This window comes from Danio rerio, chromosome 8 (assembly GCF_049306965.1).
Source record: "Danio rerio strain Tuebingen ecotype United States chromosome 8, GRCz12tu, whole genome shotgun sequence".
Lineage (NCBI taxonomy): Eukaryota > Metazoa > Chordata > Actinopteri > Cypriniformes > Danionidae > Danio > Danio rerio.
The window spans coordinates 32,958,841-33,072,419 of NC_133183.1; the positions used below are offsets into that span (position 1 = coordinate 32,958,841).

Here is a 113,579-nt window from a genome sequence, read left to right on the forward strand (position 1 = left end):
TCTGTGCACATGTTACCTTACTGAGGCGATGGAATTTAATTTTGGCTTAGTTGCCAGAAAGATACATAAAACTGTTAACATCTGTACATTATGGCAGTATGCAATATACAATAAATGTAAGAAGGGCTAACTAGCTAACAATGTAGCTTTCAAGTACACAGTTCAAGATAACAACAATATAACTTAAAACACAGCCTTATTTTAGAAACCCTCAAAAACATTTGAACACATTTTACTTACTCATTGTAGATTCTTATTTAAAGCCTAAAACATATCAGACTCTACATCTGAATTGATGGACAGAGAATGAAGCACACTCAGCAGTAAACAAATCAAACACCTGACTCCCTTAAAGGGCCAGCATTTTCTGAAAACTTTTTAAGACAGACAGCCTGTGGGAGTGTGTGGTGATGCCCAAATCATTGTTTTCAGCCTTCAAAATGCACGTCTCTATAATTAGCAACATAAAGCATCAGAGTGGATGGGACGGTAATGGTTGAACAGTAATTTGCTATTTATTGTCAAAGTTGTAATGAGTACATAAAATAAATTACTGTAATTTATTCTTTGCACTACACAATTTCATACAAAGTCTACTCCTTTTACAGTAAAATACTGTTTCCTTTTATTACAGCAAAACACTGGCTATTTTACAGTTATTTACTGCACAATCTACAGGGTAACACTGCAGTTATACTAATTAAACACACCTGATCAAACTAAATCTAAAGGTAGTGTGTTGAAGCAGGGCTGGAACTAAATTCTGCTGGGCTGCGGCCCTCCAGGAGTTTGACATCCCTGGTACATAGCATATTTTCAAAGGAACTGCCTACATTTATCACAATCATGCACATATCATTGAATAAAAACAATAAAAATATAAAAACTTCATCCAAAGCAAAAAAAATAAATTAATAATAATAATAATAAATAATCTGATCCTCATGTTGTTCCAAACCTGTAGTAATAAAAAAGAAATCAAATAAAATGACGAAAAGACTCACTAGTTAACCCTTCACTATCTGTTTTACTATAATACGAGGAGTTCTTTTGAAAATGTGAATTTTTATGATAATTAATACTAGAGGATGACATTTAAAATATTGTCTATAGCTAGCACATGCCCTTATGTCGTTACAAACTGTTGGGCTTTTCTGTAGCACAAAAGTTGGACTTAAGTTCGCTTCTGGTGTGCGACCGGATTTACAAAAATGTCCTGTGGTAATCCTGTGGTATTTCAGCAGTACAACATAAATTTACCACACAAAAAAATGAGCAAAGCTAAATATGACAGGATTACTACAGCACTTTCTGCAGTGAAATTTCACAGGAATTTACCATTGGATGAAGTATGTGGTTTCTCTGTTGTTTTTGTGTGGTAATACCAACACAGCTAAATATCACAGGATTGCTACAGCAATTTCTGCAGTACAATATCACAAGAATTAGCTTTTTTGTTCTGTTTTTTTCTAAAACATTTTTTTTTTCTCAGTGCAAGGTAAAATCAGTATGTTCTGCATTTAAGTCGTTTAATTAAGAAATACCTATTCTTACAAAGTAACATCACATGTATTCATATTTATTGTAAAAACTTTTCAGTGTGCAAATGTTTGTGTACTGGAATAAATTTGCAATTGAAACAACAAGATGACCGACACCCTCCATTACAAACATTACCTGCGGTATTCTATGTGGTAAACCATCAAATGTTATGTGGTAACTGTGTAGTACTTTGTTGTTTTTTGGGACGTTTTACCACATGATTCTGTGCTGTACAGTATGTGATACTCCTGTAGTATTCTTGTGGTAGTGTATCACTTTCATATTGTGGTAGTATTTACCACAGGATTCTGTTATACAATATGTAATATTCCTGGGATATTCTTGTGGTAGAGCGTGTGGTATTACTGTTATATTCCTGTAATATTTTTGTGGTAGCATGTGGTATTTCATGTGGTAAACCATCAAATGTACAAAACAAAAACCATGTGATGATTGTGTAGTACTTTGTTGTTTTTTTTGGGATGTTTTACCACAGGATTCTGTGTTGTACAGTATGTAATACTCCTGCGGTATTCTTGTGGTAGTGTGTGGTATCACTTAAACATTTCTGTGGCACCACAGGATTCTGTTGCTTAGTATGTAATACTCCTGTAGTTTTCTAGATATATTAGATGTATATAAGTTCCTATTTAAATAGGGTATATGCCGAGCTAGTGCTGTTTCCATGCTGATACACTTCCGGTGACCTGTTATTGTGAACTTTTTTTTTTCCATTTTATACGGTTCCTTATACAGCATCGATGTTGTAATGTCATTAACATACATTCAGTTAAATAAACTTTTGCATTTATTTAGTTGCTCAAGCGTAAAACGAGACAAAAAGCTGTTTACTCGCACGCGCCCGTCAGAATCGGCAGGCTAACGCAGAAGCTCCATTGAATATACTGGGGTAAAATATATTGCTCATATTATAAGGATATGGCGGGGGAAATGTAATTTAATGCAGTGCTTCTTGTACAATCTGAGACCCACTTTAAATCGGATATCACTCAGCTTGTGGAGATCGCTGATTTTGAAAGAAAACAGACCTTAAACGCACCGGATTTTGCATTGGCATTCAATTCGCCGGAAACGCTTAATTTACACCATGGATGCTGTAAAAGGAACCGTATAAAGTATCTCAGAATATTACACAGCACCAAAAACGTAAAAATATATATATTAAATATATTTAATATATTTTTGTCCACAGCAGACGGCAACTCGCCCTGACGCAGATTCCTGAGTCTCTGTGGTCCAATCAGGTGAGCCCTCCTCAGCGCTCGCCATGACAGCGAGACAACAGTGACGTGCCTTGTAAAAATTTGCATATGCATTCCTATAAAGCTCGTGTGCTCTGTCAGCGAGGCGGCCTTTGAGCCCTAGGCAGGGAGAACACAACCTCCGAGGACCCTCGGGGAAACACGGGCGGCCGGTAGTGGGACCTCGCTGCGAGGGTTATGGTGGGTGGGAGTAGCGAGGCCCACTCATCTTCTATTTTAAACTATAGTTTCAAACTTTAGTTTACTGTAGTTTGAAATAGAAACCATGGTAACTGTTATGATTAAACCTTTAGCAAAGAGCTTAGAATGACCAAGAGCAACAGACCCGGATTCCGCCAGTTTCAAGTGATAGCGATCGCTCGTCATTGCTGTCGCGATGGAAAGCAGCTGCTTTTTATTTATTTATATTATTCAAAAAGCGCGTTATTGTTTCCCAAATTGTAGAGTGTCGCCTCTTGGTAATTCTATGCTCTTTGCTCCATGTCTGACTGTTGTAATGTTTTGCTTTGTTTTTCAGCTCAGTTGTTGAGCAAATAAGGACTATTGAAGACAACAGTTGAAGACAACCGCGGGTTATATTCACGAGCGCGCGCATTATAATGTTTCCGGGCTGTTTTCTGAAAGTGTGTCTTGTTTAGATAAGTTTGCATGTCAAACTAAATAAACTATACTCTTTCTAAACACCTGTCTCGTGTTTTATTTGTCCTCTACAGCAATGCACTGTCATATAAGTCTGTTGAATGCATTTGTATGCAACATGGTTTGACAATACAGAAGTCTAACAAATAAATAGTTGTTATAAATGTACTTTCATTAGTCAACATTTGGTGTTATGGTTGTTTCATAACTATATTTATTATTATTCTGTATGTTTAAAACCAGCAAATTATACTATATATTTAACATGTCACATATACTTACTGTTATTTTAAAATTTGCCAAATAAAATGTCCTAAGACAAGAATGGGTGTTGTTTTGGTTTTATGTCAACCTACTGTAGGTTTTAGGTTGACTGCAGCAGGTATAGGTATTATACACACATACACACACACACACACACAAAGTGCTGCGGTGAAATGTGTTACTCTCTCCTCAATGCTGACCATGCAAAAAAAAAAAAAAAAAAAAAAAAAAAAACTAATTATTTTAAATGTCAAAGTTTAAAATAATTAAAAACTCAATTCTCAATAAAAAGTTACAAATAATTATATAAACAAAAAATAAAGTCGGCAACACCGAAAAACCAAAGAATCCAATATTTTATTGTTATAATTATTATTTACTTAAAAAATCTCATGACAACAAACTTTTCTATTGTTTCTAATATAAATTCATAGGTGGAAACACAGCTCTGAAAAATACTTAGCAACAAACTCACAACCTGGGAGCTGACAGTGGAGCTTTTGTGTGTGGATGGTTAAGTGTATCATATGTTTTTGTGATTCCCTGTAATGATTTCTGTGCACATGTTACCTTACTGAGGCGATGGAATTTAATTTTGGCTTAGTTGCCAGAAAGATACATAAAACTGTTAACATCTGTACATTATGGCAGTATGCAATATACAATAAATGTAAGAAGGGCTAACTAGCTAACAATGTAGCTTTCAAGTACACAGTTCAAGATAACAACAATATAACTTAAAACACAGCCTTATTTTAGAAACCCTCAAAAACATTTGAACACATTTTACTTACTCATTGTAGATTCTTATTTAAAGCCTAAAACATATCAGACTCTACATCTGAATTGATGGACAGAGAATGAAGCACACTCAGCAGTAAACAAATCAAACACCTGACTCCCTTAAAGGGCCAGCATTTTCTGAAAACTTTTTAAGACAGACAGCCTGTGGGAGTGTGTGGTGATGCCCAAATCATTGTTTTCAGCCTTCAAAATGCACGTCTCTATAATTAGCAACATAAAGCATCAGAGTGGATGGGACGGTAATGGTTGAACAGTAATTTGCTATTTATTGTCAAAGTTGTAATGAGTACATAAAATAAATTACTGTAATTTATTCTTTGCACTACACAATTTCATACAAAGTCTACTCCTTTTACAGTAAAATACTGTTTCCTTTTATTACAGCAAAACACTGGCTATTTTACAGTTATTTACTGCACAATCTACAGGGTAACACTGCAGTTATACTACACTGTAAAAAATTTCCAGGTTTTCACAACAAGTTACTGTAATTTTTCACAGTAAATTACATTAGTATCCCTTCACAGTATTTAACTGAAAAAATCACAGTAATATGTTGTATTTATAATTTTATTGTGAAATTACGGCAGGTAGCATGATTACAGCAAATTACTGTGAAAAGGGCTATATCTTTTGTACGTTAGTTATAGAAATTCAAACCTTTTTTTAATTAAACGTAGAAATTAATACAAATTAACTTTTAACAAATAATAACAGAATGTTATAGCCCCCAAAACGATTTGGTTACCAACATCTTTTTGGTTGTACTTCACCTTTATTTAATTTTATACAGTTAACATAGAATAGGAAAGAATATTTAATGAACAACTGTGTGCTTAGCCAAAACATAATAAACTGGAATAAAAAGTAATTAATTAATGAAACCAAAGACTGTTAAACAGCCAACAATTATTTCAATGTCAGGGTAAATGTCTGCTTTAGACTGTTTCATGAGTATTAGGCACATGCCATCGCCTGGAGGTCACTAATCTCAGAATTATATATATATATATATATATATATATATATATATATATATATATATATATATATATATATATATATATATATATATATATATATATATAATTATTATTATTTTTTTTATCTATATAAATAAATCACAGATTAGAGTTTTAAACAACTACATTCTAGCATGAAAAACAGTCAAAACTTCATTTTCGGACGCATATAGAGCCATTGAAGACGGGGCAATTGTCCCAATGTCTAGCCTGAAGACAGGCGCCTCTCGGCGGATACATGAGTAATGAGCGCCGTTACCGCCTGGAGGTCATAGATCTCCGCTACCGGCAAAACACACTTAAAATTACACACAATCTTTACTAACAATCCACAGATTTCAGTTTTAAAGAATTACATTCTCGCATGAAAACATGTTAAAAGTTTATTTCATTACATATTAAAAGCAATATTTATAATATTATGTGCCTTCTCATCCACCATTACAGCTTGATGCAGCTTGGTGCGAAATGAATCCTGGGACGAAAAAATAATAATTCTCAATACACTCCAAACGAACTTTATTCTTATTGTTAAAGTCAGAGATATGTAATATTTTGAATGGCAAAGAAAAGAATTAACTTTATATTTCAATCAATATATCACTTTTGCACTGCTTCGTTTCAGGACTCGTGTGACATTGAATCAGATTCAGATATTATATCAGACATGCTCATAAGCTCATAGTCATCAACATGCAATTCGTGTACAAGCAGTACACGAACCAAGCAATATAATGAAATATTAATGAATTATATGTCTGCGTCTTACAATATTATACAAAAAGGAATCGGTTTCAGGCGAATTCGACTCTTTACTGTTCACTTAAAGGAGCCGATTCATTGAACAGAACTGACTCGACTTGACCGCAAACAAGCGCCATCACCACAGACAACGCCTCCGTCGTCTCTTCACCCAACGGATTCATCCTCGGTAAGTGTTTAAATGTGACTTTTGTCCGTTAAATGATTGTTGTATGTGTATTTCTGTATAGTGCATGTCATTTAACAGGAATTTACCGAGTACTTTAGTTGTACTCGCACGTACAGGGTTTAAGCGCGCCTTTTTTTTAAACAAGAAATTAACGACGCCAGATGGTGCTTGTAGTGTTTTCTGAGGTAACGTTATTAGCATAACGTTAACGTTAGTTCCTTAAAAAAAGGGGAATTTTCTTTAATTAACTTCTTGTTAACTGCATTTTTTGTTTCAGTACAAGTCTGAAGTAAAGGTGAAATGACTATAACGTTAAGGTAAGCTCTGACCTTCACTTAAGTTAACGTTACTGTTAACAGTTAACGTTAGTCACCATCATGTACGTTAATTTTGTTCACTGTAACGTTAAGTTAGTTAAATAAACTAATCTCATTATGAAACAAGTCTTAACTGTTTTATTAAATGAGGCTTATAATACAATTCAGTTGTATTCTTTTAAACTAACACAGTACATATTGTATTTCTCACTGGTGTTAATGCATTGCTAACATTTACTAATGAGAAGTAATTGTATATTGTCACTAACTGTAGATTTTATTTTTTTGGTGTTCAGGTGTACCTGATAATAGCTGAAGTGTGAGGTGAGTGTAAATTCTGAGCACACAAATATAACCTAAATTCATTATCACAATCTAAACCTATATATATATATATATATATATATATATATATATATATATATATATATATATATATATATATAGAGAGAGAGAGAGAGAGAGAGAGAGAGAGTATGTGTGTGTGTGTGTGTGTGTGTGTGTGTGTGTGTGTGTGCGCGCGCGCGTGTGTTAGGTTGAGTCTTATTCTACTCTTATTAAATTCATATTTTTTTGCAGCCACAGCCACTGATGTTGAAACACTGATGCTACCAATCAACCCTCGCTTGATTATTAAAGGTAATGTTGATGCCTTCCTCATTTTTATTAGATTTTTTAATGTCAGGTTTTTCACAGATTTGTTGTGAGCAGTTTCTTGTACAAACTCTTTTTCTTCTTCCAGAAGTTCCACCAGTACCTCTAGTCGTAGTAAATATTAGCCAAAGATTTTTTTAAACTATAGTTTTTATTTTTATTAGCAATTTTACTGGGTATGTGTGTTTGTTTGCTTGGTTTTTAATAGGCAGAGCATGGAATGTCAACTTTGTTTCTACAAACAAATGTAACTATTCACAAACACCTCTAATTTAGTCTTTCTTTCCCCAGCAGTACAACATCAAACAAACAGTCTTATTCCTTGGAGGGTCGAGTGGTCATGGGACCTCACCTGGATTTCACAACTGACTTTGGATCTGGTCTGAAACTGAAGTATGCTGAAGATGCCTTTTGCACTCTGGAATTTAAGGTAATGTCTACAATAAATATTGTAACTGAGGGCTTGTTTTGGGGGGTTAAACAAGGAATGTATAGGAGCACAAGTCATGACTCCCCTTGTCCCCTTGTAATAAAGGGCCGTGTTGCAGACTCAATTTGTTTGTCTGTGCTGGAGACCAGAGGGGAAGCTGTCTTTAAAAGGATGGGGCTCTTATACCATATGTGAAGTTACCTATTCAGGTGAGTGGATTACATGCAAGTCATTGCAAATGCATAAATAGTGGGAAATTTTTACTGGACAGCACAAATTAAGTGAAACTCAAAAAACGTTGAAAAATATTTGGAATATTTGCAAAAAACTTGATTGAAATGAATACAACACAAGTGCTATATCACTTCAATCAAGTTTTTTTTGCAAAATTTTCCTAATATTTAAATCATGAAAAATTTGCTTGATGCAAGAAACATCCTGCTAGTATTCAAGAGCAAGTGCTGTGATGCATGTGTTAACTTTGCAATAAGTGTGAACCCAGCATTAGATTATAGTCTGTAAACAGAAGATGTAAATCAAATCAACTGTTTTAAAATGCTCTGCCTAGGTTATTAAAATCCCTATTTGTTGTTGGACTGTTCTTGATTGTGTGTTTGTGATGGAAATGTTTTTCAGATTGTTTTCAAATGTTTTTGTTTAAATGATTGCAGTTTGACTGAGCTACAGTATTGTCAGCATGTTCAAACTAAGCTAACAGTAATTTTGCTCTGTAGCGCAGCAGTAGTGTCCCAGTAGTGTTGTATGAAGCTAACTGTTTGTCTGCCCTTTTGCTTATAGGTGCTTTTTGGGCACCAGTTTGGAGATGGAAGACAGACGAAGTCAAAGAAGCAGAGAAGACACATCAACCAGCAAGTGTGTAAAATTATCAGAAAAATGATTGACCTTGAATAGACGACTGCCTAATTTAGCAATAAGTTTTGTCTCTCTCATGTATATGTGTGTGTGTGTATATATATATATATATATATAATGAGAGAGAGAGTGCACTCTGAAGCACTGTTTTTTATATGTATGCTACATATGATTTATTGATGATTATTAATATGTTCTTATAGTATTTTTTGAGCCTTCACCTTTTGAAAGTTTTCTGAAATGATTACACGGATGTCATTAAACTGTTAAATAAATCTGTAAAATGTAAGTGTGTTTGTTTTTATTTTGATTTTAGAGTCTTCTCAGATCACCCAAAAATGAAGATTCTGTCGTCATTTACGCATCCTCAGGTTGTTTGGACACAAAGGGGAATATTTGATAATTTTATTCCTGTGTTTAACAAAAACAAATCATTTTTAACAGAGCTGGAACAACCTGAGGGTGAGTAAATCAAGATAGAATTTTCATTTTTGTGTGACCTAAATTTGCTTTAAAAATTTACAGCACCAAACTGTTAAATTACAGTAATCCGGGATATAACTGTAACTTTAAAGTTAAATCAGGTATTTAAACTGCAACATACTGCTAAATCACAGTAATCGTTTTGCAAATTCACAGTAAAATATAGTTAATTCTACAATATAATACTGTGAAATCACAGTAACGGACTTTATTATCTACTGTAAAGTTACAATATATGGTTGTAATTTCACAATAATTTAATGTGACAAAACCACAGTAAATTATTGTGAACTACCTCACAATAATTTACTGTGAATTTACATACAGTAATTTACTGTGAAAGTAATGCAATTATTAGCCAGTAATTTACTGTGAATTTAAGGTCAAATTTTTTACAGTGTAATTAAACACACCTGATCAAACTAAATCTAAAGGTAGTGTGTTGAAGCAGGGCTGGAACTAAATTCTGCTGGGCTGCGGCCCTCCAGGAGTTTGACATCCCTGGTACATAGCATATTTTCAAAGGAACTGCCTACATTTATCACAATCATGCACATATCATTGAATAAAAACAATAAAAATATAAAAACTTCATCCAAAGCAAAAAAAATAAATTAATAATAATAATAATAAATAATCTGATCCTCATGTTGTTCCAAACCTGTAGTAATAAAAAAGAAATCAAATAAAATGACGAAAAGACTCACTAGTTAACCCTTCACTATCTGTTTTACTATAATACGAGGAGTTCTTTTGAAAATGTGAATTTTTATGATAATTAATACTAGAGGATGACATTTAAAATATTGTCTATAGCTAGCACATGCCCTTATGTCGTTACAAACTGTTGGGCTTTTCTGTAGCACAAAAGTTGGACTTAAGTTCGCTTCTGGTGTGCGACCGGATTTACAAAAATGTCCTGTGGTATTTCAGCAGTACAACATAAATTTACCACACAAAAAAATGAGCAAAGCTAAATATGACAGGATTACTACAGCACTTTCTGCAGTGAAATTTCACAGGAATTTACCATTGGATGAAGTATGTGGTTTCTCTGTTGTTTTTGTGTGGTAATACCAACACAGCTAAATATCACAGGATTGCTACAGCAATTTCTGCAGTACAATATCACAAGAATTAGCTTTTTTGTTCTGTTTTTTTCTAAAACATTTTTTTTTTCTCAGTGCAAGGTAAAATCAGTATGTTCTGCATTTAAGTCGTTTAATTAAGAAATACCTATTCTTACAAAGTAACATCACATGTATTCATATTTATTGTAAAAACTTTTCAGTGTGCAAATGTTTGTGTACTGGAATAAATTTGCAATTGAAACAACAAGATGACCGACACCCTCCATTACAAACATTACCTGCGGTATTCTATGTGGTAAACCATCAAATGTTATGTGGTAACTGTGTAGTACTTTGTTGTTTTTTGGGACGTTTTACCACATGATTCTGTGCTGTACAGTATGTGATACTCCTGTAGTATTCTTGTGGTAGTGTATCACTTTCATATTGTGGTAGTATTTACCACAGGATTCTGTTATACAATATGTAATATTCCTGGGATATTCTTGTGGTAGAGCGTGTGGTATTACTGTTATATTCCTGTAATATTTTTGTGGTAGCATGTGGTATTTCATGTGGTAAACCATCAAATGTACAAAACAAAAACCATGTGATGATTGTGTAGTACTTTGTTGTTTTTTTTGGGATGTTTTACCACAGGATTCTGTGTTGTACAGTATGTAATACTCCTGCGGTATTCTTGTGGTAGTGTGTGGTATCACTTAAACATTTCTGTGGCACCACAGGATTCTGTTGCTTAGTATGTAATACTCCTGTAGTTTTCTAGATATATTAGATGTATATAAGTTCCTATTTAAATAGGGTATATGCCGAGCTAGTGCTGTTTCCATGCTGATACACTTCCGGTGACCTGTTATTGTGAACTTTTTTTTTCCATTTTATACGGTTCCTTATACAGCATCGATGTTGTAATGTCATTAACATACATTCAGTTAAATAAACTTTTGCATTTATTTAGTTGCTCAAGCGTAAAACGAGACAAAAAGCTGTTTACTCGCACGCGCCCGTCAGAATCGGCAGGCTAACGCAGAAGCTCCATTGAATATACTGGGGTAAAATATATTGCTCATATTATAAGGATATGGCGGGGGAAATGTAATTTAATGCAGTGCTTCTTGTACAATCTGAGACCCACTTTAAATCGGATATCACTCAGCTTGTGGAGATCGCTGATTTTGAAAGAAAACAGACCTTAAACGCACCGGATTTTGCATTGGCATTCAATTCGCCGGAAACGCTTAATTTACACCATGGATGCTGTAAAAGGAACCGTATAAAGTATCTCAGAATATTACACAGCACCAAAAACGTAAAAATATATATATTAAATATATTTAATATATTTTTGTCCACAGCAGACGGCAACTCGCCCTGACGCAGATTCCTGAGTCTCTGTGGTCCAATCAGGTGAGCCCTCCTCAGCGCTCGCCATGACAGCGAGACAACAGTGACGTGCCTTGTAAAAATTTGCATATGCATTCCTATAAAGCTCGTGTGCTCTGTCAGCGAGGCGGCCTTTGAGCCCTAGGCAGGGAGAACACAACCTCCGAGGACCCTCGGGGAAACACGGGCGGCCGGTAGTGGGACCTCGCTGCGAGGGTTATGGTGGGTGGGAGTAGCGAGGCCCACTCATCTTCTATTTTAAACTATAGTTTCAAACTTTAGTTTACTGTAGTTTGAAATAGAAACCATGGTAACTGTTATGATTAAACCTTTAGCAAAGAGCTTAGAATGACCAAGAGCAACAGACCCGGATTCCGCCAGTTTCAAGTAATAGCGATCGCTCGTCATTGCTGTCGCGATGGAAAGCAGCTGCTTTTTATTTATTTATATTATTCAAAAAGCGCGTTATTGTTTCCCAAATTGTAGAGTGTCGCCTCTTGGTAATTCTATGCTCTTTGCTCCATGTCTGACTGTTGTAATGTTTTGCTTTGTTTTTCAGCTCAGTTGTTGAGCAAATAAGGACTATTGAAGACAACAGTTGAAGACAACCGCGGGTTATATTCACGAGCGCGCGCATTATAATGTTTCCGGGCTGTTTTCTGAAAGTGTGTCTTGTTTAGATAAGTTTGCATGTCAAACTAAATAAACTATACTCTTTCTAAACACCTGTCTCGTGTTTTATTTGTCCTCTACAGCAATGCACTGTCATATAAGTCTGTTGAATGCATTTGTATGCAACATGGTTTGACAATACAGAAGTCTAACAAATAAATAGTTGTTATAAATGTACTTTCATTAGTCAACATTTGGTGTTATGGTTGTTTCATAACTATATTTATTATTATTCTGTATGTTTAAAACCAGCAAATTATACTATATATTTAACATGTCACATATACTTACTGTTATTTTAAAATTTGCCAAATAAAATGTCCTAAGACAAGAATGGGTGTTGTTTTGGTTTTATGTCAACCTACTGTAGGTTTTAGGTTGACTGCAGCAGGTATAGGTATTATACACACATACACACACACACACACACAAAGTGCTGCGGTGAAATGTGTTACTCTCTCCTCAATGCTGACCATGCAAAAAAAAAAAAAAAAAAAAAAAAAAAACTAATTATTTTAAATGTCAAAGTTTAAAATAATTAAAAACTCAATTCTCAATAAAAAGTTACAAATAATTATATAAACAAAAAATAAAGTCGGCAACACCGAAAAACCAAAGAATCCAATATTTTATTGTTATAATTATTATTTACTTAAAAAATCTCATGACAACAAACTTTTCTATTGTTTCTAATATAAATTCATAGGTGGAAACACAGCTCTGAAAAATACTTAGCAACAAACTCACAACCTGGGAGCTGACAGTGGAGCTTTTGTGTGTGGATGGTTAAGTGTATCATATGTTTTTGTGATTCCCTGTAATGATTTCTGTGCACATGTTACCTTACTGAGGCGATGGAATTTAATTTTGGCTTAGTTGCCAGAAAGATACATAAAACTGTTAACATCTGTACATTATGGCAGTATGCAATATACAATAAATGTAAGAAGGGCTAACTAGCTAACAATGTAGCTTTCAAGTACACAGTTCAAGATAACAACAATATAACTTAAAACACAGCCTTATTTTAGAAACCCTCAAAAACATTTGAACACATTTTACTTACTCATTGTAGATTCTTATTTAAAGCCTAAAACATATCAGACTCTACATCTGAATTGATGGACAGAGAATGAAGCACACTCAGCAGTAAACAAATCAAACACCTGACTCCCTTAAAGGGCCAGCATTTTCTGAAAACTTTTTAAGACAGACAGCCTGTGGGAGTGTGTGGTGATGCCCAAATCATTGTTTTCAGCCTTCAAAATGCACGTCTCTATAATTAGCAACATAAAGCATCAGAGTGGATGGGACGGTAATGGTTGAACAGTAATTTGCTATTTATTGTCAAAGTTGTAATGAGTACATAAAATAAATTACTGTAATTTATTCTTTGCACTACACAATTTCATACAAAGTCTACTCCTTTTACAGTAAAATACTGTTTCCTTTTATTACAGCAAAACACTGGCTATTTTACAGTTATTTACTGCACAATCTACAGGGTAACACTGCAGTTATACTAATTAAACACACCTGATCAAACTAAATCTAAAGGTAGTGTGTTGAAGCAGGGCTGGAACTAAATTCTGCTGGGCTGCGGCCCTCCAGGAGTTTGACATCCCTGGTACATAGCATATTTTCAAAGGAACTGCCTACATTTATCACAATCATGCACATATCATTGAATAAAAACAATAAAAATATAAAAACTTCATCCAAAGCAAAAAAAATAAATTAATAATAATAATAATAAATAATCTGATCCTCATGTTGTTCCAAACCTGTAGTAATAAAAAAGAAATCAAATAAAATGACGAAAAGACTCACTAGTTAACCCTTCACTATCTGTTTTACTATAATACGAGGAGTTCTTTTGAAAATGTGAATTTTTATGATAATTAATACTAGAGGATGACATTTAAAATATTGTCTATAGCTAGCACATGCCCTTATGTCGTTACAAACTGTTGGGCTTTTCTGTAGCACAAAAGTTGGACTTAAGTTCGCTTCTGGTGTGCGACCGGATTTACAAAAATGTCCTGTGGTAATCCTGTGGTATTTCAGCAGTACAACATAAATTTACCACACAAAAAAATGAGCAAAGCTAAATATGACAGGATTACTACAGCACTTTCTGCAGTGAAATTTCACAGGAATTTACCATTGGATGAAGTATGTGGTTTCTCTGTTGTTTTTGTGTGGTAATACCAACACAGCTAAATATCACAGGATTGCTACAGCAATTTCTGCAGTACAATATCACAAGAATTAGCTTTTTTGTTCTGTTTTTTTCTAAAACATTTTTTTTTTTCTCAGTGCAAGGTAAAATCAGTATGTTCTGCATTTAAGTCGTTTAATTAAGAAATACCTATTCTTACAAAGTAACATCACATGTATTCATATTTATTGTAAAAACTTTTCAGTGTGCAAATGTTTGTGTACTGGAATAAATTTGCAATTGAAACAACAAGATGACCGACACCCTCCATTACAAACATTACCTGCGGTATTCTATGTGGTAAACCATCAAATGTTATGTGGTAACTGTGTAGTACTTTGTTGTTTTTTGGGACGTTTTACCACATGATTCTGTGCTGTACAGTATGTGATACTCCTGTAGTATTCTTGTGGTAGTGTATCACTTTCATATTGTGGTAGTATTTACCACAGGATTCTGTTATACAATATGTAATATTCCTGGGATATTCTTGTGGTAGAGCGTGTGGTATTACTGTTATATTCCTGTAATATTTTTGTGGTAGCATGTGGTATTTCATGTGGTAAACCATCAAATGTACAAAACAAAAACCATGTGATGATTGTGTAGTACTTTGTTGTTTTTTTTGGGATGTTTTACCACAGGATTCTGTGTTGTACAGTATGTAATACTCCTGCGGTATTCTTGTGGTAGTGTGTGGTATCACTTAAACATTTCTGTGGCACCACAGGATTCTGTTGCTTAGTATGTAATACTCCTGTAGTTTTCTAGATATATTAGATGTATATAAGTTCCTATTTAAATAGGGTATATGCCGAGCTAGTGCTGTTTCCATGCTGATACACTTCCGGTGACCTGTTATTGTGAACTTTTTTTTTCCATTTTATACGGTTCCTTATACAGCATCGATGTTGTAATGTCATTAACATACATTCAGTTAAATAAACTTTTGCATTTATTTAGTTGCTCAAGCGTAAAACGAGACAAAAAGCTGTTTACTCGCACGCGCCCGTCAGAATCGGCAGGCTAACGCAGAAGCTCCATTGAATATACTGGGGTAAAATATATTGCTCATATTATAAGGATATGGCGGGGGAAATGTAATTTAATGCAGTGCTTCTTGTACAATCTGAGACCCACTTTAAATCGGATATCACTCAGCTTGTGGAGATCGCTGATTTTGAAAGAAAACAGACCTTAAACGCATCGGATTTTGCATTGGCATTCAATTCGCCGGAAACGCTTAATTTACACCATGGATGCTGTAAAAGGAACCGTATAAAGTATCTCAGAATATTACACAGCACCAAAAATGTAAAAATATATATTAAATATATTTAATATATTTTTGTCCACAGCAGACGGCAACTCGCCCTGACGCAGATTCCTGAGTCTCTGTGGTCCAATCAGGTGAGCCCTCCTCAGCGCTCGCCATGACAGCGAGACAACAGTGACGTGCCTTGTAAAAATTTGCATATGCATTCCTATAAAGCTCGTGTGCTCTGTCAGCGAGGCGGCCTTTGAGCCCTAGGCAGGGAGAACACAACCTCCGAGGACCCTCGGGGAAACACGGGCGGCCGGTAGTGGGACCTCGCTGCGAGGGTTATGGTGGGTGGGAGTAGCGAGGCCCACTCATCTTCTATTTTAAACTATAGTTTCAAACTTTAGTTTACTATAGTTTGAAATAGAAACCATGGTAACTGTTATGATTAAACCTTTAGCAAAGAGCTTAGAATGACCAAGAGCAACAGACCCGGATTCCGCCAGTTTCAAGTGATAGCGATCGCTCTTCATTGCTGTCGCGATGGAAAGCAGCTGCTTTTTATTTATTTATATTATTCAAAAAGCGCGTTATTGTTTCCCAAATTGTAGAGTGTCGCCTCTTGGTAATTCTATGCTCTTTGCTCCATGTCTGACTGTTGTAATGTTTTGCTTTGTTTTTCAGCTCAGTTGTTGAGCAAAGAAGGACTATTGAAGACAACAGTTGAAGACAACCGCGGGTTATATTCACGAGCGCGCGCATTATAATGTTTCCGGGCTGTTTTCTGAAAGTGTGTCTTGTTTAGATAAGTTTGCATGTCAAACTAAATAAACTATACTCTTTCTAAACACCTGTCTCGTGTTTTATTTGTCCTCTACAGCAATGCACTGTCATATAAGTCTGTTGAATGCATTTGTATGCAACATGGTTTGACAATACAGAAGTCTAACAAATAAATAGTTGTTATAAATGTACTTTCATTAGTCAACATTTGATGTTATGGTTGTTTCATAACTATATTTATTATTATTCTGTATGTTTAAAACCAGCAAATTATACTATATATTTAACATGTCACATATACTTACTGTTATTTTAAAATTTGCCAAATAAAATGTCCTAAGACAAGTATGGGTGTTGTTTTGGTTTTATGTCAACCTACTGTAGGTTTTAGGTTGACTGCAGCAGGTATAGGTATTATACACACACACACACAAAGTGCTGCGGTGAAATGTGTTACTCTCTCCTCAATGCTGACCATGCAAAAAAAAAAAAAAAAAAAAAAAAACTAATTATTTTAAATGTCAAAGTTTAAAATAATTAAAAACTCAATTCTCAATAAAAAGTTACAAATAATTATATAAACAAAAAATAAAGTCGGCAACACCGAAAAACCAAAGAATCCAATATTTTATTGTTATAATTATTATTTACTTAAAAAATCTCATGACAACAAACTTTTCTATTGTTTCTAATATAAATTCATAGGTGGAAACACAGCTCTGAAAAATACTTAGCAACAAACTCACAACCTGGGAGCTGACAGTGGAGCTTTTGTGTGTGGATGGTTAAGTGTATCATATGTTTTTGTGATTCCCTGTAATGATTTCTGTGCACATGTTACCTTACTGAGGCGATGGAATTTAATTTTGGCTTAGTTGCCAGAAAGATACATAAAACTGTTAACATCTGTACATTATGGCAGTATGCAATATACAATAAATGTAAGAAGGGCTAACTAGCTAACAATGTAGCTTTCAAGTACACAGTTCAAGATAACAACAATATAACTTAAAACACAGCCTTATTTTAGAAACCCTCAAAAACATTTGAACACATTTTACTTACTCATTGTAGATTCTTATTTAAAGCCTAAAACATATCAGACTCTACATCTGAATTGATGGACAGAGAATGAAGCACACTCAGCAGTAAACAAATCAAACACCTGACTCCCTTAAAGGGCCAGCATTTTCTGAAAACTTTTTAAGACAGACAGCCTGTGGGAGTGTGTGGTGATGCCCAAATCATTGTTTTCAGCCTTCAAAATGCACGTCTCTATAATTAGCAACATAAAGCATCAGAGTGGATGGGACGGTAATGGTTGAACAGTAATTTGCTATTTATTGTCAAAGTTGTAATGAGTACATAAAATAAATTACTGTAATTTATTCTTTGCACTACACAATTTCATACAAAGTCTACTCCTTTTACAGTAAAATACTGTTTCCTTTTATTACAGCAAAACACTGGCTATTTTACAGTTATTTACTGCACAATCTACAGGGTAACACTGCAGTTATACTAATTAAACACACCTGATCAAACTAAATCTAAAGGTAGTGTGTTGAAGCAGGGCTGGAACTAAATTCTGCTGGGCTGCGGCCCTCCAGGAGTTTGACATCCCTGGTACATAGCATATTTTCAAAGGAACTGCCTACATTTATCACAATCATGCACATATCATTGAATAAAAACAATAAAAATATAAAAACTTCATCCAAAGCAAAAAAAATAAATTAATAATAATAATAATAAATAATCTGATCCTCATGTTGTTCCAAACCTGTAGTAATAAAAAAGAAATCAAATAAAATGACGAAAAGACTCACTAGTTAACCCTTCACTATCTGTTTTACTATAATACGAGGAGTTCTTTTGAAAATGTGAATTTTTATGATAATTAATACTAGAGGATGACATTTAAAATATTGTCTATAGCTAGCACATGCCCTTATGTCGTTACAAACTGTTGGGCTTTTCTGTAGCACAAAAGTTGGACTTAAGTTCGCTTCTGGTGTGCGACCGGATTTACAAAAATGTCCTGTGGTAATCCTGTGGTATTTCAGCAGTACAACATAAATTTACCACACAAAAAAATGAGCAAAGCTAAATATGACAGGATTACTACAGCACTTTCTGCAGTGAAATTTCACAGGAATTTACCATTGGATGAAGTATGTGGTTTCTCTGTTGTTTTTGTGTGGTAATACCAACACAGCTAAATATCACAGGATTGCTACAGCAATTTCTGCAGTACAATATCACAAGAATTAGCTTTTTTGTTCTGTTTTTTTCTAAAACATTTTTTTTTTTCTCAGTGCAAGGTAAAATCAGTATGTTCTGCATTTAAGTCGTTTAATTAAGAAATACCTATTCTTACAAAGTAACATCACATGTATTCATATTTATTGTAAAAACTTTTCAGTGTGCAAATGTTTGTGTACTGGAATAAATTTGCAATTGAAACAACAAGATGACCGACACCCTCCATTACAAACATTACCTGCGGTATTCTATGTGGTAAACCATCAAATGTTATGTGGTAACTGTGTAGTACTTTGTTGTTTTTTGGGACGTTTTACCACATGATTCTGTGCTGTACAGTATGTGATACTCCTGTAGTATTCTTGTGGTAGTGTATCACTTTCATATTGTGGTAGTATTTACCACAGGATTCTGTTATACAATATGTAATATTCCTGGGATATTCTTGTGGTAGAGCGTGTGGTATTACTGTTATATTCCTGTAATATTTTTGTGGTAGCATGTGGTATTTCATGTGGTAAACCATCAAATGTACAAAACAAAAACCATGTGATGATTGTGTAGTACTTTGTTGTTTTTTTTGGGATGTTTTACCACAGGATTCTGTGTTGTACAGTATGTAATACTCCTGCGGTATTCTTGTGGTAGTGTGTGGTATCACTTAAACATTTCTGTGGCACCACAGGATTCTGTTGCTTAGTATGTAATACTCCTGTAGTTTTCTAGATATATTAGATGTATATAAGTTCCTATTTAAATAGGGTATATGCCGAGCTAGTGCTGTTTCCATGCTGATACACTTCCGGTGACCTGTTATTGTGAACTTTTTTTTTCCATTTTATACGGTTCCTTATACAGCATCGATGTTGTAATGTCATTAACATACATTCAGTTAAATAAACTTTTGCATTTATTTAGTTGCTCAAGCGTAAAACGAGACAAAAAGCTGTTTACTCGCACGCGCCCGTCAGAATCGGCAGGCTAACGCAGAAGCTCCATTGAATATACTGGGGTAAAATATATTGCTCATATTATAAGGATATGGCGGGGGAAATGTAATTTAATGCAGTGCTTCTTGTACAATCTGAGACCCACTTTAAATCGGATATCACTCAGCTTGTGGAGATCGCTGATTTTGAAAGAAAACAGACCTTAAACGCACCGGATTTTGCATTGGCATTCAATTCGCCGGAAACGCTTAATTTACACCATGGATGCTGTAAAAGGAACCGTATAAAGTATCTCAGAATATTACACAGCACCAAAAATGTAAAAATATATATTAAATATATTTAATATATTTTTGTCCACTGCAGCAGACGGCAACTCGCCCTGACGCAGATTCCTGAGTCTCTGTGGTCCAATCAGGTGAGCCCTCCTCAGCGCTCGCCATGACAGCGAGACAACAGTGACGTGCCTTGTAAAAATTTGCATATGCATTCCTATAAAGCTCGTGTGCTCTGTCAGCGAGGCGGCCTTTGAGCCCTAGGCAGGGAGAACATAACCCCCGAGGATTCCGGGGAAACACGGGCGGCCGGTAGTGGGACCTCGCTGCGAGGGTTATGGTGGGTGGGAGTAGCGAGGCCCACTCATCTTCTATTTTAAACTATAGTTTCAAACTTTAGTTTACTATAGTTTGAAATAGAAACCATGGTAACTGTTATGATTAAACCTTTAGCAAAGAGCTTAGAATAACCAAGAGCAACAGACCCGGATTCCGCCAGTTTCAAGGAGAAGCCCCTGTCTGCAGCCCGCAGATCTGGGCGGGGATGAATGTGGGGCGGGGCTGCATGTTCAGCCACGCCCACCTGTAATTTCATTGGTTAGTGGAAACGCAATAGAGTGAATGCCCACTACGTGGTGTCAGTAAACAGGAAATGCATGTACAATTTCTTAAATATTGTTTTTATTGTTAATAAACACAAAAATGCACAAAAGTGGGCATTCTTGATGAGTGTTTTATATGTTAATTATGTTAACAGTTATGTGAATTTCATAATGGTATTTTTCCTGCTAAAAAATATTACAAAAGACTCAAAAGACTCTTCACAATGGTGTCACTTCAGAAACGCAGTGATTTTAGTTCTGATATTTTAATGGTTTATTATTTTGCTTCAAAATGCAAATGCATATTGCATATTTACAGCAAATAAAGGTGGAGTCTGAAAAAATAAATAAATAAAAATGCAGTGCTTTTAGTTCAGTTTAATTTTTCCCTTTGAATGGGAGAGTTCTCTGGAAAATTTACAATTAAATATAGTAAACTTATACTATTAAAAATATTGGGCATGTGTCCAATTGTTTCTCTTTCAATACTGCACTGCTTTGAGTTTTATTAAGAGCAGGGATAAGCTATTATTTATTAAGGGAAGTATATGTTTGTAACCTTTTTACTTATTAAATCAGATTATTTCATCATATAATGGATTTATTTTTACTTTGACGCTGCTATGAATATAAACGTATATTATCTGTTATATGTAAATGTTCCAGCATGAGTAAAATTTTTTATTAATTTTTTTCATATTACATGGTGTGTCATCTATGGATGCAATCAATTTCATTATTTATTATTTACTAATCCATTAAAGTTTTGTTTAGTTTCTCCATTTGAATGAAGACAGTGCTCTGCTGCCACCTACTGGGTGGTTTTAATATCTGTTCTACAATTTAATTAATAAGTTACTAATAATTTTATAATCTAATACTACTGAATTAAAATGCAGTCTTCTTGGTTTTATTTTTGTATTATTTGTAAATACAGGGTAAATACTTTAATACCACTTTCTAACAATCCTTCTGGATCCATTTCTGCACTGTAGATCTTTAAAAATATTTTTTATAATGATTTTGTTTGGTTATTAAGAGTCACGTACAACATTGTTATTCTATTTCATTAAATTAGAATATTAAATACACTTAATATTATATTAATAGTGTGGCACAAACGGCCAGTTTTATTTATTACTTATCTATCAGGACACAAATTAATGAAAATAAATTTGACATTAATAAGTGCAGCACTCGTGTAAACTTCTGATTTTTTTATTTGACAAATCCTGATAAATAAATACCAACTTCATCTTCAGTAAAAACACCAACACAAAGCAATACAGTCAGTTGAAAGTCCCTCTTTCTCGGTTCAAGTAAAAATCTGGCAGATCTGTGTTTTGTAGATGTCAGATGTCTCACCTACAGAACATCTGTGTATGCACATGCACACGTACAAAAGGAAGACTGACAATTTATAGAAAATATTAATAATAATTTAAGATACAGCAGTTTGTGATTATTATCTTTAATAAACATAAAAACAATTATATATTTTTTACAGGGAAATTCCACCACAGCATTAAAGTAACAATCTGCAGTAAAAAGTGCTTGGCATATTCTGTACTCTTTATCATGTGTACACACACACACACACACACACACACACACACACACACACACACCCTGCTTCTTGAATTTTGGATTACTGACAATGGCTCGGCGAGGCAGTGGCGCAGTAGGTAGTGCTGTCACCTCACAGCAAGAACGTTGCTGGGTCGCTGATTCGAACCTCGGCTCAGTTGGCGTTTCTGTGTGGAGTTTGCATGTTCTCCCTGCCTTCGCGTGGGTTTTCTCCAGGTGCTCCGGTTTCCCCCACAGTCCAAAGACATGCGGCACAGGTGAATTGGGTAGGCTAAATTGTCTGTAGTGTATGAGTGTGTGTGTGAATGTGTGTGTGGATATTTCCCAGAGATGGGTTGCGGCTGGAAGGGCATCCGCTGCGTAAAAACCTGCTGGATAAGTTGGCAGTCCATTCCGCTGTTGTGACTCTGGATTAATAAAGGGACAAAACCGACAAGAAAATTAATGAATGAATGACAATGGCTCAGAAGGTCCTGGATGTCAGTGAGAGTTGCAGAAATGTCCCATCACCATCCTGTGTGACAACTCTCAGTAGGATCCACTGCAAGATCTCAGGCGGCATCTGTACAAAATAACCAACAATCATCAACATGTCGCTTAACATACAGTATATTAAAGTTAAACTCAAAGAATTAAATATGTTTGTACTAGGCATGCCCCCTCCTCACATTCCCCTCTGCATAAGTTTCATGCATGGGTTATAAAGTAAACAAAAAAAAGAGAACATGAAGTGTAAATAAAAATAAAAATTATTAAATGCACAAATCTATTAAAACAAAAAGAGAGAAAGAACTGAGGTCAAATAAAATAAAACAGAGAATATGCTCCTAAGGAATCATAGTGATGACTATATATCAATGCCAATGATCTGCAAACAGAATGTAGTATAGATCAGTAAGTTAAGAATCAAGTTTTATATTGTACATATTAACATTACCAGAGTATATAAATTAGAGAACATGCCACAAAGAAAAATATATTTTGTTATCTTTGATATTAATAAACTTCATGTGATGGACTGTGTTGCTCGAAACTCTTTAAAGTTTACATTATTCTTCTAAGTCAGTGGTTCTCAAACTTTTTTCCACCAAGTACCACCTTAGAAAAAAATTGTCTCTCCAAGTACCACCTTACGATGCTATTTTTTAACCAGTATTAAAAAATAGCGTCGTAGGCCTAATTAAGCAGCTACAGGTGTGCACAGTTTAAAAATGATGCAAATTAATTCCTATTATTAAGAATATGTATTATTGTCAATCACTTTAAACATTTGAAATAGTCTGAACATTAACTGTGCTTGCAGATAAAAAAAAAAAAGTTTTAGTTAAAATATGCTTTTAAAAGTTCATTAAAAATGAAAAAAAGTAAAAAGATAAAAAGTAAAAGGAAAACTGCTGTACTTAAATCTAAAGTATTCATAGTAGCCTATTCATCAAAAGCTGGACATGTTGCTTGGACCTTATGAATATAGGCTATATGTCATATTCCTACACTTTCAGACAAATCTTGAAATATATGGTCAATGTACATATGACAGGGTTCATACAGGCACAGCCTTATGAAAATCAAGGAATTTTAAGCACTTTTTCCAGCACCTATTTTTTTTTTCAAGACTGACATGCTATGTACTGAAGACCTGAAATGTATTCTCAGCAACCCATAAAACATTGCATATGAATAGATACAAATAAAAACACTTAATAATAATATTTATGAATCATATATTAATAGTATAATAAACCTGCATTAAATGCTTGTGAAATCTTTCTCAAGTACTATTACACTGCTAAAATAACAAAAATGTTAGTAAATAATACTAATATTAGGTAAAAGTACAAAGTACTCTTTTAAAAAGTACTAGTTGGTTACTTTTGAAAAAAAAAAATCAGATTTTCATTATGAAATCACTTTTTTTAAGTTTAAACCTGATTGAATGGTTTAATTGCTTAAATCCAAAGCTACATGTATAGGAATTTGTACTAACAAAGGAAGTATGGTCGATTTTTCCTTTCATGACAATTAATCTTTTTCAATAGCACTGGTAAAACTACCACATAATCTTTAAGGCCATAGAGACACTTTTTGCCCATTTTTATAAACGATATTTTCAAGCTTTGAAAGGTTAAATTAAAGTATATGGTAAAAAGATTTAATTTGGCCTTTTATTTACATATTTTACACTATTTTTCTTTACAATATGACAAATTTGTTTCTTAAATAGCTGTACATCACATGTAGATTTTATTTTACACTTGATCTTAATCTAAAATAGAACTTTAAAAAAATACAAGTACACTGTCAGTAAAAAAATAAAACAAATGGCTTCATTTTACTTGAGGTATTTGAAATATGACAACAATACATTTATCAAAACAGTGCTTTAAGCCTCAGAGCCTTATTGTTAATTTTGATAAATAAACAATAAGAAACAAAGAATTGCTTTGACCTGTAATGCTTTAGGACAGATCAGAATACAGCTAAATGTGTAAATCACACAAATACCTCATCCAGAAACATTTCCAGCATAATTCTTTTGTCGTAAAGAAATAAAAAAAATTTCACCTTTGCTAAAAGTAAGTTTCACTTCACAACACAGCCAAATAAGAAGACCATTAGCATTGTCATCGATCATGCATCAATCTAATTATAAATATTTGATAACTTTTAATACTTTTGACTAAATTTAGTCAAGGAGCAAAGATAAATAATGTTTGCTTTAATAGTGGAGAGATCGCGATTGTATTCAATCTGAGCACACAGGCGATCATGAGAGGTCTTGCAGTTCATTTGAAAAAAGCATATTTAAGAGCTCGCATATCTGTTTTAGCGATTTGCGTACATGAATGCGCTCTCGTGTTAAAATAAAGCACTCGCCGCATTTGCAGAAATGAATAATTGCGCAATACCGCAATTCCCGCGCCGCCATTCAGAATGTGTTTGGAGGAGTGACAGGTCAGACTGGCTGTCGGAGAGCGAAACGTGTATGTAGATCATCAAAAAGGCAGGACATATGTCCGCGGTTTAATTACTCTGTTGAACATATATACAGTGAAAACATCCGAGAAGCATTATTCCAACAAAACATTTGTTTTTAAGTTGTTTTTTCTGTCTCTGCAACACAGAAAGCATTTGTCCCGCCCTTACGTTTCACGCAACTAGACAAGGTCGACTGTGATTGGCTACTTTTCATGTCAGTCAAATCACGCTTCAGAATCAATTCTTAAACTTTGGAAACTGATTTTTAGCAGCTTATGACACAATGCACTAAAATAAACATTCTAAGCACAGCGTTGTGATCGTACGCTTCACTAAACAGCCAATGCTGATCACATCAATGTTATATTACGCATTAAAGGATTAAGTGTTAATTGTTTCTTTCATTATTCAGCGGTTCCTCCGCGTACCACTAGGAGGAAGCCCGCGTACCACTAATGGTACGCGTACCACAGTTTGAGAACCACTGTCATATATCATTAGGAAAAACAGCAATCTGTTAAAGTTTTGAAGCAAAAAAAAGAAACTTTAGCCCACTATCATTTACTAGACAGAAAACAAACTGGCCAGCACATTCAACTGTCCTCAGTCACAATTTGGCCATTTCAATAAAAATATAATAATTAAAACATAATAATAATAAAAATAATAATTAATTCTTCAGAATTTTTCTAGTCTCTTTGGTAAAAAATGTACATTTGAAAATTCCTGGAAATCAACAATAGCCAAAATATATTCAAATTTATGGTCCGCTTCTGGTGCTTCACAACTTTTTATTGCTCATTTTTATTTCAAGAATAAGGTCCAAGATTAAGAATAAAGTTCCCTGTAAAATGTTTTCTCTGTTTAAAAACAATAAAGTAGTGAAAGAAGACTCTTACATCAGATTATAGTCCCACCGAAGCAACAGCCGACAGAGAATTCCAATAGGTCTTAAAGCCTTTTTCGATGGATTATTTTCATTATTTATGATGGCATAGCAGTTAAAATAGGACAAATGAGTTCATACATGGGACAAATTTTGGACCTTTGTCAGTGAGGGGTGGGTCTTCTGAACCCCCCTGGCTACAGGCTTGAAAAGTTGGAACATGTTTGCTTTATGTTTTAGTATTAAAGCTTTAAAAGGGCACCTACAGGTGTTTCAGGAGCAGGTCAGATTTTCTCCTGGTCATAATTAATTTTGTTTATATTAGTTTTGTCTAAAATTATTATACCTGTCCAGTTTCATCTGAAATGCATCCTAGATCACCTTCTGAAGTGGTTTGAGCGATCTGATAGGCCTATCTGATCAGAATAAAACAAGCAAAGTGAGCAAACTGCTTCATAAACACAGACATGACGGGAATATGAATATAAATACATTATATTAATTATATAATACATATGTAATATTAAATTAAATAAAATAATTAAAAGAACAAATGCTGGACCTTTTGGCTGTGGGGGTGGTTCGTTCGAATCACCCAAACCCCCCTGGCTACGGGCATGAATAGTGCCAAAAATAATGTATTCCAGCAAACAAAACATAAAAAGTGGCTTGTTTTATTGCATAACAAGAACAATAGCATACAAAATATCGAGGAATACAGTGCTTACAATTATTTTCACATCAAAGGAACAAATAGAGTATAAAAACAATAAATAAATTTAAATTACAGGGGTTATATAAATTACAAGAAATTAGCATAAGAAAATTATTTCAAAATTGTATACATTCATATAGCTTTTTTAATTTTAATGCATTTTAATGCCTTATTTAGGGTTTCGATATAAACCTTAAGATCAATTTTAAGCAAATAAATGTTAGGTTTATCATTGGACCATTTTTGTTTGTGTACATGGAACTTTGTATAGGCCTATATAATAATTAAATTGATAGAAAACTGAAGTTTAAATATGAGATATTCAACATTAAACCAAAACATTTGGGTATAGGCCTATGTGCATTCAAAAAGCAGGTGTCAACTTTATTGGTGAGACAGTATTCACTAGGTAGCCTAAGTTCCAAACTTTTTTCCCCATTCAATCTGCTCAAATAAGGAATTCTAAAAGGGTTTGATTTAGGCAACAATATAGTTCTGCATAACTTTTTACTGTAAATGTTATTAAATTCATTGTCTATAATTTTCACATCATTGATACTTAAATCATTAGTATGTAAAATATTAGATTCAGAAGACATATTACCAGATAAGAGCCGAACAAGTTTACGAAGAATTGCATCAAATTTGCAAAAAAAAAAAGTGGCTTGTTTACTTAAACACAAATTTGTCAACAAGACGTCACTGAACCCGCGCGATCTCATTGGTCCACGGAAGAACAAATATATATTTTTTATCCACGTGGAGGAGCTAAAACGACCGATGAAGCGTGTTTGTGTCACTCCGCCCACAGTCAAGCTCTCATATTCACAGGCAAACATCATCAACCGTTAAAAATGACCAGTTCGAAACAAACACTAAACGCGGACATGGATTTACCGAAGCATAAAGTCTCGTCCTACTGAACTGGTCGGTGTTTATTCGGCGTCAGAGCGGCTAATATGTGGTATTAGTGAGAGCTGAAGTGTAGATAAGAGAAAGATCATGGCAAACAGCGTCACTCAGGAGTACATGCAGATTCCCGCGGTCACTCGCGCGTACACCACTGCATGTGTCTTAACCACGGCCGCTGTGGTGAGTAGCTAAACTGCCTTTACAACATGTCTACTTCTGTATTCAAGTTCCAGGGTAAATATAGAGCCGCATATTAATTACAGTAAGTCCGTATGCCTCTCTTCAGAATTATGATATCTTCCCCACACTGAAGTATCAAGTGTCAGTGTAAATGCTTAACGAAGTAACACCATAATGATGCGTGATCGGTATTTTAGCGTCAATCTTTATTTTAGCATCAAACTTAGGCCAATGAAAGTAACATTTTCTACTTGGTTTATATCTTGTATAATTATTGTGTGTGTACAATACAGAACCAGGATATGGTACAAATTTGCACATATGGTACACAATATGCTACACATTTGTAAGTTTCTTCTAATAAACACAAAAGAAGATATTTTGAAGAATGTTGAAAACATTCATCCTTTTTTCCTACTGTGGACAATAGTAGTTATGGCGTCTAACAGTTTTCAAAATATCTTAACGAAGTAACACCATAAAATAAAATATTTAGCCAAAATAAAAAAAATAAGACTTTCTCCAGAAGAAAAAATATCATACTGTGAAAATATTTTAAACATTCAAAAGAGGGCTAATAATTCTGACTTCAACTGTATATATATATATATATATATATATATATATATATATATATATATATGTATGTATGTATGTATGTATGTATGTATGTATGTATGTATATATGTATGTATATATGTATATATATATATATATATATATATATATATATATATATATATATATATATATATATATAAATACATGTATATGTGTGTGTGTGTGTATATACATATATATTTATTTATTATCAAAAATATTTACCTTTACTATAAATGACTATAGTATTTATTTGACTATATATACACCTGTTTTTATTGAATTTTTTGTTTTAGCTGTTGTATACTATAATATGTTTCTGTTTAGTACAGCATATTATTTACAGTAAATAATTAAACTGAACTATTATGCCTTGTATGTTTCATTGACAGTTTTATTGATCACTAAGATATGATTGAAATACTAGTTCTAAAGTGACGTTTGTGAATGAGCAACAGTTTCTGCAGTTCTGACGTCAGCTGCAGATGTGAGTAAATAATGGAAGAAAGTAGTTCCTATTACAAAAGGGTTTTTAGACTCTCCGTGTTTGATTTTCTTTTTTATACACATGATTATGTTGTCGAACTGTTATATAAACGCAATATCACACTTGTAGCACTGCAATGTGGCTTTATATTAGCACTGCTGGGACACTAAGGCACAACGCACGCCTCCCACCAGTGCAGAGACATACAGGTACAATGCAGTGCTACTCTTGTGATATTGCTCATATATATATTATTATATATATATTGTGTGTGTCTGTTTGTGTGTGTGTGCATGCGTGCGTAATGCGTATATAGTGTCATTAAAAAAAAAAAAATGAAAGTCTCCCTTCCAACTAGCTTTTACGTTTTTTGATTTTAGTTAACATTAACATCAAAAGAAGAAAACAATAGTCAGTAGTTTAAAGGGTTTTAGTTTTATTTAACTACAATACTGCCCTCCCAGTGCTTGTAAAAATCAAAGACCAAAAAATTACACAAACGAAGAGCCATACATCTTATGCAAACAATCTGTAACAGTTTCATGTTTCAGCAACAACAGTCAACAATCTTTCTTCAACTAAATTGACTGTTTTGCATATTACAGCAACTGGAGCTCATCACACCATTTCAACTCTATTTCAACCCTGACTTGATATTAAAAAAATACCAGGTAAGTTTAAAACACCCCTGACACATGGCTACTTTACACATCTCTAGTTTTGATAATCATGTGTGCTTCTCTTTTCTTTTCTAGATATGGCGACTGATCACCAACTTCTTGTTTTTTGGACCTCTAGGCTTCAGCTTCTTGTTCAACATGATTTTCCTGTATCCCTTTTATGATCAGCATAATTGTGTTTGTCAGTGTGAAATGTTCAGGAAGTGTCAGACAGTTTCACAGAGTGTTTATTTTGCATAACGTGGGTTTTGTGTGTGTGGTGTGCAGCTGTGCCGAGGGTCTGTAGAGTATATGTCCTTGACTTGAGCAGATACCGATACTGCCGGATGCTGGAGGAAGGCTCCTTCCGTGGCCGAACAGCAGATTTCGTTTACATGTTCCTGTTTGGTGGTGTTCTCATGACCGTATCCTTCAGAATACACAACATTAAATATCAGTTTAACATCATAATTTATCTTCTTCCTCCTGGTATAAACCAGTTTAAGTTTCTGTCTTCTGATGAACACAAAAGAAGATATTTTGAAGAAAGTTGAAAACCTTTAACTTTTTTTTCCTACTCAGATTGTCAGTAGTTATGAATGTATAAAAACAAGTTATGTTTTTTTTGGCCTAGTCCCTGGGGTCGCCACAGCGGAATGACCCGCCAACTTATCCAGCATATGTTTTACACAGCGAATGCCCTTCCAGCTGCAACACATCACTGCGAAACATCCACACTCATTCACACACTCATATACTACAGACAATTTAGCCCACCCAATTCACCTTTACCACATGTTGTGGGGGAAACAGGAGCAATCGGAGGAAACCCACCCGAACACGGGAGAGTTATAGCTTCTAACATTTTTTCAAAATATCTTCTTTTGTGTTTAACTGAAGAAAAACTCAAAAAGGTTTGGAAAAACTTGAGGGACAATAAATAATGAGGTATTTTTATTTTTATTTGGTTGAACTGTCCCTTTAAGAGAAACAACTCAACGTCTGTCATGCATGAGGTCATTTATGCTGAATTGCTGCTATTACTAATGATTTATGATATGATGTGATGATGAATAAGCAATAACATTTCTGGGTGAACTACAGTACTGTAACACTGTACATTTAATTTAATTTCTAATTCATACCTTTATTTACTAACTGATTCTCATTATGAGATAAAGCTGAAATAATGACAAGTAATTAATTGATGAATTCTTCAAATTCTACATTTTTTAGACATTAAAAATGTTGTTTTATCATAATTTCAATAATTTGACAACATGTATTTTTTTATTTGATCATTTATTCATAATTAAAAATTTGTCATAACTCTTTTTTTTCCTGATAATTTTTTCCATAACAATTGAGGATTTAATTGTAAAAGATTTAATAAGATAAAAGCATTATCTTATGAATTCTTATCTAAATATTATGAACTTGTTGTCATTAATGTGAATTACAAAACCGTGATTTAATTTTTTTAAAGTGGCAGATTTATTTTCCGTAGTTAAAGATGCATTGTTAGATTTATTCAAAATGAAAACACTTTAAAATAAGGTCCTTTAAGGTAACATTCATTACTGCATTAAATAACAAACTAACAATGAGCAAAATATTTGTTACAGTACATGATATTCTTTGTTAATCTTAGTTAATGACAGTGTAATAGCTCAGGTCTGTTAAATAATGTCTACAAATACAACATTTGATTTTTATTAAATATTTCTTTTAAATAATATTAACTGTCCTTTAGATGCATTTTGGCATTGTTTAGTAAAGAAATAGTTCACCCAAAAAGAAATATTTTGTCAGCTTTTGAAACTTGTCTTTTAAGTTTTTTTTTTTTTTTAAGATATACTGAAAAATGTTGGAAGCACTTATAGTATACTTATAGTATTATACTACCACAACTATAGTAATAATTATTGTATTTTTTGTTTCTACTATGGCTATTTCCCCTGATATTCTTCAAAATATCTTGTTTTGTGTTCAATAGAAGAAATTAAATCATAAAAGTTTAATTGTAATCCCCTGACCTAATCATGCATTAGCTAAACAAACTGAATCTTTTATAATTATATGTGTTACCTGAACACTTCATTCTTTCTTGTTGTTAATTTGTAGTGATAAATGATTTTAATTTATTCCTCCAACTTACTGATTTCTTTAACTCCATAGTCCTCAGCTCTTTGGTCTGTTTTCTAACCTGTTCTTCTTGGGCCAGGCGTTCACCATTATGCTGGTTTATGTATGGAGCAGAAGGAACCCGTTTGTCCGCATGAACTTTTTCGGCCTGCTCAACTTCCAGGCTCCATTCCTGCCCTGGGTGCTCATGGGCTTCTCTTTGCTGCTGGGCAACTCTATTGTTATTGATCTCCTGGGTACGTTCACCTCTGTCCTCCTGAAACACTCATGAGCTAAGAGCTGACCTTTGATATGATTACTGTCATTTATGGGTCAAAGATTAAAAGAGGTTTTAAGCATCAGAATAACTAAAATGTTATACAAGTTGATTTATTTTGTTGTACATTATAATGTGTTCTTTTTAAAGGTTTTTTTTTTCTGAGCCAAAAGTAATGACTGATTTACATTTTAAACATTTTTGTAAAAATGCCAGTTTCATGTTTCTGTGATAATAGCTCATATGCCAAAAAAATCTTGCTTATTTGAAACAAGATAGATTTTAATTGATGAATTGTTCAAGTTAAGGTCAGAAGACTTTTTAAATGAGTATATTAGTAACACTGAGGGTGCTTTCACACCTGTGAATCGATTCAGTTGTTCCAAAACAGAGATTACAAATGTTACATTGTTGCTCTTTGCTCTTGGAGCGGTTCGCTTTCACATTGCAAAGTTTCTAATCGGAATAAAAGAGCTAAAACAAGTCACGTGTGAGTAAACTCTCCTCACATTGGTCAGAGTGTCAGGGTTTATTTTGCAGTGTCCCGCTCAGCTGTCAGGAGAGGTGGTGGTTTGATGGTGATTGACAGGGTGCGTGTGCGCGATGTGTCTGAGGAGAGATGCGATGGGGAGGGGTGAGAAGGGTGCACGCCGATGCCTATTTAAGGACCGGGAGGGAGACGCGAGATTACCGGGAGATCATCACTCGTTTGCGGGCATCCGGAGACTCGCAAAACTTCCCGCCATACTCATAATTCCCTCTTCATATGGCCGTATGCCTATTACATATCCATAAAACACTGTGATATAACCGCACTCGGATCGGATGGCTTTCTCACTGTAATCGAACCACTCCAGGGTTCGTTTCAATCGAGCCGAGACCACCTCATTCAAGCGATCTCGGAGCGATTACTTTGGCGCGGAACAAAGCGCGATTACCCTGTTCACATATGCCAAACAAACCGCGCTAACTGGGCAATCGAGACACGTTCCGAAACAAAAGTGTAGGTGTGAAAGCACCCTGGGTGAACATTGTTTCACCAAAATTCTGACATTTTGACAAAACATAAAATTATTTGATATTAAGTAGACATTTTTTTTCTGCATTTAATATGCTTTTTAGAAATAAATATATAAACCTCTTTATTAAATTTACATTTCTGTCATGTTTAGTAAATTTCATTTTATGAAAACTCCAAAATGGGCCCAGATACATAAAGATTATTTTTATTATCATTATTTTGAACCAGTTTTTGCTTCTTAAAGGTGCTGCATGTAAGTTTTTCTTCTAAAGCATAAAAATACCATAATATGTTTGCAGATGTTTAAGAAACATGCTAACTGAACAGTCCTGTTTATCTGACAAACAGTGCTATAGTCTTTGAAAATGTGTTTTCCGTGCTGGAATGCTGTCTTTGTTTTGGTTCTTTTAACCCGCCCACTGCAAGCTCACCCAGTTATATATCAGCACCCTGGGTTGCCTTGTTGGAAAACCATGCATTTCAATCATTCAGTCAGAAAGGCTCTCAAAGCATGTGACTGAAATGAGAACTCCAGTGGACAGTAGCAGACTCTGAAATGAGACGCAGATTTAGAGTTCCACATGAGATTATTAATTAGCAAATAATATAAACATTACGAACGTAAACATTAGGTGAGGAGGTTACATTGTAAACAATGTGTCAAAACAATGCGCTACCTGATGAGATTTTCAGTGGTTGTTTGCACCAGACAAAACCCAACAGAAATTTAAATGCAGCCATTTAGAAGCACAGAATATGCACTCATGAAATGGTAAGGTTCACATTAAACCTCTTTAACATTATTTAATGTACATGCTGAATCACTGATTTGTGTTGTTTACACTGAGTCAAAGTTCTTAAGTTTAATTTCACATAGTTATTTTCAAAATCTGAGATAAACTATCTGCTGCTGCTTTCAGTAGTATGCCAATAAATGTCATGTAAAATGGCATTCAAACTCACATTGTTAGCATTTAACACTAAATGAAGCACATGAGGTGTACCTGAGGTGATCTTTGTCAGTTTTCTGTTGTTCAGCTGCAAGAAATAGAAGCTGTTTCTAAATTCGAGGTGTTGGTTTCAACAAAAACAAAATATAAAATATTCTTTTATGGCGTGGCATTGCTTTTAATAAGAACACGATTTAAATGAGCCTTTAGGGTCGATAGTCAGGTACACTCCTTTTGGTCCTCAATCTGGCAACTTGTGTCTGCCAGTGTTTTGATCCAGCAATGCAATACCTAGTTCAACCACTGTGTGTCAAATTTACATACTGCACCTTTAACGTAGAAACTTTCATGACTATTTCACGAATATAAAGTTAAAAACAACAGCGTTTCTTTGATGCAGAACTTATTTGAAGCATTAAAAGGATAGTTTGTCCAAAAATGAAAAGCAGCCATTGTCATCCATTGTAGCAAAAAAAAAATAATAAATAAATAAAAAAACAGGGAAGTCAATGGCTGTCCCTTCCCCTCGCCCCCCAACATTTTTCAAAATATTTCTTTGTACTTAACAGAAGAAACACAGGTTGTTTGAATGATGACAGAAATATTAGTTTTTAAGTGAACTATTGCTTTACTGTCTTCACTTTTCATTTTGATCGGCTCCACAAACCCTAGCTGATCGAAAGTATTTTACTTATCTTTTAAAATGTAATGAATCAACTAGGGATTGGTGTTGGACACATCTACTACTTCCTGGAGGATGTATTTCCCAACCAGCCAGGAGGCAGAAAGCTGCTTGCCACTCCTGGAATTTTGTAAGTAACATATATCATATATTATTACTCTTCGTTTTGTCTTCAGGGAGAAAAACTAAAGACATTTCTTGATCATTTGCAGTCGATTTTTGTTTGATCCGCCTCAAGAAGATCCCAACTACGCCCCTCTTCCAGAAGATCAGAGTGGGATGTCCTGGAATGGACAAGGTGTAGAAGATCAAAATGAGGATGATCTTCAGAGAGACGAAAACTGAAGGTTTTACACCCAGAACTTTTCACGTGCTGTTTGTTGTATTTGAAGTTTTAGCCTACATGTGAAGTTGTAACTCAAACTATGCAATAGTTGTTGAAGATGAAGAAAGTGGTCACACTTTCAGAAGTATCCCACAAAAAGATTGAAACTTTATCCACCTTTGTGCCTTTTGTGCTAATTAAGCGCACAAAATCCAAATTTAGCATTCAGTGCCATGAACATCGCGAACAACTTTTACTTTGTTCTGGAAAAAACAATGCCCGTCTGTTCAAACAATTGCTGTTTTTTTAAACAACTAGTGTTGAATGAATCTCACAGAGCAGCGGTGGCTGGCAGTAATGGACTTGAAAAGAGAAGCCATTCAAATCTCCCAAACCACAATCTTTCATTCCGGAGGGGTTGTGATCTCCACAAGAGGATACTTTCTTGGGTACAATACTGTGCCGTATATCTTTTCCCACAATACATTGAGTGGTGGCGCAGGTGGACACGTTCACAAATGTGCCGACTATCTGAAATGGCAAATTAAACTGCAGACTATGCATTTCCAAGCCTGTGGCCTTTGTTAGCCCAGCACCGCCGCAAAATACAAAAGGCTTTGTATGGTGAAACTGAAAGATGAGTCTGTGCTTTACAAAATCTTTTTAAAACCATGTGTTAAAGGAAGCTCATGTTTATCTGAATATATATATATATATATATATATATATATATATATATATATATATATATATATATATATATATATACTAAATGGGCAATTAATAAAGTTTCTTGTTGGATTTTAACTGCCATCTGAATTAATGTGCAAATATATTGCAAACTACTGAACAAAAAGCAATGCAACCGTTTTTTTCTTAATCATTTTATTTAAAAGCACATTATGTTTACAAAATGGCATTTATACACGAACACAAAACAAGACAAATAAAGATACCATAAAATATTCTCGACATTTCAAGACTGTCTGTTTCCAAGCAAACAGATTAGGGGTATGAAGGATGCAAGCTTTGATGCTTTAGGTTGACGGCAATCTCTCTGATCTGGACTGGCCGATGGAATGTCTTTATATCTTCTTGTCAATAATGCCGAGTCAGAGCTTTTTTGGATTTTCTTCTGATTTAAATAGTTGTGGGAGAGAGATTCACCATGCTGGGGCTGTGTTTGCAAGTCGCCTCATTCGCCTGAAATGAGAGAAAATAAAAGTTAAATACAAGGCCTGGAATGATCAAAATCCCTCCACGATCTGAGGCCGAGTTTGCACAGCATGAGCTTCATAAACGTTGGATCGCCATTGTTTTCACACTACATGACTGTCCAGGGTAGTGTTCAGTTGCTGTGCAATCATACTGCAAGATGGAGGATAGACACAGCAGGACAACTCTGATCAATTGCTGAAAGCACACGAATACACTCGAGAAGCGATGAGATCAAGTGCGAGACTGAAAATGGTAGTCTGCATTAATCGGTAAAACACTAATGTTTCCAAACTAAATCAAGGTTTTTAGCATTTGTTGTGCCTAAAATGCCGGAGCAGTGTGGACACCTGGCATAACAGTGACAAAACCTGTGCGTTTGAAAGTGAAAACACACGACTGAGAACACTGCCTGTTTCTACAGCAACAAGAGTTTCCAGTGGCAACTGCAGCGACGTGATGAGTTTACTATACAAAGGTTGGCCCTGTTATATAGAAGGCTTATTCCCCATACCAGGTGTTACATTTTCTCCCATTCCGAAGTAAAAGGAGTGCACAACTACTATACAAAAGGTGAGGCAGTTGAAGTCTTGCCTTGTGTTTCTGTCCTGGTCCCTGATCTTCTTCTCCATCTCGGCGTCTGTCAGTGTCTCCAGCAGTGGACACCACTGGTCTGCATCTCCTGTGTTTCGGATGGCAATCTCCACCGTGGGCAGAGGATTCTCACTAAAATGAGACAAAACAAGAGTATTTAAAATCATTCTTTTTATGTAGATGGATACCACTATTATCAGCAGCAAGTGTTTGTCTACATCCCTTGTCCTTTGTGTCATAAATAGAATGAGGCATCAGTTTACTGACACAAAGTTGTTGCACGTATGTCATCATGCGAATATGGTGTAGACAAACAATTAGATGTTTTTATAAACACATTAATAAGCTATGGAAGAAATCAAGAGAACACTTCAAATGTCTGGATGGCTGTGGGTTTAAGTAAAATGTTAACCTTGTCATTTTTAGCATTTTTTTGTCTTAAGAATGACAATATTTCTCTGAAGATAAAACTATGGAATTGTATTGTCAAAAACTAAATCTAAATATTTGTATAAATGTGTGAAAACATGAGCTTTTGGGTTACTTTATGCAGAACAAAAGAACTACTTTAAATGACAACATTTTATTTTAAATTAGGAAGAAATGACGTCAGTAGTGTACAAAATAAAAAAAGTCACCAAAAATTGGTAAGTATGGCAAATATAAAAATATTTATACAGTGCTCAGCATAATGGAGTACACCCTGTCTTAAAATGAATATTTGTATACATTTCTCAGTAAATATAGGCAATGTATTTTGGTGCATTTAAACAAAACAGATTTATTAAACATACATTTATCAAAATAATATTTTAGGATAGTATAATTAAATTCAAGCAAAAAAATTAATTACAAACTACAAAATTTCAACTAAATTTTAAAATTGTTTTGCTTCTCTTGATTTTTGCTATTTTTATAAATTATATATTAAATATTTTTCTATCGTATAAATTTGGCTGCACTAGTTTTTGGACCGTTTCTTAAGATTATTTTGTTAAATAAGCTCCAGATTTGGCTTCAGTACTGACTAATCTAATGTACATGTACAAATATAATTTTGTACAGCTTCCTATTAAAATATGAATTTAAAAGAGAGATTTGTGAGGGGTGTTCTTATATATGCTGAGCACTGTACATATATGCAGTGTATATACAGTTGAAGACAAAATTCAGAAAGAATTATTATTCCTAATTATTAGTGAAATTCTAACAAATATATGAAGCAGAGAGATATTTTAAAAAGGGTTTAAATGAACCGATTCATAGAGATGAAACATGCTTTCCTCAGTAGATTAAAATGATCAGTACAAGCCATGTCTTCATTCCAGACAAAACACACAACCCTTAAAATGAGTTTTGCAATTTCCCCAGACAGCAGACAGTCTGAAATAACATCCAACTTGAAGAAAGTTGACTGCTTTAAAAGTTCAAGCTCTGAACACTTTCCTCAGGCTCTTTATCAGACAAATGGAGCAATACTTGAATGGGTCTAACTCTCTATAGCCACACCGAGGTCTCATGTATCAATGCTGCGTACGCCAGGTTTCACGCTCACGTTTGGATGTACTAACGATGAAATGAACGTGAGAATGTGCGTTGGTCCACCCCAACTTAATGCCTGACGTACGTTCATTTCTTGTGTGTGTTTGTTTTATTTCCATTGGCAACTCCTAGAGGCAATCATGTTAAATTGAACACTACAAAGTATCTTTGAGCCGTGCAATGGCAGCTGTATGAGACGGGATTATGATCATCCGCATGTCTAGCAGGTATATACGGTTTCCATACCATACAGTTGACCAGCCAAACATTAAAGCGCAACTTGCAGCAATCGCCAGTTTCCCCAATCTAATCGGAGCGATCTACTGCACGCACATTGCTATAAAGGCGCCATCTGAAGACGAATTTGCATAGGCTACATGAATCGGAAACATTTCCATTTAATAAATGTGCAAATGATATGTGATGTTCAAATGCGCTTAACATAATACACACACTTATTAATGATTCCTACTTGTCTTCCTCGTGAAGAAGACTAGGCAAATGGGGAAAAAAGAAAAATCAGTTCATCAGACGCTGGATTCTCACCGGGTTCAGGAATGATAGTGTCAAAACATGTTGCCATGCACTTTAAGAGCTAAGCCACTCGCGCTGCTGATGTCCGCTGGATTATTACTTAATTTACCTCATTCCAGTAGACAAACTTGCAAATAACAGTTTTTCTCCGGTCTACCTCCGATAGGCACACCTCCAGTTCACATTCGGTTCAAAGTTTCTCTTTTTGCTTGCTTTTGCCATTGCTTCTTCTTTTGGTTTTGGCAAAGTAGAGTCATTAGCATATTCATACAGGGGAGGAGGCAGGGAGGGGTTTTGCGCTCGTTCACGTGCGCTCAGTTTCACGTTAATTCGAACGTACAAAGAGAATATGCGTGTGATTCTGCGTACGCAGTGTTTCATACATCTGAATTTTTTACTGCGTACACACATTTACAGCTTTGTGAGTACACAATGTCTTAGTATGATTTCAACGCAAGTCCTCGTACATGAGGCCCCTGGACTTTCCTTTGTGTTTTATCAATCAGCAGCAACTCAAAGGCACACAAACACTTCACTTTTGTTTTAGCACAAAAGGACTGCTGCTCTACAACAGGGGTTCCCAAATTTTTTAGCCCGCGACCCCCAAAATGAGAATGCCAGTGACTCGTGACTCCCAATATTCTCTGAGGTGGTGGTTATAAATACAGAAACCTTGTATGCAATGACGCACACAAACACCAATAGACCCAAGTCTATTCTGTGTTTTTTTTTATGTATGTCAGTGCTGTAAATGGGCTAGAAAGCTTAACCTGGTGTTACAAAATCTGCTGCATCTGACAGTATTGCTGTGTCTTTAGTATAATGTAATTACCCGAGAAGTCGCAATCCAATAGAACTAGTAACTATAAGCTACTATAGTAACTATATAGTTTATAGTAACTATAAACGACTATTTTTTCCTCATCAGTAGGTTATTGATAAAATACAGTAAGTATTAAGGTTTATTAAAAATTAATGGATTTTTGAAAATCACCAGGTGACCCCCCTTTATTGTCCCGCGACCCCTCAGGGGGTCCCGACCCCCACTTTGAGAACCTCTGCTCTACAAGACTGTGATGGAATGTAGTTTAAAGGAACTCTTTACTTTTTTGTAAATAGACTAATTTTACAATTCCCCTAGAGTTTTACATATTTCAATCCATTGAGCTAATCTCTGGGTCAGGCAGCATCGCTTTTAGCTTAGCTGAGAATAGAATTTTCCTATATAAATATATAAAGCTTGACTATTCTGTTCTTATGCAGCTATGCTATCCAGTTAGCTAGCAGCGGACTAATTTTAAGTGCTGATTAATATATCATTGCGCCTGCTGCAGCCTTGGTATGGCAGCAAAGTTCCTTGATACGTGCAGAATGAGTGTATAGTTCCTAATCATATCAATCTAGAAAATAGTAACTTTCCATATTCTGTTAGTCTTAGAACACAGTTTACCAAAGGGGGCAAGCTTCAAGTAGGAATATTAGCAAAAAAAAGTGAGATGCTAATGGTCTAATTTGATTTAATGATTTATATTATGTTAAGCTGAAAATCCTCCCTCCAGATCTGCAAATTAGCTGAATGGATTCAAAACTGCTACTGTTTAACTCTAAGGGACTAGTAAAATGAGACTATTTACAAAAACAGCATGTGTGATTTGAGTATGTGAGTGTGTACCTGAAGGCGTAGGTCCTCTGGTGCCAGCTGAGCTGCCCGCGTATGCTGTATGCAATGGTGGTGACGAACTCTCCACCCAGACCCAGCTCAGAGCACAGCTTCAGGGCAAACTTCTCTGGTGAGTTCTCCTTCTCAGACATGTCCCATTCAAACTGGTCCACCAGTGAGATGTTCCCCACGTGGATGTTCAACTACACAGATTTAAACACAGACATGAGTGTTTTCATGCAGTTAAATAAATAAACTGCACACACCACAGTTTGATGTTTGCAGAAGGATACATTTATAAAAAGTTAGAGTTAAAAATGTATAAAAATGTTACAGGTGACCACTGGGCTTTTCAGCAATGTTTCAAACACCTCACAAATGAATAAAAATATTCTAAATAAAATTTTGCTAGTAGTTTACCAGAACAATCCTGTAGTGATTATTTTCACATACAGAGGGCGCTCCAAAACTACACCGATTACTTTGTCACTGGTTTAGCCTAGATTAGAACAGAGCTGTTACTATGATCAATCATAACCAGTTTTAATGTCATCTGAAAATAAATCATTCATAATAAAAAAAAGTGAAACTGTTTGAATGTACAAATGTAACGGGTCAAAATGTGGGATTGTTTTGAACACTATTTTAAACATGCTAATAAATACACAGCTTCACTACATTAAAGAAATTAATATCAATAAGCTGAAATATTACACATGCAACAATTACATTAGTAAAATAATCCAACAACAATATAAAAGCATTAAGGTGTAATTATTAATTTTTTTTTTAAAAATGCATTACAATGAAAATCTGGGCAGAAACCAAATTCACTTAATAAGAATAAATATTTATCACTAATAACTATTTATAAATTTTTTAATAATATTAAGTAATTTTGTAAGAATAATTTAAGATAATATCCTATATTCTACATATTTCAAAATTAAGCTAAAAAGCTTTAAAAACACAAGCAAATAAAATGACCACATTTTATTGACAATAGTGTATATGCACGGCTAGTGTTTCTTCCCATACCGATTAACTTACGGTGAATGGTTAATGTGACTTTCAATTTTATATGGCTCCTTTAACAGTATCAATGTTGTAATGTAAATAAAATACAATCAGTTAAATAGACTTCAGTGTTCACTTAGATGCTCGCGCATAGAATGAGATGAAAAGCCGCTTACATGCACGCGCTGTCAGGATCAGCAGGCAAAAACACCATGGGAAATACTGGAGTAAAGTATGTTTGTATTTTATAGATATAGTGCGGAAAATGTAACTTAATGCAGTGCTTTTTTCACATTCTGAGACCAGCTTTATATCCTATATCAATCAGGAAGTAGAGATGGTTGATTTTAAAAGAAAACAGACCTTAAACAAGACAATTTTGTAACTGCATACAGTTCACCGGAATTTTGTTACTACAAAATGAAAAGTCCTTCTACATATACCCTATTAGAGGTTTCATTTTATCAGCGTTGCCATGACAGCACAGTAGTGCTATTGCAAGCAGCAGGAACAAGTATACTACAGAGAAATGTCCTGTCACCGCATTATTTGTGTGGCTCATATTTTCGTTTTTCTCTCTCAGACAAAAAATAAAATGAAAGTGCTTTTTATAATTTGGCCAAGAAGTTTATGTTTTCATAAAGTGGGCAAAAAATGTATTTATTTATATTTATTTGTTCTCATTATGTTCTCATGGACTTACGTTTGTGTAATGTGGCTTTGAGGTCAGAACTTTGTTACAATATATAACGTTTTTCACCGTGTGATTTTTTGCAAATCTGTATAAAAAATAAGTTGGGTCAGTTTATCTTGCAAATATCACCATAATTTTAACGTGAAACCCACATCTACACAAAAATTGGTAAAAAATTTAAAAGTGTCCTGTTTAATACATTTTAATAAGTGTTTTCAAAATAAATAATAATAATTAAATAAGAACTTTTCAAACATTCTATCCATTCATATTACCAGACAACCAAAATACCATAGTATAGATAGTATAGAGCAGGGCTATTCAATTGGAAGCAATTTGTTCCAGCCCTCCAAATAGTGTGACCAACACATCAAAAATAAACTTAAATAATCAGTTTAAATCTAAAAACAGCCACTATAGTCATGAAAGGCTTCTCAACGCTGTGTTTCTGTTGCACGGAATGAAACTGCAACTAAACAAAGTTATATGCTACTTGTGTGCTAGTTTAAAGTTGTGAGCTTATACACCAAGGGTAATACGCACGCACGCTGGATTAACTTTAGCAGCGGGTCATTCATATATCGCGTCTTTTCCTTGCTTAAGTTTGTGATTTGTAAAATTAGAATAATATTGATATAATTAGATATTATTATACTTGATATGATATAATAATACTTTCCAGACGCACAGAGTAGAAAACATCTCACGCCATAGCAATGAGAGTTGTGCGTGGCTTTCAGTGCAATGTAAACAAAATATATGTTAGACAAATTATTACAAAATATTAAAATTATTATAAATGTATGAATGAATGCAGATGATAAAAACATGTAATTACTTACCCAATATAAAGCTTACATTTACATTAGACGTGATAACATCATGATAATTCTTCAAACTATATAATCATACAACCAAAATCTATAATAGTTGCATCCCTAATTGTTATGCAGTTCAAAACATAACATGAATGTGTTTAAATGTAGAAGAAGCCTACTTAAACAATGCACTGCTTTTGTTGTGCTTTGAAATAAATAATTTGAATGTTTGTATATAAAAAAAGCCTATTATACAATGCAGTGATGTTATGTGGTTTCAAAATACAATACATTACAATTTTAATGTAGTAAAATACAATGTGGGTGTCTTAAGGAGCATAAATCCAACATAAGGGCTCTTATATGCAGCTGTGTTCTCACTCATATTGAAAAGTCATATCTCTCCGGCCCCTCATTTGGGCTGCTTTTCATAAACTGGCCCCCATGACAAACTAGTAGAAAAGCCCTGGTATCGAGTAATGAGATAGTACATAACATAGTAAAGCATGGCATAGAGTAATGAGATCAGACATTAAAAGAGGGGATCAGTGAAATGAAGGTGTACTTTAATGATGACTCTCTGGTCCATCTGCTCATCCAGGATACTGTCTGTGGGATAGGACTCGATCTGCTGTCTGATGGCCGAGGCGATGGCTGGAACAAAGGTCAGCGGGCTCAGGTCCAGATCATCACACAGAATTTCAGCAAACATCTCTGGAGTCATCAGTTTCTCTGTTGGGTAAGAGAAAAAATTTTGAGTTCATGTACCTTTGAAATTAATGAATGCATTTCTAAAAAAGTATGCAATAAGAGACAGGCTACCATTCATGTTCCATGTGAAAGCGTCTCGCAGCTTCTGTCCATCAATCTCCATGTCAAGCCGGATGGGCACAAGGACCTCCTGCTGAGAGGCGTTTTCATGGATGACGGCAGGGTCATGATCATCAAAGCTGAAAAAACAAACATCCAAACCATTAAAAAAGAAAGTGTTGTATGAAATCAATTTTACTTTGAACAAAACTAAATTTCCCCTTTGAAATGTATGTTCTTGTTTTTAAATATTAACTCCACTTGATCTGATAGTTGTAAAAAAAAAAAAAAGAGTTGTAAAATCTTTTATTGTTTCCCAGAAATTGTTAAATTTTTCATTTTTAAAGATTCATTACTAAATTATTACCAAACAAGATACTACATTTAGGTTTAGTAATAAATGCATTAAATATTTTACAGTATAATATAACTTCATCAATCTGTTAAAGTAAGAAAATATAACAGAAACTATTCTTTTATTTTTTTTAGTTAACACCATTTCCTACAAATTGTATTTAGGGTTTATTAAAATAATATTTTAAGATGCTAAAAAATGCCACATTTCATCACAAGTGACTGATTCAGACTTGATGCTGAGCTCAATAATGTGAGGTTTATGTTACTTTTCATTAACTTTAAACATTCTTTTTTTAAAGGCTCACCAGAGGGGGAAGGTTCTTTTCTTGTCTCGTCCCATTCGGTTTCGGTTGATGGTGGTGGAGCAAGGAACAGCGTCCAGGTGATGGGAGCTGTTGGGGAGAGTTGGAACCCATTGACTGTTTCTTTTGGCTTTCTGCTCCCTGTGAAGAAAAACATGGGCAATAATTATTAATAAAATACTGATTTTGCTCAAATATTATTTTGTTGGACAATAATATGCTCATATGCTGATTTTTAAACCTAAAAGTAAGTGTACTTAAAGATATTGGTAACTGTACAGTGACTATTGTAATAGGTAGTCAAAATAGTTTGGTAAATAAAACTCAGCTTAAAAAAATCATTTTTGTTTTTAGATTGTAATTTTACTATGCAAGAAAGTCATGCCTTTAACTCTTTTCTGAACATAATATGTAGCATTAGCCTAGATTGTTAGGTTACATTAATTAAAATGACTTTTCATGGTCTTTAAAGCTGCAGTATGAAGGTTTTACACCCAGTGGTTGAACTAGGTATTGTACACCGGGTTTAAAACGCACGCAAGCACAGGTTGCCAGATTGATGATACCAACAGGAGCGTGCCTGACTATCGAGCCTAAGTGGTGTTATAAATGAAAGCAAATGCACGCAATAGAAGGAATTTTTTTTCGTATTAAAAGGTGTTTTTGTTCAAACCCACACCTGAAATTTTAATTTTAGAATCCACTTCTGTTTCTTGCAGCTAAAAAACAGGATAAACAGACAATGATCACCTCAGGTAAACCTCATGTGCTTTATTCAGTGTTAATTCCGAATAATAGCTTGAATGACATTTTACATGACATTTATAGCCATATACTGAAAGCAGCAGCCGATAGTTCACCTCAGATCTTAAAATTAAAAAACCGTTTGAAATTGAACTTTAGAATTGTGAAATAATGCAAACAAACACACATCAGTGATTCAGCATGTACATTTAATAATGTTAAAGAGGTTTAATGTGTATTAATTAGATTGTAAACCTTAACACTTTGTTGCAGCGCAGTGCGTCCTCTATTATGTGCTTCTGAATGGCTGTATTTAAATTTCATGTTTAAATGTTGTGTTCTGACACCAGACGAAACTGCCAGCCAAATTGCTTATCACTGCAAATCTCATCACATAGTGTGTTGTTAGGACACGCGGTTACAATATAACCTGCTCACCAGACGTTTAGGTTCAAAATATTTATATTATTTGCTAATTAATAACCACCTTATGTGGAACTCCGAATCAGTGTCTCATTTCGAAGTCTGCTACTGTCCACCAAAGGCCACATTTCACAGATGCATACTTTAAGAGCCTTCAATACTTAATAAATGAAATTTGCTGTTTTTCACCAAACATATTATAGTATTTTTATGCTTTGGAAGAGCATTTTAATGCTAAAAAGGGAGCAATGTTTCACCTGAGATATGCTGGAGGTTCAGTACTGATTGACACGGCCTTGTACTTCTCATCATGTCCGTCAAAGATCTCCTCGACTTCTGAGGCCTTCAGCAGCGTCACACTGGTGGCTAAAGTGGTGTAACCGTGATCTAACACAAAACATTGCTTATACTGTAAGATAGAAAGCTTACTTTTAACCCTCACATGTTTTAAACTAATTCAACACTTACCGTGAGAGGAAGCTACTATCTTCTTTCTCTCCTCAACTGTGGCTAGTCGTCTCGACAGTGATGGGTAGCGCTTATATAAAGACCCTCTGAACATACGCAAGTAATTTCCAACCTAAACACACATGGACAAAATACATACATAAAAACTGAAAAGTGTTTTAATTTGATGTGTTTTGGTAGCTTTTTATTTTAGTCATGATTTGCATTAAAATACTATAGCCTTATCATAATTAGTGTTGGGCAATAACGTGTTACTAGAAATGCGTTACTGTAACAACATTACTTTTGACAGTAACTAATACTGTATAACGCATTACTTTAAATATATTAACTTTGTTACCATAAAAATATAATGCCTTCGTCTGTTACTTGGTAGGGTTGGGTACCGAAACCCGGTGCCATTATAGCACTGGTACCTTAGTAACTGGTATGTACCGGATCAAATCAGCATATGAATTTCGGTGCCACTGGTGCTGTGACAAGGACGTAAGATGCATCAAGGGTTGCATCAAAGGCACACATAGGCGTTGTGTCATGCCATCTCTAAACATTTCATTCTAAACAATTTTGAGGAATAAAGAAAGGAGATGTCAGGAGATTGTTATTGTTGTTTAGGGAACAGACGCACGCAACGCGCAGTACAGCGCATTCAGCTTGGTTTTCGGTGAGCCAGAGCGACTCTCTTCAGATTAACACGCATGATCACGTTCATCAAATTTGCTTAAACTAAGATTCTAAAGTGTATTTTACAAGCAAGGATTCTGACAACAATGTGCTTTACAAAAGTTGCATGTAAGGGGGAAACATGTCAAACTTAATGACATATTTGAGGCCTCAAAAAGGCAAAGAAATGCCTCTCTTGCGTGCTCTCAGTGTCACTTGCAATCGCTACCTCGGGCACTCGCTCCCTCTGCTTTCGCAGCACTTGCTCTCTCTGTGACGGTGCTGCGCGCATCAGTTCCCCGCATTTGTCAGAAGTTGATGCTCAAATTGACATGGGTAATAAAAATATTAAACTTCAGTCATTTTCATGTTGTGAAACACAATCAAAATGTCCACTGTTGATGATATTAGACTTCTGTTTTCAATAGCGATTTTAACACTTTTAATACAGGAAGTCCTCGGCTATGCAGAGACCATTATTAATCAGAAATCTAGTGTACATAGTTTCTCATCAGGAAACGCAGTCTTGAATTTACAAACAGTCGGCAAGTACCAAAGAACAAATGTATGGCATAGATCAAATGTAGTTTTCAGTCACGCTCATGTAAGTCATATATTTAACTCGTTTAGTTTTGCCTTCATTCATTTTTGATTTCCGTTTGATTTCAACACATGACTTATTTACAACACATTTTTAAATATAATAGTTTAACTAACTAATTTCTAATATCTACTGTTTTATCTTTCCCATGCTGACAGTCAGTGCATAACATTTTACTAGTTATTTTGCAAGACAGTTGTATTCAGACAAAGTCCCTTTAAGTATTTTATAGTCTTTTATGTCAAAATAAAAGTGTCAAAATAAAAAGTGTCAAAATAAAAAGTGTCATTTAAACACTTAATGAGTTAACTATGAAAGTTGAAATAATTAGTCAAATTATTTTGTAACTGATTTGTTGCGTATATCAAAAATATACAGTAAATATTTCTGAAGGAATCTAATAATACTGACCTTATTTTATTTAAATTAAAAACTACTTTTATTTAAAAAATAAACAAAAGAAATAGGACTTATTATGACTCCAGAATAACCGTTTTTTTTAGGAAACACTGTGAACAATTTCAGAAACATTATTTTAAATGAATAGGAGGGGAAAATAAATTGACTTTAACTGTAGGCCTGTTAAAGTTTACAGGTGCAACAATGTGCCTTGATGTACTTGAATGTTGGAAATGTGTTCTCCTACACCAGTACAAAGTTACTTGTCAAATAATTTAACAAGGAAGATTATTTTAATTAAAGATTATTATAAGTGATATGTTAAAATGAGCTCCCAAAAGTATGTGACCCCTGCCCGCCCAACACAGGTTAATAGTAAGCTAATGTAACTTCATAATGCATATCTTAAATTCATGCTAACCAACAAACGATCAAAGGAAATACATTAATTTCAAATATAGAAAATATGAATTGATGTTTACTTTAAACTTAAATTATATTGTTCTATTAAAATTATTTAAAAAAAAGATTTTGACAAATAAAATATAGTCCTCCACCATAATTTTGTGGCTAAAAAGTATCGGTTCAGGCACCATTTTGGCACCGGTATCATTTTAGAAGTATCGATTTAGCACCAGTATCGAAACAAAACCCAAACAATACCCAACCCGATTACTTGGTACTTTAATTAATTTTGTCTGCAGTCTAGGCTACATCTTCCTATTCACGGAGGCGAAGCATTGTGGGATTGGTGAATTCCAACCAACCACCGTAAAGAAGACGCGTCGTGTACGAGGCACTAGACTGGACAAAAGTAAAGCAAAAGCAGAGAGACTGTATGCACGTGAGGAGAGACTGAATGCGTTTAAGGTAGACCCGAGTGTGTATGCACGAGAGACTATTAATGTTACTATTATTAATTACTATTACTAATCTTACAACTATGTTTGTTGTTTCAAATAAATAAGCACACGTGTTATCTGTATAACAAAATTGATTAGTTTAGCAGACACAGTGACACATTTCTGTTATATTTCAAAACCTGTTATTTAAAAGGGGCAGTGTTGCATTGCTCAGAAAAATGCTGTGATTGATTTTTTTAATTGTTAAACATATTTTTATGGCTGTTATACAACAGCAGATTTTGCACCTTGAATATACACAGCTTACTTTACACAAGTTGCTGCCATACCACATTTATTTTGTAGTTAGTTAGAAAATTGCTCATAGATTTCATTTCTAAGCAGCTGATATGTTTTTGTTTTGTTTAGAATGCATAAAATTTATAGTTGTCTATAACAACAGATTTTTTCTGAATGATAATTCGGATTACTTTCATTTATTTATTTATTTTATAAAGGTTTTGTGTTTGTTGTATACTGTGGCTATTTTCATACTCAGGCTGTGAAGGAACATGTTTAAGGGTTAAGTACCTTTAGTTGTTGCTTTTTTGCTTCTGAATATATTATTCAGAATTTATTTTTTCATTTTTTGTGCTACTGATACCACTTACATTAGAATTTATAATGACCTTTTATTCAAGTCTGTTATGCGTTTTAGTTGTATGAAAGCTAATTATTTCAATATTTTTCCATGCAGCACTGAAGTGACATTATAAGGACATTAATGGGAGCATTAAAAATGTTCTTTGGAAAAGAAACTCAAATAAATTTTTTCGTGTAAGTAGTCAATAAAGTAATTAATAAAGGAATGCTAGTTTAAGTTACATTAAAACCCAGTACACTGTCGATTTTATTTTATCAAGGTTTGGGTAGATATAAATATAGAGGTAAAATTGGTTTTATATTCGCACATTCTGACTTTCCCCTTAATAATATGATTTCATAAAAGTATTATTTGCAAACTCTAAATAGCGAAATCATATTAGCAGCAAATGACTATTAAAGTACAACATTGTACACACACAGAAAAAAAAACAGTGTTAATATTGTTTTCAAGTCACACTTGCATGCTAATTCAGACCGAATATTCAAAGTAACATGCTTAACATCAACAATATAGTCTTCTAAATGAACGAATGTGCAAATATAAAAACAACTTTACCTCTATAATATAAATAATCAGTTTTTTCAGTGACTGTTTATTTCAGATAAATTACCATTGTATTTACTACAAACACACCTAAACAAATCTATTATTGATTTGACTTTGTATTAATATTTCGTTGTTATAAATAGCAAGTGTGCTCATGTTTATGTGGAGCATTTCTGCTTCATTTAATATTACAAAAGGCTGAAATCGGGTTAATTTACTACATTTTCTAATATTTATGATCAAACTAACTACCGCGTAATTTACTAACTTAACGTTAATAAGTTCGTTACTTGCAGTTCTTTAAGGTTTGACTAAATATCAGTCGTCAATTCTGTCAGTGACTGTCAATTGTAAACTAATGTTGTGTTTAATACAACAACACCGCCAAAATTACATCTCTACTTGAGATAAAAAATATGCCGGAGTCATTTAGACATCAATTAAGTCCCATCTTATCGACCACATAACAAAATATACACAACATTAGCGAGCTAGCTTCTGTATTAGCATCCATAGCAAAGCCATATGCGGTTTATACACATATATCTTCGTGAAAATGATCGTCTCGTTGAATTACAAACCTCAGATCCAATCATGTAAAAATCTCCATCTTCTTCCAGTTGGAACTTAATGGGTTTCTGTCCGTATGTCTTGCTTAAAGCCATGTTTGACGTTAGCGCGACTGGTTCCGCTAAACATGAGCAGTAGCGAGCGGCCGACCTGACCTGTGTGTCGCAGGGAAATGACGTATGCCGACGACAGAGGTTTTTGGTTTGCATTTTTGTTTTGTATTTTTTACATCCATTGGTTTGCATTTATTAATAAATGCTGAGGTTAATGCTGGGGTTTTCAGTCTTATAGATGCCCCCGTCCTCCTGAAATTTAAAAGACATCTTCAGTAAGCTATAAATGAGAAATATGCCTTAAATATTATTTTTCAAAATAATTAGATGCTAAGATTATTGCCTTTTAACTTGTTACAGTAATGTTTTCAATAATGTATTTATACATGCATTTACTTATTATGACTTTCATAAATTTCTTTGGTTTATTCCCTGCTTTTTCAGGGGTTGCCACAGCGGAATGAACCGCTAATTCATGCAAAAACACTTATTAAATACTTATTTTCATCAAACTATTTATGTAGTGTTTATTTTTTTAATAAAATCATTAATTCATTATGTTTTATTTATTTTTTATTTTAAAATGTTTTTTCTCCTGACTTTTCCACGGACCCCCATAGCACTAAAAGGGTCCCCAGAGCCCAGTTTGAAAACAACTGAGTTTATAGATGACCTAAAATCATTAACTAGTGATCTCTTTAGAACATTAGCAAACTTTGTCAAATATCTTTAGTAAAGTTTAAAGGTGTAGATAAACTTTTTTTTTTTGACAAATTCAATGAAAGCAAAATAGTTTAATGCATTTATTCCAATTATTAATCCTTTCAGTCTGTTCTATTGATTTGTTTTTTACTTTTGGTATAAAAAAAAAATTTGTAATACCTGTTGTACATCATACAAAATTAGCACTTTTTATTAACATACAGTTGAAGTCAGAATTATTAGCTTCTCTTTTTTTTATATTTCCTAAATGATGTTTAACAGAGCAAGGAAATTTTCACAGTATGTCTGATAATATTTTTTTCCTCTGGAGAAAGTCTTATTTGTTTTATTTCGGCTAGAATAAAAGCGTTTTTTAATTACATTTTTTAATTAATTATTATCTTCTTTAAGCAATTTTTTTTCGACATTTGTCATTTGAATGATTTGTTCAAAATGGTTAATACATGAAGTAAAAGTTAATGAATGACTGAAACATTGACTCAGATTGAATCATTAGCTCAAATGATTCGTTCAGAAAGAGTGTTTTTTAATTACATTTTTTTATTAATTATTATCTTCTTTAAGCAATTTTTTTCGACAGTCTACAGAACAAACCACCATCATACAATAATTTGCCTAATTACCCTCTCCTGCCTTATTAACCTAATTAACCTAGTTAAGCCTTTAAATGTCTTTTTAAGTTGTATAGAAGTGTCTTGAAAAATATCTAGTAACTATTATAAGATAAAATAGATAAAATAAATCAGTAATTAGAAATAAGTTATTAAAACTATCATGTTTAGAAATTTGTTGAAAAAATCTCTCTGATAAAGAGAAATTGGGAAAAAAATAAACAGGGGGCTCATAATTCAGACTTCAACTGTATGTGTCATTATAGATTTTAAGCAACTACAATTTATAAAGTGAAAACATCTAAAAATGATAACATCTAAATAAAGGGTTTTTATTCAAATAAAAATTACATTAACTTAAATAATAATAACTTAAATAAATATTGGATTAATCAATTAGAAATATATGCTTAAAGTATGTATTTTCTTTTACATAAACCTTGTTTTCTACTATTATGACACCAATTAAAGAGGCAAATTTTGTGATGTTGATTAGTTGATAAAAATCAGGCTTTTGCTTTCATTGATGCTGAAAGACAATAACACAATTCTGCCATGTACTTGCCACAAAACCCCATTATTTGTTTTAATTGAACTGCTCATTTAAATAGTTGCTAATATGACATAGCATTAATAAACTGTATTTACAACTCGTCTTAGACTATGGATCCAACTGATTTGAATAAGTATATCTATGAAACACATATTGAACATCAAAATGAACAACAACAACACATTAACATCAAGTATCGGCGTCTCAGCGCCCCCCACATTTATTTGTAAGTTCTTTAAAAAATGTAGTGCTTGTTTGTACATACAAAGGTGCATTTATTAATTTATCTTTGCAACGATAAAATTATAAATAAAACAATTAAAAACATAAATAAATAAAAACGGGGCAACATTCAAAGTTTGACAAGAACATTCGGAGTTAGATTTAGACATACAAAAGGATACAAAAAGGGGAACCAAAACAAATAGAAAATGCAGTGTGAATAGATATGGCACGTGTGTCGAGCGACAAGCTGCAGGCAGAAACATTTCACATCATGTTCGCAGCGTCCTGACAGCAAGGAGATATTTGAAGAGTGGAATCACTATTGGCATATCAGTTCTCCGTGCACTTTCAGAAATTATAAGCAAAGCACAATTTATATTTTGCTCCAGTTACATGGCAGAAGAATACACCAAACTCTTGGTGTATTTCTCTCATCGTATGACAATATAAATCCTTTTTACCACACACACACACACCAACATTCTGAAAATCTCTCCTGAAGGGAACAACATTCCCTCATCATGCTGAAACACATATTAAGAGAGCACTCATGGATGTAGTTAAAGGGAAAATTCCATCAAAAATGAAAAAAAAGAAGTTGTTCCAAATATTTGTTTTTCTTTTTTCTGTTATACACAAAAGAAGATGCTTTGAAGAATGTTGGAAACCTCCAACTATGAATGCCAATGGTCATCGGGTTCCAAAATTCTTTGAAAAAACTGCTTTTGTGTTTAAAAGATAAAAAAAAAACAGTAAAAGCTGAGTAAATTTTCATTTTTGGGGCAAATTATCCCTTTAAGTTCACAATGCAAAAAGGCGTAGCAGGGTGAAGCCACTCACAGTGTTTGGTACAAAAAGCCTTTTGAGTTTACAGCGTTTTATAATATGAAACACGGCTGCAAATAAAAGAGAACGGCTTTGGCATCGATATATTTTGTATGCATTAAAAAGCATTAGTAATATTACTTATGGTTATTTAATAGCCATAAATAACAGCGTGATTCCTGCATCTCAGACCTGTCATCTCCTCCTGCTCAAACACGACTCTGTAAAACCTTTCGTCATAAAGGAAACTAAGTCACTTCTATAGCAGTCATAAAAGAATCATTCAGTCTCGAGTGAACCAATTGATGCCTGAAATAAGGGTGTGCAATATATACGATAATTATTAGGCGGCTCATTCGGCTGTGGCGTCCCCTGATTAATAAAGGGACTAAGCTGAAAAAAATAATGAATGAATGATAATTAAACAATATTTTGCTGAGTGTGTTGTTACGTTGACTTGTTTAGATCTGTCATGGATTAATAAACGGACAACAAAACTGCCAGCAGGTGGCAGCAAGTACTTCATTACATCTTTCTTACTGTATAGTGTGTTAAAAACAAACACTATATGAGCAGAGAACTATTTACTATCCCGTAAGGCCAAGGAAAAGGATTTGTGAGTAGAAGTGAAGCCACGAAAACTGTAGCTTGTAGGTCATGAGTTATGCAAAATGGCCTCCTATATATATAGTCATACTACTGTATAGAAAGTGGTCAAAAAGTAAATTGAAATGTCATGCCCACTGAGAAAGTATGATTCATTTAAAATGAGTCATTAATGTAGAAATAAAGCACATACTAATGGATATTTAAAGCATTGGCTCACATGATTCATTCAGAAGCAGACTCATTCACTGATAAAACTTTGTAGTGTTGAGAAACAAACATTGACCTTCGGTTTTACTAAATTTTTTTCATTGTGAATGCACTACTTGGACTATTTATACTACAAAATGGTGTCGAATGGTGCATAAGTATGCGAATTGGGATGCATCTACTGACAATATAAAGGGTCGTTCTAAACGCCTTAGAGTAGACTTTTGAGTCATTTGAATGATTTGTTCAAAATGGTTAATACATGAAGTAAAAGTTAATGAATGACTGAAACATTGACTCAGATTGAATCATTAGCTCAAATGATTCGTTTAGAAAGAGACTCATTCAGAGGCAAAACACTGTAGTGTTGAGACACAAACATTGGCCTTGGGTTTTGTTACTTAAAACATATTTACCATATATATTGTTATATATTTAACTTTCCTGACAAATTATTGCTTTGTTTTAATTGCGTTCTATTAGACCTTTGAATCATTTGAACGATTTGTCAAAAATGGCTAATTCATGACGCAAGAAATTAAGTAAGTGTTATCGAATCATTGAAACATTGACTCAAATTGAATCTTTGGCTCAAATGATTGGCCCACAATATTTTTGCCTTTGCTTTTGACAGCTAAAACATATATATTGTTAAACATTTTGCTTTCCTGATAACATACAGGGTCATTCTAAATGCGTTCTAATAGACTCATGAGTCATTTGAATGATTTGTTCATAACGGCTAATACATGAAGCAAGCATTAATGAATCCCTGAAGCATTGACTCAAATTAAACCATTAGCTCAAATGATTTGTTCAGAAAGAGACTCATTCAGAGGCAAAACACTGTAGTGTTGAGACACAAACCATGTTTTGTTACTTACAACATATTTAACATATATATATTGTTAAATATTTAGCTTTTTTGACAAATTGTAGTTCTAACTGCATTATATTAGACTTTCGAATCATTTGAATGATTTGTTGAAAGTGGTTACTTCATGAAACAAAAAATGAAGCATTAATGAATCAGTGAAACATTAACTCAAATGATTCATTCAATTCATTCAGAAACTAAAGACTCTAGTGTAGAGATGAACTAACATTAGCCGCAAATTTAGTTGACTTGTGTGATATTAATTAACAAAAAAGAAAAAAAATTCAAGCAAAACCCATGAAGGGATATTGCTTTCAATACTTGGATAATAAGGTCATTTTAATGGTATATGGATGTGTTTCTGTTTAATATTTTCCTAATAAGTTGACATACCGCATAATGTGAGCTCACATGACAATTATAATATTATCGCAGATGATAAATATTGCACACCCCTTCAGACTGTAATCAGTTAGAGGAAAACAGGCAAGCTAAACTGGCAGCAGCAACAGTCAAAAGGGCCATGTTAAAGAACAAACAAACAAACAAACGGCTGTACACTTTACACATTTTGTACTGTACATGTAATACTGTCACTATTCCATGAGCAGTCCTAATGTTTGAGAGATTTTGCTACTGAGTCCAGTGGCAGAGATGAAGCAAAAACGTCAATTCATTTTGAATTTGAAAAGGACAGAGGACCACAAATCTCTTGCTTTAAGGACCGTTCTAAAGTGCTTGAAATGTTTTTGTTTAGTGTGCTCATGCATGAATGTGGCTCTTAAGTGCAGTCTTAAGGTAAACCTTGTAAGAACCACAGTTGGCGGTTGTAGAAGCTCCAAAGGACAGGAAACGCAGGGGTCGCTTCCTTTCAGAAAACAGAAGCTCGGTAACGCAAAAAATCCATTGGATAAAAGATCCAGATAATACTGTTGGGGTTAATAAAGTGACTCTGGATGATCTCCAACAGCTTCAGAGTCTTTTCAGAAGAAGCTCTTGGGGATTTTGAAGCCTTTCTGCTTCATGCGTGGTAGAGTCAGGCTCGGGGAGCTTTTCGAGCGGCAGGTTTTTGGGACGCCACGCTTTCTCAACAAGAAGTCGTAGTTGGCAGTTGAGTTCATGGCGTAGAAAACGTTTCCATTATCTGGGATTCTGAGTTCTGTTGGGGGAAAAGAAAATCAAGGTAAAATATGGTAACAAAGCTTAATTTAGAAAACGAAATTGGGTTATATTTAAGACTAAATAAATTTTAAATAATTAGTGGCTCCCTAAAAGGTGGCTAAACTTTAGCAAAAAAAAGCCATTTAAAAAAAAAAATTGAACAAACGATTGTAATGTTTTGGATTTATTTGTCCAATAATGTGCTCTTTGGAATGGAAGCAAGCATTCAAAATAAAGATTCTAGCAGACTAAAAAAATAAGATTCGTTTAAAAATGCACCAGGGATGCAATACAATAAACAATTCTGGCTGATACCAATGGCCAACTATTGTTTGTATTTTACAGCTGATAAAATGTAATATTTGATTGAAATGAATTATTATATGACTAATAAATTCATTAAATTCATGCCATTTTACAAAGAAAAAAGTTATAAAAAATGGTTTGAAGTAAATTCAAATGGAATTAATTTTAAAATCTACTTAATCTAGAAAACTTAGTTTTAAAGTGTTATTAAGTTAGCTGTTTTAAAACATTGGCTTCATTTGTGAGAATGTGTAATTCAATTTAGAAAAATCAAAACATAGTATATATATATATATATATATATTTTTTTTTTAAATAAATAAACATAATTTCTTTAACAATTTTTGACATTTTTATCTCATAATTACTAATTTCTCAAAGTTTTTGTTCTTCCCCCATAAATCACAGAAAAAAATCAACTCAGAATTGCATGATATAAAGAAAATAGATAGATTGTGACATGTTAACTGAAAGAAAAATTATCAGAGTTTGTACTTTTGACTTTTTTCATTCTTGCAATTCTAAATGTATAACTCACAATTATTTTTTTTTCTTTGAACTGAGAGATAATACAAAATATTACAAAATATCAAAATTATACAATTAGTTTTATAATTTATAATTTATATCAGAATTGTAAAATTAGTCATAAAACCCTTTTACTCTTTTCTTTAATGTAAAAAAATCTGACTTTCTCACAACATGAGAACCGATGTAAATTGTATAACTAGTCGTAAAAACCTAGACATAAAAAAAAGACATTTTCTCACTTTCTCACCTCTTGAGAAGCACTTTTGGTGGACACACAAGCTAACATCCACCAATAACTAATAAAAAACCAAGCCCTTCAATATTTCCTGTTTCAGTTCCTTACCTTTATGCTTTGAGACCCTCTGTAACAATTCATAGTCTTCAGATTTGTCATTGTCCAGGTTGTGTTTGGCCATGGCTTTCCTAATGACCCCAGGGGTTTTGTCCTGACTAGTGACCTGAAAACCATGATCATTAAGATTAATCTGACATTTAACATAACATATGGTTCTTTGCCTGATAAAGGGTTAAGGAACGCTCCAATAACATCACATGTTCTATAATATCTCCCACTCACCAGGATACTTTTGTACATGTTGCCGTTTTCTGAGTCCAGGCTGACTCTGATGATGCAGCAGTCGTTTGCCTGCTGGTTGTAGAGCGGCAGACTGAGAGACGAGTAGTCTGAGATGCCAGAGACTGAGCGCTTGTGAAAGTTGAAGGTCCGTCCTGTGAAGGCTGAGACTGAGGACGAGGAGGAAGAGGAGGAAGATGTGGAGCTGCTGCAGCCTGACTCTAAACACAAGCCTGATCCAGACGCCTCCAGAGATGATGGGGTGGGTGATTCCCAGAGCTGGAGAAGATAGATTTGATGTATACATGTTCAAAAATAACTCAGTTTCAATTGCAGATTACGGTTATGAAAGTTCAAATACCTTGGTTGAGGAATCAGACGGGAGCTCTCCTGTTTCTGAGGTTGATGAGTGTTTCACAGTTGGTGTGGATGTCTGGAGAAAAACAGAAAGTCAGGTTAATGCATTTTGAATATGTTCAAATGCTAAAAAAAAGCACCTTTCAGTCCATTATAATGGGATTTATTGAATTGGTGCTTTTTTAACTTTAAAAATGTATATATTTTAATACATACTGGTCAGATGTTATAAATTTAAATGACACCAAATGATAATTTACAAATTATTCGACCCATATTTTGAACTTTTATAAGTTATTTTGAAACATGGACCCTTTTCACAAGACTGTTATGATCAAACAGGGTCATGTTTAACGGTCATCATTAAATCCTTGAAAGTTTTTCATATTTTGATTAAAAAAATAAATGTATCAACATTTATATGCATTTATGAATGTATTACATCAACTTTATATCAAATTACAAAAAACGAATTACTGCTTATGCGAGGTGTTTCTAATGCAGCTTCTATGGGGCTGAGAGTAAATTTGATTTTATTCTCATCTCTGACTGTGATTATCAGTCCCAAGCTATTTTTTTCCTTTTTCTGAAAGCCTTAAAAACATCATCATGGAGTTTTTCTTGTATTATTTCAGCAAATAAGGTTGTAAACAAATATTTGTTGTACTCTCCTATTCACTGCGCTCTAAGTTTATCCAGCTATGATGCCTTCCGCTACTGAGAAACCCGAAAATGTGAAAAGGGTCTATTAAAGCAGAAATTTTTACTGCAACTAATATGCTTTCTATTTATATAAAATCACTTTTTCACACATATATCATTTTTTTTAATTTGAAAAAAAAAATGCATCAAAATAACCAAAAAATAAAAAAACAAGTTTAGCTTTTAAATTCTAAAACTTAAAAATATAAAAATGCAATGAAAATAACAGACAAAAGTGCTGAAAAATTATTATTTGTGCAGCCTTAGGCAATACCGATAATTAAAACAAACTATAAATTCTACATAGCAAAAGTGATAAGATTATGTGTTAGGTGCATCATCTGAATTTTTATTTCAGTGTATTTCAATCCATGAACATAATTTCTGCAACTTAAATCTAAACAAATGTACAAATTTTTTTTATTTCAGCTGGTAAAGCAACATCTCTAAATTTCAGTTGAACTTGATTAATTAACATGACTAAAACAATTATAAAACTGAATAGAAATCTTCAAAACCTAATAAAAATGACATAAAATACATAAATTTTAAAACATTTTACTGAAAAAGAAAATCAAAATACTATAATAGTAAACCAGTGACACTAAAATAACACTGATCTAAATATAAATACTGGAACTGTAAATTAAGCACAAGGCCTTACTCTCTGACTGCCTGATTCAGGAGAGTTGAGCAGGCTGAGACTCTCGTCTGCATCTGAGCCACTGGATCCTGCAGAGGTGAGGCTGAGGGAATCAGCTCCATCTTTAAAGCAGTCTTTGAACTGGCTTAATCGCGGCTGCTCAAAGGACTTGGAGTGTGACGCAGCGCTGCTGTAGCCCGACTCCTCGCTCATGCGCTTCATGATGCCTCCATTCTTTTTGCACAACGACTCAGACGGCGGCTCGATATCACACGACATAGAGTAGCTAAACACAGAATAAAATATTACTTGTGAAAATGTATAAAAATAAACCTGTCTCTTTAAAATCTAGTTTTCAAATCATTCCTATTTTAATTTGTGGTCTGTCTCACCTCTCGGTCTCTGTGAGTTTCTCCACTCTCTTAAACCAGTCAATAAAGCGCTGGTTTCTGCTGAAGTTGTAATAATTGCAGGTCAGCTGCAGCAACTTGATCTGAGCGATCACTTCAAATTCCTAAACAGATCAACAAAAACAAAGCACTTCATTTGTATTGCTTTTATTGAAATATGTACGTTTTTTAATATTTAAATGGTCCAAAGGACAAACAACTTTGTAAAACGTGGAAATTTTACTCAAATAAGTCAATAAAATAGCACTAAGAGGTATTAGCACAAGGCTAAGATTTTTTAGCATAGTTCACTAAATAAATTAGCATGTACCATGTGCTAAAACATGCTAGAATCATGTTAGGAAATTGTTCAAACACCATGCTAATACATCTTAGCAAATAGCTTTAACATATTAGCGGTTTTCTGAAATAAGCTAGAAACATTTCTTTGATATTTGTATAAGTAAGACCTTCAAACTTCGAGCTTTTCTTATTTAAATTTTTTTTTTTTTGTAAATCTGGCTTAGTTAAACCAATGTTTGTCAAGTATTTTTCTAATTTTTTAAATTAACTCAAGTATCACATAATTTTAGTTTTAGGCAACTATAACAACCTGTTTCAACAGCTTAGCTAACATTAGCTTGTCTAAACCAATCAGCATCCAGGAATGAAACTATTTATTTTAGAAAATATAGTTTTTCATGAACAAAGACTGACCTTTCTTCTCTTCTCAAAGTTAATCAGTCCGACCTAAAGAAATTAAAAAGAAAATCACATAAGTTAGAATATTATTTTATAACAAAACTATTACAGATAATACGCATTTTCTCCACTTTGTCCCTCTCACCTCCAGATGGTCTTTCATAGCAGTATCCAACATGACGAGGTCAGTCAGAAAAGTGCCAAGGTATGGAATCGTTCCTTGCACAACACCCTAAACAACACAGACAAAAAGAAACTAAATAATTAAACAAACAATTTACAATTTTGCAAGCTTATGTTTCCATTCAGTTTCCTGTAAGCTGTAGAAACTGAACCCCTTTGACCACTAGAGGGCGCTATTTCTTCACAAATATCAAGTTTGAGTAACATAATTTGACATTTATTTCTGTACACACCATGTCTCTTTGCTGCTGGTGTCTCCTCTGGGCTCCTTTGTGGTTTATCTCGACTATGGCAGATTTAGAGGTGCCCTCCTGTGGAAACATCAGGTTTGAATCATCATTTCAGCATTTCACTGACGTAACACTCACAGCCCTATAAGCTCAAGTCAGATAAGGCTACCGAAGTGGAATCTTAAGACTGCACTGTCATAAAATACCCTGACGTAGAATTGACATGGACTTAACTGTGTGATCAGGGAATTTAAATAACTTTAAAAAGGTTTAACTTTGAGGGTTTTAATTTATTCATGTTACTAAGACAAGGCTAACACTTGTAAAGCTATTGCTAGCATGTTTCAAGCATTGTTGGCATTCTGCTAGCTTTAGTTAAATGAGTGCTAAAGAAAAAAAAATTAACATGCTTTTTGGTGAACAGACTACCATTTGTATAACCACAAACACATTGGTGTCAGTATAGCAAAGCCATCCTGAATTTATAGTTATAGTTTAATTGCAAATGTTTTTAAATTTTATTTTAGTTATATACAGTAACCCCTATAGCTCATTTTTGTTAAGTTAATAAAAATTAGCACCAAACTTAACATTTTTATCAATCTTTAGACTGCACCATCATGATATACCATGACACAGAATGGAGTTTAACTGTTATGGTCAGAGTTTAAAAAAGTTACATTGAAAAGGTTTATATTTAAATGTTTTACTCCAACACGTCAATGACAAGGCTAAGATGTTTTAACACTAAGCAGCATATATTAGAATGTTGTTAGCATGATTCTAGCATTGTTGGCACTCTGCTAGCATGAAATAACATGATGATAACATAACATGTAGCCCAATATGTGCCAAAACATGCAAGAAACATGTTAACATTAGCATCCAAACTAATTACCCCTAAAAATTTATTTTATTGGAGTTAAATGTATTTTGACAATGTTTTTGGCAAAAAAACAGCTTTAACAGCATAGGCTGGTTGGCTGGTTTTAGCTGGTTGACCAGGCTGGTTTTAGAGGAGTTTTGGCCACTTTCAGGCTGGTTTCCAGCCATTACTAGCCTGGTCTTGGTTGATCAGGCTGGGAAATGACCAGCTAAAACCAGCTTGAAGAGCCCAGCCAGCTTAAACTAGTCTGGTCAAGCTGGATTTAGCTGGTCATTTTCCAGCCTGACCAGCCAAGACAAGGCTGGAAATTGCTGGAAACCAGCCTGGAAGTGGATCAAAACCCCTCTAAAACCGTGCTGATAAACCAGCTAAAACGAGCCAACCAGCTTAGGCTGGTTTAAGCTGTTTTTTTCAGTAAGGTATTGCAAATCCATTGTGAATTTGTGGCTATTATGGTTTAACTACAAAACTGTGTTTATTATTATTTATTGTTAATTTTTATAAAGGTAATACAACTTAGCAGCATAGGTATGATTGTTAGCAAACTTTAGTCTGCGCCATCATGATATGCCATGACGCAGAATGGACGTGGTGTTTAACTGCATGTACATATGAGATATGTTGGCCAACACCCTGGGGAAGACCTTCTGTGTTTAGCAGGAGTGTTTATCTAGTGGTACAGAGCAACTATGACCTCATGCCAGGAATTCCCTTATGGCAGCAACTGCAAGTTTTTTAGCCTCAGCTCGCATACCAGAAATGCTTTCCGACGTTCTGCTTTAGTTTGCTTTCTAACGTTAAATGCACGTAAAGGAAATATTCGTCATGTGCTACTTCTTTCTATGCAAATGACAGCTTCCGAAAGATACTTGTGGGGTGGAGATAAAGATCGTAACAAAACAACTTAACCCTTTATTAAACCTCTCACTTCCTGAATCACTTGTTTGTGTGTTATAGAGCATCAGGTTGCCATAACAAGAAATAATTTTTCTCTTGTTGTTCAGCAATTAAATGTTCAAAAGACTCATTAATTCCAGAGGACAAATGTTTAAAAAATCATAAATATAGGAAACACTAAAATTTTAAAAGTCTAAAGATTTTCTTGGGCGGTACAGCAAAAAGTTTGCAGGGTCGAGCCCCAGCTGGGTCAGTTGTAATTTCTGTGTGGTGTTTTCATGTTCTCCCAGTGATCGCGTGGGTTTCCTCCGGGTGCTCCGGTTTCCCCCCACTAGTCTGAAGACATGGACTATTGATGAATTGAATAAGCTATATTATGTAGTGTATGTGTCTATGTCCTGGTTATTTACTAAATATATTTATTGAACTTAATTATTACTTTATAATTCTAATGATTTTTGACATAAAAGAAAATTGCCTCTTACAATATATTTTAGCTATTGCCAAAACATACCCATGCAACATAAGTCACATAAAGTAAAAATTTAAATATATTTTATAATATTGTTACAATTTTCAGCATAATTATTCCAGACTTTAGTATCGCACAATTCTTCAAAAAATAATTTCAATATGCTTAATTTCCTGCCCAATAAACATGTATTATTATCATCAGTCAATGTTGTGCTCCTCAATAATTTTGAGGAAACACTTAAACTGAAAGGTCAAATATACTGGATATATTTAAAATCTCTAACATTATAAACCTCTTTACAGTCAGTTGTTATCACTTAGATGCATCCTTGTTTCATAAGAATATCAAATAAAATTGTAAGACTTTTGAATGTTAGAATGTTAGCATGCTCTATATTTTAAGCCACTTTTTATTGGTTTAAGCACAAATCAAATAGAATTTACTGAGGGTTATGTAAACAACAACAACAAATGAAACAAAAAAAAACTAATAAAAATGTATATACGAATAATATACGAAATTTGTGCCAAATCTCATACCTGAAACCAAAATTACTATAAAAACTTTCACAAAAGTTGCATAAGGCTTTTAACATGAACAGCTTCTTTTCAAAATCTCTATCAAATGTAGAAGCTTGCCAGCTAGTGAAAAGTGCAACAAAAGCATTTGACGCTGTGCTCCAGAAAACTCAGCAGGCCATAGATAGTTGAGCCAGAAGGCCACAGATATTGTGCAATTGAAAATGGCTTTCTGTTTACCTTGCAGCTGCTATAGAAACATGGCTTTAAAGATGCTGAAAGAACTAGTAAGTCACTAAGCGCTTCTGTGAATGACAGTGTGATATAACCACATCCCGTCTTGCTCCAGCAGCACCGACAGCAAATGCTGTTGGTTTTGTGGTGCACTTTTAAAATTTTGAAAAATGCTTGATTGAACATGTGACTTCTGACCAAAGGTGATCAGACTGGAAAAGGAAACGGGGAGATTTCATAGTTCAGTCGGCATTATCTATAAATGGAAAACTAGAACAATACATTTAATTATTGTGAGTTCTATTAATATTATTATAATTTGTTTAATCACAATCATGAATATTTAGCAGACAATTAATTATCAAACAAACAATTGTGATTAATGGTTTAACTTTAACTGTGATTAATATTTAACCTTTTTTGCCCCACCCCACCTACACACATACGCATACACACACACACACACACACACACACACACACACACACACACACACACACACACACAGAGTATGTCAGAGTATGTCAACTATTGCTGACATTTCTTCCAAATGTACCATGAAGATATGTAATTAAAGTAATTAATATATGTAAATATAATAGTTAAGTTATTTAATTATATTTTCCTTTGTATTATGCAAAAAATAGATTTTACAAAACAAATAAAGAGGGAAATAAATAACCTTTTATTATCACATATTTTACACTTTTAATCCCATTATCCCAATAAATTACCCATACAATATTACTCCCATATTACTTTGCATTTTAGGCTCATTTTAAGAACATAGTATTCACAACTAGTGTGCTTAAGGTTTGTGTTGGGGGGGACACAGGTTCACAAATGTTTTCCTCACCTTAATGAGAAGCTCTCTGCTGAGTGAGTAATTATTGTCGTCTGAGAAGATTTCAGACAGCTCTTGGAAAGTTCGATAGCTTTCCCTGTAAGCAGAACCAAATTGCTTGAGTCATAATCTGCTCACGTGAAATCCAAACACTGTGATTAACTAGCATTCACTTCTCCACTCCAATATCACTATAACAGAACGTCTTTCATAAAAAGCTGTTTTAGCTGGCAGTCTGTATGACTGAGCACATAAGAGGCTAGCACAGAGAATGCTACCTTTAATCAGTGGCTAATGCTAATGCTAAAGCCCTTATCCTTAACTCTGGCTAATTGTTGCTGACAGAAATCCAGTCAGACTCTTACCGTGAAACATCATCCCAGGCCCTTCTCAGCCTGTGGATGGCATTACTCTGCAAGGCAGACAGGATGGCTTTCAGAGAGGAGAAGCTCTTCAGGATACGGCATTTCTGGTGTCAAGACAAACAAATGAATGTTTATGAACTGCAACACTTGTGAACTGCTTAAGAAGAAAGACGTGTGCTACTATAATGCATCAAAACTAAAACTATGCTAAACTTGTCAAAACAGTGCTCTATTGTCATGGGTGCTTGCCAAGGCATTGCTAGCGGTTTTAAGTGTTTTTAGAGCATATACATGTGGTGGTTACACTCAGAAATAAAGGTACAAAAGCTGTCATTGGGGCAGTGTGTTTTTAAGGTGCCTTAAGGGGCATATTAATGCTTTAAAGGTGCATATCATCACCAAAAGTTTAAATATTAGAACCTGAAAAGTGTAAAAATACACCATAATAATATTAACTGTTCCAGTAATTGTGTTTTGAAATGTTTTTTTGGTGATGGTACTGTATATGGTTGGTTGCTAGGGTTCTTTATGTGGTCTATAGTGTTATAGTTAATTCTGAAAGTATTAGTTCACCCAAGAAATTAAAATTACCCCATGATTTACTCCTCGTCGGTGCATATGACTTTCTTCTTTCAGATGAAACATGATTGGAGTAGTTTTAAATTTTATTATGGCTCTTCGATGCTGTATAATGTTGTTGAGCAGTGGCCCTTTTTCAAAGCTTACAAAAATGAATAAATTCGTAATAAGTCATACACATTAGGGCTGTGCAATATGGGGAAAGTATCTAATTGTGATTTTTTTGACAGATATTGCGATTTCGATTTGGTTTGCGGTTTAATTTTGTAGTCAAGTTTCAGCTCAATAATCTGTATTGTAGCTTCTTACTACTAAAATGCAATGAGTGTTACTTTAAAAAAAAAGAATGTAAAAGATATTAACTTTAACATTTATTCAAATTTGTTTTTAAATATTCAGAAATTAAACACAATTTTTTCTCTAGAGCAAACAGTAAGCTCAAATAAAATAACCTTAGCTTTCTGTAAAGTAGGCAGATTGAAAAGTTCTGATTGGGCAGATTGAAAATGTGCTCACTTATTTGGCTAGGAAGACTGTCAAACACAGTTACGCATTTGCTCTGGGTTGGAGAAATAATAGACATATACTACAACTGCGATTCGATTTGATTAATCACATAGCCCTTATACGCATGTCTTTTGAAGTGTATCAGAGTGTTTTGTGAAAAAATCATTAAAAATATTTTCAATTATAAACTCAAATCATTGACTTTTGGCAGTTGCCGAATATTCGACTCGGAAGATAACGACAAATAAGAAAACTAGTTGGCTTGGTTTTACTGTATTATAGAGTATATTACTCTTCCGCTACGAATACTTCTTATGTTATGCGTCATTTGTAGTCAGAGGTCAGCCCAGAATTTATCGAAAACATGCAGGATTTGAGTTTATAATTTAAAAATTAGAAAAACATTTGTTACAAAAACAACAATTCATTACACAAGACATGTATAAACCCCTTATCGGCTGTGGGTTAGTTTCACACAGATTTATCCCCCAACATTATTATACAGAATGGAAGAACCATATATAATTTAAAATTACCCTGACTGTGTTTGTCTGATAGAAAAAGTCATATATACAGAAGATGGGTTACGTGTGAGTAAATTACAGGTTTATTTCCATTTTTGATTGAACTGTTCCTTCCTCCTGTGTATACTTTTTTTGTATGTATGACTGCAAAAATGTGCATGTTCTGCATTTGTGCTCCAAAAATTATGAGCTTTGTGCACTTGTAAAATAAAATAAAACTGGTGGTGAAGTGAAGTACACTAATCCTGTGAACAATGTTGAAAAAACAAATGTTGTCTTACCCTGGCAACTTCTATCCAATGTTCAATGCGCTTGGCTCTTTGGAAAGGTCTGAGAGACCTGTTGTCCAGGCAGGTGGCGATCACACAGTTGGTCACACTGTTGAACTGAGAAACAGTAGCACGGATGGTTGGTGCCAGGTGCTCTTTGCCCTTTTTATCTCTCTGGGACCATATGCCCCCTAAACAATGATATGGAACAACCCTCTTAAACAGCTCCTGTGAACAAAAACAATGCATTCAGTCAAATTCACCCAGTTTTGCAGGATGACTTTATTTACATTGATGCTATTCAATGACCTAGAAAGGTAAATCATTTTCTCAAGTTTAGATCTCTCAGCTGACAGAAATATTTCATTGCTTCAAGTCAACAAAAACTTGCTGACTGACACATACTGGGTGCATAAACAGATCAATAAAGCAACATTGTATGAAGATTGCAGTACAGAACTGTCCTTATTCTGTCTTTGTGTAAACCTTTGCAACCAACTTTACCTCTAACCTTTTAACTAACAGCTCAGCCACTAGACTACTGAGGTCCTATTTGGCTATTTGGTAGTAAGATGCACTTTTGTTGATCTGATCACAAGTGGAGAACACTGAACATAGGTGTAAATCCTGTCTCAATTGTTCCATCACTGTTTTTAATCCTTTAACGCCACATGAACTGTAAAGGGTTTAATATTGGTAGTTCATTTTTAAATAAAAATAGCAAAATGTTCGTTAAGAGTTACATTTTTCGCTGATGAGGTGAACAAAGAGAAAACCCGACTGCTCCTCTGTGACATTGGGTTACAGGTGATACAAAGTTATTTATATCAGAGAACTGCAAATAAGTAGATATTATAACAATTTATCAGTGATTCAAATTATGCCGTGTGAAATGTGTTCTGCTTGAAAATAACATTGCAGATTACCTACAGCCACTTCTCGTGTTTGTTTGGTATTGAAACGTAAGTTGGACAAAGTTGTCGGCGATTCTTCCATTTTCAAAGTCGTGCAGTGTGTAAACAGCACCGATGGAACGCTACCCCAGATAGTCATCCAGTGTGAAAACATCTATGACGTGACTACTTTGAAAATCATGCAGTCTGAACTCAGCATTAGGCACATTTTTAAGTGAATTACATCTTGGATGACCACTTAGTCAAAAAACACATGTTAAAGGTCACATGAAATGTTGATGTTTTTTTTGATGGTAGTATTTATATGTTAGTTTTAATAATATCTAATAAGCTATTGTGTTTTAAAACAGTGACAAAATTATCATTTAGAAGACATAAATCTGATATAAACACCCAAAACTTCCACATAAATGGATCACCTCATACTTCAGTTTCTCATTAAATCTTCTGACCAGTCAAATGCTCTCTAGTATCTCACATGTCCTGCCCTCTTCAAAATGAATATTATTTGATGTTCATTTGATGCGCTTAAGTGCTCAACCAATCAGAGAGCAGAGCTGTTAAAAAACAAAACGCTATTAGCTATTGTTTTATAAAAAGGGAGGAGCTACGCTATGTCCCGCCCTGTCTTCATGTTTCAGTTGAGAATACGTCAAAATCTGAATACAACAATGCACATTTCAAAGCACTTCACTGAACTTTTTATACTATTAGTATTGGCATTAAATTTAAGTTGACAGCTTTAAATTGACGTCTTACCGCATCCATGACTGTTAACTGCTCAGCAACTATAGAAGGACTGAAGGACATGAAATGTGAGGGGGAGAATTCATCCTCCAAACTGCTCTCCTCTGGTGTGGCAAAGGGGCAGGAGCACAGGTCACCTGTACATGATACGCAAGTCCTCATAAAGTTAGTTTGGAAATTTAATATAAGTTTAAAAAATGCATCATTATTGGTGAAGATCATACCTTCAATCTCCACCTCGCACTGTTGGCGATGCTGGAAGTGCTCCAGCAGGTTTAAAGCTCGTCTCTCCAGGTCCGATCCAGAGAAGTTGAGTTGTAAGTAGGATATGAGACTCTGCAGGCATTCGTGATCTGGAGGACTCCAGAAATCCTCCGAGTATTGATCTAACCAGGCACCCAGGATAGATGACACAGTGCTGCCAATCACACAAAAATAAGGATGCTTTGATATTATTAATTTCTGGAAGATATTGATAAGCCAATTAATATCAATATTTTAATGTTTGACATATAAGTTATAAAATGACAATATAAATATTAAAACTTCTATTTGCTTTTAAATAATGAAGCATTTTTAGATTTTGTTACATGCAAAATCAACAAAATGACACATCAATATTTTGTTGATTTGTCAGCTTACTAAAATAGGTTTTAATATTAAGAACTAAAAGTATAAAAATAAATTATATATATTTCATTTCATATCATTTATTTTTATACTTTTAGTTCTTAATATTAAAACCTATTTTAGTAAGCTGACAAATCAATTTTTTTTATTTATATTTGAATAATATAATAATGTTTTAATAATGTGTATTTTATTTAAATATTTATATATTTTTTTTTATCTTAGTTTGATCATTTGAAAATATTTCTTTACTAATCAAATCATCATAATGAATAACGAATTTCAAAACTAAAAATGTGTTGTTGCATTAAAGATTATATGAAATTATTTGTTTTACACAAGCATTTGATGATGCCATTGGCAATCCAAATTTATAATAAAAATTGGGTTCTTTCAATCTTGTATGATACATAGTATATCCAATATTGATAATACAAATAAATATCATCTGATCTGATAACCGATAAGGTCACATTTCACAAATCAAATTTCAACTGCAGAAAAATAGATTGAGTTCATTTAAACAACATGAGCACTTACTTTTTAAGCTCTGTGTGGTCTTCTGCTGAGACTTTAGTCTTGCCTGAGGCTGGCAGTTTGGCATATCTAAGAAATAAATGAGTGCATTTTAAGTGAATTCATAGTGCTTGATATAAAACCTCTAGAAGTACTCGTGCTTGACGGCTGTTTACCTGTTAAGCAGCAGGTCTAGCACTTGTTTGGTGGTGGCAAATGCTCTGTAGGTGCAGAGGAAAATAGTGACGTAAGTGTAGTCTTTCCCTTTGAAGGCGGAGACCATGTACTCCACTAGTTTCTCCAGTGTGCCAGCCTTAATGGTTCGACCCTTGCACGTCTCGTACAGACTGAGGGCAGAGTCTGTCTCCACGCCCAGCCATCGCTGGCCCTTACTGGCCGTCTGGTGGAGCTGCACCTTTCGGAGTGTAATGGTATAGATGGCACCGTCCTCCACCTCCTCTCCAATCTCCTGAACTGAGCTCTACAGATATAAAAAGAGAAAGAACTGAGTATTCTGGTCTTTATTCTTATTTAAAAACACACATTAGACGTTTTGGCCTGGTAATTTTTTTTATTAAAGGGACAGTTCACACAAATGAACACAAAAGAAGGTATTTGGAAAAATGTAGTGAAAAATGTTAGAAAAAAACATATGGAAGTCATTCATTTATATTCTGTCCGCTTAGTCCATTATTGATTAGGGGTCACCACAGAGGAATGAGCCACTAACTATTCCAGCATATGTTTTACACAGCGGATGCCTTTCAAGCTGCAACCCAGTACTGGAAAAAGATGGAAGTCAACGAATAGCTATATTTTGTCCAAAATAGATCAATTTAGTTTGTGTCTAACAGAAGAAAGAAAATCATATAGATTTGGAGATTTAAAGCAAACAGTGGCATAATTGGGTGATATATCTGTTTAATATTTCAAAATATTCAATAAATTAGCATAATAAATCAACTAAATATAATAAAATAATTTTAGAAAGCAAGAATATACAGTTCTGCAGTATGTAAAGATATGTGCCTACAAAATCAACCTAGGTAAACAATGGAACATTTTTAAGCCGTGAAGTACATGTTTAATGTTTTAATTATAAATTAATTCAATTTATTTTCGTCTTAGTCCCTTTATCAATCAGGGGTTGCCACAGTGGAATGAACCGCCAACTTATCCAGCAAATGTTTTACGCAGCTGATGCCCTTCCAGCCACAAGCCATCACTACATCCAATTTAGCTTATTCAATTCACCTATAGCGCATCTTTGGACTGTGGGGGAAACCGGAGCACCCGGAGGAAACCCAAGCGAACACAGGGAGAACACGCAAACTCCACACAGAAATGTCAACTGACCCAGCTGGGGCTTGAACCAGTGATCTTCTTGCTATGAGGCGATCGTGCTACCCACTGTGAGACCATGTTTAAATAATTTAATAAATAAATGTGTAAATTAAAAGATAAACAAAAACACAAGACTATACTGTATTGCAGTCATCATGCAAAAATATTTGCTTACACAATCAACCAATCAGAACCCAGTGTCATCAGTCTCACAAATAAAATACTATACAATCCGTAACTAGCAGCAAAAATAATGTTTAATTATTCAAATATGTACTATTTAGTTTCAATGCACGGTTTAGGGATTTGCAAGGGCATACAGATCTAGCATACCAGAACGGGGGCTTTAAGGGTGAGTCTCGGATTACTGCTGATTTCCCTACTAATCCACATACAGCCTTAACACTAAACGCACAAGACCAAGAGGGTGGCTCTTTATCAGCCACCGTCACATGGCTAACCCAGCCCTTAAACTACACGTCACCTATCAGTGTCAGTTGCATCACTTCACTACCATAAATTAATCTACCATTGACAGATAGTAGAGTGTCCATTGAATGCATACTTGTCGTTCATCCAGCATTTTTGTCTACTATTTTATGAGAAGTGTGAATTCAGATATACCTAGATATACTTCGAATTGAAAGACTTTTATGCATTTAGCTATTGTTTGCGCAGTAAGCAGATATGTTTCGCTCATTGAAATGACAGCTTTTTCAAACTTTATACTGTCACCTATGGACATGGATGAAGTATAACACAAACTTTTTTTGGGACCAGTGTTGGGCCGATCACTTGCTTTTTGAGATTGGAGTTGCCGTTTTAACTGGTTTTCTTATGTCCGTAAGCATTTGAGCACTGCTTATGCTCCCTGTGCCCCTGCTGTTTATACTGCCTGCTGTACCTCGCATTATTGCCAATGCACTCTGCACTTGCAAATTCTGAGCTGAAAAATCCTGATACATCAGTCGAATCTTCTTCATTATCCAATCAAATGCAAGCAGAGGCAAGGTTTCCATTGAGATGACAGCAGTTCTGTTATCAAGATGACTATAAAGACTTTTAAAGATGGAGGAGAGACCAGTGGTCGCTGTTTCAAGTTATCTGGAGCTGTATGACTTCACAAATTGTGAACATCACAATGCTATTAAATAGCAGAAGGCCAGGAAGCAAGTCCAGCATAGAGATGATTGGTAATATCAACAGCAGCGCTGGTGCACAATATACAGCTAATTTAGTGGTTGCCTAGTACCACAAAAAGCACAGCACACTTCTTCTTTCTCTTGTCAACAAAAAAGGCATTGCATTGTCAGAACAGAAAAGTCCATTCTACAGTATTTCTGATGATGTTATTGCGGGCACTTAAAAAACGGAACAATTACTTTTTATTTCAACGTTTATGAATATTTATGTTGTTTGTTAACACTTTACAATAATGATCTATTTGTTAAGAGAAGTTCTGTAAATATAAAATGTTAATGAAAAATTACCTAAGATCTAAGATTTATCTAAGATTTATTACTTAGTTAATGTTTAAGAACTAGCCAATAAACTAATAAAATTCACTAGTATATTAATCTGATCAAACATTAACAAACATGTAACAAACAGCCATTTTTCACTGTTATTGTTAGTTCATCCATTTCAAGCGTTAGCTATTGTTCTTTATAGTATAAAAGAAATGATCTCAATTAAAGGGCCATGACACCCCCCCACTTTCGGTTAAAGTCTACTTCAGAATTTTTTCAAAAGATGCATGATTAATGGGCGTGGAGCTCCGCGAGCATCGGGCAGGAGTGGGCGTGGCCAGCAGGGGAGAAGGGGAGTGAATAACTGTTGTTGTCAGTTAGCTCACAAAATGAGACACAAAGAGGAGACGCATGAGTTTATAGTTTACAAAGTTAAAATGCAAAGAAATGAACAGTGATTTAATGCCCTGCTACATGTGTTATTCGTAATTTCATATACAGACAACCACAATTTATATCATTATAAAGATGTGTGTTCATGTGAACACTATAAATGAGGACTTCTCCCTCAATCCTCGTATCCAGCAGACTCAGTGCAGCAGGTCTCCTGACCTGTCTATTTTAACCATTAACCCTGCTGGTAATCTGGAGGATTTAGGCAAACACAGCAGCACAGCAATGTGTCTGAATGTGAACGAACTCCTGATAAAACACAGCGTCCGCCATTCTCTAATTCTCGTGCTGCTTTCCCGACAAAAATGCTAGCAGCACACACACAGCTTTGCTTTATGATCGGCCCTGACAAGATCGCGGGGGAAAACATGCAACAAACCCCGTGGATCATGGAAACAAACACATACGAGCCTTCATGACTGTGCCGTGGTTTCCGTGTCTCTCAGCTCGGGCTTTACACTGGCAGGTCTGGCAGGTCTCATGAATAATTAAGCAGCCGGCTCTTCTCATAGGATAAGAAAACTCCGCCATGAATAATAATGAGAAACCGACGCGTCATCATTGCACTTGCAGTACTGCGCTACGTCGCCGATTTTGATCCCGCCCCTCATTTTAAACCCGGAAGCTGAAATTAGCTGACAAAAGCTCAAAATTATCCAGTTTTCCCCACAATTAAAGCTGACAGGTGCTAACATTGTCTTAACTGAAGCTCAACACACACACACATCTGTTAATATAAAAAATAAAGTTCTCCGGGGTGTCCTGAACCTTTAAATATGAGCACAAAGGTGGAATATAAATGAGTGTAGCTATTTTTAACTGATGATGTTAGTTAATAATGCATTTACTTATACATATAACCAGGGCTTAAGTGTAACATTTTTGATCACCAGCCATTGTGGCTAGTAGTAGTGTGGCTAGTTACTAGCCACTTCTGTTCGCTAGCCACAGTTTTGTTTTCGGGAAAATATATTCGCATAATCTTGATGTTGGTATGGTAAAATTACTTGCGTTATGTCCACATGCCTCCTAACTTTTTTTTTATTTCACATGACTTTTTAGGGCTCAACACTAAGGATTTCATTGACCAATTGATTTCATAATTTGGCCAAACCAAACTAATTATTTATTTGGCACAAACTATAAATAATGGGTCAAACAAGCTTAATATAGCTGTGTACATGAACTTTTTATTCAACAAAGATGTTCTTAAAAAACAACAACTGACATTTAATAAAAAAAAATTCTCATTTATCTAAAACTAAACACAGCAGGTCCCAGACCATCCGGTAACTAAATAAATGGAGAGTTGATCTCCCATTAAAGCAATGTTATTGTAAAGCATAATAATTAAACCATAATAACAAAAATAGCTAAGCAAAAGAAAGCAGGTGGAAAACATTCTGTGTGCGATATTAAAAGGATAATCACGTGCACACAGTTAACATTAGGCCCAATAATAATCTGTTCAAAGAGTGATAAAAGCGAAAGTGGCAACTGCTGCTGAGCACCGCTTTTTTCCCATCTATTTCAAAGATAAACGATCAGACCAATTGCGTTTCCAGGCACAGTTTTGCACAAGGAAATGAGAGATTTTAAGCACTTGTGCGCATCACATCAGCTGTGCCTTTCTCACAACATCAACGTGAGCCTGATCATCCTCTCATTCAGTATCCACTTGCTTTCTTTTGCTTGTGCGAAGTTATCAATCGTGCTGCTTCTCGGTTCTAAGAGCACATTTGCACGCATATTAACAAACGGTCTTAAACTAAGACTGTAGTCTTCAGGGATGAGGCAGCTTTGGCAACTTAAAAATGATTTTCAACCAGCCAAAGTGGCTAGTGGGGCCACTGCTGAAATCTAGGTGGGTGTGATTGTCGAGCCCTGACTATAACAATGAATCCTTATCGTGAAGTGTTATCTATTATAATCTTCTCACAATTTCATTAGTTTAACTTGACTATAACAATGAATCCTTATCGTGAAGTGTTATCCATTATAATTTTCTCACAATTTCATTAGTTTAACTTGTGTAGTCTGGACATTTAAATGCAATAAAGTTAATTTTTTTATTTAACCTGGTAAAGTAACCCTTTTTAGCAGCTTACATCAATTGCGCAATAAAACAGCAATAGACATTAGCAAATATATAGTAATATGCCTATGGCGTAGACATAATTGTGATTTTCTCCGTCTGACCAACACAAAACATCATAAAACCAGCCTGATCTCACAAGGACACATAACTATTTGACATACTGTCTGAAATGTAGCTAACTCATCCAATTTAATTTGTACAAAAACATACAATTTAGCGACTAAATCAAAAAGGTTATGAATTGAAATGCTCATAACTGTATAGGTTAATTGATTGGGGATCTCATATATAATGCTTAAATAAAAAATAAAAACCTGCAGTCAGTAATTCGCAAAAGACTACACTAAATCAAGTACTGTACTTGACGTCATAATGGAAACAAGAGGGAACTCCCAGAGAACTGTGGGAAGTGACTGTGAGCAATGCCTTGGGCAAAGAGCCAGTAGTGTGAGGACGTGTGTGTGCGTGTGTGGGTGTGAGTCACTACAGCAGCTTTCTCTACAGGAGACTGGTTAAACAGATAACTCAACATAAGGCTCTGCACAGCGGCTGCTATGGTAACAAACACACAAACACACACATGCAGGAGAAGAGCTTCTCTCAAATGAGGATGAAGTGGTGTTTCTGAAGTGTTTCAATTGAGGGAAAAAGGAACCGTGTTAGTTTTGCTTTCGAGCAGAAATTGCACAAAACAGTAAAACACAAGGTGTTAAGCGTTTCACTTTCATAGTCATAGTGATGATGGTGGAGAATGAAGATCTCAGCATATTTTATGTTCATATTTCTGTAATACAGAAATACAGTATGTTTGACATTTGACATCCATATTTAGATATTATATTATGTGATCATTGAATATTAAGCAAATATAATCTTCTCTAGAATGGATGGCTATATATATTATAATATATTATATGATATTATATTATATTATATATTATATTATTTTATATGTTTTATATTATTTTATATTATATTATATTATATTATAATATATTATATTACTTATTATTCATTTAGGCTTAGTCCCTATTATAATCTGAGGCTGCCACAGCGGAATGAACCGCCAACTTATCCAGCATATGTTTTATGCACTGGATGCCCATTCAGCTGCAACCCATCTCTGGGAAACACACTAAAAAAAAAAGTCATACAAAAACAGTCATACACACTAATTCACACTCATACACTACAGACAATTTTAGCCTACCCGATTCAACATTATTACATTAAAGACAAACTTAGTGTAAATAATTAATAAATAAATAATAAAAAACAAATAAGGAAAAGTAGACTACCTCATCAAAAGACCACTTCAAAATTCTATTCTATTCTATTCTATTCTATTCTATTCTATTCTATTCTATTCTATTCTATTCTATTCTATTTAAAGTTATTTTAACATCATTATATTTAAATACAGACTTGCTGTAAATAATAAATAAACAATAAAACTGAAAGCAGACCACCTCAGCTCACCTAAGCAATAAAATGAAACAAGAAGTTTTTTCGCAAACACACCATGGGAAGCCCCTCGGACTCAAAGTGAAACTACAGGTCACAGAAATCTTAAGAAAACCAGCCTGACACAACACTGTAGGAGACCAGCTTTGACATCCCACACTATATAGAAAATCCATAATAAAAGCATAAAAGGAAACGTATATGGTAAAAGAATATTGTTTATCACTAATCACAGGCTTGCTTTTCACCAAAATACACTTGGCAAGGCACAAAAAGCCCAGCCTGTAAGAAAAATGCTTTAAACACTCCTAAAACTTAGCTGCAAACCACCTCTGATCCACTAAAGCCACAGGGTTTCCTGTGAAAAGACAAAGAGTGCTGAAAAATATCTGCGTAACAGCTTCCTAGACAGATGCATCCTTTACAAACAACACTTAAAACGCACACACGTCAAAAAACAATGCACAATTCCTCCTGTCATAATAATCAGGGAGGAGTTAAAAGACCTTCGAAGACAAGCCCTATTATGTGTTCTCCTTAACTTATGTACATTAACAAACAATGAGGATAAAAACTTCATATGTTAAAAATAGATGATTTTGCTTACATTTCATGCCGTAAATACACCTTTTATAGTCCTATTTTTACAAGATTGAAGTCTGAGATATCCCCATAGTGCCATAGCCCCAAGTGCTTGTAGTTTCAGCTCAAAATGCCTCACATATAATTTATTGGAACATTTTATTCATGCCTATTATTAAGCAGAAGCAAAAATGCTTTTGTGTCTCTTTAAATGTAAATAAGTTGCTACTCCCCACCCTCTTTCCAGAAGAAGGCAGTCTTTACAGATGCATCGGTCAGCTTGTGCTGTCTAGACAAAACTGTTTGGTTTTCTCATGTATATAGTTCGTTATTATCATGAAAGTTTATTATCTGCATTTAATAGCCTCATCGGTTTAAACTCCTGCTGTACTTTTAAAATTACTGTATTTAAAAATGTTTTGCTAATGTTTGCTAAAGTTTTAGTACATATTTATTTATTTATTACTGATTTTAATAGATGATCTGTTATTTTGGTATTCTTGAACTGTCATGATTTGAATTGTTTTATCACATTAGTAGTTTTTTAAAATACTTTTCAATACATGATTTCAATAATTTTTCATCCAGATTCAATAATTTTAGTAGCGAAATAGCTAATTATTTTTTTGTATACTTTTATATTTTTAAAAAGACAAATTTGAAATATTTTCTTGATAAGTGGCTGAGCTAAAACAAGTTTAAAATAACTGTTTTTATTCATTTAATTCATTTAACAGTTAAGCAGAGCTGGCGTCAAAACATAACTAAAAGGGGGTCACACAATCATCAACGCATCCAGTCAGAGAAACGAGTCTCTTTTAAAAAAAAATAAAACACCAATCGACTGTAGTATTTCATTTTTATTACATTAAAAATCATGGAACGTTTAATGCCTATTTGAATAATTCTGATATATTTTGAATGAATAACACAACAATCTTTTTGGGGGGCACAGCCCGTGACTGCATTTAAGTAAAAAAAATGCTTTTAGTTTAATGGAATTAGCTTCATTTCAACCCTGAAAACTGAACGTACAAAAATAAAAAATGTCAGAGCAATTGTAAGAACTCGACAGTTAGAAAGCAAACCGTCAGTTTTAATTACTTTAGCACACAGACCTACTAAAAAGTATTATTTTCTTGATTAGTGGCTAAAATAAATTAATCTTGCAGTTTTTTTATTTACCTAATTTCAGTCAACATTTGAATAACAAAAAATGGTTTTAGTTTAATGTTATATACTTTACTTAACTACATTATATTAACCCTGACAAATGCAAAAACACATCTGAGCAGCCTTGAAGTTGTAAAACTCTACAGTGAGAAAGTAAATGGATGAGGTCAGATGAAAAGAATTTAAGGCAGCTGTAATAAATCGATGTGTTCTCTGCTTTGTGTCCTCCTGTTGATCATTAATTAAGCTTGCTTCAAAAGGCTTTCCATTCATTCAATTTTTCAAAATGTGTCATAACATTGCTTAAATACCTCAGTGCACGTTTGCTTTTATTGTTTTGGCTGGGTATGACACATAGCTGTGAAAAATACTCTCCCGTATCAATATGAATACATGCAGATCACCGTTTAAGCCACTATAAAACTACGACCGAATTCCTTTGCTGTTTAATTGCAAAGGGCAAAACAATGGTTTTTTTGTGCTGTGAGAGTTACGGATTATGGATGCGTATCTTAAATTCTCGCGAGATTGACACTCCTGTTGGAGTTATTAATCTAGAGAGAGATGAGATACGTCAAGTAAAGCTGCAGTCTGTGTATTTTGGCATTGCTCAGTAGGTTTTCCAGCACATTCGGTTACAGCGCATTAAACCTCAGCACAGAGTGATGGCCAGATTCACTGCTGCCCACATCGACAGTGGAAAAACTGCATGCAGACAAAGTTGAAAAGGTGATTTCTCTTTAATCTGCCTTCTTCTGGAAGTTTCCAGACTCTTATTTTTTTACCTATGACAGACTCTTAACAGGCATAATGTGTTTTAAATTTGAGAGCAACCAAAAAATAACTGCAGTCTGGGAGAAAGTTTGAACTGAAGTTTGGGCTCAGTACAATTGTTTTAAATCATTACTTCGACAACAAGGATGCAATAAAATGGCTAAAAAACCCTGTATTAAAGGAACAGTCCACTTTTTTTGGAAACAAGCTCCCCCATTTTTACACCATTAAGCCAATCTCTGGGTCTGGTTGAAACACATTTAGCTTAGCATAGCATAAAACATTGAATCAGATTAGAAAGTTTAAAAAGCTCTAAAAGTTTGGATAATTTTCCTATTTAAAGCTTAATTCTTCTCACAATAACATTATGCAGCAATTAAAAAAATCCCCAGCAAGGCAACTAACAGCAATGCTTAAAATCATTGCTCCTGCTGCAGCCATGGTACAGCACCAACGTTCTATGTTTATTTTGCTGGACTGAATGTATAGCTCATAGCCATATCGGGCTAGAATTAAGCATCATTTCATTTTATTTTGGTTGTAGTACACAATGTAACTAAAGAGATGTCAAGCTTTAAATAAGAAAATGAACATACAGTAACTCCTTTTTTAGCGAGACGCTAACAGTCTGATCCAATGATCTTTGCTAAGCTAAGATAAATGGATTGAAAAATGATCAAATTCAACAGTTTAACTCTTGGGGACTTCCAAAAGGAGTGTTCCTTTACATCCAGAAGCTAATGTGAATATTTATTAAGCTTTCTCTTGTCACGTGAGCATTAACTTCCCCCTAAAACACTGAATGGAATCCAAACTGAGCTGTAATCATTAACCTTTTCTGTATTGTTTACATACTGTTAAACATTTTTAACTGTGATAAAGCGCGTTATCAGTACTTTGCTGGGTTGGATGCTGTTAAAAATAACAGCTTTTTGCTTGTATTTTGCTTGTGCCAAGGTTTTTGTGAAATCTCCTCCAGCATTTCAGAATGAGATTAGCAGAGCTGAGGAAGGAATTCTACAATATTAAGCCTCGGAAAAAAGATTGATCCGGCTCTAAACTGCTGTGTGCAGTTGCTCCCAGGCTCCAGAATAGCACAGCTGTTGGTATTAGATATTTCATGCATGAAATGGTGCTATTCAGAAAACATTTTTTAAAGCAACATAAAAATGTGTTTGTTTACATTCTAAAGGTCATGATTCACACTCATTAAGTAATTACTTTACATTCTTCTATTTTTGTTTACATTCTAAAAAAACAATAAATGAAGGTATATTTTCGGTCAAAATCAATTTGTAGGGTCATAAGCTGCCACCTTTTATTTTATATTGTTTATAAAAAGGGACTGGATGTGGGAAAAAGGTAAAATTAATGGTTCTTCTGTGTCTCATAATCAAAAGTCATTGATGTTATATAGTTTTAGATGCAGGGCACAGAGATTTATTTGATGTGGAAAACCTTTGTAAAACTTGTAAAAATAATTGCAAAACTTTTTTTTATCAGCTGCATAACTTGTTTGGCAAATGTTGAATAAATATATGAAATGTATGATAAATATATGATAGTATTTTAGTGCTATTATACAATAAGACTAAATACAATTTACCTTTGTGAATGAAAATATTTTTAGAACTTAATTACACTATTGTTTTTATATTAAATGTGCATGCTTCAAAGTAATTTACTCTAAAATGTCCATGAAAGTCAATAAAAATAATAATTAATAAAAGAAAATAAACCAAAACCTTATTCTAACCCCAACCCTAAAACTAATTTGAGGAGAAATCTGGAAGCCCTACCCCCATTCACTTTCATTGTAACATACGTTACATTTTATATTTAATCATTCAGGAGATGCTTTAGTCAAAAGCCACTTAGAAATGAGGAGGAATTCAGCCTTCAGCGATTCAACAAGAAGAGGCAATACACCCAAGAAGTGCTAATTATAAAAAGGAAATATTATACGTAAAAGAACAGACAGAATAATTCTCAAAATGTCACTTCAAATTATGATAAAATTAAAGTTGTGTTTGAAACACCAAGAGGCCAAATAAATGATGACAGAATTTTCATGTTGGGTAAAATCATTTCATCAAAAAAAGTAAATTTTTACAATAACCTGTGATGTTCCCTGTTGACGTAGCCCATATTCAACATTTGTGTATTACTCAATATACAATTCTTTAATTACATCAATGCTTACCAACTCTTGCCTTTTGACTCGGCCACTTTCCCTTTCTCTGCCTCTCACATCCATGTTTTCTTTTCATCGCCATCCCACTATTCCTCCCTCTTATCCCTCTCTTTCCATTCAAGAGATCTTTCACGACAAGAGCGCCTCTGTATGTGTCAATGTAACCCCTGTCTGTTCTTCTCATTATACGAAGCTCAGCTCCACTGGCCCCATTATGACGTTCCGAGTCCCATCTCTCAAACAAAGGGCTTTTTAAAGAGAATGCAAAATTTGTACACGCTTTTAACAAACACAGGAGAACAAAGACAAAATGTACTGAAGCGATAACCCAGTGACAAAAGTGCCAGTCAATTCTTTGTTCATTGTTCGCTACAGAATCAAAGTGCACCTTGATATAACTGTTTATGGGACCATTTTTTGTTCTTTTTAAAATGAACAAAAGTAAAATAATTAATACAACAATCACTCTAAACAATGTGTTGGGTTATCATAACCAAATGTGTGGGTCAAATATGGACAAACCTAGCTGTTGGATTAAAAAGTGAAGTTTAAATTGAATTAATAAAATAATTATAATAAAATAAGCCAACATTAGGTTTGGCAACATTTGACCCAGCATTGGGCTACAACAACCAAATTATTAACACCTCAGCAATAAAATCAAGCTTTAATCACCACAATAACCAATTTTAGGACTGGGTTAAAAAAAATTATTTTTCAAAATCAATTTAACAAATAATTATGATTTGAGCTGTACATCAGAGAACGTGAACGTGATTTTCTGTACTACACTTTCATTTTCTGCAAGTTCACTAAAACTTGCAAATGTACAACTGATTTAACAAAACAAACAAACCAAACTAAAAAAATCAGAACTGTCGGCACCAATTGTGTAGTGGTAAGTGCATTGCTTTATGGCACTCCGGTGCTCACGGCAATCTGAGTTTAATTCCCGCCTTGAGATCCTTTGCCAATCCTTCCCTTCTCTCCTCATTCTTTCCTGTATATACTCTCCTAGTGTCCTATCAATTACAGGTGATAAAATTGAAACAAATGATCATGTCTGAAAGTAGATAACTGATGCCAGTGGCAACATTAAAGTGTGACATGTGTAAGAATTTCATTTGCAACACCATCACTACACAAGACATGAAGGGGTGCTGCTATTAATTTTTTCATACAGTTTTTTGGTAAATAATTGTAGTCTTGTTTGAGCAAAAGGTCCCAAAATTTTGACTGTTGTGTAGGCATGAGACGATAACCATTTTCAAGGTAAACACGGTTTGGAAAAGTCAAGGTTTTAAATCCGCCAACATTTTCTGCTAAACCGTTCCTATATGTTTTTTTTATGTATGACAACAGTATCTCCAGCAGAAAATATATCCAAAGATGCCGTTTCAAATTGTGAAGAAGTCTGTGTTTTTGAATTAATGGAAAGAGCAGAAGTCAATAATTCATAATTCATTTGAATTATTTAGCTGACATGTTTACTGTCCCAAAATGTTTTGAATGGTACTTCTCAAAATAAAATAGGCTACATTGTGTACAAAAGGGAAAAAAGCTTTATTTTTTTACCCAGACTTTTAAAAAGAACATGTTTTTATAGCAGTAATCACAATACAGTGAAAACTTTATATTTTTATCCAAGGTTATCATACTGTCAGAATCTTATATTGGCCCATGCCTACTTGAGAGTATGTGCAACACAATCTCATGGCATATTGTATATTTTGATTTAATGGCTAGTTTGTATGTTATGCTAATCAATATGTTTTGCTATTCGTATAATTTGTTATGTTATTTGTATATTTGCTGTTCGTATGATATGTATATGAATTTGCTCATCCCCCAATGATGTTTGGGGTTAGGGATGGGGTTGGGGGCACACCCCCTTAAAAAATGGTATTTTTCATACAAATGTAATCATTTGTATGATTTCATTTCTACAAAATGCACTAATAATATTGTACAAATTCATATTCATTTATATGGTCTCATTTGTACATTTAAGCCTGATGTGTTATGATGTAAAATAAAATTTGGGGGCACAGCTCTTTTTAAAAATTGTACTTTTCTGCCAAAATATAAAATAGTAATGTTTCCTCGTGAGATCAGGCTGTACTATAAAATATGTCACGACAAAATATTTGGTTTTATGTTACTTTAGCTTATTTTAGCAAGTTAATTAGGTTTCAAGATTATTTTTAAACTTATACAAATTATAACTTGATGTATTTATTCATTTTAATGCATGTAAGTTGAAATTACGTATAAAGTTAACTTGAACATAAAGGTAGCAACACATTTTTACAGTGCGGCATGTCTGACAATTTCTCAGATATAACACGTCATTAATGTGCTCTTATACAAACTCTCACACTGGATCCTTTATGGCAGTTGTTGTTACGTTAAGAGATTAGCTGATCTATGCACTGAGCTCATAATGATCTATTATACAAGGGTACTTTTACATCTGGCTGATTTGGTTTAGCTCTTCAGGGCTGATGCAACCAACTCTGAGCTCCTGCCAAGCCATCTGCAGACTTGAAGCACTTTGAAAGCAGAGATAAGTGCCTGCAGTGCCCTTTTTTTTACAAGCTATGCCATAAAAGAAAGAGGATGAGAACTACAGAGATAAGAGAACGAGATTTATAGCACTATTACTTCATCCATCGCTCATGGTTATACCAAAGCCAACTTTTTTGAAGCCTTTCAGTCAACTGCGTTCACATCATAATGGATGAATAATAAATTATGATTATATATAATGAAGAAAAGCAAACAGCACCCAAAAGGGAGAAGGGCTTCAGTGCTGTGCTGGAATGCAGTGAGAGATTTAACCATCACTAATGGTGTAACGAGAGCAGATTAGATTTAGCCCAGTGAAGGTTAGCAGCTGGTGACACACTGGAACCTTCTTTTTTACAGTGTGATTGGAGTAAAGCTGCAGCGTCGTAAACAAGTTTTGGTGTGAATGGGGTTTAGGTCACAACAATGTGCTTTTTTTGCACTGAAACACAAGATAAAAGAGGACATGTTGTTCACAAACCATAGATAGATGCTTCAGGTTTAAGAATAACAACTGTAAAATGCGTGGCTGCCATGGTGATAAAATAATTTACTCGCCTCAGAAAAACATCATGCTCTGCAGGGTTCGAGAAGCCACGAATAGGAAATTGATAATGAAAGTCTTTCATCAGATCTGACAAGAAAACGTGTTGTCATGTATTATATAAGCAGCTCTCAGATGCGACCATTCATTTCCAGCTGACACATCAGCACCATTGTAAGTAATCTCATCATAAACGGCCCTCTGGAAATAACACACTTCAATAACATCTAATGGCATTTAAACAGAGGGTCAGTAAAAATCCTTAGATAATGAATGCCATAATGCAGCATTTCTTCCCATGTCTTTGGCTAAATCATACTGAGAGGAGATTGTGTTTTAATACCTGAAGGGGATGAGATTCTCATTTGACTTTTATTTTCTCATGGCTTTTTGGGGGGAGAATTTAGAGAGAGGAACATTGTTTCCAGTAATAGAGAAACAGGGAGTCTCATTATTTATCCCCAAGATTATGGAGACTAGTTTTGGTTTTCTTCACGTTGGTTATCGAAAACTAGATATGCGTGTAAATGCATTTAAGCAGACTTTTTATAGTAGCCTAGATGATTCAATAGGAGATTATGTACCATCTTTAAAGATGACATAAATCTTATACATGACAAAGAACACATAAAGACATTACTACTCTGTAGTAGAAGTATATGTGGTAGAATCTGAATTTGTTCAGTCTCCAATATTTCCATAAAAATCACAAAGAACTTGAAAACAACTTAGAAGAGCATCTAAACAGACTACAAAAACTTTTTTTTTTTTTGCTGATAAATGTCTATAAAACTAAAAAAGAAGTACAATTCCAACACAAACTTTCACAACAAACTAATTAATAATACAAAAACTTGATTTCTGTTACTTTTTTTCCCCTATACATTTATAACATTGTAGAAGTTCTCTCTCTGTACTTCAGATTGAAAACATACAATAACTAAAATGAGTTAATATCTGATGTCATACCTCCAACATAGGTAGATCTGGGTCCAAATGCGTAAAACTATTTAAGACCACCGGACATCCATCTCCGGCCGCGATCTCCAGCTTCACCCCATCCCATATGTTTTTAATTCTCCATGTACTGGACTCAAACAGCTCATCCAGGGACGTGGGTTTAACACCCAGGGCGTCCGACTGTATCCCCATAATATAGACCATTACTAAAAGACTGTCACCTCTGTTTACTATCTATTATTTTATCTCCATGTTCTGTCATCTAGACTTCTGCTGTAGCAACGAGCGTTTGACTGCATCAGTGCGGGTGAAGGGAATACCCTGATCCGCTAAGCCCCGCCCACAACAAAGCGCGCACGTGGCTCCGCCCCTTGAATGACTAACAGTGTTGTCATTTTCCGGGAAACTCTGTTGTGAGCTGCTAAAAATATCACTTTTAATCGCTTGATTATAGCTTCGTAGGCTATTAATAAGCAACTGCAATTGAACTAATTACGTGGCGTTAATTAAACTATTGCATGATTCATTATCTAACTTTGGTTAAATGCTAAATGCTGTTGCGTAGGGCTGTAAACAGGGATCTGCTGAGATATTTGAATAAACAACAACATAACTACAGTGAGCACAATTATGACTAATACTAAATAATGATAGTTTAAAAACATTTTTTGCCAGTGTGAAACAGGCTAACACTGAAAAGAACATCTGAACAAATATAACATCTGAAATAGCTAATTGAATGCAGTATGCCATCAGTTATTAATTTCTTAATATGACAACATTTATACTCTTTTATTTAGAGGACAATTCACCAGTAGTTTACAGAATAAAAATTACATTGTACTCAAACATAGAAATTAAACTATAAATTGTATCGTAATCTCATTTTTCCAATAGCTGTATGGATATTAAACAATATTGTTTTCACATGTGTTGTATATCTAATAATCAGATGTGACCAAAAAAATGATATATTTTCTAAAATTACATGTAATGCTTAACCGTATACAAACAAAAATATCCTTAATATTCAGATTAGAATTAAGTAGATTCTTTTGCTCATTTTAATTGTTGAAAAATGTTTGATTTGCATCAATTTAAAATGTACAAAAGTTTACAATTTAATGTCTCAAATAACTTAAACACTGCAAATACTGTCAAAATGTACACAAAATGTATCATTCATGCAACAAAACACATACAGTACTTATTTTGACATGCACTTACTAAAATACACAAAATGAAATAATTCTAATTTGTTAAATATTAAAATACATAAGAAATCCTTCTAATTTTGTACATTTTAATTATTAAAACTGACAAAGCCTTAAAGCACAGTCCTAGAGTATAACAATTAAACATACGTAAAATAAGAGTCGTTTAATAAGCGAATTGATTCTTGCTCTAAAAATGCCTGACAAGATGGTTGTATAATTCTTATTTAGTCTTTGGGTCTAATGTATTTTCAGTCCCTTTTCTGATCCATCCTTTTTTGGGACAGCTACACTGGACAGAATAACCCAAATTGTAGGTTTTTCATTTTTTAACCACAAAATATTTGTTGAGCTACAGTCCTAGTTACCACAAAAACACAACACTGTAGGATCCTACCGACAACACGAGCCTGACTGTAATGCACGCTAACAGCGTACTCTGTCGGACAATACTGGTAATTACTCATCGTTTCATGTTTGCAACATTGACGCAAAGCTCCGAGGAAAACTCCCAAACCCTCCAGAGGAGCAGTGTTTGGCCAGAAAGAGCAGCAGCTGTGTGGTACACCTGCTTTGGATGATGGTGTTTTCCCGAGCAAAATATTCCCCGAGGTAACCATTATATCAATAAATCTGAAAGGATGTTCAAGAGAGGAAAAACAGTGTCTGGGCTAGAACTTGAGATCCATTAATAATATTTATTTTATAAATTTTCTATCATTTGATAAATTGATATACATTAACATGAAAACAACTATTCACAGAGATTAATCCTCTATAAAAAGGATGTTATGTAATATTCTCCATGGACTTAAAAATATAATATATAACATATAATATACTTATTATATATAAAACAAATTTTGTTAAAAAAATATTAAAACATAATTATATATATTAATTATATAACACTTAAAACATAATTATATATATATATATATATATATATATATATATATATATATATATATATATATATATATATATATATATATATATATATATATATATATAATTATGTTTTAAGTAATTTATAAGTCTATTTCATTTGTACAGGTTTAATAGGGCATGATTATAATTGTACCAAAAGTGGTTTAAAAGTTTTTTTTAAATTTTTTTTATTTAAATACTGCAATAGTACATTAAAAGCACATTTTAGTTCAGCTTCATGGTGTGTCAAAATAGCACAGTTAAGTCCACTTAGTTAATCTTAATTTTAGTTTTAGTACTATTAAAGATGAACTTTTGGTACATTAAGCAAAACCTTAGTCGGCCAAAATAGAGCACTTTAAGTGCATTATGGAAGTGCACTAATTGTACACTGTAAAAAAACAAAAAAACTAAATAATGGCCGTTAAATTAAAGAAATTTACTGTAACCACAAATTTCAGAAATGCTATTACAATCAGAAATGTAAATTTAAGGACATTTCTTTGATTTAACGGCCGTTATTTTACAGCTTATTTCCAGCAGCTGGAAAAAAACAAAATTAAGTTGTTGTTTTTTTTAAAAGTGTTTTTAAATAAAATTTATAAAATAAAACTTTTTTTCACCTGCGCTGGAACACAGGGTAATCGTCTTACAGAGTACAGACAATATAATAAAATAAAAAATACACCTTAAAGCAGGAGACTGCAGGCAAATGAGATAAAAAAAATACTAAATTATTACCTTACTTTGCTAGTTGCTTTGATTACACAATGAATTGTTAAAGAAATCTACCTTTTTAGTCTGAATGTGTAAATATGCAAATGAGAAATTATTTAATTAACTTTGTGCTATTTTGTACACATCTATCACAAAAATTGGATTGAATGAACATTTGATGAAGTGAGGTAAATTTTTCTTGACATTTTAAACTCAGTGAAATGAAAAGTAATATAGATATTAATGAAAAGGAGTATAGATATTAATAAACAATTTGTTGTATGTGAGTGTGAAGTGGAAACATTTGCCTCAGTGCAGAAGAAAAAAAAAACATTTTGAGAAAATGACTTCAAAAAACATGCATTGTATTTGTAATTTGCATACACAAATGTACGGACTGAAAAAATAAACATTTTTTAATGTGTATTTAGTATGTTTTATGTACATTAGTCTTAAACAAATAGCCCCCCAAAATCTCAAAACTGAAAAGTGTATGTGTATAAATGTTTTTTTAATGTGTTTTTGCCTGCAGTTTACTGAAACAAAGTAAACAAGATAGCAAACTCAATGTCCAAATCTACAAAGTCCAACCGCCTGGATACTTTCTAATTGTAAAAATTATATACAAGCAATCTCAAGTATGCCACAATTACATTAAAATTTTTTGAAAATTGACAGGTTTTTGCAGTATTTTTCCCCCTTGGCCACTTCTGCTATTAAATTTGCAGCCATAATTCAAGGCAGCACAAGGACTTGAATAACCATGGGCACTGATTGAATTGAAACATTTGTTTGTTCTGTTCGGCTGCCATGCAGAGCAATCACACAGAGCTATTATGCTGTAAGTTGTATATGCATCAGAATCCCAGGCTTTGAAACACAATATAAATAACATAAAATACTCACAAACCTCTTTATTTTTGTATTAAATACATTTATGTGCACTGAAATGATCAATCCAAACCGTGAGAAGTAAAAGGTCAATAATTACATTCCTAAACAAGGATTAAAATAGTAATCAATTTAATAATAGAATACATCTCACAGCCGTACAGCTAAAGAAATATTAAATTAAATTATTCTGGTCTTTCTTTTAATTGTAGAAAACACAATGGAACATTTCATCAATATTTCTGGCACTTTTCATTTTGGACCAAAATACACATTATTTACAAAATCTTTTTAAGTTACAATTTTGTTTCTCTGTGGATTTGTATTTATTATTAGTTGGAGTTGAGAGTGCGTTTATTCTCATCATAAACATCTGTAGTTGATTTGAGTTTATCTGGCAAAGAAATGCATTTTGTTGTTATAGTCATCTTCCCAGGTATCTTCAAAATGTGTGTGTCAAATATCTGCACTACTACTTGAGAAGTGAAGTTTCATAAACTAATGTCAAGAGGAGCACGTGATATGATTGAGCACTGCTGGCCACTCATCCATAATCTGTAATAATCCAATCCGAGTGATCCTAGCTTACTATAAATGGATCACTTTCTCCTTATTGCCCTATCTTCGTTTTGGAAGAATCCCCTCTTCAACCCCATCTCCTCCTTTTCCTCCCTTTTCTAAAGGGGGAACTATCGAGACCTACCTAATCTCAAATCCCGTGATATGCATATTGACCGGGCAGGAGCCCTTGGCTCAAATATCTCCGAGCTCCGGGTTCTCTCCCGGAACAGCATGCCAAAACCATCCATCGGACAATTCGTCTTTGGCTAACAGCCATCATTTAAGCTGAATGGAGTGAGGACCTAGTTAAAAATGCTTGACTATGCAGTTCTCATTTCATGTCAGGTAAGTTCACGATATGCTGATTCATACACGTTACTCGTTTTTGATTGCAGCAATGATTTCAGCTAAAACTGTTAAATATGGTCATTTAAACTGCAGACACTGAATGCTTAGAATGAAATGTGGTGCAGTTTGCTGTCAGAATGCAGTTGTTTTGCTTGTAGATGATTATCCAGGCCTTGTTCAGTTCCGTCTTCCTTCCTTTTCTTTGGCCCGGCAGAACCTCGGTTTTTAGCACTACATTTTGAATCTGGTAATCATGGAACAATATTTCATGCACATGACCACACAAATCAAAATTGTTGGCATCCAAAAACTTGAAGGCCTTTAACTTCTCTCGTGTAAAATCACTTTGAGTTTTAATGAGAAAGCATCAGGCCGGAAGCTTGGCCATTTAGTCTAATCCAATATCCATTGGGAGGGCGCTATCGCAAATGGACCTGTCAGATAAACGTCGCTGACTTTAACATTAATTTTGCCAAATAACTGTACTTATCACTGGGTGACAAGTTGTTATAATACACTGAAAGCATTATGTAAATAATATATATAATATGTAATTAATGTAACTTACCTCTAATACAACAACAAACTCTGTACCGCATCGGATGTAATTTCCTCGCTGTAAATGCTAGCGCTCCCGTTTTTTTTCTGCAACCTTGTTGCGCGCTCATCCTGAATGTTTACAAACTAGTAATTTGTCTATAGGTACTGAATTATGTGGGTGCGTAAATAAAATGTTTGATCAGTGCTTTAATCTAACAGGCTCATGTTTGCATGCTGTATTGAGTACAAAGTTTACTTGCGAGACACACATAGATTGTGTATCATCTGTCTATAGCAAAGCTACACACACACTGATCGATATACTGAAAATGTACCCATGGTTTATCAACTTTGGATGATCAGATTAAAAACAAGAGAAGCAAAATCAGGTTAAGGGGTTAGAAAGAAATTTTTCCTACTAGGTGCTCACACCATTTTATGCTCAGTGTGATAAACTGCAGACTCCCAAGATCACGTGTAGCATTAATCATGTTAATAACACCATTTTGAGTGCTTCAGTAAATTGTTTGCATTAAATGGTATTTTTATAATTGATTTGGAATTAATCAAATGAAAACATACTGTTGTTGGTAATTGTGGACCCTTTTTACAAGATGGTTATGGCGCGTCATCAGCATCTAAAATTCTTGAAAGTTTAATGTGTAGATTTTTTTTTAAGTATAAAGCTATACTTTATATTATATCATGTTTGCACTGAATTACAAAAAAAAAAAAAAAATTCTAATGCAGCGTCTATGGACGAGAGGGTATGTTGCTCTCACACTATTTTTTCCTTTCTCTAGAAGGCTTGAAAACACAATTGAGGAGTTATTTTTTTATTATTTGAGCAAATAGGAATGCAAAAAATGTATTTGTTGTACTCTCCCATTCACTCCTCTTCAAGTTTACCCACGACTTCCGCATGGGAGAAACCTGGAAATGTGAAAAGGGTCCATTGCGTTTTATTTGATTTTGAGGCCTAAATGTCCCTGTGGTATTTTTCTTTCAAAACTAATGACCCCTGACACCAAAAGTTTGCTGTAACTTGTATACTTAGGCTAAGGCTATCTCTGCTACAGCATGAACTCAATTGCACAACCACTGTTTGTGCTGCTCTCTGCTGAGATTGATAGATAACAGCTTGTTGCTCTTGTTTAGCACCAGCATGGTTTATAATTCTTTCAAGAAGCTTCATTTATATTTTTCACAGACAAAAAACAGGTGGTTATAGGACCATTATCCATTATCTGGAACCAATTCCGAGTGGACATTGCAACATGGCTAAAGGTGTTTAAAACTGTCCTTCCTATAAGCAGGAATCAAGGCCATCAGAGTTCTCACATAAATGTTAGCAAACAACACCCTGAACCCACTCTGAAGCCTGTGTCAACCTGAGAAATGTACTTTGAGCTACATTTCAAACGGGGACAAATGTAATGCGTCTGTAAACAAAGCTATCTTTTTTTTGTCCTCCTTTGCTTACTCAAAATTTTCAGCGGATTCACAACAACCCAGTGTTAACGAGAATGGAATCAATGATGTTTGATTGATTTGTGGTGCTTACACAATATATTTTCTACATTATATGGGTAGTTGACAAAGTTTTTTTGTAAAACACTATTTTTTTTAATTAAATTGCTATCATTAACGTAGTCTGATGTTTGAGAATGTACTAACTTTATCAATTTTTTTTACTTTTTTAAATTCACTTTTTAGTGAACTGTAGTGTAAATAAGTCCCATGGCATGATATAAAAATAAGAACTCTCAATAATATACAAATGGTGTGAGAGTGATTGTTCTTCATTGTTGGACACTTATCTAGATATAGTGCTATAATATTTTCTCTGAAATCATGAATAATATTTTTCTCTACGTCCTTTCAGATTTGTAGGACATTTTCCAATAATAGGGTTGCAAAAGGAAAGGACAACAAATCTTAACAATTTTGTAATGATTACAAAAAAGTTCAATATGTAAAGCAAAAATTCAGGTGCATGTCATGGGCTTCAGTCACACGATCTTGATTGGTGTCCTTCAACTAAATTAAGTATTTTTGTGGAATTGTCCAGTTTATAATGAGCATATGAAGGCACAGCAAATGATATAGTTTTCAGTGACAAATGTATAAAGTTCCTGTGTTTTTAGAAATATATGGATGAATAAAATGATTGCCATTTACTTAAATAGCCAATTGTAAAAATAGACCCGAGGTATTTATCAATGATTTTTACGACTTGTTTTTAATTAAAAAGAGCTGTCATTTTTTCAACAAGACAGTCATCCAGCAGGACAATTGCAAAATGTAACAACACAGCATTTTTATAACAAGATGTCTATGCAAGTCAAACTATTGTCTATCATAACTGCATTTCAAATGATGACAATATCAATTATTTTCATTTTTGTCATATGTGACAGAAAATGCAACGTCACGTAAACAGTCTCTATCTGTAAATTCAGAGAACTTCGAGATTCGTTGGAATGGATTTCACTTTTGATTTCTACATGTTTTCTTTCTCTTTCTTTCTTTCTTTCTTTCTTTCTTTCTTTCTTTCTTTCTTTCTTTCTTTTGTTTACTATGTCAAAAACAGAATGACCCAGATGTGGATAAGGAACACAGGCTGTGGAAAGCACCTGAGAGATACAATCATACAGCTAAAAGAGATTTAAAAGGAGCAGGAAACTACTTGTCAAACATTGCTATCAATTTGTTCACACACACACACAAACAATACCACCTTCAGGATATTTCTGTACGAGAAATGTCAACTCTATGCATGATTCCAACTTATTTCTTTAGTAACAGCCCACTATCATTGACTAAAATCTCATTTCATGTTTCAGGAACTACTTATAAGTATTCATCAAATATGTTACTAATCTGCCTACTCCACAAATAAGACAACATAAAATATAAAACATATTCATAAAATACATTAATCTGAATCTGGTTATAGCTAGCTATATCTCCTGAGACACACTGGCTGTTAACAGAAGAGGTTCTTACCTGTTTCCGTTCCTCTAAATCTCCCAACTCACAGTACAGATCTCCATTCACGTACATACAACCCAAGCCACACCAGCGTATCAGTTGAATGAGTTGATCAATCCTGTCTTTCCAACACATCACCTTCCTAATTGAGTTCTTGTAGCATGAACTGCACAATATCCTCAATCTCGTGACAGTTATGTAAAATTCTCCTTCGCCATCCGCTGACCCCAAAAACACTGGCCCTGTCTGACACGTGTAGACTCAAACAGCTGTATCAATACGCAGGGAACATGGTAACACAACTCTAACTCTGACCGAAGACCACAACGCTTGCTGTAATAAGCTCATCTATTGACAACCTCAGCCTTGCTACAGAATCATTATTAATGACTGATGCACTTTGCTGTGCTGGGAATTCAGAAGAATTCCCACAGAAAACGAAATAGCAAGTGAGGCAATCAAGCTGAAGTAAAACCTGTGTGACAAGTTTCTTTGCCAAGGAATCGAACCTTGTTGTGTTTGGGCAAATGTTCACAGGATGTCATTGTAGATTTGAGAACATTTTACACAATACTTTATTACATTTCCCAGCATGCGATGTTCATTTATAAAATCTAAACTTCTATTTAAGAGTTTTACTTTCGTTGTGGGGCAGATTTTGTAACTAAATCTAGACAAAACTGTCTACAGTTAACTACAGTAGTGGACAGAAACCATATTCACTCTGGCACTGAACTTTATTTTTGTTTCAGGAGTTCACACTTACAGATGTTTGAGCTTGGAAAAGATACCCCAACTTGTATTATTCCCCTTGTCAGGAAAGGGAGAGACGTTGGGGTTTGAGTGAAGTGTCAAGCCCAGCCCCAGAACGCGCCCTCCAGGTAGATAGATTTAAGAGGTGAGATGTCGGGATGGTGGAGGGATGCTAAAGTCGTGAGATAATGCAGGTAGGTCAAGTTTGGCATTTATGTAGGGTTTGGTCTAATGCTGATTGGATAATGGAATGATTGTTAATGATGCGTTAGAATTGTTATAAAATCTTCACATGCTCTTCTTAAAATTTGTTTATAAAACATCACTAAGTGTCTGTATTTTATTCTTTTATATTCTTCCACTACATTTTATAAAAAGGTTGTTCTTTGTTGAAAACATTTTTGTCTGCTATAAAACATGATGGCAGAAGTTTGTAACCAATTTGTAATTTGTACACAATTATTTTCAATTAAACATGTTTGAGTCCATTTATTCATTCATTCATTTTCCTTTTATTTAGTCTCTATAGGTCGTCAAAGCGGTATTAACACACTTATTCACACTCATAGTGTAGTTTAATTTAGGCCAATTTAGTTTAATGTAATTCACCTATAGCACATGTCTTTGGACTGTAGGGGAAACCAGAGCACCCAAAGGAAACCCCCGCAGCATGGGGAGAACTTGTAAACTTAACACAGAAATGCCAACTGACCCAATTGGGACGTGAACAATTGGCCTTCTTGCTGTGAGGCGACAGTGCTGGCAAGTAAGCCACCGTGCCGCTCTAGAATAGCAATGTCAGTATTCAGTTTATTTCAATGTTCACCTTTAACTACATTTACATTTACTCATTCGTCAGACACTTTAATCCAAAGGGAACTAACAAATGAGGATAAAATAATCACTTCAAATCACCAGAAAGCAATATATAGATGCTAAGTTAGTTCAATATTTATTTTGCATACAAATGCACAAAACACAAACACACACATTATTAGCCCCCCTGTTTATTTTTTTCCCAATTTCTGTTTAACGGAGAAAGGATTTTTTACAACACATTTTTAAACATAATAGTTTTAATAACTCATCTCTAATAACTGATTTATATTATCTTTGCCATGATGGTAGGACATAATATTTGACTAGATATTTTTCAAGACACTTCTATTGAGCTTGAAGTGACATTTAAGAGCTTAACTAGGTTAATTAGGTTAACTAGGCAGGTTAGGGTATTTAGGCAAGTTATTGAATTATGATGGTTTGTTCAGTAGACTATCGAAAAAATATATAGCTTAAAGAGGTTAATAATATTGACCTTTAAATGTTTTTTAAAACATTAAAAACTGCTTTTATTTTAGCCTAAATAAAACAAATAAGACTTTCTCCAGAAGAAGTTCACACACACACACACACACACACACACACACACACACACACACACACACACACACACACACACACACACAGAGAGAGAGAGAGGAAAGAGTGTGATTACAGGTGGTTTGTAAAACCCACTCACCTGTGAGAAGCACACTCAGAATTGCACAATGTTATCCCATAAATTAACAATGAGGCAATTTCCCACAATTAAATGATTACTGGCCAAATTTACTAGTCAGAACAAGTTCTTTGTACAGCTTTTCTTAATTGCTTTGATGCAGTCGTCAACTGAAACTCCACAATTTCAAAACAGTTAACACACAAGTCTAAACAGCGTCACTCATTGTCAAAATGACACATTTTGCTTGAAAAACTAAATGTGCTAAAACATTTAAAATATGCAAAAAAGTCAATTTTGCCATCAAACAACAAAACGTTCAAACCAGTATATGAGCTTTTAATTAATCACAACACAATGGACAACAAAATATATTGGAAAATATATTTTTCAAACTGTGGCTGAAAACTGAAATACTGTTAAAAAACAGACTAGACAAAAATATTAAAATACTGTAAATATTTGAGAAGACTCATATAAACCAAAATACAGACAAATCTATCAGAGTAGAAGACATAGCCACTACTGACCTCCTCCATTCATGCTGGCAAAGAACAACACTGACCGGCCACCTTTTTTTTTTTAATTCTAATTAAAGATTTGTGTGAAGGAGTGTCAAACCAGTGCTTTAATGACTTCATACAAAGTTGATAGTTTCTAATAGTCAGGAATAAATGGTTTATATTTGGTTACCATAGCTAAAACTATGGAGTTTGGACTGCTTAAATAACATCCGTGTTAACAGGAAAATGTTGGGGAAAATGTGTCAATCCAATGAGAAAGGGTTTACACATTTGCCAGACATGTTTTCTGCTCGGCTGGGATAATGATAATGAAAATGGAGTGGATTCTAGTTTCTTTACCCGGTCAAAGCAAATAGGAAAAACTGTAAATTAGTACTGTTGGTATTTACAAAACATGTGCAGCGATGAATAGTGCTAAAAGAGTGTAAACGCAGCTATTTTTGCACCTGACTTTATTGAATATGATTTGTAGGAGTTTCCTGGTCATATGCCAATTTTATGTGAAGTAACTAAGTATTTTAATTAATCACAAAATGCGATTTGATAAAGTTTTCACTCCTCAAATTACAGGTATTTGCGCTATTATTTAACACACAAAAAAACATGTCTTAAATGTTGCACTTGAAATGGCTACAGCTGTTGTTGCCAGGTGGAAGCACCGCAAAGAACAGAGAGCATGTGCTTTGAGGTAGAAGATCCCACACATATTTATTTTAAATGTCAGAGGAACACACCATTCAAACATTGTTTGCTAAATATGTTTTTTTTTAATATGCTTTATGATTCAAAAGATCACTGGGAACAAACAACTGAGTCACATATTACCAGCTCAATCATCATTCCCTCAGACAGCATGTGATATATTCTTCTTGCACCTGAACTGTCAATAACACAAACAGTTTTTAAAATGTCACAGATACAGTTGAAAATGGCTTTCTTAAGTCTTTAAATTTTGAATGTAATAGGCTTTAGTTTTTGTCTTGTGCCCACCAATATTAAGCTTGTCTATTTTTTGAATATGTCTATTCTGTGGTGCTGTATTTAAATTGCACTTTTGTGTAATTCTGCCATTTAATAAACCTGGACATACATATTGATATTACAGACGTGTTTTCAGAAGTTTCTTAAAAATGGCCAGACACTCAGCTGTTTGACATGTCTTTTCACCAGTATGAAACATTAAAAGTAAATGTCTTTGTGATTGATTCTGTGGCCCATGGTATCACAAGGCAACTTTTATTAGCAGAGCACAGGTTCCTACCGAGCTCATCAGGCTGAAGTAAATGAGTGCAGAGTCAGCGGTTGATTTGTAGGGATAACAGTGCCTCGAAATTGATACGAGCACCGATTACTAGATCTACCTTCCTGCAGATTTCAGTCGCAACCCTGATCGAACATACTTGTCTGTAATTACCAAGTGCTGTTTCAGGTCCTAATTAATGGAGTATATGCACACAGACTTTTAATTTTCAGTCTGCCAGTCCAAGGGCTTCTGGTGACCTGTCGCACCATTACAAAATTGCCACGTTTAAGAACTGATTTCTTTCAAATTCAGTGATCTTCATTGCCTGATTAACATACAAAATAAAATGGGTCTCAGAATGGACAAGAGGCACAGTATTAAAATTAAACATTTCCGCACCATGTCTTGTGGAAATATGGAAAATTATTTTACCCCAGTATATTTAATGGAGTTTCTGCGCAAGCCTGCCACTGACGCCGCTTTCATTTACACAGTCTTTCATCCTGTTTTATGCTTCAACAATTAAATGAATGCTTAAGCCTATTGAACTGGTCTATTTTAATAACATTGTAATATCGTTACTGTAAAAGAAAAGTATGGATAATAGTCACATAAACCTTTTACCAGTAGTTTATTGTTGGCTGAAAACACTAGCTGTGCCTATACCTCATTGGTCAAGTTGTGTTTGTCAGGGTTGGAGCTGAACTCTGCAGGAAGTAGATCTCCAGGAACATGGTGGTCATCTGGTGTAGATTGACAAAATAAAGGTATAACATGTACTCCTTTTGGTTCAGTATGCTGTGTTCATACCAGATGCGGAACACGCAAATAAATTGTACTATTTTCATGTAACTAGCAAAGTAAGTTTAACTCACTTCATTTATGCATTAAATTCAATTCACAATAGACGTGGATTTGCATCATGGGAAGGGCTTCTTTCTGCCCGTTGACTCTAGCTTCATTGCTAAATGGCTAAACGTGGATTTTATTGAGAGAACAACTGTGCTTATGTGCTTTAGGAAGGCTGAAAAACAGCATATATTAGTTCGGGGCCGAGTCTGAGTCCATGAACTTCAAGTTCATCCACTTGCGCCATGTCATAAATCACACCCCTAAAAGAGCAAGCTCCTGATTGGTTAATCAGAGCGATTTGTGCGAATTACACTGCAGGATGTCTATTTGGGTCTTTGCAAACATGTAAACACTCCCACTTGACGCTTCATCCGTGTCTATTGTTAAAGCAGCATTAGAGACTTGTTTCTCTTTATTCTAAATCAGTTGTAGAAGCTTGATGGTGTTGGATGGGAAGCAGCCAAGAAAGTATTGCAAGAATCCATCTTGGAGAGGAGAAGAGCTTGGACATGCATTTGAGCAGCATGTTTGGTTAAGAAAGGTCTAATCTACCAGGTGTCAAATAAAGCAAATCTGAAAGAACAGACTAGTCATCAATAACTACTCCTAGGTTCCTGACATTCCTAGAAGGAGTTATTGTCAAGGTGCCCTGCTGTATAGTGAAGTTGTGGTTAAGCTTTGGGCTGGCCGAGATAAATTCAGTTTGGATATTGCATTGAATTATTAATTTGTGAATTGGACTAATCTAGCTGTATCTGTTTTCATTTCAAAAGCTCACTGATTCAAATATTCAGTGTGAATCTCCCATTAAAGATTCACTAATTTAAATGATCATATCAGTGGCTGTTTCTCAATATGCGTTCTTGCGTCCTCATGTTCTCGTGTAACGTCATCATCTACTGCCAAAGTTCAGTTTCAAAACTCAAAATCGCAAAAACGGAGGATGCATGAAAGTTCTCGAATGTGTTCTTGATAACAAGGATGCATCGATGCAGACTTAAACACCAAACTCGTTCTGTCTTTTCGCATGCCGGGGTTTGGTTTTCCGAGGTGACCGCTCTTCACAAGAACGCAAGTCTGTTCTCAGCATTCTTGGAATTGAAAACGGCCAGAGTGAGTCTCCAGTTAACGACTCACATATTCAAATGGTCTGGTCAGAGCAACTCAACCAATCAGGTCAGAGTGAGTCTAAAATTGATGATTTACCAATTCAAATCATCTGATCACAGCAAGCCTCCAATTACTGATTCAGTGATGCAAATGATCTGGCCAAAGCAAGTGTACAGTTAAAGATTACAGAAATGTCTTTATTTGTATATTATTTGTATCCGAACCATCTGGGTTTTATTATTGTAATTTTTATCAATAATTATCAATAGTAATTACATCCCATTATTTGTAATAAAACCAAAAGAATACCTAAAACAATCACGTACAATTTTGTAATTTTAAAATCGGAAAAGAACACTTAATACTTTACAGAAGTAATATTTTATTTATTTTTAGTATTATTTTAATTTAACACATGATTTGTGTAGCTTGTCAGCAGTTCTCCTGAAAAAATAATAAAAAATTACATTTAAGGTAATAAGGGCGTCATGGTGGCTCAGTGGTTAGCACTGTTGCCTCACAGCTGGAAGGTCTCTGGTTTGAGTCCTGGCTGGGGCAACTGGCATTTCTGTGTGGAGTTTGCATGTTCTCCCTGTGTTGGCATGGGTTTCCTCCGTGTGCTCCGGTTTCCCCTAGTCTAAAGACATGCACTATAGGTGAATTAAATAAACTAAATTGGCCGTAGTGTGTGTTTGAATGCGTGTGTATAGGTGTTTCCCAGTACTGGGTTGCGGCTGGAAGGCCATCCACTGTGTAACACATTTGATGGATTAGTTGGTGGTTCATTCCACTGAAATAGAGACTATGCGAAGGAAAATTATAAATGAATAAATTAATTTAAGGTAATAGCCTCATAAGAATTGATTCAATCGTTTACAATAATCAATGGGTTTGACACAAGTAATTAACATCAAATATTTTTAATCAAGATAACTTGAGCCTGATGATTAGCCTATATATTTGAATTAGTGTATGTTTACTGTGTGTAACTGGAGTCTCTAAACATTGACTGTTTTCTGTGCTTGTACAATCCATTTTTTACCAGCATGCCACTCTTGGCTAGAATTAACTGGATTATGGACCATCAAAGGTCTGGCTCTGTGAGACTAGACAAAACCTGACCCACAAACACAGAACGTCCACACAGGTGGATATTGATGTTCAAGAGGCCAGACTTTGTCAATGTGTGTCTATGCGGCCTAAAACAATGCTGATGTTCTAACAAGCCAACGGTGCTTTTCAAAACAACAGCTAAAGTACTAATGACACTCAGCTTCTTTTCAGAAATAGGTCAAAACTTAATTCACTGACCCAACATAGTGTGTAAACCTCCGATTCTTTTTTTTTTTTTACAGAGAGAGCTCACATACTTTTCTTTCTTTAGTGCCACAGAAACACCATTCTGTGGCTCAATTTATTACCCTGCTGTATTCTCTGGAGCTCCATTATGATTCCAAGGCGCTTTGACACTCAGAACTTGGCATTTAAAAGTGCTTTCTCCTCATGGCTGAGGCCAAAAGAGAAACTCTATCAAAAGCCTTGTCCAAGTCACAAATGAGTACAGACAGTCACTGGCTGAGACACGCAGACACGCTGATCTGATACAGTCACATCACTGCTGAAAACATACTGATCATTAATGAAACCACGCTGTTCCATATGTATTACTTTAAATTACTATTTAGTGTTGGGGATTTATATCAACTTAAGATTTTTATAGAGTTATGACAAGGCCCACACGAAATTTGCGCGCGCAGAAATCCACAGATTTATGCAGATTTTCACCCCATCATTAAGTCTATTTATTTAGTTGTGTGTAAATGTGTGTACATTTAATTTATTCAGTTTTTTAATTAATTCGAGTAATATTACAGAGTAATATGTAAACGTTCATATGATTTACTTACAATACAGTTTGTAAAGTAATAATTTCTGTCTTTTAGTAGATATATGGAAGATATATTATATGAGAGACTTGCTTTATTTACCAAATAAATGAATCGAATAGGATTTGTATTGTAAACATTAAATAAAAGTTTAAAATGAATAATTTATGATGGCACCTATGATGAAAATCATCTTTTTGAAGCTGTATGGACAGAACTGTGTGCAGGTATAGCAGGGCTCGAAATAAACCTTTTTGCTTGGTAGCACCGGTGCTCCTAACTTTAAAAATTTAGGTGCAACAGCCAAAATTTAGTCGCACTTATAAGCATTGTTACTACAAGTTTTATACAAACATATTTATTGCATTTGAAATCAACTCTAATCAAACTAACAAGGAAAAAAATATATATGCAAGCGTGAGGAAAATATGTCTCAACGAAATCCCGTCATCATAAGAAAATAGATTTTTATAACATAGCTGAGTGACCAAAAGATACACGGACAGCTCACCGGACCTGCACGCACTGCTTGACATGAATGAATCTGTTAATGATATAGCTGTGCAGTTCTCACGGGTCGTGTCTTATATTGCACTGATGTTTTTGACATATACTGTACCTTATTATATGTATACGTCATGTTAATAGCAATACTTTTCATGAGTAGTGATATTACATGGTTAACATGGTGTTAAATTTTACATATAACTGCCACTTGCACGGCAGAAACTATCTGGCGATTATATGAAGGATTAAACAGAAGCTCTCGTGCTAGATGTGGCACGCAGTTACCTGAAAATTCCACCCCACAGACTTCTCATAGCGGACTTGAAGCCACTGGAAGTCTTTTATCCATTCTGCGTGAATGTCTCCCAAATCCGCGCATGTGGTGAATATTTTGCAGTAAAAACTGGTCGCACACAACAATTTTTAGCACTCACTCAAATGCTCCCAAATATATTTTGAGGTCGCATAGGTAAAATTTCGGGCGCATATGCGACCAAAATGGTCGCAATTTCGAGCCCTGTATAGTGTGTCCACAATCTTATTAGAGTGATAAAAAGACAAGTCTCTTCTTTTAAATTTCCTGACGTTAAAATAGGATCCAAATCCCTCTCATTTTGAGGCCCACGGCAACATGATGTAGGAGTGTGGTTTTCCCCACCCACAGAACTGATTGACAGCCGCATAATAATATGTCTCCGTAGTAACGCAAATAATCATATCAACAAGACAAGACATGCGCAAATTGGAATTAAAAGATCTGTTCAGCTCTCTGTGATCATCAATCATCATCAAATATGATCGAGAATGAGTTTTACAAGTTTAAAATGTTTTTAAAACAGAGCATATGTGTAATGAATTACAGCTATTTTACCGTCTTTATCACCACAGCTGCATGTCAGTAAAATTATCAAAGAAGAAGCTTCAATCGTGGTTTGTGGACATGAAATCAAGTTTTTTGTACATTAACAACGGATGTACATTCAGCAGTGGATATTAACGTGTATCATGTCACATTTGCCATGTAAAAACAGTGCAAAAGTTAAACATACGTGCTGTGTGTGTTTGTGTGAACATTGTAACAACATTGTGTGTGACTCATCGTAGTAGAAAGGCTTGAATTAACTCCACAACAAATACATCAAATACTCATTGGGAAAATTCTTACTGTAGTATTTCTCTCAAACGTTACGTGAGATCTGCTTCCTTCATGTCTGTCACTGTGCTGTTTATCTGACGCAGCCGAGGCGGTAAATGAGGTACGTGAACGGTGGGTAGGGAGAAATAGCATTAAATGCACAGACAAAAACAGCTACATTGTGTTTAGAGCAGAAAATCCAACATTCGGAATGGTATAATAAATAATGTGATGGGTGTTTTGAGCTGAAACTTTACAGACACATTCTGGAGACACAAACGGCTTATCTTAAATCTTCATAAAGGGGTAAAAAAGGTGCCCTTTAAAAAGAGTGCAAAGGAAATACTGTATTTAAAAAAGGTATTTAGAAAATGCACTCACATGTCACACTGCATTTTTTTACTTCATGGCCACTAAAGAATATTAGTAAAAATGTTAAACAATTAGCAGCATTTAATAAACCAAACATTTCACTCCAATGCATTAAAACAGATCCAAAACAAAGCCCAGAGGACTAACTACGGATCACATCCATTTCCAAGATGACTCATAAAACTTAAGCAGTAGTTGCAGAGCTCTACTGAAGTGCACCATATAAAATGCAATAAAAATCAAGCCCGGTAACCTAAATGCATACTCACACCTGCAGAAGTGTTGACACATAAAACACCTGCTACTTAGCAAAAGTAGCACATCATCCTTGAACATCTCTTGACCGAAGAGTACCACAGAAAAACAAACAAAACAAAAAACAGATAGCATCAACGTCCTACTCATCACGCCAATAGTACAACTCACTATTAAGCTCGAGACATCCCCAACTAACTCCAGACGCCAATATTGATCAACCTGTATAATGACAAGTGACAAAACAACAAAAACTAACATGCCTGTACCAGCATTCCCAGTGAAACATCAGTTAAAGTCCTCACTGGCTCTAATCCAACATGCATGAAAACAGCAGAACGCAACCAACACTTGGACCAAATGACAACACACTCGCATCAGGTGAATCAGAAGCGAACGACTGCAGTCTCTTACCAGATCGTCCAGGATGGAGACGGGGAAATCAAACATGCACATCTTCACAGGTTGAGCCAGAGCTTTATGCAGGCTGAACAGAGATTTGGGCTCCATCTTACCCGATGGAGAGAGTGTAGGCTGCTGTCCAGGCGCCTGCTTCATATTAGGGGAATGCTGCTCCCCCTTGTCTGCTCTCATTGATACACAACTCCCTCCCTCTCTCGTGCTCTCTCCCTTTCAGTCGTTCCCTTTCCAGAGTGAGTGCACAGGCAAAAACTACTCGCCTCTCTCTGTATTTCCCTGTGCACAAACAGGAACTTGCTGTCGCTGTCAGTAACACTCTGTCTACTTCTGTCGCCTCAGGAGACGGTAAGAAATCTGAACAACTCGACCTCCTCCTCCTTCTCCTCCTCCTCCAAGGGTTTCCTTTTGCACATAGTCTCTAACAATCTCCTAACCATGTCAACACCCACGCCTATACAGTACATGCGACGTAGGTATGCAGGTACATTTCGCTTTAAAATGCAGTATCTCTGCGTAACAGTGTATCTCTCTCTGTCTCTTTCCCCCTCCCTTTTAAGCCCCACATTCACTCCATGGATACTGCTAACAGTCCTTTTCCAGCATGTGAAGATATATAGGAGAGTTTCCTGGATGTTTTTCCCCTTAGAGACCCTCTGTTTGTGTATCTGGATCATGTTTTTGCTGGCGCAACACAAAAAGTGTGTTTTTGCACGTGTGACCAGTCTGCCCAGTGACCTGTAAGTGAGTCTGGATCCTAGAAAAAAGCCCACACATACACTCACACACACATAAATGGCCGACATACTCTCAGATCCATTAAAGAGTTGAAAAAAATTGCAATGCCCTAACATTAAATCTAGGTCACACCGCTTTTTCGAGCTGTCCTGTAGTAAAACAGGCTTAATGATAACATCTGAACGAGTCAAGGGAGGGATGCAGAATGGAAGAATAGTTCCTGTGAGGCCACCGTACATGCAACAGGAGTAGCACACAGTTCAATATCATACATGTGATGATTATCTAACAGCAGATATAGTTGAGGAGCGCAGGGAGGTGGCACTCTATTATGAAAGCACAGACTGTGGGAACTGTTTTGAAATGCAGAGGATATCCTACGCAGCCATAGAGCGATGTGGTTGCCATGGAGACAGCAAACGCTCAACCTTTGAAAAGAGATGCCTAGAGGAACTGCAATAAAGCCCACAGAGACGACTGTATTTGCACAAGAGCGCCCTACCTCACTACAGAGACGTGTGCACAAAAGCAGCTTCTGTTTAAAATATGTCTCACATTGAGGCGCTTCACTTGCGTTCTGTAGGGTGCATGGCTGTTGAAATTCAGGCAGAATATGCACGAACATGTCTTGCCTACATTCGCTTCATTCCAATCACGTCCAGACATGTGCAAGTTCTTGGGAACATCTTGAATTTTGAAAAAGTACCTCTCACGTGTGTAAGGCATTCAATGGTTGTATAGGCTGATTCAGAGTCATAGGAAAACATTTTAATTTGTTACAATTAATAATAATAGTAATAGTAATAATAATAATAATACTAATAATAATAATTCCCTACATTTATAAAGCGCTTTTCTAGACACTCAAAGGGCTTTACACATTGGGGGGAATCTCCTTATCCACCACCCGTGTGCAGCATCCACCTGGATGACAAGACGTCAGCCTTATTGCGCCAGTCATTTATGATAGGGGGATGGTTATGAGGCCATGATAGACAGGGACCAGTGGGTAAATTTGACCAGGATGACGGGACTAAACCCCTACTCTTTTTTTGAAGGACGTCCTGATATTTTATTTAACGACCACAGAGGGTCAGGACATCGGTTGAATGTTTTATCCAAAATACGATGCTCACTGAGCAGTATAGAGTACCCTTCACTATACTGGGGCATTAGGACTCACACAGACTGCAGGGTGAGCACCCCCTGCTGGCCTCACTAAGACTACACTAACAGCAACCTAGCTTTCGTATGTGGTCTCCCATCCATGAATTGACCTGGCTCAGCCCTGCTTGGCTTCAATGGGCAACCATGTGCGAGTTGCAGAGAGCTAGCTGTCGGCTAATTTACAAGCCACTAAATTAGGTACACCTTTGAGTGCTTCTTTTGAATTCTCTATGGCATAGGTTTATCAAAGGGCTGATAACACATTTGTAAGATTTATGTGAACTTGTTGACAGAATCTCCTATTCTAGCACAAGCCAAAGGTGCTCTATTTAATTAAGATCTGGTCACTGTGGCGTTTTTAAAAAAAATGTGTTGATTTAAGGTCTATAACATTATATATTGTTCTGCTAGCGGTAGCATCACTGGGTGGGTGCATTGTTGTCATAGTGGGATGGACATGGTCAGCAGCAATACTCAGGTAGTCTGGGGTGTTTAGCATTTCATGATTTTGCCAAGTACTATGTGATCCTGGATTAACATCTGTGTTGATCCTGGAACATCATTTAAAAAAAAAAAATGAAATCCATACCTATAATCTATACCATAACTGTAAATCATTCCCAATTCAGAGGGGAATAATAGATGGAGAAGTGTATAAACCTAACCATAAGCCTAAACTTAACGTAAATGGTAAACGTATCTCTTAATTCTGATTGGCTGATTGGAATGTTGTTCCAGCATCAACATAGGTGTTAAACCAGGAACATGTCTTACGTGGTGAAATCAGGTTGGCGGGAGTGTTGAAGCAACCCAGCAAGCATTTTTTAATTTTAGCTGTCAGTGAAAGTTTAATAGACGTCTAAGACTGGGTCAACATTAGACTAGTCATCAAATAAACACAAATAAATTATGCTACATAAAGTCTAATCTGTCTATTTGACAACTAGTCTAGTTTTGGGCTATTCTTAGATGTCTATTAGATTTTAACTGACAGCCCACGTTTAGCCTTGCTGTCTACATTTAGATGTCTATTAGATGTAAATTAAACACAAAATGTTTGCTGGGAATGCTCAGATGGAACTAATGAGTAAATGTGTCAAGAAAATCTCAGCCAGAACCATTGATAGTAGGCAGGGATGATCTATGCTTTCTTGTTGTTTGTGCCAAATTCTGATCATCCATATGTCACAGCAAATGTCCTGATTCATCAGACAACCCTCTTCCGGTCTTCTATTGTTCAATTTTTGTAATTTTTTTGTAAACTGTAGCTTCAGTCTCCTGTTTTTAGATGGCAGGACTGTAGTTGTCTTCTGCTGATGTAGCTCATCTGCTTCAAGTATAGACCTTTTTCTTGGAACGCAAAATTACCCATTATGCTTTGCGTGTATGCGCAAGGAGAATGCAAAGAACTTCCGGTCGGCAGCTAATGCGTGTAAACAGTCACATATGGACAGCTTCGAAACGATAGTTTTAATCTATTTACCTGCTTTTATTCTCTTTGAACTAATACTGTTGTCCATCCGCACCACCTCCTGTACTGATCATTTAAAGAAATGCGATCTAATAGGATGGAAAACAGCTGCTGTGAGGCATCTTCTCCAGTTTAAATGAAGCCTTGTCATCGCTAAAGTCAACGTTTTCTCTTTATTTCAAATATATAACCAGCCCAAACAAATGTAATTCACCAAAATGTTTGACACACACACGTATAGCCTGTACTGTGCCACTGACACACTGATTTAATAACTGTGACAAAGTGAAAATATAGGCTAGTGTCATTTCGAAATGACAGAAAAACACAAACCGTGGTAAAAACAACACACGAAATAAAACACAAACGGCGCGCGATTAGAATGAACAGCAAATCAGCCAGCAGAGGATCAATAACAGACTTTTATTGGTCATTTTTGTAAATTGCACGACTTTCATACCTGCTAAGTTTCATGCCAGTACTCTGGTTTGCGCTCTCTCTCTCTCTGTGTGTGTGTGTGTGTGTGCACGTGTATTTCTGACGGCAGACACGTGAATTAGGAGAATGTTTTTCTCGTATTTCTGACGCGCTTGAACCACATGTGACATTATGACGGCTTTAACAGACACATTTCTAAGTTGTGTGTCACAAAAACACTGTTATCCATTAAAAAAGTTATTTGAACCCCATTTTCGGAGCACAAATTACCAGGGGCCTCATGTATCAACGCTGCGTACGCACAAAAACTTTGCGTACGCCAGGTTTCATGCTCAGAATCGCTCACGTTTGGATTTACTAACAATGAACTGAACATGGGAATGTGCGCAGCTTCACGGCAGCTTTCTGGCAGGCGTACGCACATTTTTTGTGCGTGTCTGTTTCATTGCCATTGGCGACTTCTAGAGGCAGTTGTGTTAAATTCATCTCCACAAAGTGTCTGAGCCTTGCAATCACAGCTGTATGAAACGGGTTCAGCAGGTATATAAGGTTTTCATACCATACATTTGACCAGCTAAACATTAAAGCACAATTTGCAGCAGTCGCCTGTTTTCCCAATGTAATCTGAGCGATCTACCGCACGCACATTGCTATAAAGACACTATCTGAAGATGAATTTGCATGCGTGAATCAGAAACATTTCCATTCAATAAATGTGCAAATAAAATATGATGCTTATTGATATGAACTTATTGATGATTCCTACTTGTCTTTCTCGTGATAAATAGTTGGCAAAATCTGATATGTAGCGGGGGAAAAACAAGAAAGAGTTCATCAGACGCTGGATTCGAGCCGAGATCATGCTCGAACGTATCAATTCATGATCAAAAGCGTCTTACGAGCGCACCACTGAGACTGTTAAGCATCCTGCAACATTTTACAGATATAAACCACACTATTTCTTTTTTTTTTAATGCACTCAGTGCGATGTTCAGACCCAACTGTGTTGACCGCATCAGCTAAACTCTCCCACTCTATTTTTTTCTTTTGTTGTTAATTCCGGAGAACAAACTTGCAAATAACACCGCTTTTCTCCGGTCTACCTCCGAAAGCAGCACCTCCAATTCACATTCTGTTCAAAGTTTCTCTTTTTGCTTGATTTTGCCATTGCTTTTTCGTTGGGTTTTCCATTAGCATAGTCATTAGCATATTCATACGGGGAGGAGGCAGGGAGGGGTTTTGTGCTCGTGCATGTTGCGCTCAGTTTCACGTTCATTCAGATGTACAAAAGAATATGCGTGAGATTCGGCGTACGCAGTGTTTCATACATCTGAATTTTTTTCTGCGTACGCACATTTACAGCTTTGTGCGTACGCAATGTTTTAGTAAGATTTCCACGCAAGTCTTCGTACATGAGGCCCCAGTTGTACACGCTGTAAACGGAAGTTTTTAGCATTCTACCGGAAGACGCTGGTCGCTATGGCGCCCTCCATGCAGCAGCCATGAAAAAGGTCTATAATAATCTCTGTTCAGAGATACTCTTCAGCAGACTTTGGTGGTTCTTTGAGTCTATGAAAAACAGTTTGACCATTTTCCTCTGACAATCAACAAGACATTTCTGCATTTTCTCTTTCTGGACCATTCTCTGTACACCATAGAGATGGTCGTAGATCAGCAGTTTCTTAAATACTTTGCATTGACCTACAGACATGTGATTATATATTTGTGTTACAAGCACTGTACTCAAATTTATACAATTTTTAGAATAGAAATTATTAATTTGTTAATTTTCCTTCGACTTAGTCTCTGATTTATCAAAGCTCGCCACAGAAGAATGAATCGCCAACTATTCCAACATAAGTTTTACGAAGCGGATGCCATTCCAGTTGAAACAGTACTGGGAAACACCCATACACGCTCGCATTCACACACAAACTCATACACTGCAGCCAATTTAGTTCCACCAATTCTCTTATAGGGCATGTCTTTGGAATGTGTGGGAAATCGGAGCACCTGGAGAAAACACATTCGAACACATGGAGAACATGCAAACTCCACCCAGAACTGCCAACTGGCCCAGCTAGGATATGAACCAGTGACCTTCTTGCTGTGAGGCAACAGTCCTAACAAGTGAGCCACCATGCCACACTAGAATAGAAACATCAGTATTCAGTTAATTTCAATGCTACATGTGATTTTAGCCATCACAACATTATAAGGAATTCTGGATATTATATATACTACTGTTTAAAGGTTTAGGATAGGTAAGAATTGTTTGAATATAAATACATAAATTCAGACACAGACCCACCCCCTTTAAGCACTCCTGGCTTTATAAACACTCTCTAACTGACAAGAACTGTGTGTTGTAGAATAAGAGTTCATAGAAAGTCAGGGAAGGAAGCACAGATCCTTTCTAAACACAGAGATCCAGCTCAACACAAAGACAGGACAGGGTGGTGTTGGAGAGGAACTGTTGGAGCTGTTCACTTTAATGTTCCACTCGGCCTCAGGACACTGGCAATGGAATCATGGAGAAACTTTACACGTCGATGGGAAACTTCTGTCTCGAGAAAAAATTTCCAAAAGCTTTACTTTAACAACCACATGTGCATGCAGGCTATTTTAGCAGCATGAATGTGGCAATTCCTCTGCTGTTGAGAACGGTTCTCTGTAATTTTAGAAGTTACAGTGATGCAAGATAAACTTGTTTATAAGGCACTGCAACAACATGTGTCATTTGAAATAAATGTAACTATTAGGCTTCTAACTGGTAGACCATGAGACTTGTGGTGACATGATACACATCCTATTGCCAAAGAGAACGCCACAAGATTCTGCATCCTCTTTATTGTGTAATGACTCATCGATTATAACATGCTGTAAACAACTGTCTGCACATTCTTAAAAGCCTTTGCTTTGTTTATAACATCAGTCAAACAATGCTGAGTTTCAATTTTTCCTGGTGTAGAACTTTTTCCTTTTGCTTGTTTCCATATTGGTACAAAGAACACACACAGGGAGTGAGTGATGGGAACACAAACCTGTTGTTCCGAATCAATCATTTGTTAGTAAAAAGCCTGACAAGACATGTAAAATTGTAACTACGACTCCTGCTGGTGACCCACAGAAAACAGCACAGGTCTGGGCTAAACATTAAACAATCATTTCTCATAATCAAAATGTTGGATGCGGGAGAAATGGGCAGGAATGAAAATATGAGCCGAATTATTATGGGAAGGAAACCAAGGCAGAATATCTCTAAAAAGTCAAGGCGAAATTTTACCAACAGTGGATCTTGACAGGACAAACCACAAACCAGCAACAGGGTACTGGTCCCCCAAGGTTCAGCCATGCATAAAGGCAACAAAGGATTTCCATCTGATCTGAAACAATCATTTTAAATCTGAATGATAGTTATGAGAGGATTGTTTATGACACAGAGCACTTCATTCCTCTTTCCACCATCAGAAGTGCCTATATGTGCATGTGTGTGTGTCAGAACTGGAACATGGAGCAAAAGAAGAAGGTCATCTCAGATGGGTCTTGTTTTCTTTTTCATCAAATAAATGGCTGTTTACATGGATGGAATTATGGCTCTAGGATGCAATGTGAGACAAAGACAAGCCATTGGAGTGGATTATGATGCTCTGAGCAACCTAGTAAACCCTGTGTTTGGAGATTCATTAGGACGCAAGTTTGACACATGCTATACAACTCCTGCAGGTGACCCACAGGAAACAGCATAGCTGTGGGTTAAGTTTTAGGCAAACAATAATTTCTCATCATCAAGTAATGTGCAGGAATTAACATATGAGCCAAATTATTAAGGGAAGTTAACCAAGGCAGAATATCTCTAAAAAGCAGAGGCAAAACTTTCTCTAGGATGCAATGCGAGACAAAGACCAGCCATTGAAGTGGATTGTGATGCTCTGAGTAATCCAGGAACCCTGGGTTTGGAGATTCATTAGGACGTAAGTTTGACACATGCTACCTACCTTAACATTGATCACTTGTGTAAGTGGCCTATTACAGCAGGACTGCCATTGTTTAGGAAAGTTTAAAAGAACATGACGATGAGACATCCTGGCCTCCATATTCACTAGATCAACACCTAACTGAAACTAACAATGGCTCCACTTTGCTTGCTCCCTAAAAAAACAAAGGAACTGCTGCTAATATCTAGGTGCCAGATACTATATCTTGCAGAGCCCATGCCTTGGCAGGTTACAATGGAAGCATCCAGAGGACTAGCGTCATATTAGGCAAGTGGTCATAATGTTTTGGTATATACATGTTTGTGTGTGTCTTACTAAAATTGAAAAATAATAAATTAAGAGTAATAACATCAATCATCGGGCCAATACAGTGTTACAGTGGGTATAGCACAATCGCAATCAAGAAGGTCGCTGGTTTGAGCCTTGGTTGGGTCAGTTGGCATTTCTGTGTGAAGTTTGCATGTTCTCTCTGTTCATGTGGTTTTCCTCTGGGTGCTCCAGTTTCCCCCACAAGTCCAAAAACAAACATGTGGTATAGGTGAATTGGGTAAGCTAAATTGTATGTGTGTGTGAATGAGTGTGTATGGATATTTCCCAGTGATGGGTTGCAGCTGGAAGTGCATCCGCGGTGTAAAACATATGCTGGATAAGTTGGCGGTTCATTCCAAACTTAGTGTAATATATATTAGGCTATTTGACAGATCTTTAATGATTTTATTCAGGTGCTTTAAAAAGTCTGTTATTCATTTATTTTAAATGAAATAGGTAATAAAATAATAACATGATGTAATTAGCTTATAGAAACTAATATTTGTGTAAATAAAATTGACCTACTAAAACTCAAGGGTCTAAAGTCTGAAGCGGCTGATATAATGAATAGGAATACTTAGGGTGAGGGTTAGCCTGTAAACTTTTTTAAGTAAAGGTTGTCTTTGTTGGTTTAACATAATTTACTTTGTTATGCAATTAGGCGTAGCAGTGGCGCAGTAGGTAGTGCTGTCGCCTCACAGCAGGAAGGCTGCTAGTTCGATCCTCTGCTCAGTTGGCGTTTCTGTGTGGAGTTTGCATGTTCTCCTGCGATTGTGTGGGTTTCCTCCGGGTGCTCCGGTTTCCAAGGACATGTGGTACAAGTGAATTGGGTAGGCTAAATTGTCCGTAGTGTATGAGTGTGTGTTTCCTGTGTTTCCCAGGTTGTGGCTGGAAAGGCATCTGCTGTGTAAAAATGTGCTGGATAAGTTGGCGGTTCGTTCCACTGTGGCGACCCCAGATTAATGAATAATGAATGCAATTATTCTTAAAAGTACATGCTGTACGTTAGCTAGTATAAGCTGTCCGTCTGCGAAAGTCATGTTTAAAATGGACTGTATGTGTTTCAGACCCTGACCAGGTTATAAGTTTAACAATAGTTGTAAATATTAGTCAGGCCACAGGAAAATTAA

General features: G+C 34.9%; 3 protein-coding genes and 3 long non-coding RNA genes across 12 annotated transcripts; 3 read left to right on the forward strand and 3 right to left on the reverse strand.

Annotated features, from left to right (window-relative positions):
- Positions 1-6,426: 6,426 nt before the first annotated feature.
- LOC141375654 (uncharacterized) lies at positions 6,427-9,426 on the forward strand. Of its 3 annotated transcripts, none has more exons than XR_012384434.1 (7): positions 6,427-6,485; positions 6,763-6,802; positions 7,099-7,126; positions 7,382-7,441; positions 7,748-7,886; positions 7,992-8,095; positions 8,685-9,426. It is a non-coding gene; the product is annotated as an uncharacterized lncRNA (long non-coding RNA). The 3 variants fall into 3 exon arrangements; XR_012384433.1 differs by having other exon boundaries at positions 7,751-7,886; XR_012384432.1 differs by having other exon boundaries at positions 7,770-7,886; positions 8,685-9,031.
- Positions 9,427-22,200: 12,774 nt separating this feature from the next.
- LOC141375655 (uncharacterized) lies at positions 22,201-27,602 on the reverse strand. Its single transcript, XR_012384435.1, has 3 exons — positions 27,514-27,602; positions 26,541-26,610; positions 22,201-22,894 (listed from the first exon to the last, which is right to left on the reverse strand). It is a non-coding gene; the product is annotated as an uncharacterized lncRNA (long non-coding RNA).
- Positions 27,603-27,697: 95 nt separating this feature from the next.
- On the forward strand, positions 27,698-35,933 carry derl3 (derlin 3). The gene is made up of 7 exons (NM_200903.2): positions 27,698-28,001; positions 29,694-29,759; positions 29,844-29,917; positions 30,079-30,172; positions 31,933-32,128; positions 34,841-34,931; positions 35,014-35,933. The coding sequence occupies exons 1-7, from the start codon at positions 27,912-27,914 to the stop codon at positions 35,144-35,146; spliced, it is 744 nt and encodes a 247-aa protein (NP_957197.2). The 5' UTR covers positions 27,698-27,911; the 3' UTR covers positions 35,147-35,933.
- Positions 35,934-35,994: 61 nt separating this feature from the next.
- smarcb1a (SWI/SNF related BAF chromatin remodeling complex subunit B1a) lies at positions 35,995-50,756 on the reverse strand. 2 transcript variants are annotated; one of them, NM_001007296.1, is given in 9 exon segments: positions 35,995-36,329; positions 36,936-37,067; positions 40,684-40,874; positions 43,766-43,932; positions 44,023-44,150; positions 44,673-44,810; positions 46,094-46,223; positions 46,305-46,416; positions 50,604-50,738. In NM_001007296.1, coding segments are annotated over 9 exon segments (1,122 nt in total). In that variant the 5' UTR covers positions 50,688-50,738; the 3' UTR covers positions 35,995-36,289.
- On the forward strand, positions 44,816-46,395 carry LOC141375656 (uncharacterized). The gene is made up of 2 exons (XR_012384436.1): positions 44,816-45,184; positions 45,242-46,395. It is a non-coding gene; the product is annotated as an uncharacterized lncRNA (long non-coding RNA).
- A 1,965-nt stretch (positions 50,757-52,721) lies between the features above and the next one.
- ralgds (ral guanine nucleotide dissociation stimulator) lies at positions 52,722-104,660 on the reverse strand. Of its 4 annotated transcripts, none has more exons than XM_009304057.5 (17): positions 104,326-104,660; positions 70,135-70,439; positions 69,983-70,048; positions 69,037-69,230; positions 68,825-68,949; positions 67,164-67,379; positions 65,273-65,376; positions 64,920-65,004; positions 61,057-61,134; positions 60,786-60,872; positions 60,656-60,688; positions 59,942-60,063; positions 59,571-59,835; positions 58,209-58,280; positions 57,851-58,126; positions 57,617-57,731; positions 52,722-56,434 (listed from the first exon to the last, which is right to left on the reverse strand). In XM_009304057.5, exons 1-17 carry the CDS (start codon positions 104,503-104,505, stop codon positions 56,259-56,261), a joined length of 2,499 nt encoding a protein of 832 aa, XP_009302332.1. In that variant the 5' UTR covers positions 104,506-104,660; the 3' UTR covers positions 52,722-56,258. The 4 variants fall into 4 exon arrangements, with proteins under 4 accessions (XP_009302332.1, XP_009302333.1, XP_005167239.1 ...); XM_009304058.4 differs by lacking the exon at positions 104,326-104,660 and adding an exon at positions 93,792-94,024; XM_005167182.5 differs by lacking the exon at positions 104,326-104,660 and adding an exon at positions 85,591-85,878.
- Positions 104,661-113,579: the final 8,919 nt, after the last annotated feature.

Excerpts from the sequence above, each read along its gene's own strand:
- derl3 (NM_200903.2), top strand. The coding sequence starts at position 27,912 with ATGGCAAACAGCGTCACTCAGGAGTACATGCAGATTCCCGCGGTCACT. Across the intron at positions 28,002-29,693 it reads TCTTAACCACGGCCGCTGTG|CAACTGGAGCTCATCACACC; the intron begins GTGAGTAGCTAA and ends TGCATATTACAG. Across the intron at positions 29,918-30,078 it reads TTGTTCAACATGATTTTCCT|ATACCGATACTGCCGGATGC; the intron begins GTATCCCTTTTA and ends TGACTTGAGCAG.
- smarcb1a (XM_005167183.6), bottom strand. The coding sequence starts at position 50,687 with ATGGCTTTAAGCAAGACATACGGACAGAAACCCATTAAGTTCCAACTG. Across the intron at positions 40,875-43,765 it reads ACCAGAGAGTCATCATTAAA|TTGAACATCCACGTGGGGAA; the intron begins GTACACCTTCAT and ends AAATCTGTGTAG. Across the intron at positions 37,068-40,683 it reads CAGAGGACCTACGCCTTCAG|TGAGAATCCTCTGCCCACGG; the intron begins GTACACACTCAC and ends GTCTCATTTTAG.
- ralgds (XM_005167182.5), bottom strand. The coding sequence starts at position 85,785 with ATGGTCTATATTATGGGGATACAGTCGGACGCCCTGGGTGTTAAACCC. Across the intron at positions 67,380-68,824 it reads AGTTAACAGTCATGGATGCG|GAGCTGTTTAAGAGGGTTGT; the intron begins GTAAGACGTCAA and ends TTTTGTTCACAG. Across the intron at positions 59,836-59,941 it reads AAACTCACAGAGACCGAGAG|CTACTCTATGTCGTGTGATA; the intron begins GTGAGACAGACC and ends TTCTGTGTTTAG.